The sequence below is a fragment of the Manduca sexta genome, chromosome 9 (genome assembly GCF_014839805.1).
Source record: "Manduca sexta isolate Smith_Timp_Sample1 chromosome 9, JHU_Msex_v1.0, whole genome shotgun sequence".
Classification (NCBI taxonomy): Eukaryota; Metazoa; Arthropoda; class Insecta; order Lepidoptera; family Sphingidae; genus Manduca; species Manduca sexta.
In genome coordinates, this window is record NC_051123.1 from 11,353,541 (window position 1) to 11,497,719 (window position 144,179).

Genomic DNA, 144,179 nt, shown 5'->3' on the forward strand with positions numbered 1-144,179 from the left:
GGTATGCTGTTTGTAGAACGAATGATGCAAGTAATAACTATACACATATCTAACTATATACATACATCAAGCCTTTTTCCATTTCAGGGGTAGGCAGAGATGTAACACAACCCACAGTGCGCTATACGGCGCGAGCGTATTACCATTTACTTGCCACAACTCCAGACTCCGGCTTTATATTGGGCAGAAAAGCTCTATATTAGTTTGTCTGACCTGTGATTTGATCCCGAGACCTCAGCGTAGTAGTACCGTACACGCAATATGGCTACAGCACTAAGGGCAGTCAATCTAACTATTCTTATTTATATACACTAGCTTTTGCTCGCGGCTTCGCCCGCGTGAAGGGGCTTTCCGGGATATATTTTTTTCCAACTTAATTGATGTTGATCGTTAAATTATGACCAAATTACACAAAATCATTATAGATTGTAGCCTATGTGTTATTCTGGTGTATAAACATTATTACTGTAAAGTTTTATCCAAATCCGTTCAGTAGTTTTTTCGTGAAAGAGGAACAAACATACATACATCCATACAAACTTTTGCATTTATAATATTTGAAGGATGTACCCAATGGCATCGAAAACGGGTTGAGTGATTTTAATGTAATTTTTATGTACTCTTAATTAGCCCAGCGGCTGATGCTTTAGATCATAAATAATTATTAATGTTACCCGTGCGAAGTCAGGGCGGATCGCTAGTTGGTTCATCCAAAAAGAATCGACCGTGAACCATCTTTTTGAAGTTGGTTTAATATGTTTGATGCGAACAATTATCGAGTAACGGATTTCTTAAACTACGTAATTGCGTATAACCTTGACACTTGTTTTGTCTGTATTTTTGGTCGAACTTAGTTCCCGAAACGAGAGAAGCGATTTGACTGCAATTCCATTTGCAAAACTACCACATGCCAGGGAATTTGGGTTGCATTTTATATCAAAGGACTTCCGCGGGCCGGGATGAAAGTATCTCAAAGGTAAATGCACTACCTGATTTTTATACGGTCGAGGTATTAGTACCCCACTGCACCTGATAATAAGTGGAGTGGAGAACAGATAGTGTCGATGGACGAAAGATAACAACCTCTTCGCCGGTCGTCACAATTATGCCGGCCTGATTGAATCTGTATATCGAAAGTATTTTGTAAATAAAAGAAGAGATGTGCTGGTCAAAAAGTAGTGGCAGTGCCATTCAGAATATTTCTGGGTGACAGTACAACTCACATGGGACCTATAGTATTGCGCCTGTCACCTCATCAATTAGCAATATCCTTTGACTCATAATATAATGTTGCTTAGCGATATTTAGCAACAAAACAGAGATTAATTCACGTACAAAATGCTAGGCATGTAATAATTATCACAATGTTGGGGTCAAATTATTAATAAGACAATATTAATTACAGTCTGCTTCAATTTAAAGGTCAATACAGTGTCATTGGAATTCATAAAGTTGTAGAGAAAATACCGGATTTGTTTTTTATTCTATCGAATATTGTCGAATACCGAGGAAGATTTGGAATTACCGAAAGCGATTTTTCTCTCAGGTCAGTCGGTATTCATAAAGTATTGAGGCCGGCATAATTCTAGCGATTATTGAAGGACCATAATTACCCGACATTATTTTTCGACTACTCTGTAAATTTAGTGCAATAAACTTTGTGTAAAAGGCCGGGTTAACGGCAGCAAGAAAGTCAATTACGAACATTACAGTTTCTAAATACTTCATATTTGTTAATATTTTAATTCCGCGAACACAAACATTCTAATAGACTGTATACCAGGAAGTTAAATACGAGTCATTATAGAATACACTTTCCAAATATAAATTTGAATCATAAAAACATAATAAAGTAGAAATAAACTATTGTAATAAGTTTAAAATAGTATTAAATTGAAATACACTCACTTTTGTATGTGCGTATAACACCACACTCGAAGCGCGCGAGCGATTGCGAAGTACTGTTTGCTGGCGCGAAGGTAAGCGGGAGATAGTGAGGTGGTTAATCGATTACGAGAATCGATTGCGATAATCGATAAAAAACGTTTTTTTGTTTTTTGACAATTAATTTGTCTTTAAGGTTTTGTTGCTTATAATTCGACCTACTGTATATGGAAGTATTATATCCGAAGAAAAATATTGATGCGGGTTTTTCTTTTTGTCAAGTAGGTACAGTTTAATAAAATAGTATATTTGTTGTATTTGCGAAACCTTAAAAAAGCTTGCATACAAAAGATGCCTAAGAAACATAAAAATATTTCATTTTATAATTCAAGCAACAAATGATATAAACGTCCATTTTACAATGTACATACAGATAATGTAGGTAAATACATTTTATATATTAATTATGTTATTCTGAACTTTACGTTTGCTCATTATATTTTTTATTTACCCGTTTTAATAATATTCTGCTAAAGTCATGTTATTGCTTTAAGCGGTCCCAGAATATTTCAATTAAAATTAGAAATTTTAGTATTATTATATTTTACATTCTCTGATAGAATAACATTTTTATGTAAAATCTTGTATTTATGACCGATATTTTTACGAAAATAAGAAAGAAAACTCATATCTTTTTTATTGTGGTCTTTCATTTATCACACAGCCTCTTTGAAAATAGCAACAATATAGTGGTTTTCGTCAGTTTATATCCAGTGGAAATGGCTTCCAAACATAATAATAACATTATATGGGTTCAAATCAAAGTTAAAATTAATTATTTAATTTCATTTCGCGTTACGCATAATATTTGTAGATTTTAAAATTTTTCAATCGTAACTTATTTTTAAATCTGTCACATCTCTAGAATGCTTGAACAAACATTTGTACAATAATGCCATGTACCAGTCACTGATATTGCTAACATAATAGCCTTTACACACGATCTGTATCCGATTGTGTCGTCCGACAAAATAGTCGTGTCTCTACGTTTATCGCCTTATTAATAAAAGTTAGTCTGTAATAGTTATTCAATGTTTTGTCTTGGCATGTTTAATGGCATTTACCGTAAGAGGAAGCGAGATAGAACGCTGTATAACTAAATCAGAAGTAGACGAGTACAGCTTTCTTTTGATTAAAAGTACTTAATAGGTCTTTACGCCAGCTTTGTATTTTTTTATTTGTCTATCATAATAATTATATATATTTCTCTATAAAGGGGTACGCAGAGATGTATCACAGCAAAAATTATCCAGTTTGATATTGAAGATGTATCTTTTAACACGTTTACACTTATTGTTAGTGTTGCGTTTCATTTTTAATGAATTTAATGTAGTTTACATTGAAACAAAAATAAAAACAATAAAAAAATATAACTTGTACTATCATGTCTACACAAAACAAGTTCAATTATAATTTGCATAATAAAAAAATCAAGGTATTGTGGACCAGATATTGTAACACTAACTTTTCGAACGATTAACAACTCAGTCCGCCCTGTAACCATGACAACTGCAGTCTTAGAAATATTGGGAGTAAAAATTAATTAATTTGATGGCAATTAAAACCGTAAAGTAATTTTATTTCAAGCCCACAGACGTTCAACAGTCCGCCAGACGGTCGGACATCTAGTAGCAAATATGTGAAGGCTTTGTACAATGTACTACGTGGCGCCACAACACGAATAATTACACGTGAGTTTTACTATTGGTGTGAAAGTCACTTTGTTAACGAATCTCGAATTGGACGGCGTAAGGTCGAGATTTAAAATTACTGTAGATTCATTTTAGCTTTGTTTTTATTTTTTTTTATTTACATTTCTATTACATACATCATACAGGATATCGTATAATTTGATGTAAATAATAATCAAAGCATAAAAAAAGCGACTGAGCAATATATATCTGTGGGATCACGGGAAGTGCAAACACCAAAAATACCGTAAACTTACTTTACTTTTTAAAAAAAAATCACAATGACCGTCTTATAATAAAAATACGACTTAATCCTACTCCCTTTTTCTACATACGTCGTCGTCTAACATTACTTTCATTCTATCTCTTTTACTCACCTTCTTAACACTATCTGTCCCTTTCACACACTTATTTTACATTCCGTTTCACTCAACACCTTTCTTACACTCCTACACTCGGTCATCCTGCATTCTGTCTGCCCTCAGACACACTTAACAAACACACACAGCAATTACACACATAGTAAATTCACACACACAGCAATTACACACATAGTAAATTCACACACAAAATACACATTTTCTTTTTTGTAGCAAACTTACAACTAACACTTCACATAACAAAATTAACATACATTTTTTTTTATTATATTGTGCTCCAATAATGTAAACAATTCTGTAACCTGTAATATGGCAATAAAAGATTACTCTATCATTACTAGCTTTTAATTCTTTCCCTTTTACTATTTCCATTCCTTACCATTCCTCTCCATTTATCAACTTCTACCAATTACAATTACCTTACAAAGAGAACTCTACTTTTGATTAATATTATCTGGCCATTGTTTCATAAGATCTGCCGCTGTAGATGTCTTATTTGGGCCTTCAGTGGATTGGTCCACTTTCTCTACATCATACCTATCAAATCTTTTGACTTTGGTGATCCGGTACGGTCCCAAGTATTTAGGTTTTATCTTCATTCCAGGACCAAACTGGGTTCGCTTTATTGCTACAATGTCTCCCTCCTTATATTTTCTACAATTTTTATTGTTCTTATCATAGCCCTTCTTATTTTCTTGTTGAACTTCCAATATTTGTTGTTTAGCTCTTTTCCTAAGTTCATCCCTATTTTGCATATAGGCATCCCGCTCTTCTTGTTGTAACAATTCATATATTTCTAAGTCTGGAATACCTTGTAGTATATATTTGATGGCCACATAATCCGGCATTTTCCCTCGCTTTCCCAATTCCTTCATAATAAGCATATAATCAAAACATGATTCATCTTTCTTTTTACGTCTTGAGCTCATTATTTCATGTATCTTCTTGATATCTAATGTGTCGGTAAACTCTTTACTTATAGCACCTTTTAATTCGTCCCATGTCTTATAGGTTTTTTCAGCGCGAAGCCATAGTGCCGCTGTGCCGGTTAGTGAGCGACGTGCCACCAAGAGTGTTTGTGTAGGATTCCAATCAAATATTTCCCTATGGTCTTCAATATCCCGTATCCACATTGACACCGGGTGCGCGTCATCTTGCCCGCTAAACTTTGTTATAAGTTTTTCCGTGAGATGTAGTGTGTCGGCTTGGTACGGCGTTTCTTCCGAACTGCCTTCGCTGCCCTTCCGGCTTCTGGTATTCATAATTTCTCGTTCGTCTTCTAATTTCCAAATGCAAACTCAAGTAGCAACAAATGGCCGAACCACGTTCTTTTTGTACGCGCACTTTGATGGCACTTTATTTCCCCGATCCCGGCCGAGCCCCCAATTTTGTGGGATCACGGGAAGTGCAAACACCAAAAATACCGTAAACTTACTTTTACTTTTTAAAAAAAAAATCACAATGACCGTCTTATAATAAAAATACGACTTAATCCTACTCCCTTTTTCTACATACGTCGTCGTCTAACATTACTTTCATTCTATCTCTTTTACTCACCTTCTTAACACTATCTGTCCCTTTCACACACTTATTTTACATTCCGTTTCACTCAACACCTTTCTTACACTCCTACATATCGTAATTTAGGTTATGTTTTAAAATGAGTAAACCTAAGTAACTCCACAAATAAATGTTTTTTATTGAGAAATATTTTTTGTTAAGATTTTCTAATATTGACGGTGAAAGAGTACGAGGGTCATCAATGATGAAATTGTCATTGCAGTCATTGCAGCCTCATGATTCATTCAGATTCATCGATGTTAACCTTTTAGCACGTTTATACTTATTGTTAGTTTCGCGTTGAACCCATTAGTATAATGTTAACTGTCTCAAGAAACTACCATTGTCTTAAACCCATTAACTAATACCTACACACGGTATTTTCATGATTTTTAAAATATAAACCTTTATATTTTCAAAAAAAAAAATACCGGCCATTTTATTTTTAAATTTTATTTTGTAGCTATTTCAATTTTCACAATAACAGCGGCCATTTATTGTTATAAAAATAGATAAATAAAATTTAAAATATCAAATAAAAGGTAACATAAAATGGTTTCTGGATTATAAAGATAATTTCTGTCTATTTGCGAAGATTTATTCCAGACTCCGGGCTAATACTGAGCAGAAAAACTCAACATCACTCTGCCCAACCTAGGATTCGATCTCAGGACCTCGTACGGCTCTCGTAATACACCTACACCATGGAGTCAGTCCCAGATAATATTTGATAATGTGTGAAATGTGGTGACTTAAAAGTGACTCATGCTCCAGTAGTAGCGGTTACTAGTGACGTATCTTACTTCTCTAGTCGACCTTGTGAGGACGGCTTTGTGCCATCGGATCGACTGAGACTAATATTAGCACATTATCAAATAGTTAATGTTTCGCTTTTTTATTAGTAGTAGTAAGTACAAGTTATGTTAAATCGTGTTAATCTAATAACCGGATATGGACATCTTTTTCGTCATAAAACAGCGTTAATTGAGCAGGAAACCTTGGGTTCGAAACCCAGGTGAGGTAGCTTGAAAAAATATTTTAGAACATTGATTAAATACATTATTAATTTTAAAGAATCATAAATCTATCAATCTATGTAAAAAAGCGGCGATAGCTTAGTTGGGTGTGGAACGGACTGCCGAGAGAATGTCCGCAGGTTCAAGTCCCAAGAGCACACACTTCTGATTTTTTCTAAAAATAATTATGTGTGTATTCTTTAATTGACCATTGTGAATTTTCGAGGGTGTGTGAAGTCTACCAACCCGCACTAGGCCAGCGTGGTGGCCTAAGGCCTATTCCCTCTCAGTAGTAGACGAGACCCGTACCCAACAGTGGGACATTATATAATACAGGGCTGATATTATTATTACTAACAGAAACTCCTGAAATTAGTACACAAGTTCCTTAATTTTTTTTGCTGGTAGGTCGCAGCCTCGTAGGCTACGATTCGTCTAGGTACCACTGTAATGTGTATTCTGCCACCAAGCAGCAGTGTATATGCATTGTAGTCTCTGTTTGAAGAATAGTCAATATAATTATTGAGCATTTTGAGACCAGTGTCTCCCGGTGACGAATTTCCGAATCAAAAAACTTGTAAAATTAGTGACATCCTGTGAATCGAACCCTGAATACACGGTTCGTAGTCCAACCGTTAGACTAATGAGGCGACAGGATCTACACCAATGAACAATTAAACTTATATGAATTAGCGAAAAAAATATAATTAGTCGATTATTCCTATTATAGAAAATGTGTAACAATGCCATCTTTTATTTAACGATGTAAACAATGAAACAGGAAGCTGTGAACTTGAAATTACTATTGTGTCCATGACTGGCGTTATTAGTTCATAATAAGGGCAATTTGAAATAATTCCCCTATTATTGTAAGTTGTAGCGTTTGCAAATTATATGAACAATTAGCAAACGTTTCAATACTTTATGTTAATGGTGACGATGATTAACACTTATTTACTAATAAAAATGTAAAAATAGTAAGGCGTCATCTTTAACACTCGTATATTAAATTAATTATGTATAGTCACCCACATTCGTCGCCAATAATATATCTTTAGTACATGAATCTCATATTAGTTTATTAATTTAGTGACAAATAAAAACATGAAAACTCATTATAAAAAAGAATATTAAAAAGAAAACTATCGATACCAATAAAACTACTTGCTAAAACTAATAAAACATTACACACCTCCACACTAAATTAACAACAAGCATTATTTCAGCGGAAATAATAAATCTTTTTAAATCTGGCAATAATTGTCAATGCCAAGCCTTTTAATGGGCTCACGCTCACGTTTGGGCCTGGGTTCACGGGGGCGTCTACTGACTCAGTGTCAGTTGTAGCAATGTCCGCTGCTCCTGTCGACGTTCCCACTGCAGGCATTGCCATTTTGATAACTCCTTTAACTATTTTAACTGCACTCTTTGCGGCCCCATTGGAGGCTGGATAAGTAGCCGTAAAAATTTGTTCAATACCATTATTAGAGAGGAAACTTCTAAAATCATTACTAGAAAAAAGGGAACCGTTATGGCATCGTGTTAAACATTCGTATATTAAATTAATTATGTATAGTCACCCACATAGGTACTTACACACTACACTTGTATGCTTACCAAAGTTTGTTTTTCCTTACATAAATAATACTAAAATAAGCTAAATTGATTCTACAACGTGCTTGAACAAGTATGTTGAGTTCTCCCAGAGTCGACTGGAATAAGGGTAAATATTATCTATTAAAATATACGTTTTCTGCGTGTAGTAAATTTTATTCTCTAGGATTTTAGCAGGCTTTCATCAGCACAAAGATAAATTGTGTTTAGGAAATTATTATATCCATATAAAGATCACAAAAAAGCAGCAATAGCCTAGATGGGAGAAGAACGAACTGCCGGGACGACCGTCTGCAGGTTCAAAACCCAAAGGCACGCACTTTCGACATTTCTAAAAAGTGATGTGTGTATTCTTTGTGAATTATCGCCTGCTTTAACGGTGAAGGAAAACATCGTGAGAAAACATGCACACCTGAGAAGTTCTCTACAAAAAATTCGAGGGTATGTGAAGTCTGACAATCCGCACTAAGTAAACTTGGTGGACTCGGGCCTAATCCCTTTCAGTAATAGAGGAGGCTCGTGACCAGCAGTGGGACAGTATATAATACAGGGTTGATATCATTACCGATATTTTAGCTACTCTGAGAAACACTATTACCTCTTCACTTTATCAAACAATGTTGACGTCACACGGCGGCAACACATGCTTCATAATAAAATTGGATACGGTACCGAAATTTCCAATAAACAAAAAAAAGCAAATTTACGATACAAATTTATTAAATTAGGACATAGATGATAAAAAACAAACGAAACTCGATAATTAAAGTCATAATCCTTACTTTTTCTACTTCCACTGAGATTATTTTACTCAACAAACAACCTCACAAACTTTTCCTCTTTACAATATAAGAATATATTATTCAGCATTTTTATTTTTATTCAGTTCGTCTTTGATCATGATTGTGTAGATTTCGCGCGGATGTTTTGTACTTCGCAAAGGTCAGTGCATGTGATTAATTATCAGTTAGTAATTAAGATATCTCCGTGTTCATTGAGTTAGGACCCTGTAATCTAATATAACATTGTTTACCGTTAGAAAGGTGCCAAATAGGATACATTCCTTCACGGGTTTCCAAAAAAGACTTGTTAGTATGTACTTTATATATGAAAGTGTGCTTCTCAAATCTAGTTACTTGAGTTAAGTTTTACGTTGCCTGTCTGGCATTGTTAATGTGGGCTGCAGATCAAAAACTAAACTAAGTACTGTTAAGCTTATCTCTTAGCTATCGCACAGCTTTATTTGTTTTTACTTATGTGGATCGTAAGCTATGTGGACTATGCTTTACAATGATCCAATGTTTGTCTCACTTTCTTCGACGATAACGCGCTGGTTTACTACTGCAAAGTTTTATGTTATATTGTTTGCACAAATTTAATTATATATTGCATGATGCTATGTCATCATCAGCAAAAAATCAATTAACTCGAAATATAAATAAAGGGGAAACCATGAATGATTGTCTTTTTAAATTTTTACCAATATATAATTTTAAATCAAATTTTTCCAACATAAATTAAAATTAACATAGGACCTTGTAATTGTGAACCAGCGAAATGTCATTCGTCCACGCAAGACAATAAGCTGCTAGTCTAAAACGGTTTACAGCGGTTATAAAAAAACAGTATGTGTAATCAGCTCATCTCGCGAGCTAAGTAAACTAACTAATTTTGATTTTTGGTCTGCAACTCGCATTAGATTGTAATAAGTTGAAGTTTCATTAGTCCGCAGCCTCGATAATACATCGTTTGTTGGCAGTATAATTGAAATAAGCGATTTTTTATTCGAAAAAATTAAATTATGTTCAAAAAACGGAGAAAAATATGTTGATTCCAAATATATGTAAAATCCAATGTCACAAATGAATATCGCTCAAGGTAATTAACGTACGAACCGTCTATATGATGATAACAATTAATGCAGTGCATTTTAATTCTAAGTGCACTTTGCCATTGTTTATGGATGCTCGAGACGCTTGCTGTCAAACAAGGATTCGATGCCTTATTCGATTGCGGAACCTAGTACTAAACCAGTGGCAGTTATACTTACTTGTTTTTTTTTAAATTCATAGAAAAAGTAGACAAGGATGTATTTTAGTATAGGTTAACTTTTTGTTAATACTAAAATATCTTACTGCAAAGGTATCATGGCACGATGATATTAATAAAATAAAAATATGTATTATATAAAAATAAGTTGTGCCCGTATGAGGCAGGTACGATTTGCACCTTGTTTCATTGCACCGTGCAAGTTTGATTCCCGCGTTGAGATTTGAGACTTATAATTAAGATACATAAAGGCGTTATTTTGACGACAGATCTTGTACAGATACGAATTATAATTCACAGAATTAAAACGGTGTATATTTGTTCCTTAATATGTCAATAAAAAGTGTAGATGTGAATTTTAATCATAGCTATGCAAATCTTGGTATAGTCTCTGTCAACTTAATTTGTGACCTTAGCGAAGTCCCGGATTTAATTTTCATGTCTGACATCAACATACTGTGCGCATTGTCGAAATAAAATAAATAAATTGTGATGGGTTAGAATAATTTCCTCAGGACATCATAATATTATTAACTGAGCAAATAATGAGACTAGTAACGTCTCTAACTATTCCATTCGGAATAAACGCGTGAGCTTGATTTATTGATTCGTTGTTAACTGAAATTCGGCAAATCTCAACGGAGATCAGCCAGGTACGCAGGAGATATTATAGTGCACAAGTGTGGGCGCAATACACAAGCACTCTCTGTTCTTTCACTCTCATAATTCGGTGAGACGGTAATCAGACATGACCGTTGAGAATTCAGGCGCAGGATCAACGGCTTTACGTGCTTTCAGAAGTACTGTGGTATCACACCGCTAATTTTTTGACTCTGAGCTGCGACTGAGTAATTTTTTAAGATGGAAAAACCCACTCAAAATTATTTTGTTCCGACCCGGGATTCGAACCCAGGAGCTCAGCGCAATAGTCATACTCACACCGTGTACAACTACACCACCGAGGCTGTCAACTTATGTAAGTAGGGGCGGAAATTATTACGATTTTAAGAAAAAAACCTGTTTACGTTGATTGTTTGGAGGTCAAATCAAAATTGGGCGAGTTAAATGTTATGTCAATTAATAATACTTTTGCTTTTACAAAAACAAGTCACATTATTATAATAATATGTTTGCATTTAAGACAAATTTTAACAAAAATTACAAACCAACCAGTTATATTAGTAATTCGGCCCAATAAAATTGAAAATTAAAAACCATTGCTATTGTTGCTACATAATCAACGTTTAGGCAAAAGTAGCAGTGAGGATGACTGTTATCAAATTCTCAGTAAGATAGTGACTTTGCATGTGAAACGATACATTTATTTTAATAAATAGGTGTCGCTTTGTTTATTATTGGAGTAGAGGTCAAAGAATTTCTTGTTTGAGGAACATTAAAGCATCTATATATAGACACTATAATATTTTCTGACTTCATCACTCGTGTAACATGTTCTAGATTTTAAGTTATTATTCTGTGGTTTTATAGATTATTTATATGCAGGATGTCCTGGAAAATAGTGTCAAGCGGAGGTCCAAAGACAGAGGCAATAATTGATATAATTTTCATTAAAGTTACGAAGCTGATTATTTTTAGGAAAAAAGTGCCACCAATGAAAATTTTGTTTGCAATAAAAAAAACTTGAATAACTTCAACTCGAAAATTCTCAAAAATTCAGAATAATGTTCATCACTCGAAAACTATGAGAAAATCACAGAACATACATGGGGATGATTCGTGGGGAATACCCTAAGGGGTGTTCTATCTCTGGACCTCCGCTTAATATTATTTTCTAGGACTCCCTGAATATTATGTACTAGCTTTTGCCTGCCGCTCCGCCCGCGTTATAAAGTTTTTCAGGCTAAAGTTTTCCGTTATAAAAGGAGTAGTTTCCCGGGAGCCTATGTTTTTCCCAGGGTCTCAAACTGTCTCCATACCAAACTTCATCTTAATACGTTGGGTAGTTTTTGAGTTTAACACGTTCAGGCAGACAGATGCAGTGGGGGACTTTGTTTTACAATATATTTTTTAGAACTTTTTAAGAGGAACAATCCCGTCATACATCATTGTTGCAAAACTTTAACCGTTTACGCAGCGCACGCAACGGAAGCTCTCAAAACTAATATTTATTTTCAATTTTGTCCCCGTTTTTGCAACATGTTTCATTACTGGTCCGCGCCTATTGGTCATAGCGTGATGATTTATAGCCTATAGCACTCCACAAATAAAGGGCTATCCAACACAAAACGAATTTTTGAGTTCAAACTGGTAGTTCCTGAGATTAGCCATTACTGCTCCGCTCCTATTGGTCATAGCGTGATGAAATATATAACTTAGAGCACTCCACGAACAAAGGGCTATCCAACGCAAAAAGAATTTTTCAGTTTGGACTAGTAGTTCCTGAGATTAGCGCGTTCAAACAAACAAACAAACTCCTCAGCTTTATATAATAGTATAGATAGATAGATACGGATGGAATATAGCAGAGGAATCACTTTTATTTTCTAATTATTAATTATTTGAGGAGACGTAGAGTCCCATTTTATTATATTTATTTACAGCATAAATTCGTTAGAGCGAGGGTAGTTGATAGCACCATCATCATTTTTAATCAACAGTCATTGATGAACATAGGCCTCGCCCAAAGATTTTCACACCGACCTGTTTGGACGTAGGCCTAACCCCAGCCAAACGGCACACTGTCCGCATTTTTAGAGGCTATTTTTACAATACATATAAAAAAAATAACTTCATATTACTACAATATGTTATTTTTACGTTTATAATGTGGAAATTGTTTTGTAAATATCATAATGAAAATTCCATAATTTTTTTTTATTTCGTACATATTTTCTATAGTGTTAATGTGTTCACCATTAAATGAAATAATTTAATAGGGAATGTTTTCGTAGTTTACAATTTTTAAAACTACCTACCTAAAAATACACTCTGAAGGAGGCTCCAATCATTATCTGCGACTAGACAGAACTACAAATCCTTGCCAAAGAACACCGATTTCTTCCTAGAGTGATATGCGAGGCTATTGAAATTAAAAACATCCTAATTTCAATAGGGAAGATGGTTGGAAGCTTGCACAAGCCTGGGATCCAGTTCTACATTTAATTAAATCAAAACCCAAAAGACCGGCCGCCAGACTTCAAGACACTGTGAGCTCATTATGTGTAGATTGGACCACCAACAGTTAAAATTTAAAAAGTTGAATAATTGTAAAATGTGGGTAGATATTGTAACTTTGACTTTGCGGATGAACAACACTTCAGTCCTCCCCGTGACCATGAAGGCTGAAAGTCATCAAAACGTCGGGTAAAAATGAAAACATTAAAACCGCGATAAAATCCGAAAAAAAGTTTAATTTTAATGTCTAACATTCGCGTAAACATACATAATCATTACCTAAAATTGTGTTATTGAGGATATTATTCGTAAATATTTGCAAATTCTTGCACGGAACTCGCGCGCTCTCATATAGGGACCCAATTGCTCAAGGCTGTTTACTTGTCCGGCAACTCATTCAATTCGCCGGTAGTAAGATATTTGTATTCGCAGGATGGTGACCACCGCATAAGGTGTAAAACCTGTCATAGTGTTCTATATAAACGTATCGAGTATCGGGATCATTCTGTGTATATCCTTTTTAAAAAATGGCCGCCATTACTCTATCGACTAGCGTGGGTTAATCTCTCGCCAGTCGAAACTATCTATCCACTCCGCTAACCATCAGCAGGGGTTTCATTTGCAGTACCTGTGTGAATCGAACAATATTAATCGACCTGCAAATCGAACCTATAACAGCGCAAGTACTCTACCACTAAACCATATTAATGATCCGATTAATGACTGGTAGTTTCGTACGTTCAGATATAAGTTGTATGACGGGACACTACGCCGACTGTTCATTAGTATCTGACGAGTCGTGGTGTGTGCACGTGGGTGATACTATTGGAAACTATACTATATCGAGTGAAAAACGTGAGTTAGCTATTATGACTATATGAGGAATGTATAATTTAGGGCTGATTTTTCAACGAACAGATAAAATTTAAATTAATATGAGAGTACAACACGAATAAATTAAAAAATTACAGTTGTATGTATAAAATTGATAAGTTGGGTCACTTTTATATTTAGTTTGGTTATAATTTATTCGTTGGAAAAATTTGCCCTCATTAGTAATGCAATATTTGATAATTTTAGTTTTAAATGCAAACGTTTGTGGCAATGTTTAAAGTAAACTCAAAAATTGTTAAATGTATTTGAATATTTGGGATAAAGATCATATATTTTAACTAGGGGACTTTTATTCCAAAAATGGATGGAATGGGTGACAAGGTGTCTTTTATTTCGGCCTGTCTCGCGAGTGGAGCCGCGAGCATTACGTAGTAATTTTTAACGACTTCCAGAAATGCAGGAAGTTCTTAATTTAAGTTTGTGTTTTTTTTTTTTATAATATCCTCGTTATTTATATATGTATTTTAATTTTTATAATGCGTTTTCGATGTCAAATTTCAATTTATCAGTTTTTCTACTATACTAAACAGTAACAAATTGAGAAAGTGAAGAATAAAATTACATAGGTACAAACACTTAACCAATACCACTCTTCACAATTTAACAGAATATGGTCACAAGCAATACCATACGTCTTTTACTTGCTACGAGTATGAGAAATAGTCAAACGCAAAAAAAAACCAACACGCATTTCCTTTTTCCCCAAAGGGGAAGGAAGACATGCAACTAGGGCACCCGCTGTTTCCGCCATGTGTATTCCGACCCATGATGTGATAGTGCTCGAGTAACGATCTCGGGACCTCAGAGCGGTGGCCGAATAGGTACAACTACGCCACCGAGACAATCACAATAAATTCGAGGATAGTACTAGAATTTTTGAATAGTAAATAGAGTTTTTGATTTTTTCTTTGAAAGAGAGAAAATATTAACACGATGGAATTATTGTAAGTTACGACAATGTGAGCAATAGACGATGGTTAATTTCCTTCACTTGAATTACATCCCATTGTAACGGTGATGTGCGTGCTTGTGACTTTTTAAACGAAAAACTTGTAAAAATATAAAGGATGTAATGGCTAAAACTAAACCCAGAGTTGCATTTTTTTCGGGTAGTCATAATTTTGATGGTTAGTGAAAGGCTGGTAGGTTAGCTAGGCAGGGCCTACATCGTCCTCACCGACGAGGATGACAATTGACAATGTGTCTTTAACCTTATATTATTAAAATATAGGTAGGTATGTATTTTCTCCTTGTAATTCCCAGCCCGAGTCGGTTTTTTAATTATATTGTCCGTTCCTTTTTTTTATTTACTTCCAGCACTGAATTTTCGTAGTTTAATTAACATATAATTGTAATAATTATATTATTATTATCACGTACATATGTCAATCTGTTATAAGTGCAACTGTGTTCGCGCACGTAAATTATTTTATTTTATTTTATATGCTACTAGTGTGCTATCTTAAATAAATAAAAATAAATGTCGATTGCATTGATATTATTTCTCAGCCTCATATAGTTGTATGCTGGAAAATTAAGTATAAAAATACGAAAAATTCCTTAGCTCTTGCGAATATTTGTATAAGTGGTCTTAGTCTTGGATAGGTTCAACTTCTAACATATCATGGGACGCGACACTCAAGGTGGAAAGTGGGTGCCATAAGGGCGGTATTAATAAACTAAACTCACCTTTTGAGTAGGATCCACTGCCGAATCTATATTTTTTATGAGTGTAAGCCACTTTATTTCCGCCGCCCCATGTAGGTAAGTTGATGTATGTAGGTTTCCAAAATAATTAATAATTTTCCTTTTGTTTGGTATTACGGAAAACACTAAAGTTAAATATACGAATGATAAATTAAATCGCGTAAGTGTCCTCTGAATTTTGCCGCTCCTAAGAGGCTACCGCCCATAAGCCGCGGCCTATACGGCCTATTTACAAATCCAGGACTGATAGGATCTTGTAGACATTCAATGTATTGAACTACCTACTAAACCAGGATTGAGCTGACACTTAAGAGCCTATGCTCAGTTACATAAATAAAACTCAGCTGTCAAATTCCGTCACATATAATGAGAAGATAGATTAAGATATCGCTGAGCTGATGTTAATATAGGTTTATTAAAGCGATTATTTCAAGATGCTGTTTTAAATTTGAGTGTCGCAGCTTATCGCACTTCAAAGCGCAAATGAATTGTATCTATTAATACGCCATTAGAGTAACTTGGATATAGGGTAGTGGGTGTTTTGATTGCGTCTATATCTACCCTTTGGGGATACGGCGCAATTTGTGTTTTTTTTAAATCCCACTAACAGTCAATAAGGGACCCCGGAGCTATCTCAGTTCAACAAGATACCCCGGAGCCCTCCCGTATACGCCGAAGAAGGCCACCGCGGGTTTTGGTTTGGTATGCCGGTATAGGGCACATATAGAGGTACGGACTCGGCCCAATGCTCGTTAGGATGATGCTATTCTCCCAAGTGTAGACATTGGGCCCTAAGATTGGTAAAACCAACATAACCGTTCAACACACCCCTCACATGGTGGTAGTGAGAAAGCGTGTCTATCCGCACGAAAAAAAACACGAGTCAATAAGGGAACTACATTTAAGTGTTTAATATACTACCTACATTTATGTATCTGTGTTATTTTAGTTGGAGGTTGAACACGCAGTTTTTGTTAACAATGGGTTTATAGCTAGTCGTATAATTATATTGTAGTTTATTTTAAGGTTTATGTTTTAACATGGTAATGATTACTATATACTTAATAATATCACGAACAAGTCTTAAGCTACTGGGTGAGAACCGTGGCTTGTACGTTACCGCGATTGTGTTTTTTCCGGTTAGCATATAAGTTATGTAAGGATATTGTTTATTCGTTGGCTAAATTTCACCCAAATCTGTTCACTTTGAGACTTTCCCGCCCTCACACCCACCACTACAACTCCTGTAAGCCAGGATCAGCAGTGGCACGCATTTTATGACACCGAGCAGTGGAGCTCGGCGAGTCTCAGGGAAAACTAATATGTCATTATCCCGCAACGAAATTAATCAAATAGAAAGATAGGGAGGAGTTGGAAATATTAATTGTCCACTTCCCTCCAGAGCAATGCGGGTGACAAAATCATGATGTAAGGAGGCGATTTAACCTCAAGGATAGGGACGTTTACAACTAGATAAGCTAGTTATAAAGCACCACGGATAAAATTAAATGAAAGGGTCCTATCACATGAGCTGTTAGATTTGATTACAATAGGCATGGCAAAAACGCTGGAAAGCACGGAAATTCCGTCTAGTCTCAACAAGGTCCATGTAGTATACAACCTCAGATGTTATTTGCATACTGTTTAACATGATGTTGCGCTCTTCATGCCAGAGACCACACTCCCAAAGTACGTGATGAGCAGATTGTTCAACCTCGTAACCAGGTGTAGAGCATGGGCACGCAGGAGATCAAATCTGTTCAGCGGTTTTTGCGTTTTTTCTAACAAACATCCCATATTTATGAGTATTCATATTTGTAATAATACTAGGTGTCGCTCGCGGTTTCGCCCGCGTGAAAGCGTTCTCTCGCTACAAGTCCTTAATACACTATACAGCGCTAGCCCCATCTATTTAATTATTTTTTTTGTGAGCAAATTACCGACAAGTAAAGTAGCTTATGTGTTGATCCAGGATATGGTTTACCCGTGTGTCAAAATTCATCCAAATCCGTTTAGTTGTCGAACTACGTTTACTTTTAATTAAGACACAAAAATACAAACATGTACATAAATGTTCGCGTTAACAATATTAAGTAAGATAGTAAAATTAATATGTAACAAATTATATAACATGGTAGTAATCTATGTTATTATTTCATGGTAATAAATAACTTATGCATCTACTAACTGCCGTGTGAATATTATGCGCGTGCAGTTTTATTTAAGGTGACTAAGACCTTAGCAATACTTATACGAATGATTGACATATTCTGTATAATTATTCGTAAATGTACCTGATTGACGTCATTTGTGCGCTAGGAGCAAGTATCATATAGTATGGAAGGACTTGGATGCAGTAGTATAAAGTATGTATACATAGATAGACCACGACAGCTTAGTTTTGCTGGTAGGATATATTTTATATCCTCTCAGATAATGATTACCGTAAATGAGGTGTTAAAACCCGCCATAATGGCGGAGGTATGAGCAAAACCTAGTATCTTATACTTGTATTAGGTACACATCACAGTCCGTACTCTATTATCACGTAAATGCTAAAGGCATTTGATTTTTACGCGTTGTGGGTCTTATTCCTTGACCCGGAACCAATTACTGTCCACACATGTATAAAAAACGTATATATTTTATGTTTTTATACATGACCCTGCTGTGATACGACTTTGATTATAAATATATTAAAAGTCGAGTTTTTGTACAACTGAATGATACTAGCAAATAGCTCGGCTGTAAGTAAACGTTACGACTTAGTACTAACCATATGAGTATTCCGTAACTTTGAATTATATGCTTTGACAAGGCAGTTATGTTTTTTGTATCGGAACCCGCAATCATCATTGCATTAGCGACTGTAGGGCCCTGGAAAGTTGGCAGGGTATATGTGAGGAAGGAAGTGTGGGGAAGGAGAAGGAACCCTTTTAGGATATGATGAGGGAAGAAGGTCAGGAAATGTTCGCGAGTCCTCGTAATCCTCGATGTAAATTGGCAACCATGAGGTACACACAACTGTGTGCCTAGTGCCACGACAAATGTCCCCCCGTACATGGGCGTGTAATCGGTGTGGAGACCGAACGCACAAGAATTGTCTCGGGGGCTTGACACGTGCATTTGACACCATGAGACACAATATAATTGAAGTTCACATAATACTCAGTAATTTATTATTAAACAAAAAGAATTATTTACATAGCGGCAGATTACAATTATTTTTCCAATTATGGACGTATTTATTAACACTGACAAAGTTGTACCACTGTGTTACAGTTAATCAAAATGAAACGACGGTTACATACGTATTGTATGTAGAATGAGATAATCGGTAAATAAAGCCCATCTCTTTCTAAGATACTAGTGACTTCGTTAAAGTCCTCCCTTCTTTACAAGTAACATTGTACTATAACTACTTGGACGGAGACTTCCTACGAGTGGCGTTTTGGTTGGTGTTGCTGCTGCTTAGATAATCATAATGGTGTTTACTGTTAGTGAGCTACTTGTTTATATTGTCATTCAGCCACAAAAGCAGCACTCTCGCACAGCCATCTTAGATCAACAGGATACCCCGAGGCCGTCTCGTGTGTGTCGAAGAAGTCCACTGCAGGTTTTATTTGTAGTACATAGTCGTATAGCCGTTGGTCCTTATCTCTCTCCAATCATGTCGGATTGCCGTCTCGCAAGACTATGAGAGTGAAGGAATAGAGAGTGCACCTGTGTATTGTGTATATATCCTGCGTACTTGGCTGATCTCCGTAGAGATTGTCTGCCATGTTCAAAATTCCATTAGACAGGAATCAATCAATTACATAATATTAGGAACACAGTCCAATTCTCGATCGGATGACGCTATACTCCCAAGCGTTGTTAGGTCGTACGGTCGATGAGGCCAACTTAACCGTCCCATTCACCCCCAGTGACGGTAGCGATAATGCGATTTTTTTCAATGATTAAAAGTTATAATAACAATACAAAAAGGTTTCAAGTAGCGCGTGAGGATAAAAGGTTATCTCAATCACATCGACTTCGATATTAAAAATAACGAAGGTTGGCGTATTTTATTTAAATATATAATACGTTTTTTGTTGATATAAAAATTGAACTGACAATTCGATTAAGTGTAGGAAGATAATTGACAAAAATGAACAGAATGTCTGTATGTTTAATGTGAGTATGCAAACATAATAATATTTTAATTTTAAATATTATCTAAAATAGACAGAGCTCAGCATAAACCGCTGGCTTTAAAGACACGGAATTTTACACACCATTACACACACGTAGGCAGTCGTGCTAAGTAAATAAAATCAAAGAAAATGACATTAGACAGTCGTAGCGTAACAGTTATAACATAATATAATACAATATTATTTGTGAAATTTACCATCTTATGCCTCATTGTGACTATCGGCAAATGGCATGACGAATAAATGAGACTATAAATAATAAATAACGAATACATCCGAATACAAAGTATATAAAGTATGAATTTTACAGTTATGTACGAAATTAATCATACATTGGTTAATTGACAACGGTCCACACACACATGATGAGAATTAGCTTTGCACTCGTGTTTGTGTGTACTCGCCTATATTAGGCAAATATATAAATTCGGTATTATATGTCAAGGGCAGATTCGTGTTAAAAAGATTACATAATAATGCAGTTTTATAAATAGTCAAGGCCGAAATTATCTTGAAACTCATTACATGTTTTTTTATTTATAAATTGCAGTCACTACTATAAGTATGTAGTTATTTTTGCAACAAAAATCGGTGAGGGGATAAAAAAATCACAAAAAGAAATAGTAAACTTCAATATGCATAAAAACGAATAATAGAAATAAAAAATGGGCTAGCAAATAGTTAATGAAAACAAAAACAACACGATAATTCTAACCCGCTTTACTATATAAGCATTGCATTTGTCTACTTAACTTCTAGCTATTGCTTCCGGCTTCGCTCGCGTCAATGTCCATTTCCCGGATAAAAGTGTAGTGTATGCAAACTATGCGGAATATTATGGCAACTATGGGCAGAGATTATAAGAATGACATTGGATACGTCAGTGGGAAATAAACCATGCTATCAACTATTAGCTGTGTTTCTTTACGCTCCAAAGGACATTACAAAAAGTATTTTTTTTTATTGGGAAATCCTCTTGGATCCCCGTCGTGCATATGCAATGTAGCCGTGGTATGTCGGATTTTTACCGACTAAAAACCCCATGGTGGTCTCCATAAGCACTTGAGAATGACTGTGGGACCTCGAACCGAATACGCTGAAGTCATTCCAGTGCTAGTATTTTAATCACGACTCGGGGGCACATCACCGGTCCACCGACAAAACTCTTTGGATGTCCAAACCAAGAAGAATTATCCTCTCAGCGTCTTCGTCTCCGAGTGGAATCAGCTTTTTCGCGTTCCCGCTACATCACTTAGGGGTAATTTAGTTTCCTATTAGTAGAATTTTTTTAAGTATTCTTGAGTTAATTTAATCCTAAATACAAAAATCTAATTGGCCTATTATATTTTTTTTTCGATTATGCAAAATATATTCCACATAGACAGTCGTTGAAAATCCATTAGAAGTAATATATGTAAAATTATTATAATGTAATTACTATTATTGTGAATCATACACCGAAAATTATTTGGACAATATGAGGTGAAGGACATTTTTTTACAGAAATTATTTGGGTTTTTATTTAAACACGTGAGTTGCTAACATCAGATTTTTGTCCGATAATGACTCGTGTATTATAGCAACATTAACACATAGGATGTTATCTGACAAAACATCACTTAATTGTCGTACTCGATCATACGGTTTTAGTTGTGATAGGATTGTCATATGCGAAAAGTCGGCTTGGTGCTGCCTTGATGTATATTACCTGAGAAGAATGTCTACTGAAAAATAAAACTAAACCTTTACTTTTTACACAGAGCGTATATTTGTCACTCCCAACATCAGCTTATAATATAGTTTTTTTCTAGCAGAATGACAGCCGATGTGGTGCAGCCGTTGCCTCTAGAAGAAGAATATAAGAAGAAGACCCGCATCACGCCCGAGGACATTAAGAAGTTTCGCCAATGGCTCGAGACGCAGCCTCATCTGCCGAGCGATTACATCACGGGTAAGTTTATTTGTACCTTACCGGCGTTTGCTGGTTCGATCTTTCGCGATAAAAATCCTTCTATATATAATTCTATTCCCGACTAAGTTATCGTCGCTTGCTATCGCTGCCGAGACGAATGTCCGCTGGTTCAATACGTGAGGGCATTTAGTTGTGTCTTTTCTAAGTTATGTATGCACTTTTGTAAATTATTGCTTGCTTATACTGTGTAGGAAGACATCGTGATGCCCGACAGGGTAGCCAGAAGTACAACGGGACTACTTACTTTTCGTCATATGGGTTCCGACCCACGATAATATGAAAGTATGTAATGGTAGGATGGATATATGTTGAGACGTGTTGATGGTTGTAGACTCTTTATTAGACTGCCTTCCTAATACTATACATTACATGACTTATATACTAAGTACACACTACAGTGGAATGGGCGCGTTTATGGTCACTTCAAGCACCAATTCCAGACTTCTGGATGATAATAACCAAAAAATCCTATAACATTCTGTCTGATTTGGGGTTCGAACCTGGGGCTCAAAGCCACCAAGTCAGTCCAGGCAGTCTATATACTTTTCCGAGATAAAAAGTCTTTGTCCTTTTTATGGTTCGAAGTTGGTCAGTGTCGAATTGCATCAAAATCGATTCAGTGGTTCAACCGGAGTATAACAGATAGGTAGAGCTACTTTCGCAATTATAAAGACATATGTACCCACATGTTATTATTTATAATCTGTGTAATTGACAATTGTCAAGGAAATATTTATTAAATAGAAGGCCAACGTATAAGGGAGATGATAGAGTTGGTTGCTAGTATTATATCAAAATTTGAATTTGAAAATGCAATACCAAGTCCTTTAATAGTTGCTATGAATATTAAAGAGGTATTGACAAAAAATCTGCAGCTATCGTAGTTACAAACCAAATAAATATCTAGGAAAACTCCATGTGCAAGACTCAACAGTAAGCAACAATACATATTACCTATACAATAGAATTAACACTCGACGGTGAATATCTCACATTTACATTAGAATGATACAATAGGTTAGCTTTGGTTGTGTAGAGCGTCGGCTGTCAAACATATGTGATTACGCTGACTTGTTATTTTTTTACGTTTTAAGGATACCTCAAGGTCCATTTTCATACATTTTGTTTCACCTTTAATCTGGGTAACTAAACAAGTATTGGCAAGTAAAGAATTTAAATTCACGTCTAGTTAGTAATTAGTTTTCGCAGTTGAAAGAAAAACGTAAAAATAATTAATAATCATGGATATTTCGGCCTTTAAAATTTAATATGACGAAATTTTAGACGTGAATTTAAATTCTTTACTTGTCAATACTTGTTTAGTTACCCAGATTAAAGGTGAAACAAAATGTATGAAAATGGACCTTAAGGTATCGCCTTAATGTGTTTTCTTTACTGGCACGGCAAAGCGACATCACTACACTTGATAGTAAACAAAGATATCTGCAAATTGATTGAGACGGTTACCACTCGCCAGTCGACACAATCATGCCTGCTTGTAACCGCATGTATTTAGGCTGATCCCGGAATGAGACACGCTTACGTGGGCTACTGTGGAGTTGTGTATGGCGGTCGCTATTCGGACGGATATGAATCTCCTACTGCCTGCAAATTCCCCCGTGCAAAGCCTTTCCTGATATAAGTCTCTAGAACTAAAAATAGATGAAAATCTTCCATCATTTCCCATGGGAGAAAATTTACAGAATAATAAATCTAAGCGCTATCAGGATAAGGTCTATCCGTGTGCCAAATTTTATCCGGTTCCAATCGGCTGTTTCGACATTCACTTATATCCTTAAGAACATTTTCACAACCTTTGCATCTATATTAGTAAGAGTAAGATTAGTTAGATAAATCAATAATAATAATATTGTTACATACTGTCCCACTGTTGAACACGGACCTTCTCTACTACTGAGATGGATTAGGCTTTAGTCCAACATGCTGGCCTAATGCGGATTGGTAGATTACTATAGAGAACTTCTCAGGTATGAAAGATTCTCAGTTAGATAAGAAACCGTCGATAATTGTTAAATATTTATATTCAAAGGTGAGCTACTTGTCTGTGCTGCGGTCCGTAGCTAATTATATAAACGGTTGTGATCAGCAGTCGACTTGTCATGGAACGACAATTAAAATAATAGAAGGATATTACATCGCTAATCGGCATGAATTGATAATTAAATTATAGTTAGATGAATAGGAATATCAGTTAATGATATGATGTTTTGATTGATCCACAATTCGTAACGTTAATGTGAATGCATCTTTCGTAATTTGTTTATTCTTAGACATTTTATTTTGAGACGTGATAAAGGTTAGAGAAATAAAAGGAATTGTAAAATTGTTGTACGAACAACACAGACAGACACTAGACAGTTATAAATAACTTGGTCCGGTTGAATCAATATAATGTTTACATATGACATTAGAAGCTAAGTTTGTGTTAAATATTTATGCAATGACTTGTACTCAATTATATTCTGTATTACCTACGGCTCCGCCCGTGTGGATTATTTTCCTAGGGTAAATGTTTTCACGGGATAAAAATAACCTATAGCACTCAGGATTAATGTAACTTCCTAGAAATGAAATAAAGAAAATTAATCTGCTTAGTACCTAGTTCTTGTAATTAGCGCGGTCGAACAAACAAACTCTTCAGCTTTGTATATTTGTGTAAATATTAAACATGTAGTTGCAATACAAATTTAAGCCAGTTGAGGTCTAAGGCACAAAAAATAATTTAACGTCAGCGAATAAGATGTTTTACTGCCGAATTTATAACAAAAAATATATAATTATATAAACACATGAGCTTAAAATAAATTGTTACGTCAATGGACTATTTTTTTAATTTTGTTATATTTTTTTTGCGTGTAAATGCTAGGCCATTATTGTAGGCAGCTCAAGGCTTTTAGACAGGTTGGAATTTACATATATTCCCCCTGTTATTTTCAACGGTTCCGTCATTCCATGGTGCTTGAGTGTTAAGGATCTCGGATTACACATCAACTCCACCCTCAGCTGGGGGCCCCAAGTGTCCTCTGTCTGTCGGAAGGTCACCGATACTCTTCGCGCTCTTTTCCGCCTAAAGAACTTCCTACGGCCCAATACCAAAACTATGCTGGTGCATGCTTTAATCCTTCCTGTAATTGACTATGGTGATGCTATTTTGATCTGAATGCAGATCAACTTAATAAACTGGACCGTCTACTTAATAACTGTATTCGATTCGTATAAAATTCGTAAATATGACCACATCTCCACCTATCGTCTGCAACTGAACAGGCTACCTATGCGCCTGCGCCCTTCATTGCGTACACTTACCACTCTGTTGTCTCTACTTACATCACCAACCCTTCCTACTTATTTATCTTCTAAATGTGAATATCTGTGTGATAGTTATGATAGGAACCTTCGCTCCTCTAACAATCTTCTTCTCAAGTGTCCCCCTCATAGGTGTGACTTCACCCATTCTTCTTTCGCCATTCATTCATTCAATATATACTTCTGTGGAATTCATTCTCTATCGAAATCAGAAGGTCCACCATGCGGTTTAGAGCTCAGGATCACATGTCCACAGGCCGTAATGTAAAGTTGCCTCTAGAGGCTCCATTAAGGGCCTAACTACGATAATATCTCTCTTGTTGTAGACGTTTACGCGGCGGCGTTTACTTAGACGACGTATAAACTTGTTAAAGGTTTGTTACCTCTACTAAAAAAATGAAAACGTTGCGGTACTAATTTAACATAGATTAAACGTAAGATAAAAGTATCTCAGGGAAAACCAGTTATGCGAGTTACAAGGGCCATATGTGATGTGATGCTCGGCGCACATCAAATGAGTTATATCGCAGTGATACGAAACTAAAATATTTTCGTAAATTTATAAATCCTATATGTAGTAGTATGTGTATACTGGCTCAAGTAAGTGTGTCGCTTTTCGGGATCCCTCTATGGATATTAGGTTAAAACAGGCCTACATAATTGAGTCCACTGGCGAGGGGTACTCATCAGTCGACATTCAATCTGCAGCCCTATCGGCTTCCCATTAGGTGCTGTGAGGTCACTATGCCGTGCCCTTATTTTACAACAAGAATAATATGAGAGTTTCCTATACTGTTGCAACTTGAGTAATCTTTTTCTTTGAAGTCGTTTAAAAAGAGTTTAAACTTTATAAAAGCTGCGTAAACTAAAACACCTACGTTTTATTTTAAATTCCTAAAATACTTGTTAACTTCGCTTTTGTGATAAAAATAAACTTATTACTTATGGCATATTGTACTATAGTTTTGTAACTTCTTTAGTACAGATAAATCCATCGCTATATATAACTTGATACTTGTGCTAAAACATTTAATTCAAGAGCTGTAATGCGATACGCTGCGGTGTGGTTTGTGCTAATGTGCGCTGACCTGTAAGATATTTATAGGCACAAGGTACCATAACCACAGAGTCGTATACGTGACCACTAAGACTTGTTTTAAAAGAACTTAATGATGTTAGATTCAAATATACTTGAAACTTGGTAATTCAAGACATTTTTGATGGTAGAGCCTGTCTGGAGCTAAACTGTGTCTTATTAACTGAATAGTATTACTGTCGTATAAGAAACTAACGTTGAGTCGCAATTCCGTGATTATTCTGGTATTGTACGGACGGCAATGATCACTCCACATTAGGTGAACTATATATACAATACCTCAAAAGTAGCTCAAATAAAAGAAATTAAGGACTTTTTTTTAACATTTAATGAAAAAGAAATACTGAAGTTATGCAGTTATGTGAACGAAAATAAAATATTGCGATTTGGTTATATGAAAGCAATTACTTTAAAATTAAACTATTTTTGATAAAATAACATACAGCCGAGGCAAAACACCTACGATCTACGAAATCTGCAGTTGCTGAACATTCTTAAGATAACTCCAACCATTATCTGCGACTAGACAAGCCAAAAATCCTTGCCAAAGAACACCGATTCCTGCCTAGGATGATTCGCGAGGCTATTGAAATTATATAAATACATCCAAATTTCAGTAGAGAAGATAGTTGGAAGCTTGCACAAGCCTGGGATCCAGTTCTACATTTAATCCAATCATAACCCAAAAGTCCGACTGCCAGACTGCAAGACACTGTGAGCTCATTCTGCGTAGATCGGACCGTCAAAAGTAAAATAAAGAAAAACAAAATTGTATAATTGTAGAATATAGGTAGATTAACTTTGACTTTTCGGATGCCCAACACCCTAGTCCGTCCCGTGACCACGAAGGCCGCAAAGTCTTCGAAACGTCGGGTGAAAATTAAAATATAGAAACCGCGATAAAATCAGAAAAATCGTTTAATTTTAATGTCTAGCATTTACGTAAACATAAGTAATAAATATGTAAACATTACTGTTACGTGGAATTAACGACACGATGGGCTTGCTTCCTGTCAAAACTGAATCAATTTGATATTTTTTCCTTATTTCAGACATGGACCTGATCCTGACGTACCACTGCTGCAATAGGAGCTCGGAGGTGTCCAAGCAAGTTTTAGACCTGAACTTCACGCTGCGCACTCTCTTCACTAATCTATTCAAAGACCGTCATCCTGATGATAAGATGATGAAGGCCTTCAGTTATTAGTGAGTAACAATAATTGTATTTTTTTGCCTTGGTAGCGTACTTGTATTCCGTGGGTGGACTTCCGCTTCCAGGTCTTGGGTTCTGATCCGTGGGTCGGGTAGCGAGACTGAGTTTTTTGCTCAGAGTTAGACCTGATTTAGGAACTTGTGCCTGATAGAGTCAGCCCCCTATCACATCATGGGACGGAATATACACGAAACGTGCTTTATTTGCGCATCTGCCTATGCCTTCGGAGATAAAAATGTGTATCGTGAGTATAGCTTACTAGCCAATGATGCTGACATGAAAAATATAGCAAGTCAGTCAGAAGTTAGATCCAGCATGTTAATTTACCATAGTTATGTTCACGTGACGTCACCTCTGTCGCTGATGGTTGTAAAACATAAAAGAGAGATATGATTAAATATGACCATATCGTTTCCAGCCTCTTGCTGCCACTCGAAACGCGAGCTTATGACGAATCCAGTGTCATCTACTGCCGACTCCTCGACTACGACGCGAAGAACTTCGTTTTCCACGAGGCTATCAGGTATGTCCTTGCACCTTGTTCCGTGTTTTACTTCAAAGTTTACAATGGCAAGTTGTGGTTGGGTGTGTTTTTATTTGTGCGGGGACGGTAGGGACTGCACTGCACTGGAGTGCGCCAGATGAGTATCGAGTTACAACAGATTATCCGACGCTAGTCGACACAATATGCAGTCAAACAATTGCTTTGAGGGTGTGAACTATAGAAACTATACTAAAATAATATAAAAAAAAAATGTTGTTGTTATTTATAGTATAACAGATTCACAAGGCTTATAATAAACATAAATCTTGTCGGAGCACGCTACTGAATGATCATTGTTACAACTATTAAATAGAAAACATAATTCTATAAAAAATAGGCGACAAAAAAACATGTAACTCATATTGTTAAAATTTTATATGATTTATTGGCCTAAAGAAAATTGTTTAAAATAAAAGCGTAGTTTTATCTGACCGATCATATTATATGAAATAGTATTTATTACAACAAACGGTATAACTAAGTTATAATGCTTGTTCTTCTTGATCATTTTTATTAAACTGGGTCATTTTAACATTGTGTTACTAAATGAGACCACTTGTGTTTCCTTTTCACTTAATGTTTTTTATAGACTATTATATAAATCAGACGTCTTAAATATTAAATGAAATTTATCACTTAAAATAAACACTCTTAAAACCATTGCGTGCTAAACGAAATGCCACTATTGATTAAATGATGAATAATTGTCCGATTATTGCCATCTGTTATAAATTGATGGTACTATGTCAAAAGTTTAAAAACGCATTCGAATTAAATGCGAACGATGAAGAAGTATTTTTGGTCACGTATTGTGAAAGATAGATGGCGTTGGTTGCTCTATTTATTACAACTTTTAATTGCTATCAAACGTTTTTTATCTATTTGGGTGGAAACGCGAACGCCGAAAACGATTTAAATGCACTCGATTACTGGCGTGCAACTTATACGTATTGTGAAGGTTTAATGTCGTCGCTGTTATGTCTAGGTTACTAAGTTTGTTTAGATAAGTAAACGAATTATTTAATACTTTACTATTGGTCATAAATATCAAATGATTTTTCATACTCAGTGACAAGTCGCTTGGTAAGTCCAGATTAACAATAGTAATGCAAAGTAAATGTTTTGTAAATGGTTTATAAAGAGTATAAACCAAATAAGAACAACCAATGTTAGCTATATTAGTAATGGCAGTATGCCGCTTATAAATTAAGAAATTGTATACTTCTTTACAAAAAAAATTAAATTGTTTGGACAATTGTGACCTGGCGCCAATATATTTACTGACTTGTACAGCTTTATTGTTTATTGGTTACAGTAGATCAGACAGACTGATGACGCGTTATATCAAACATTGCATTGATATTTAATGTGTGCTGACTCCTTTGTTTTTATGCTCTCCTGGTATATTGTTTTGGTTAACAACGTGACCTTTCATCGCTGTTATTTACTGTGGACATATTTGATGCTATTAATTGGTTTACACGTATAATAATAATAGTATAGAAGTAATTCCTGTATACCGAACAATGGAAGAAGAATAATAATTATGGCCTAAATATCCAATTTATGATTTTTTGCATCTTTATAAAATCTGGTCTGAATTTTACTTATTTTGGAAAGAGAGTGAGAGTAATATGTATGTTGTTGTTGTGTAATTAATTTGTAAAATTTAAAAAAAAAAGAAAAAAAAAAACTTATTTTGGCCTTACTTATTTCTGCATTGACTTCACACAGGGAGGCAAAAATAAATCAGATTTAAATTAGTTATCTGTATTTTTACAAAGAAGGTTACCTATTTTCAGAAGTCTATAAACATTATTACAAACTAACATTATTACCATATTAATTGACTCGCACTAATAAACTTTTGAACTTGATTATTTGATCACTTTTTTCTACACAATAATCACGCATTCCTAGAAGCGAGTGAAATTAATTAGATAGATAATTATAAGCAAAATCTAACTTTAGTCAAGAGTTAATTTTGAAATAGCGTAAATTTTGGCGTGGCTATTAGTGTGAATGATGGCGATGTAAGGATCAAATTTATATTTGATTTCTGTTGTGCAGTTTATTCTATTGGTGTAGTTGACAGTCAGGGTACTGGTAACCGTTTATAGAAGGCATCGTTTTATTATTTAATCTGTGGATCTGTTACTCCTATATCTTTATGCTGTCCTGGTATATTGTTTTGGTTAACAATGTGACCGGTAACGTCTTTGGTACTTTTGTTTATTTATAAGAGAGTTGGACTTCGGTGGTTAGGATTGTTTTTAGAAAAAAGGTTAAAATAAATCTTAAGATAAAATAAAATTCATAATTTTAAGATTTTTTTTGATCACAAGCAATGCACATTCACATGCCATTACACGAACTCTCACTTTTTACTGCGCGAACTTTCTAATCTTTTATTGCGCGAAATCTCTCACCTTTTATTGCGCGAACCCTCTCACCTTTTATTACGCGAACTCTCTTATCTATTATTGCGCGAACTCTCTTGCCTATTATTACGCGAACTCTCTCACCTTTTATTGCGCGAACTCTCTTATCTATTATTACGCGAACTCTCTCAACTATTATATTACGCGAAATCTCTCAACTATTATATTACGCGAACTATTTTACCTATTTAAGGCGTGTACACCTCTTAGCCCTTCGCGGATGAAAGATGTGTATTTATGGATATCTGTGGCAAAATGAATTATGTCAGTTAATTGCTTGGCTTTCACGTATGCGTGCTCACTCTTACCACAGTTTTATTTGTCCCGAGAAGATTAGTTGACGTAATGAATGTAATGTTAACATTTATTATAAGTTGCCAATAAAATCTATATTGTGACCGTGCATACCGCAGCTAGTTCATGTATACCTGGTAAATAAAGGCAGTTTTCACGTTCCATTCCTTGGTTTAAAAAAAAAACAATATTTATGGTGGCAGAGCTAGCTACTTTGAAGAAACATAAAACATATACACATCTCGACTTTATTCCCGAAGGGATATGCAGTAGTGCAACTAGGGGCCCTACTTTTTTGTCTGTTTGTTGCATCCTATGATATGAAAGGGGCCGAGACTATCGCCATATCGGGCAAAAATTCAGACGCAGGGGTGATATTGAATAGAAAAACCCAATATTACTGACCGAACCAGGATTCATACCCAGGACCTCAGAGCGCTGTCATACCGCACACTTAATACAACTATGCCGAGAAAGTCGCCACCATGTTACCGAGAAGCAGTTTAAATATATTCTGAGTTCTGTTAATTCTGCATATGTATAATATAACCTGCATTTATTAGTACTCCTTCATTATTTTGTTCTCCTGGTATTTTGAGCGAGCTGACAACGTGACTCCCGCGGCATATTGGTGACGAAACGAATGTTGTCAAAGAGGACTTTTACAAAATGAGCAGGTTCCCAATTAGTTACATTTTTTTTGAGTTTGGACGAGAATGATGCTAAAGGAAGTCATTAAACAGAATGTCTACCCAATTTGTTTGTTTTTTATTTGCTAATATTATGTGTAATTTCTAGATTGATGAAAAATAAATATATTATTATATATTCTATAGCGACTTTTAAGAGCGTTTACGTGCCGCGCGTGAAGTCAACTATAGGTAATTCTTCGCAAAATTCACTCACACAGAGCCGTTGTGTAGCTGTGTGCGTAGAGTTAGCGCGTCGGCTATCTTTATAGTCAGACCAACCAATTTCGATCTTTTCGCTTTAATTATCTAATTGGAATGTAACTTATGATTTATGAATTTATGATAAATGAAGAATTCTATTATTAAATATATAAGAATTCATCATGAAATAGTTTATATGTATCATTTTGTAAATATAAAAAAAAATAAACATTTTTAACAAATTTTAACGGCCATTTTACAAATTGTTATTTTTCACTTTTAAATGCAAATGCTTAAAAAATTTAAGCATTTGCATTTAGAAAAAGTACCCCTTAGTAAAGTGGAGCTCATCATGAAGCCGAAAGATAGGCACCAGAACTCCGTAAACAGACAATAAATCAGGAAAATTACTGTGCTACGATGTTTATAATGGACCACATAATTACTCCATAGATCTGCAGTTTTTAATATTTAGCGTATTGAAAGTTTAAATTAAGTCATTAGAAATTACATATTGGAATTTATATTTTGAGTCAGAAGGTGTGTGTAATGAGATGTCATTTTTAGATGTATAACTAAAAAGTGAGAAATAAAAGACTTCTTTTTTCGGAAGTTGGTTATATTTTTTTGGATAGTTTTTTTTTCAGTGACATCGATCATCAATCGATCGATTGTACATCCATGTATAACAATTTACCAGTTTTGTATCCATAGTTTTGCATAATATTTGCGACACACGACGAAGCAAAATAGTTGGTTCTGTACTTTTTTTGACCAACAGCAGTCAGCTTTGACTGTAAGTATGGGAATACCGTCTTTACATCGCTACAGGCAACATCTTTATCAGTTTCTTCTCTAGCGGCCTCTTGCATCCTGTCCTCTGCAGCTAATTTCAATCATTTAGCTAACTCGTCGTAACATTTAACGTCTTACAAAAATTTTGTAAAGCCATAATTTGTAGCAAATTGTTTTGCCTGCAAATATGTTTTTTTCTCCTTTATCCCCAAATGGTAACTCATACCTTTTCTACCTGCATAACATTCGATAAGTTAAATTTGGTAAGTTCTATGGCAAAGAAAAGAGTTAGGATTAATAAGTAAAGTTGTACGAATTTAACAAAAAAATTGTAATAATATATTTACAATAAAAAAAAATCAAAAAATAAGTTAAACATTTTGTTTCGACCGGATTCTCATGAGCATTGACGAACCCGGTAAACTTTGGAGCGCTGTAACAGCGTTTTAAATGAATGAAATAAAAAAAAATTATAGGGAACAATTTTCCTCAAAAGATCATTTACAAGTTACTTTGAGGTAATTTTTTTGTAAAATGTAAAAAAAAAAAGTTATAGAGCAAAAAATAAAACTTTTATAAACATTTTCTCACATTTTTGCTTATAACTTCTTTAATTTTTAATTTAGGGCAAAAAGTTATATAAACATATTTGTAGGCAAAACAATTTGCTACAAATTATAATTTTACAAAATTTATGTAAGACGCATATTTTCCGAGATATCGCGAAAAAAGTGTTTTCACCCCTTTTTCCATGATGGCGGCCAGGGGACAAGGGGGGCGACCTCACAAACTTGAGATTAAGCTTCTATTGACCCCCCACACATGTTCTAAAAATAAAATTGGGTCCTCTAAAAATACAAAGCTCATGTAACATTTCAATGGGCTAATTGTTTTTAGCTTAAGGTTCCATTTTTTCCTTCGAGTAACTATGCTCAAGTGTTTAATGAGTAAAAAAAGCAACAACCATAACTACAGACGCATGTTATAACATTAGTACATCAATCTTTTAGTTTTTGCTTTAGCCGAAGTTTCAGCGTTGTTACGTTTCCTTTTCTTGCCTAGAAATAGCTTTACTTCCCATTGTATCTGAAACATAATAATATAATAATAATTTATAGTAACTACTAAAATTATTGTCAATCATTAAAGAAAAAAATATTTTACTTACTAAAGTATTAAGATGTGGCAATCACTGTATACACGTGACTATTTTTTCTACGCACAGCAAAGTCCAACTGGAGTCTCGCCGGAGCGACGAGCGATACGTCCTCTCTCTAGAAAGCCTCAAGGCGGACTAATTTGAAACGATTTGCGCGTTGCGTTTTATAGTGGTATTTAAAATATTTATAGAAAAATAACAGAACTAATTTTGTAGAATTTTTTAATTGTATGTTTTTAAGGAGATGTTCTTCTATTATAGTAATCCAATATTATATTCAATTAAGTAAGATATAGTGATAAAAAAAAATCATTTAAATGACCAACATTTCTGAAATTTTCGAATTCTTTGAATTTTTATTTGTCATGAATTAAACATAAAAACATATTTTTTCTCTACTAACTTTTTTCTTCAGGATCTTTTTAGTTAGATAAAAATAACATATTGTTATGTTCCTTAGTGGTTTAAGATATTTTGAGCTTCGAAATAGACGTTCGAAGCGCAAATTTGAAAACCTCTGTTCAGTAATCATTAAACAATTTACAAATACTCAATAAATCTAAAAATTTTCTCTACTAACTTTTTAGACAACAAAATTTTCTATAATAATTACTAATTCATATGTTTTTAACATAATGTTTTGATGGATATTATCTCCTTCGAAAAGTGCTGTTTTTGAGACATACGGCGCGCGGATGCGTAAACGCTCTTAAAGAGATAGACTACATTTGTGTGAGAAGGTCGACGAAATATCGAGTCATGTTTATAATTTCATGTTAAACACCAGGATATCATAAACGTTCAGTGGTACAAAATATCCCAGGATAATATAAGAGAGTGAGACTATCCAGCAATGCCTTCAGTACCTTAAACTAACAATATGCAGTTAGTTAAACTACACGGTCTAGATACTGTAAACGTCTAGTACGCATGCGCATTACAAAGACACGCCCACAATTATCCAGTTTAAATACAACGTGTTTATACTTAAAATAATTTTTAAAGTATATATTTTAACGTCACGTTAACTACAATTCGATGGGGCCCGTCCTGCCTTCGCACCCAACCTCAATTTAATGGCACTGTATACTGAAGCTCAGGGAATTACTGGGAAAGTTAAAGAAATCTTTTTATCTCGCAACGAAATCAAAATTTCAATGTGAATAGAAGTTGCAAATAATCGAACAGGTGACAAAATATGAATTAGATATGTAAATAATGTAAGATGTAAAAATAATTGCAACTACAGCGACAGAGTCCCGGTAAATTAGGATCATCGTGTAAAGAAGTTTATTATCATAATATTCTATTAGTTCAGTTAAGAGGGCCGTAGTAAAATTGTTGAGAATATAATTAGCATTATTCTATTCCTAATCGTGAGTGTTGTTGTCTTCATTAGTCCCCGCTATTCTCCAATCGATGTCGCTGCGAGCGGTCCTACGGTGCTATCGATTTGGGGAGTCACAGATTAAATGTACTAGACAGCTGTTGTTTATTACTGCAGGTCTTAGTGCCTAAATAAATCACTCTGTGGCCACTACCCCAACAATGGGAAGACATACTTATACTCTCACGTTTATGGTATCCTGGTATTTCCTGTAGATTCCCAACGTGACGTGAGCTTTCCGGTTAGTCGCCTCAGTGAATGAAACCAATGAATTATAATTAACTCTGTACCCATATTTCTATAACTTGTTACTTTTGTTTATATGGCATATCATGATTGAACAATATTATCTTTTTAAATATTGACAATGAAAGACCATATTATATTTGTTATTAAAATCAGGCATCGGTAATAATTGTTGAGTAAATTGAAAAAAAAATATAATCTGTCAGCGGTTTTTCGTATTTACTCACTTTAACAAAAAATAAAATAAGCCACGTAAACAGGTAGTAAACCTTTTATTTTATTTATGGCAGTTGGCATTCCTGCTTGTACAATGTACATGTTCTCCTGGTACTTTGTGCAGGTTGACAACGGGACATGGGTTTTCCGCATCACTTCAGTGACGTTTAAGCGATTTGCACAAAACAATGTTCCACTTCTCTCTGAAAATATTTTGTTGTCTCTCGTTTTATTATCTGCTAAATGCTTCTACGCTGCGGGCCTTTAAAAAGATTTTAGATACAACTATGAAATGTTATACAATAGGTAAGTAAATTGCTTCAAACCTTAAAACAGTTTAACAATTCTAATAGCAGCATCTATCGATCTTCTGCAATAGTAGAGACTTTCCTGCCCTCACACCCACCACTACAACTCCTGTAAGCCAGGATCAGCAGTGGCACGCATTTTATGACACCGAGCAGTGAAGCTCGGCGAGTCTCAGGGAAAACTAATATGTCATTATCCCGCAACGAAATTAATCAAATAGAAAGATAGGGAGGAGTTGGAAATATTAATTGTCCACTTCCCTCCAGAGCAATGCGGGTGACAAAATCATGATGTAAGGAGGCGATTTAACCTCAAGGATAGGGACGTTTACAACTAGATAAGCTAGTTATAAAGCACCACGGATAAAATTAAATGAAAGGGGTCCTATCACATGAGCTGTTAGATTTGATTACAATAGGCATGGCAAAAACGCCGGAAAGCACGGAAATTCCGTCTACTCTCAACAAGGTCCATGTAGTATACAACCCCAGATGTTATTTGCATACTGTTTAACATGATGTTGCGCTCTTCATGCCAGAGACCACACTCCCAAAGTACGTGATGAGCAGATTGTAGTAATCTACAGTAGTAGAGACAACATAATATAAAATTATTGCAATTACTTTATGTGAACTAGTGTTCCACTGTTGGTACTTTGCAACATAGACTGTGACAATCTGTATTACAAATCTTTATGCAAATTTGATGTTTTTTATTTTAAGTTTGAGTTTCTTTATTACAATATTTGTTGGCTATCTATACATTATAATTATGGCTATAAATTACAAAAAGCTAACACTTTTGAAAAGTTTTTTAATACATTGGATTATATTGCAAACTAGCTTTTGCTCGTGGCTTCGCCCGCGTGAAGATGTATTCTGGGATAAAAGAGCCACTATATATTGTCTCGGAATGAAAAATAGGTAATACCTTCCCAGCGTCTTAAAATATTTCCATACCAAATTCCATAAAAATCCGTTCAGTACATTTTGAGAAAATTGATATCATATAGACAGACAGAAAAGGGGAGTTTGTTTATAATATGTATAGATAGGATAAGCAAATTATTATAATAATAGGACAATTTTTTTCAATCATACTTCCGTTTCTCACTTCACAAAGCTAGTAAGAAAACGAATGATGCTTGTTTACTTCGTGCGAAATTGCTTTTACACAATCGGCCATAATCTATGACAACTTACAAATGTTGTAAAGAATATTTGGCGTACTTTAATGCCTATTGACTTCATTACTCTAATAGCATCTAACCTGTAACAATGCATACCGCTATATACTTATGCATCCCTGGTGCTCAACGTAGGGTAAGCAACGTGACGTTTCCCGCCACCAATCTACAACGTGAGGGCGGGGCGGACAGGCACGTTCATAATATTTATTTATTTATAATAATATTTATTTATTTATATTATATATGGTAAGGTATCCAGTGGGTATACTGAATGAAAGCTGGCGCTACAGTTGCGCTAAAATGTTATCTCCAACATTAGACGCCGCTGCAAGCTTATGTACCCCTGGTACTCAATGCAAGTTTTCACTTGTTGTCTCAATGCCGTTCGTGGATTGTTGTTAATTTTTACTACCACACCCGATTCTGCCCTTTTCTTAATTGATTTTCTTAATATCATTAGTACGAAATTCATTTTGACTGAAAAATTGTATATTTCTAGAAACTGTTTATATTATTAATTTGTTGAACACTATCGGAATATTTATAGTATTCTAATATTCTATTATTATGTGGCGCCGTATTTGTTTTAGATGTTCTGTTGCATAGCGCCATCTTTGGTAGAGCTATCGAGATTACAGGTCAAATGTATTGAATGAATTTATTGTCTGCTGGTAATTCGTAGGATGATTAAAATAAAAATTTAATTTTATATGTAATTACGATTCGCTCCTGATACGTTAAATAAGTTTTCATGTTCTCTGCTTCGTCCCTGACCTTGCGAAGCAGGGTTGGTTTACCTTCGCTCTTTCTTAAATTATAAATTAATTTAAAAATAGTTAAAAAAATATTTATCTCCTTGAATTTATTATAACAAGACGTGTAGACATATTTCCTTTATTTACAATATTTTATAATGGGACCCAAGTAGTCAGTCGCACTGAGTGCCCAAAATGCGATTGAATGTTATAAAATTTAAGTAGTGTAATTTGTAGTATATTGGAATATATACTACAAATAACTGCATTCGATTCGTTTTTAATCTCCGCAAGTACGATCACATTTCTTCTTTCCGTTCGCAGTTAAATTGGCTCCCCATCCGCCAGCGCCGCTCGTTACGCGCGCTTACTACTCTCTATTCTCTCCTTAGGTCTCCTATACCTCCTACTTATCTATCTTCCAATTTTAGTTACCTTTGCGATGGGCATGATAGGAATTTGCGTTCGTCTACCAATCTTCTCCTGAAGTGTCCTTCGCACAGTTCTGATTTTGTTCACTCTTCCTTCGCTATCCAATCTATCCTTCTTTGGAACGCACTCCCGCTCGAAATCAGGTCGTCCTCAACACGGCTGGCTTTTAAAATGAGAGTTCGTCGATTGTTGCTGGCAGAAGTAGCAGATTCCTCTAATTGACTTATTAGTGTATTTATATATTTATTTATTTTTATATATGTATATATATGTATTTTTTTATATATATATCTATATATTTATATATGCGAGTATGTTTTAATTACATTTGTTTACTATTTCTCTTCTTATTTGTTTTTCACTTCTTTTATTATACACCTACCTCCGTCCTCTCTACACCACCCCAAGGTTGACTGGGAGAGAATGCCCATGGCATTAAGTCCGCCTGTATACCATGTGTACAAAGTGTTAATAAATAAATAAATAAATATAATATAAATAAATAAATATTTATGAACGTGCCTGTCCGCCCCGCCCTCACGTTGTAGATTGGTGGCGGGAAACGTCACGTTGCTTACCCTACGTTGAGCACCAGGGGTGCATAAGTATATAGCGGTATGCATTGTTACAGGTTAGATGCTATTAGAGTAATAAAGTCAATAGGCATTAAAGTACGCGAAATATTCTTTACATTTGTAAGTTGTCATAGATTATGGCCGATTGCGTAAAAGCAATTTCGCACGAAGTAAACAAGCATCATTCGCTTTCTTACTAGCTTTGTGAAGTGAAAAACGGAAGTATGATTGAAAAAAATTGTCCTATTATTGTAATAATTTGCTTATCCTATCTATACATATTATAAACAAACACCCCTTTTCTGTGTGTCTATATGATATCAATTTTCTCAAAATGTACTGAACGGATTTTTATGAAATTTGGTATGGAAATATTTTAAGACGCTGGGAAGATATTACCTATTTTTCATTCCGAGACAATATATAGTGGCTCTTTTATCCCAGAATACATCTTCACGCGGGCGAAGCCACGAGCAAAAGCTAGTTTGCAATATAATCCAATGTATTAAAAAACTTTTCAAAAGTGTTAGCTTTTTGTAATTTATAGCCATAATTATAATGTATAGATATCTAGCCAACAAATATTTTAATAAAGAAACTCAAACTTAAAATAAAAAACATCAAATTTGCATAAAGATTTGTAATACAGGTTGTCACAGTCTATGTTGCAAAGTACCAACAGTGGAACACTAGTTCACATAAAGTAATTGCAATAATTTTATATTGTGTTGTCTCTACTACTGCAGATTACTACAATCTGCTCATCACGTACTTTGGGAGTGTGGTCTCTGGCATGAAGAGCGCAATATCATGTTAAACAGTATGCAAATAACATCTGGGGTTGTATACTACATGGACCTTGTTGAGACTAGACGGAATTTCCGTGCTTTCCGGCGTTTTGCCATGCCTATTGTAATCAAATCTAACAGCTCATGTGATAGGACCCCTTTCATTTAATTTTATCCGTGGTGCTTTATAACTAGCTTATCTAGTTGTAAACGTCCCTATCCTTGAGGTTAAATCGCCTCCTTACATCATGATTTTGTCACCCGCATTGCTCTGGAGGGAAGTGGACAATTAATATTTCCAACTCCTCCCTATCTTTCTATTTGATTAATTTCGTTGCGGGATAATGACATATTAGTTTTCCCTGAGACTCGCCGAGCTTCACTGCTCGGTGTCATAAAATGCGTGCCACTGCTGATCCTGGCTTACAGGAGTTGTAGTGGTGGGTGTGAGGGCGGGAAAGTCTCTACTATTGCAGAAGATCGATAGACGCTGCTATTAGAATTGTTAAACTGTTTTAAGGTTTGAAGCAATTTACTTACCTATTGTATAACATTTCGTAGTTGTATCTAAAATATTTTTAAAGGCCCGCAGCGTAGAAGCATTTAGCAGATAATAAAACGAGAGACAACAAAATATTTTCAGAGAGAAGTGGAACATTGTTTTGTGCAAATCGCTTAAACGTCACTGAAGTGATGCGGAAAACCCATGTCCCGTTGTCAACCTGCACAAAGTACCAGGAGAACATGTACATTGTACAAGCAGGAATGCCAACTGCCATAAATAAAATAAAAGGTTTACTTACTAATAGAATATTATGATAATAAACTTCTTTACACGATGATCCTAATTTACCGGGACTCTGTCGCTGTAGTTGCAATTATTTTTACATCTTACATTATTTACATATCTAATTCATATTTTGTCACCTGTTCGATTATTTGCAACTTCTATTCACATTGAAATTTTGATTTCGTTGCGAGATAAAAAGATTTCTTTAACTTTCCCAGTAATTCCCTGAGCTTCAGTATACAGTGCCATTAAATTGAGGTTGGGTGCGAAGGCAGGACGGGCCCCAACGAATTGTAGTTAACGTGACGGTAAAATATATACTTTAAAAATTATTTTAAGTATAAACACGTTGTATTTAAACTGGATAATTGTGGGCGTGTCTTTGTAATGCGCATGCGTATTAGACTTTTACAGTACCTAGAACGTGTAGTTTAACTAACTGCATATTGTTAGTTTAAGCTACTGAAGGCATTGCTGGATAGTCTCACTCTCTTATATTATCCTGGGATATTTTGTACCACTGAACGTTTATGATATCCTGGTGTTTAACATGAAATTATAAACATGACTCGATATTTCGTCGACCTTCTCACACAAATGTAGTCTATCTCTTACTTCGCAGATATTTTTTCTACCTGACCTTAGTGGCCGCCTAAAATCTATAGGTTATACCAACCAATATAGTATTTAAAATAAATAAATAAATATTTATAACTTTTGTTCGCCATTAGGTCCCCGTAAATGTTTTTATCGATTAATATAACTTTCTAATATTTAATAATATCAACCATTGTGTATTATATATTATTCCACTGCTGGGCGCGCGCCTTCTCTACTGCTGAGAGGGATTAGGCCTCAGTCCACCACGCTGGACTCGTGTGGATTGGTAGAGTTCTCACATCCTCAAAGTGCCTTTAGACAATTTCTCAGGTATGTAGGTTTCCTTAGCATGTTTTCCTTCACTGTTAAAGCATGCGTTAATTCACAAAGAATACACACATAACTTTAGAAAAGAAATATGTGCCCTTGGAATTTGACCTGCGGAAATTAGTTTCGGCAGTCCGTTCTACACCCAACTAGGTTATCGCCGCTTACTGTTATGTACCTATTTGTACAATATTTTTATGATTATTGAGCTGAGCTGAGCTTATTCTCTACAGCTTTTAACATAATATTCTTATGAGTATTATGTTAAAAGCTGTAGAGCATAAGCATTTATGCCCCGCAGCGAGGTAAACTATGCACAAACTTAAAAATAGTGGAAGATCGCAAATACAGGCGTGATTAAACTTATGAAAATTGCAGGCTTGATGGGGCGTATCTTGTATATGACGCATGCGCTGAAAACTTAACATAAACTCAAATTTTATCTTATAGTTTGTGTTTTTTTCCTACTTTTCTAACAAAATATTATGATGATACTACGTGTTTCCCGTTCCTGTTATTAAAAGTCTCTAGAACACTGTAGCGCCTTAAATAGCCATGTTCAAGGAGCCATCTGTACGTCATCTGTTGAAAAAATCGAATTAAACTTATATTATTTCCCACGGGAGCAAATTACCGGAATAAAAGTAGCCCATGCGTTAAACCAAGACATGATCTATTTGTGTACTAAATTTAATGCAAATTCAATCAACTGCTTCTGCGTTTATATTTAACAAACATCCAAACATTTCTACAAACCTTCACATTTATAATATTATAGAATATTAGAATTATTTTTTTATTAGAATTACGAGTCCAGTTCATCTTTTGGGTTAAAATTTGATCTTAATTTATTTGTTTACATCTACACATGTTTACATACCAATCACTTTGAAGGGAGTGGCCTATGTCCCACGCATGCGCTCTTCATAAGTATCGCCCACCGGTCATATAGTCTAACCATACAATGTTACGAATTTACGGAGTACTGAAAACAATGTTGGATATTGATCAAATATTTTACCCTGTGGCAGTTTCTACCACTGCAGAAACATGCATCCCTGGTACTAAATGTCGAGTTTAGAACGTGACTCATTCCCACCCTGGGAGCAACATTATTTGAATCCCTCTCTCTCCCTGCCTAGGAGAATCTAGTGAATCTCTAGTGTTTCTTGTTTTATGTCAGTTGTAGTTATAACCTGTCACCTTTACCTCTATTCCATTAGTAATAAATAGACTGGAAGGCAAATAAATAAATAAAGGCAATAGAGACACGAAATTTCGAACGTGCCGGCAAACTAGTAGTAATTTATACATATGTTTATTTTTTTACACAGCACCCTTTTTTAGTAGAGTTATATTACCAGTATTATTATTAGTAATCTCGATAACTAATAAATTATTTCCGGTAATATTTCTCACGGAATAATTTAATAAAAAACGTTATTTTATATTTTATTACAATTCTGAATTAGTTTTTTTTAAATGTTGTGTCTAATTTGCAAGCCGAGGCTCCATGTGAAGCTTATTAAAGCAAGTTATACTTAATGTTAAGAGTTGTTAACATACCAGTAGTGGCACTATCCATTGAAAACAGGACAAAATTTTGTCTGTGAGATTCATAGCACTGCATGCTCATGCTCTCCTGATACGTAAAATAAGTTTTCACGTTTCATCCCTGGCACAGAGAGCAGGGTTGTATTTACTTTCCTCTGCTCTCAAAAACGGATTTATGTCAAAAATTTAATTAAAGTGTGTAAAATTTAACTCATTAGACAATAATAGTCTTATCAATCGGTTGACTTTAAAATTCAAAATATTACGCATTGCATTTAATTATAATTTACGCAATACAAGTCGGACATACATTTTTTGGTTTCACATATTTTACAATGCTATGGGTGGTCCTAAGTGATCTTCATTTTAATTAATAATTATAGTTTTAAAACAGCTTGTTTGATGATTTCGTTATTAGATTGTATTTAAATCTTGCTGTCCCTATACTCACCCACCCTATCCGTGGACTGTCAACTGCTAAGCGGCTGCCGGCAACCCTTTGACAGCGACTTTCATGAAAATGAAATAAAGTTTTATTTTATTGAGCATAATTGACAACACACGACAATCTATGAGATACAACTTGGAGGATACAATTTATTTTCTGATTCTGAATTTGAAGAAATTCGTTACGTCAAAAATTTATTGGTGGCGGGAGACGTCACGTTGCTTACTCTACGTTGAGTACCAGGGGAGCACAGGCATGAAGTGGTGCGTATTGTTACAGGTTGGATACCACCATAGTCAAATTAATAGGCATCGAAAGTACGCTAAATATCCTTTACAATATATTTGAGCTATCGCATTGGTAAATCGCATTCGTAATATTCGTCACGGCCCACGTACCTCAGATTTGGTCCATACTAGCTTTAAAGTCTGAAGAGACAAACGGAGGCGTGATTTTATTATAGCGTAGCGAAGAAGTTCCGAATATTCTTCAATATATTAAAAAACTTCATTAAAAAAAGCAGATTATAATTTTATAAAATACACGTAAAGAAACGAGCTTTTATTTACAAAATTCCGATTTGAATAGATAAGAGCGAAAAAAAAATTATGTGTTGGAACTGTGGTTAAGCTGATAACAACAAACACGTTAATAATTGTAATAGTTTTTGCTGCGTTGTCATTAAATCTGCTACAGGTCGATAGATGTCGCTGTTAAAGGATTTCCAAACCGTTTTCATGCAGGTTCGTTTTGACGGGGTTAATATAATATTATGTATATATACATAGATTTTATGCCATTCTAAGGAAAGGAGCTGTCCCGATGCTACTCTGTGTCCATGGCGGTCGCAGTTGTTCCTCGATAATTGGGCTATCCAACAAACACTAAAACAATTTTACAATTTGTACCAGTAAGTAGTTCCTGAGATTAGCGCGTTCGATCAAATTCTTTTTACAAAATGGTAATTAGCTTAATATAATAAGTATAGAGAGATTCGCTTGCCGGTTGCAGACCGAAAACAATGAGTAAATTAGTTAGCTCGCGCATAGCTGAGATATTTTTTCATACTTGCGTGCAGACAAGTTAAGCTATGTTTCGTTAGCGAGCGAATCTAGCTTAACTTAACTCGTGACCGGCGGCATAAACGTCACTGAAGTGACACGGACAACTTGTCACGTCGTCAACCGGCACAAAATACCAGGAGAACATGCACAAGCAGGAGTACTAACTGCCACAGGTTAAATAACTTTATAATAATCGGTGGCCTAGAGCAACAGAAGACAGATAACTATCATCTGTTTCAATTATGCTGTGTATTTTAACAAAGAAGGTCGATGAATTATTTGGGTGAAGGTGAATATGTATGTGGAAGGGACAAAAACAGAGGGTTTTTACAAGGTCAAAGAAGCAGCTGGCGCGAATAAAATGAGAAGTTTAAAACAGACAGTAATCAATGTGTGTTATAAAATGCGTTTGATGTCCATTTTTAAAAAGATCTATATTTTAGACAATTATATGACTAGCATAATTTATAAATACTGAAATAAAAGACACAAGATAAATAAATATACATACCATAGGTACACAGAGTTTATTAATTTCTTCGCTGAGTGGAACCGAAAAGCTTATGTCACGTTGTCAAGCTACAGAAAATACCAGGAAAGCATAAAAATATTGGAGGACAAGTGTGTATTCCCATTGAGGGGGCAGTGGCCACAGAATGATTTATTTAGGCACTAAGATCTGCAGTAATAAACAAAAGCTGGCTTAGAATATTTAATCTGTGACTCCCCAAATCGATAGCACCGTTGGAGCGCTCGCAGTGACATCGATCGGAGAGTAGCAGGAACTTATGAAGACAACAAACCGATGGCTCCTACGAATATAATCGTATCCCACAATTTTGAGGTTTTTACTTTTTTGTGTTTTCTAAATGATCTAGATGAGTTCCATGAACTGTGTAAATTTGAAAGTCAAATATTGAAAATTAATTATTTTAGATTTCCGTTTTCTATCGTATGTTGTTTTTGCATGCGACGTAACTGATCGTATTTACTTTGGCCACATTTTACGGGGGAGAAAGGTCAAGCGTCGCGCGTCGTATGTATCACTTACCGGTCGATACGTTGAGCATACGCATGTTCTAACCTAAAATATTAGTTTAACTTGATGTGAGCATTATAGATTGGTTCTACAAGAAATACGTAATGACATATTTCTACCTATCAAGAAATATTTACGAACACAAAAACTCTGTGTAATTTGCTTGTGGATTGGTTTAAAATGACGACAATATTTGTAACGCTGTAAATAAAATGTAGAGGATCATTGCATTTCAAACAATTACACTGAAAACAGGCTATTGGGTAAGTCTTTTGAATTATATTTGTAATATTTACGCAGTTTATTATAAAATACAATTTTTAGTAATGCCTATTAATCAAATCAAGTAAGAATATTGTTAGTAGCACATACGATTATGTACGTTGTTTTTGTTTTTAAAATTATATCGCATGTAACACATACATTTTTTTACATCGATCATTATCGAAAGTTATTTATCGTATCTAATACATGCAATATTTTACTTAGTTCGCACTTAATATAATTTACGTCGCTCTATCTCTTATCGTAACTATCAATACAATAGTATACATGGAACTCTACAAAAATAATGCTGTCTTATGTCAGTTTTTTAATGTTTCAGTCTCTCCGTTACCAGCCAGGGCCGACCTTATTGAAATTTCAGCCCTTTCTGAACTCTCGGGCGAAGATTTTGAAAGTATATCACCAACATTAACGACTTTAACTACTTGTGATATTATCTATGAGGTTATTTAAAAATTCGGTATTATTATTATTATTTTATTATTGATGGATTTTGTATGGTGATTGTTTTTCTCCATACAAAGTAAATGAGATGAATCATGTAAATTTTCTTGATTTTAAGTTGACGCTACAAGATAAAAATTGGTGAAAAATTTTGCAGGGTAATACTGTTCTGTGGTCTAAGATTAAAGAATTAAAACTACTAGCCTTAATATCATTCTACATAAATATGACTGATGAACAGAAGTATATGACAATTGTTCATACCATAATTCTACTCATAGGGGTAGAGAGAGACTACGGATTGCCATTTTGAAAGATGCTGATATACTTCTCTCGCATTCTCCACCTTCATCAATCTTTTCATGCATTCCCACCGGTTCCGGGTACTTTTGACCTGACCTATACTAAGAATGTCAGATATCTGACATTCAAAGGTACGATGCAGTCGACCCCTATCAGCTCTTCCATCCACATTCGCCTTATAGACAGTCTTTGTCAGTCTCTTATCATCCATCCTCTTCAAATGCCCAAACCACCTTAGACCGTATGTAAATTGTGACGAAAATGAATACCCGACGTCGACAACAAAACAACGTTTCTGTAAATCCAATTTACTACAATACATTGGCCATACATTAAGCGAAAAAAATGATTTGATTAGTCTTTGTACTAGTGGTGTCATTTCAAAAATTCACCACAGTTTTTGCAAAAGCCTTTCCTTAGAACCTTCATCCTCTCGATATCGAGAGAGAGACTTATAAGAAGGATTCAGAATAAGACATCATTATCTTCTCAAACCGTTATAGAAGATACCAATTGTTCCTTATAACGGTTACGAGATCTCTTTTATTCTTGATTTTAAGATTATCTTAAGTACAGTAAATCATGTGATACTAATCCTTGACACTTAAAATGATATGTAATTATTATTTAATTTTTATTTTACACTTTCTATACGTAAAATGTGTAAAAGGCATTCTCTACCAGCTAACATCTGTGTGATGGAGTCGTGAAGGCAATAAAGATAAGTGTAAAAAAAATATAATATGGGATGAATAAAACTATAACTACACGGACATACATATGTTAAGCAACAGCAGTAGAACCTTAGCTTTGGATGCAAAACGATTCGTGGTCGTCATAATATGGAGTGAGAGTGCATTCCGGAGAAGAATGGATTGATTTGCAAAGGAAGAGGTGAGTAAAGTCGAAATTGTGAGAGGGACACTTAACTAGAAGATTGTTTGAGGAGCGAAGATTTTTATTATGAGTACTACTTAGGTACTGGAATTGAGAAGGTAATTAGGAAGGAGACTTGGGATGTGAAAGTATAGAGAAAGTGTAGTGAGTGCCCGCAAAGAACGGCGTTGACGTATGGGCAGCCATTTCAACTGTGAGCGGTAGAGGGACACATGGTCATATTTACGGAGATTCAAAATTAATCGAATGCAGTTATTCAGGAAAATGAAAATGAAAATGAAATGAGGAGGCAGTCAAGTTCATTGAATTGGTCTGCATTCAGATCAAAATAGCACGCATCACCGTAGTCTATTATAGAAAAGATAAGGGATTGTACAGGCATTGCCTTAGTTTTGATAGGGAGAAAGTTTTTCAAACGATAAAGACCACGCAAAGTACTCATAACGTACTGGCAAACAGAGTTTATTATGTTATGTTTTGTATAATATTAAATAAGCTTTTAAATGATTTTAGATAGCCATTATTACTACTTTTACGGGTTAATGTTCCTCATGAAAGTTACCTACTAAATTTTTCTTATAATGACTGTTAAAACCTAATTTATAAAAAGATTATTACGTAAATTGTCATGCTCAATTATAATACTACCCATCTATACATAATAAATATCTAGTATATAAATTAAACTTTTATACCTAGATGTCATTGTGTGATTCTAGAAAATTAAGGGTAATGAAAGGGTCACTTTGTTTATTTAAGATAACATTAAGTTCCTTGTTTCATGTACGTAAGTAAAAAAAATTACCTATACATTTGTTACATACATTTCAACTTGTATACCCAGAAAAAAACGAGAAATTGTGTGTTTATTTCATAATTATCTTTGGCTATTTATTACTGTGTAAGAATAGTACCCACCTAAATACTTTATAATAAATATAACTTTTAATTTACTGTTTTGATTTAAACCTATTTTAACTATTAAAAATCCGGCTTATGCAATATAATATTACAATATAAATACATTTTTGATCACCTAATCATCACATACACTAATCAAGTAAGTTTACAATGTACGCAGTTAATTATGGCATGTATGTGTTACGTCTCAATTTTACTTTAATAAGATCACTGTATACTACCGTAACTTTTATATACGATATTTCTATAAAAATATAAGTAGGCGTAAAAAATCGTAAGTAGCACTTACTATTTTTTTACCATATGCATATCCAACAGAAATAATCGTAACTGCAATATTTAAAAAACTACAAATAATTAATACTTTATTCCTACTCTATATTGGGCCTCCCTAGATCATCTATGCATAGATTAAATTTCAAAACAAAAGGGTTAAAATTAACGATACGGTGCAAGAAAACACCTTTAAAGCTTTGTCCTGAAAAAAGTGCAAAACAAACATACGATTATATACGTAGGAGCCATCGAAACCTCCTATTAGAAAGAATAGACACATTATATTTTCGACAATTTTACTACTCCCCTATTGACTGAAATATTCGAACTTTATTTATACTGAAATAAAACTACCTTTTGAATTTTATCACGGGTTTTTTGAATTATAATTTTTCCCGACGTTTCGAAGGCTTTGCAACCTTCATGATCACGGGTGAGGAGGGGGACTGACCAAAATTGTTTTATATCGATGTCTAACATTCGTGTAAACATAAGAAATTATTATTATGACTTTTCTTTAGTCGACCCTAATCATTTTCGCCATTTACACCGCTTAACATAAAGCAGGGGATTTCATTAAGCTTCTGATAACAATTCTGCATAGCTCACGTATTATTCTCGGACAGTGTGCACCGGTACAAGCTTATGCAGTCCTGGTATTCCACATTGAATTAAAAACGTGACTCGATGTCCACCACCGAGTGTCACATTCAATCCTTTTTTTTGCAGCTGTAAATTGCAATAGTTAGTAATAATATCTATATAATGTAAATTGATGTAGACGAACTGAGAATTTCCAAAACACAAGAAGAAGAAGAAGATACATGTAATAAAGTTCCAATGGTTTCAATTTTATTTTGGTTTTGTGCAGTAAATTATACATAGAGACGAAATCCGTCTGTCATGAAATCTGTACGTTCGAAAAATCATTTACGCAAGCTTAAATAAATACATTTTATGTCCTGTAACTCGGTGGCTGAGCTACACAAAATCGAATTCTGAAGTGTAGATTGTCATATATTATATACATCACTATATACTACTTTAAAATATATTTTAGGTTATAATGAATTGTGTTTATTTAAACTGTGGGCAACTTGTTGGCCTGCTTTTGTACTACGCATGCGTACTAGACTTTCAGTACCAAGCCCGTATAGTTTAACTAACCGCATATTGTTTGTTTAAACTACTGAGAGCATTGCTGGATAGCGTCGCTCTATTATATTATCCTGGGATATTTTATACCTCTGTACATCTATGCATGCCTGGTACTAAAGATCGGGTACCAAACGTGATTCGAAATTTCCATCTCCCTCAAATCCCAATTTTCCCACTCATCAATCACTAAAGTTTGGGAATGTTGGACATATATATATATATATATATATATATATATATATATATATATGGAAAAATATTTTCAAGAAAAATTAAAAAAAAAATCATAATATTACGACGTATCTAGTCCGGTCGGGTTACTTGAATTAAAATTTTAAGATAAATTTCATTTCTTTGTATTTATTTCCCTTTTTACTTGGCAAACTTTGGGTGTAATTTGCCCACTACGCATACGAACGTTGCCATATGCGTCGACAGCTTTAGCATTAATATGCCCGGTATTCATGAAGTAAATAATACATACAAAGTTTCTCTCAAACAATTTGTTTCCTGTGGTAGTTTCTACCACTGCAGATATATGCATCCCTGGTACTAAATGTCGAGGCCGAAACGTGACTCATTCATATTCTGCAGACTATTTGTCCCCTTCCCCTCCTCCTCTGCCTAGCAGACGCCGCCCCAGATAAGAGAATCACTGTAACTCTAGTTATAGTTAAAATCATGTCAGGTTAACGTATTCTATTAGAATGGACTATAAAATAAAGGCACACCATGAAATTCCGAACAGGCTGGCATAATTGTGTCGACATACGAGGGATAATCATCACCTATAGTCGCCGCTATCTGAGTGCCGCTCTACTTACCAACATTTCCAGATGAGTGAGTCACTTTGTAATAATCTCCTTAAATATATAGCAAAAGAAAAGAGAATTCATAAAAAAAAATCTAGGGTGGACTTCTTAAAATTTATCTTTAATTTTATTTTATCCCTAAACTAGAATTACGCAGCACTGAATAACGAAGCTTAGAGGTAAGAATGACATTCTTAAAAAAATACACGAATCTAAAGAACTTTTAAACTGCGCAATTTCGTATTATTTTGTCTTATAAGTATTTTAATTTAAACACTCTCTTCAGTTGGACTCTATCGTGTTATAAATCTGTATATACACGCCAAGACAAAAGTTTAGACATCTTGTTAAGAATTAAACGGAATAATTAAACGGAAGGAGGGTTTTAAATTTAAGAATAGTTACAAGTTTATATGGAGAAGAAAAGCAGAAAGCTTATATTTTTATAAAGTATGTATTAGAATTATAACAAAATTGATTGGCAGTGTGAACGGGCGCGTGGTATTTATTACTTACGCAGGCGCAATACAAATTTTCAACACCATCAATATAGTTCAAAGAAATTGCAAAGAGTTTATTCGCATTCGGGAACGAACTTCACATTTATGTTGTTCTAATATTTACCCTGTGACAATGTATACCATCAAATATGAATACTCTCCTGGTAGTAAGATTCAACTTGCACGTGATCTCTGCCTCCATCCAATAAATCCCAAAGGCCACGGTGGTTGGACCACGAAAGTGAAAGGACAGGAGGCGGGAAATCGTGGAATTATTTCTGCAATAATCATCCCAGAAGAAGTGAAATCTCCCGAATGCGGAGGGAGAGGTCCTCTAATCTGAGGTCTGAACCAAGAATAAGTAACACGTGCAAAGTGACTGTAAGCACTAGGAGTGCATAAACACACGTAAGTTTGATAGGTCACAGATTAAGTTGTGAGCATCAAATAGATGCACAGATAAGCTAGTACGTAAAACGTACGTAAACGTAAGTAGACAAAAATTTATTTAGTTTTTATGTACATTTATGTAGTTTTTTTTTACTTAGGTTACAAAGTATTGTACAGAAAAAGAGTTTTTAATTCGACGAAGTAATTTGTCAGTTTAAGTGTTGCCAGAGCTACAGGAATTTTCTAGTTATGAGGCAAGTATCAATATCTCTATAAAGACATTTACAAGTTTATTTGTAAATTAATAAGTATTCAATAGAGATTGATTTGTGTAATATAACCACCGTTGTTTCGCGCAAAATTATCGCTCATTTATATTCGTGAAAGAGAACTGATGCTACAGAATGAAATAATAGTATTTATAGGTTTGAACTTAATATTGAATAGACAAAAATAAGAGTTTTGGAGGTAACCTAAGCTCATATATCAATTAAATAGTATAAAGAATTCAAACAATATATCATAAAACTGACCCGTTTAATAGGCAACATTTATGCGTTTACGCGTTTATGCGTTTGAATTGAAAATCCTAGTATGGTAGTATTAAAAAATGGTGTGTTTATTATTTACTATTACTACTTAGCTTCTGAAAAGATAAAATTGTCAAAGTTTAATTTTACTAGAGATTAAGAGATGAACTATTCAGACATTTGCACTATTTGACTATGCAGCGTGTTAGTGAATTCAAACTTTTTAGGGAGAACAATAATAATGCTTATAATAATTGTGAGGAGATTCCTCGTTTTGAATCCCTAACCGCCGGTGGCCTGGGTCTTGAGCTTCGTCATTGGAGGGTCATTATTTTTTTTATATATTTTTATATGCATGTTTTTTTTTTAAATGTATATGTAAAAATGTAAAAAAAAAATACCTTTAAAATAAAGAGAATTGACCATGCTTATAATAATATAATATCAGCACTGTATTATAATTATATACTGTCCCAATGTTGGGCACGGGCTTTCTCTACTATTAATAATGCTTGGTTTCTACAAATGCAACTCTTCATTATATATCACAGCATAGGATAGTTCAGTGGATATAATTTGCTGATGTGCCGAAAGATCTAACGCAGCATCGTTGGAGTATTTGATCTGTGACAATAGACATTACTATTTGTCTATGGGATCCTGGTGTTTAAAACTAATCTTCACCTGTCTGGGTCCGTCCCAGGGGGATTGGGAAAACAAAAGAACCCTGATTGATATATATAATTCCTATTATTATTATCTTTTAACACGCTTTTATTAGCTTGGGTTGTATCTATGTATGTATGTATGTAACGGAATCTTTGAGCTCAATTTTCACCAATTTCCAGAAATCTGATTAATTTGAAACTTTACACACGTATCAAGGACCGATGACAATGCAATAATTTGATAAGAGTTTCCCATTATCCTTATTATAGTTATTCTGTGTACCTGCATTTTAACAAACTTAATATATTTTTAAGGAAACTTTTACAGCAAAACATCGTTTTTATTACATATTCAGTGGATTTTTTATGTATTATACGTGTATGGCGTCTTCTTTATCTTAATATGACGGCAAGCGGTATGTATATAGGAACATAAAAAACGTAATTATTTTTGCGTAGAATAAATGGAAAATCAATTAACGTTTATTGCAATAAAGAGTTCTTAATTATAATGATACTTTGCAAAGCATTAACATTACATTACAGAAATTCAATCTGTATATTTCTTTATATTTATGCACTCCTGATCACGTTTGGGGTTCGATCTCTAGTACCAGGAATGCATAGGTATGCAAAGTTGTGCACTGCCATAGGTGTAGTAAATATTAGTTTAGTAAAACGGGAATCAACGATTTTCAGTAGTAAAATAAAGCTCTTGCGACATTTTACTTACTAGCAATATAATTTCATAGCCAAGAAAAGCGACAATGCAACATTAATTATACATGTATAAAAAATATTATTAACGTAAAATGTAATTTTTAAAGGATTTCAGCTTTATGAGATAAGGCTACGTAATTGACAAAAACAATAGTTTTGCTTGTATTACAGTTTAAACCGTACAATCGGATATATTTTTATATTCGATCCAGCCATTGGATGGTACGATATTGTTGTCATTGGTTAACTATCTAAATTCAAATCCTTAGTTAGTTTCTACTTATTTGGATTAATATTTTCATATTCTCTTGTGGTTTATACATATAAACTCTTTTAATACGTAAGGCTAATTATAGTCTACATAGCTGGAAGGCTCTATAGGTCTATTTTAAATGTAGTGATTGCTCTACCGCAAATCTTTTACGTAGCTCGCAGTCCTGCCAGCCACGTTGCAAATTTTCTCACTCTCTCAAAGATTGTTTGTATGGAAAGGTGGCGTAACACGTGTACCAAAACAATTGGTACAAGGGTTACATAAGTGTACATGACTTTGTGTTACCATAGGTTAGGAGGTTTCATACTGGCTAGAATACATGAACGAACTAAAATTGAATGTCATGTTCCTAAGCTGTGGTACCAAGTTATTAAACTGATAGTTTGGAATGGGCGTGTCTTATTTAGGTAACACGCAGGCGCTCTACTACTGTTCGAAATAGACAACACAGAGTGAAAAAATTGAATACGTTTCGTCGATATCCTGGAAGTGACGCTACATTATTGCCAATCTGATATTTATTCTGTGACCGTGCATGCCATCTCATAATATGATCTCCTGGTATTAGTATTCAGTTTGCACGTGTTCAGCTGCGTTGTTGTTTGTTACTCTTGCTTGACACTCAATTTCAATTTTAGAAATCCCAAAACTTGAATGTACGCTACACTAGCGTATGATTTTACTCGATCGAAGTAGAATTTAAGGGAACTAAATGAAATCGACAATCTCGAATAAATTTTGGTACTTTTGACGGGATTTTTTTTCACATTACCGAGTCGTGTTGAAATAGTGTTTGAAATGTGATTTAGAAAGTTGACTTTTGGTGTTCGATACGTTATTATAACTTTGTAAACTAAAAAATATGACGCGATTGGTACTAGTTTATAATATATTGGAAAAATCATATTAATATAGATACAATTCAGAAGTCGCATTTAAGAAATTCGCTATAAGATAATACTTATTCTCAATACCCATCGAAACTGTTTCTCCGTGAAATAAATGTAACACACGCGACGTATCAACCCCATTTCAGATTTATAATAGTAGTAAACAAAAACAGTTCACACTTGTCACCTACTGTTTTATCCAAAAAGGTATAAAGCTTCTTGGTTTTATCCAACAGCTGGCGTTGCTAGAGCTTCATTCAACATCATTGATTTTTCGAAGAGTAAGCTATATTACATCTCTCTCATTACTTATTTACGCAGGCGCCCTGGGATCACGTTGAGATTACACAGTTTGGAAATATTACGTTTAGCTACCTCATGCTACTTGAAGAAGTGCCACGTGTCGTTGCAATAGTGTTTAATCTGTGACACTGTACACCGCTGCAGACTTATGGACTCCTAGTGTTTGACACGAAGTTATAAACGTGACGTCGTTTCCCGCGCTTAATTAATCTTAGTTAACTAAAGTGAAGAAATTATTTTTTCGGCGACAAGAACACATGGCCACGTTGGATTCTAAAAAATCCACTATTCAAATAAAAAATGACACGTGTAAAAAATGGCACGGTCAGTACGTTACAACTGTTGCAATACATTTAGACTTAAATTATGGTTTAACGACTTTAGTAATTAATGTATGTTAAAACCAAAATATTTAGAAATAGCAGTGCTCCAATTATATGATATAACTAATGATAATTTTCATTAATAATAAAAAACAATGTTGTGTGCTCCAATTGTATGAAAATTATATTCGTAATGATATTTTTTATTAATAATAAAACAATGTTGTTCATTAATTTCCCATGGAACACTAATTGTATATATCTTGTATTTAAAAGTCTCATACTATTTACTTAAAAGGTTTATTATTTGTTTTCGCTTCTCCTGAAAAATAGTCATCTATATTCTACATTTATAAGTGCTGCGATAATCCGCAAACAATATTAAAACGGCGTACGTAGCGCCCCCGCACCATCTGGATCCGTTGTAGCTGCGTAGCGGCTAGCGGAGCAGCTGTAGCCGTTATAACACTGCCATCTAGTAGCGAAAGATCCATATAATTCGATTCATATCAGTAATTTCGTAATTCATGTCAAATCTAATTATCATTAGAACGATTTGTAAATTGCATTTATGCATATAAATAGGTCTACATATATGTTACGTGGGGTTTTCCTTTCGGGATACTTCACCTTTGGCCACTGCTGCCGCCAATTGTTCATAGAGGTTCTATTGAAATTCATAGTATAAATGTGAATAAATGTAATAAACGACAGGTTATGCTTATGATATAATCATTATTCTACTATACTTTTTACACTGATAATTATTCTCAATTCTGTACCATTAGGAAATAATTTATTCTGTGGTAGTGTATTTTTCTGCATCCACATGAGTTTCTGGTGTTTCGCGTAGATTGATAACGACATGACTGAACCAATATGCAGGCAACGCGATGTAAGTTTGTTGCCTGCACTGCACAATGATATGCCTTTATTACGTCATTATTTTTTCATGTATTTAAAAAATGCCCTGGGCGGGGTTCATCTCGAAGTACAATACTAATAATAATAATTTAAGAAATTGCTGAGAAAACCCTACTTTTTGATTTTTATCGATCTCTAACTTGTAGTGTGTTTTCCTGTAGACAATTTCCTTTTGGGTTGATATGGGCTGTAGCCATATTTAACATGAAAGCCAACAAATAAAATATTAGTAAAAGAAATGGTTTAGATAATAACTTGTACTTGGACATATTCATTTTACACGGAATAGTCCATAAAATAAATTTCAGGACATTTTGGTGCATATTTTGCGTAAACAAGTCTCTGAAAGCTGAACACGTGCAAACTGATTTTCAATACCAGGAAACCATAACGTAGCGATGGCATACGCTGTTACAGTTTAAATATCGGAACAGCATAAATGTAGCGTCACATTCAGATTGTGAACGAAAAGTATACAGTTTCTTTACTCTGTGTTGTTGGTTTCAGGAAACTGTAGTGCGCCTGCGTCATACATACACGCCCCTTCCCACACCTTCGATTTCAGTAAAAACTTGATACCACAGTTTAGGAACATAACTATCCAAAATTGGCCAAATTAGTCATAGGGGTTTTTTATTTATTATGTACGGAAACAGTCTGAATACGGGAAGGCGGCGTAACACGTGCAACATAACAATCGATACCAGGGGAGCATGAAGAAGTACATGAGTTTGTAGTGTCACAGATTGGGCGGTTTCATACTGACTAGCCAGTACACAAGAACAGACTCAAATGGAATGTTATGTTCCTAACCTGTGGTATCAAGCTATTTACTGAAAAGCGAAGGTGTGAGAAGGGGCGTATATTTATGACGCAGGCGCACTACAGTTTCCTGAAACCAACAACACAGAGTAAAGAAACTGTATACGTTTCGTTCACAATCTGAATGTGGCGCTACATTTATGCTGTTCCGATATTTAAACTGTAACAGCGTATGCCATTGCTACGTTATGGTCACCTGGTATTAAAATTCAGTTTGCACGTGTTCAGCTGTCAGAACTGTTTTTTTCATTGCATCCGTAATTTTCTTTATTCATAATTGTTGCCATCAAAGATTCTAAATTTTATTTTTTATTTACTCTGTGTGATAAGTGAAAATGTCCACCATGTATATGAAAATATCTTTCTAAATTATTTTATTAGGTGTTTTTATTCTTAAAATTTTGGTTAATTCATGTTAATTTTATTTAGAACTGAGGTCGACGTAGAAAACGTCAAGCTGAAAACCCACTACAAGTTGAGATCGATAAAGAGTCAAAGATAAAGTCTAATCCTCTGGTCTTTTCTCTATAATTTATAGACGAAGATTACCTACTACATAATGAATGTGGCCACTCTATCCTCTGATAACTGGGACCATGTCTAGCAAGTAACAAGTAATCTGGAGACACATACCGTCGTAAGTCACTGTGCTAGTCAGACACAATGAAAAATTTTCCATTGTTGCAATTTCTTTTTCACGGCTTTGTACTATCTCTTGCCTGATACTAAACGGAATTTCCGTGCTCTCCGGCCTTTTGGCATGCCTATTGTAATCAAATCTAACAGCTCATGTGATAGGACCTTTTCTTTTAATTTTATCCGTGGTGCTTTATAACTAGCTTATCTAGTTGTAAACGTCCCTATCCTTGAGGTTAAATCGCCTCCTTAGTTCATTATTTTGTTTCTCGCTTTATTATGGAGGGAAGTGGACAATTAATATTTCCAATTTTACTTCAAACTCCTTCATATCTTACTTTGATCAAAATCATTTCAGGTTACACACAGCGCTAGTGTTTTCAAAAATTCACGGAGCGTTACTGCCTCAGTTTACTTGTTAATGAGCATACGCAGAGCATACTTAGATACCTACGCTCCCAGAGGAAATTCTGACTTGGATCCAGATGTCTTAATCACTCAACCACGACTGCTATAGATTACAATTTTTTTTTAACAATATGCAGCGTCAGAGACTCCTGGGACTTGTTTTTTTATAATAGTATGGATTTATAAGCTACTAGCGACCCGCCCCGGCTTCGCACGGGTGCATTGCTGATACTAATTACACTACATAAAAACTGTGAACATTGTATATAAAAACATAGTGGCCCGCTCTGGCTTCGCACGGGTATAACATAACAAAATAACAGTATTTCTCCACTATTTAATGGATGTTATTATACATATAAACCTTCCTCTTGAATCACTCTATCTATTAAAACCGCATCAAAATCCGTTGCGTAGTTTAAAGATTTAAGCAAACAAAGGGACATAGGGACAGAGAAAGTGACTTTGTTTTATACTATGTAGTGAAGAAAAACATTAAAACATACATGTTACTGGCATTCATGTCAACTTCTAACTAGACGATAAAAATTCCCTTGCTAGCGCTCTATTGTTAAAAAAAAATATAAATATGATTTCAAAGCCATATTAAGGGTCTTTCTTTTTTTTCAATCAGGCGGCAGGCACCCTGGGGTAACATTCAAATCACACAGCTTAAAAGTATTACAAGTAACTCCCCGTGCTACTGAAATTAGTGCAACATGTCCTTTCCTTGCACTAATGTTCAATCTGTGACAATGCACAACGCTGCAGACTTATGGACTCCTAGTGTTTGGCACGAAGTTCAAACGTGACGTCGCGTCGTTTCTCACGTTATTTTCTTTTCTTTATTCCATTTTCCCTGAAGTTTATTTTTTTAAAAATAAATTAATTCATCCATTTTTTTGTATGGCAAAATATTACTGTGACTGACTGACTGTTTTACTGTAACTATGAAAGTTAAATACGAAGGTAGGAATGGACCAGCGCTCGGCCTCGCTCATCTCAATCGAGATGAAGTTATCAATCAGTCAACCCGAACTTCTGGAAAGCGTAAGGATGAAAGAGTATTCACAGTACAAATTGTCACAGACTAAGAATTGAAAGCATATTCCAGTATAGAAAACAGTTTTAAAAACCGCTACAGCGACAGTCGGCACCAAAATGAGAGGAATCTTCCTGGCAAAGAATTATATTTTTTTTAATTGACATTTATATACACCAAAATGTCCATAAAATAAATTTCAGGACATTTTGGTGCATATTTTGCGTAAACAAGTCTCTGAAAGCTGAACACGTGCAAACTGATTTTCAATACCAGGAAACCATAACGTAGCGATGGCATACGCTGTTACAGTTTAAATATCGGAACAGCATAAATGTAGCGTCACATTCAGATTGTGAACGAAACGTATACAGTTTCTTTACTCTGTGTTGTTGGTTTCAGGAAACTGTAGTGCGCCTGCGTCATACATACACGCCCCTTCCCACACCTTCGATTTCAGTAAAAACTTGATACCACAGTTTAGGAACATAACTATCAATTTGATTTCGTCGTTGTGTACTTGCTGGCAAGTCAGTATGAAACTTCCCAATCTGTGACACTACAAGCTCATGTACACTTGTGTTCCCCTGGTAACCACTATTATGTTGCACGTGTTACGCCGCTTTCCCGTTTATTGTGAAAACTTTCTTCGACACACACGTAACTCATGAAATTCATAGAAGTTTTATTATAATTAATTTATGTAATATTTATTCAGCGTCTTTTTACGTAATACGTATAGTTCATTGATGAAATTTTAATTGTCTCACACGACGACATCTGGCGAGCTTAGAATTATTGGCCACTCGTTAAAAATCATTTTAAGGCCCTATATAAAATGTTAAAATATAATTAGTGTATTTAGCGTTTTTACTTATACGTATATTTCATTGGTGAAATTTTAATTATCCCACACGACTAAAACGTAGTGATTATATTCCTCTTTGCACACGACGGATTCCCACGCGACATCTGGCGAGATTCAGAATTCAAAGGCCCTTCGTTTTAAATTATGTCACGGCCCTATATAAATGTCAATTAAAAAAAATATAATTCTTTGCCAGGAAGAGCCCTCTCATTTTGGTGCCGACTGTCGCTGTAGCGGTTTTTAAAACTGTTTTCTATACTGGAATATGCTTTCAATTCTTAGTCTGTGACAATTTGTACTGTGAATACTCTTTCATCCTTACGCTTTCCAGAAGTTCGGGTTGACTGATTGATAACTTCATCTCGATTGAGATGAGCGAGGCCGAGCGCTGGTCCATTCCTACCTTCGTATTTAACTTTCATAGTTACAGTAAAACAGTCAGTCAGTCACAGTAATATTTTGCCATACAAAAAAATGGATGAATTAATTTATTTTTAAAAAAATAAACTTCAGGGAAAATGGAATAAAGAAAAGAAAATAACGTGAGAAACGACGCGACGTCACGTTTGAACTTCGTGCCAAACACTAGGAGTCCATAAGTCTGCAGCGTTGTGCATTGTCACAGATTGAACATTAGTGCAAGGAAAGGACATGTTGCACTAATTTCAGTAGCACGGGGAGTTACTTGTAATACTTTTAAGCTGTGTGATTTGAATGTTACCCCAGGGTGCCTGCCGCCTGATTGAAAAAAAAGAAAGACCCTTAATATGGCTTTGAAATCATATTTATATTTTTTTTTAACAATAGAGCGCTAGCAAGGGAATTTTTTTCGTCTAGTTAGAAGTTGACATGAATGCCAGTAACATGTATGTTTTAATGTTTTTCTTCACTACATAGTATAAAACAAAGTCACTTTCTCTGTCCCTATGTCCCTTTGTTTGCTTAAATCTTTAAACTACGCAACGGATTTTGATGCGGTTTTAATAGATAGAGTGATTCAAGAGGAAGGTTTATATGTATAATAACATCCATTAAATAGTGGAGAAATACTGTTATTTTGTTATGTTATACCCGTGCGAAGCCAGAGCGGGCCACTATGTTTTTATATACAATGTTCACAGTTTTTATGTAGTGTAATTAGTATCAGCAATGCACCCGTGCGAAGCCGGGGCGGGTCGCTAGTAGCTTATAAATCCATACTATTATAAAAACAAGTCCCAGGAGTCTCTGACGCTGCATATTGTTAAAAAATTGTAATCTATAGCAGTCGTGGTTGAGTGATTAAGACATCTGGATCCAAGTCAGAATTTCCTCTGGGAGCGTAGGTATCTAAGTATGCTCTGCGTATGCTCATTAACAAGTAAACTGAGGCAGTAACGCTCCGTGAATTTTTGAAAACACTAGCGCTGTGTGTAACCTGAAATGATTTTGATCAAAGTAAGATATGAAGGAGTTTGAAGTAAAATTGGAAATATTAATTGTCCACTTCCCTCCATAATAAAGCGAGAAACAAAATAATGAACTAAGGAGGCGATTTAACCTCAAGGATAGGGACGTTTACAACTAGATAAGCTAGTTATAAAGCACCACGGATAAAATTAAAAGAAAAGGTCCTATCACATGAGCTGTTAGATTTGATTACAATAGGCATGCCAAAAGGCCGGAGAGCACGGAAATTCCGTTTAGTATCAGGCAAGAGATAGTACAAAGCCGTGAAAAAGAAATTGCAACAATGGAAAATTTTTCATTGTGTCTGACTAGCACAGTGACTTACGACGGTATGTGTCTCCAGATTACTTGTTACTTGCTAGACATGGTCCCAGTTATCAGAGGATAGAGTGGCCACATTCATTATGTAGTAGGTAATCTTCGTCTATAAATTATAGAGAAAAGACCAGAGGATTAGACTTTATCTTTGACTCTTTATCGATCTCAACTTGTAGTGGGTTTTCAGCTTGACGTTTTCTACGTCGACCTCAGTTCTAAATAAAATTAACATGAATTAACCAAAATTTTAAGAATAAAAACACCTAATAAAATAATTTAGAAAGATATTTTCATATACATGGTGGACATTTTCACTTATCACACAGAGTAAATAAAAAATAAAATTTAGAATCTTTGATGGCAACAATTATGAATAAAGAAAATTACGGATGCAATGAAAAAAACAGTTCTGACAGCTGAACACGTGCAAACTGAATTTTAATACCAGGTGACCATAACGTAGCAATGGCATACGCTGTTACAGTTTAAATATCGGAACAGCATAAATGTAGCGCCACATTCAGATTGTGAACGAAACGTATACAGTTTCTTTACTCTGTGTTGTTGGTTTCAGGAAACTGTAGTGCGCCTGCGTCATAAATATACGCCCCTTCTCACACCTTCGCTTTTCAGTAAATAGCTTGATACCACAGGTTAGGAACATAACATTCCATTTGAGTCTGTTCTTGTGTACTGGCTAGTCAGTATGAAACCGCCCAATCTGTGACACTACAAACTCATGTACTTCTTCATGCTCCCCTGGTATCGATTGTTATGTTGCACGTGTTACGCCGCCTTCCCGTATTCAGACTGTTTCCGTACATAATAAATAAAAAACCCCTATGACTAATTTGGCCACCTTTCCCACGCGACATCGTAAGACTTTTTATATTAGCCCTCACCTCAGAACAATGACAAGCATAGAAGTAACACTATGACATTTGAGCGTACTCTGTCTTAGACAGCAAGAAATTTAATTGTGTTGCGATCCCTTCTGACATCTTATCGATATCGATAAATGCTTTGTCTATCGGCTATGGTAAATTCACAGACCTGCTAAAATAAACACTTTTCGGTCAGTCAACTACAAGCCGTTGCAAATTGCTATTTTAGATAGAGGCTAAAAAAGATATCAAAACCCTGATTTGGTATTCAAGTACCAAAACATCACTACAACATACCAATATCATTCACACAAAAATGGTCTAGCATTTAGATTATTAAATTAAGAAAATGTTAGAAATTTCGGAAGGAATGGAAACCGCTGTAACAAACAAGAAATCGGCCGGAATTTCGTCTAGGAGAAAGCCAGTACGCAGTAAGGGATTAAAAGATACCCAAGAGGTGTGATTTGACAAAAGCTACTAAAATGGGACAGTAAAATTAAAACACACCGGTATCATTCATGTCACATATGTTTGATAACTTATTTCAATGTTAATAAAACTTTGTCGAAATGCTAAGAGCAAACACGGTGCTGTTTTTTCAATGCCAATTGGGACGAGCTATGGAAACGATCCATTTTTGCCTCATAGCATCATCTGTAGGGAATCTGCAATGAAACACATTGTATGAAACACACTATGAAAATCAGATAGTTTCCTCGATCCCAGCCTTCGCGCACGGTTTCCAAGTGGCTTTTACCACTACACCACCATACATTGAAAGTAAAAGGCAATTTATTCAAAATAGTAAACTACAATATACTAACATCTATGTTATCGACAGAATATGCAGCACAACACTATTGACCACGACTACGTAAATTGGTAAAAATGAAAAATACTTAATAATGACTGGATCGAATGGCCAACAGCAGATTATAATATGACTACAGCATAATAAAGTATAATTAATAACACTTTTTGCACTTATATACAGGGTTTAAGCAAATATATTCGATTTTTTGTTTACTCACCGATGGAAGCTGATGATTTCAGTTTCATTTTCTTTACGAGAAGAATGAGATTTACACCCCACAATAACGCAGGCCATTGCTTGTTCCTAGGGCTATATTTTACCGCTTTATCACTGTGTATTTATTAAAATTAACAACAAAAATATTACAAAACATGTAGCCACTTTTGAAAAGCACGCACTGAAGTATAACATAACTAAATTGTGTGGGCGCGTTTGTGACATTGTTTGGGATTGGCAAGTTGGAACATTTGACATTTTATTTGCTTTTTAATTTGGCATCATAAAGAGGACCAAAGGTAACCATTTGGTTATTTTAAAGTGTACGCAAGCCGACCTTAGCAACATAATATTTGTCTCGTTCTTTTCAACGGTTTTGGCCTATTTGAAAAAATAGGATAAGTATATGAGGGTAATTTAGATTCCTTCTATGCTTGTTCTTATTCTGAGGCCCTCACATTATGTCCTCATTCACTCTGTGTCAATGAAATAATTTGACACGGGCCAATGATACTACGTCTTGAAAACAATTGCCGCGTATCTTATTTATTTTAAGGATAAATATCAATGGAAAAATATTGTATTTTATATTTTTTTCTTTTCAATCTTAACGTCGCCATCTGTAGGTGTTTGCACTTAGGTGCGGCATTACATTTTCTATATTGTCGTTTGAACGCATTGGAATGGTTAGGACTTCCCACTGAAATGATAAAGCATCTCTGCGTACGGTTAATTTTTTTTAGTCTGTAAAGAATGTGAACTCCTATATCCTCATGCATTCCTGGTCCTACGCGTTGACTGACAACGTGACTTTATGCTAAGTGAGTCTGAAGGAGCGTTCGCAATCAATCTGTCTCATTTAAAAAGTGTAAGAGCGAAAAATGAATAAATATTTGCCACTTTTTGTAGTAGGCAGGACATTTAGAAGACTGAGATTGGAGGAAACCTGTTATTTGTTAAGGGAAGCAGCTTAATGATAATTTATTTGTGAAGGGGAAATTTCAATAAACAACAAATAATAATATTATGATAGGTTTTGATCAAAAAATTACCCTTGTAGATCTTGACTCAAAATGGCGCGGTGAGCGACGTCACCTTTGTAACCCCGAGCCGAACACTAGGAGTCCATAAGCTTAAAGTAGTGTGCATTATCACAGATTAAACACTGGTGCAACGTCACATGGCACTACTCTCAGTACCATAATCCCGCTAATTGTAATATTTCTAAGCTGTGTGATCTGAAGGAGATCCCAGGGCGCCTGCGTAAGTAATGAGAGAGATGTAATATGGCTTACCCTTCAAAAAATCAATGAGGTTGTTGAATAGCCACTTCCTCTAAGTGTTGAATGAAGCGCTAGCAACGCCAACTGTTGCTGAAACTGCCGGTGCCATGTATGAGTATGGGCTGTACATCACGTCAGTAACATTTACTTCACGGAAAAACGTTTTTAACCGGTTTTGGACAAAATAACTAATTATATTGTGTACTCCTTGGCTTGTATTACATAATAATACACATAGGTTAATGTATTGATTTGAAATTTCTCAGATAGATGGCGCTGGTATGGTATAGATGGCGCAATAGGCAAGCTAAAGTGGTTTAGGGACTTTGGTAACGAGAAAGGCTTTTCACGTGGGCCAAACCGGCGATTTGATAGCGTAGCACGTATTCTCTTCTTTTACCAGCCGGCAATCCCGTTTGGAGTTTCAATGGTGTCAATGGTATAAGAACAATATACATAAAGAACTTATATGTGGTCGTCGGGTAAACACCTATCTATCTCCAATTAATGTAAAAATCCCGCCAAGAGAACAATAATCTACGAATTAATTTAGTTCCTTTAAATTCCATTGTGATCGAATAAAATCTGGCGCTAGTGTTGTAGTGTTCAGGATTATGGAATCAAGTTTTCTAAATTTGAAATCGAGTGAAACCCAGCTGAACACGTGCAAACTGAATTCTAGTACCAGGAGAGCATGTTGTGAGATGGTATGCACTGCTAAAGAGTGAAGATTAGAGCGGAATTACTCTTGGATCGCTTCCAGAATGTGAACGAAACCCATGAAATTTGTCTAATTTGTCTTATGTATTTCAAATGGTGGTAGTGTGCCTGCGTGTTACCTAAATAAGACACGCCCCTTCCTAACTTGGAAATTTCAAAAGCATTTAATTAATTGTTAAATGTAAAAAGATATCATGAAGAGCTAGAGTTGCTGGCTCTCTCTGTAGAAAACATTTCTAACTCGTACAAGTCAGGTAAGTTTTTGAAATCTAAAAACTCAAACAAATTTTGTATCTCCACCAAAGTAGTCGAAGTTCACAAAACAACTTTTGACTAAGTAGGTAATATTTAATATGTTCTGCCAAAAATATAACGACTGGCTCAACGAATTCGATGATTCATTAAATTATATTTCAAAGTCAACATTCCTACAGATCTTTTAGCTCATTAACTAATTAAAAAAACCGGAAAAAAATATATAAAATTATTAATATATTCATAGTTTTTATCACTATGATACGGTAGTGAAAGCAAAACATTTGCTAATTGTAAGTACTCGCACTCGTGATCAAACTTTAAGTAAGTTGTGCATCTATCTAATTGCTCACAACTTAATCTGTGGCATGTCAAAACTCATGTGTACTCATGCACCCCTAGTGTTTGTAGCCACTTTACACGTGTCATTCCTTGGTTTAAATCGTTCAGACAGATTTTTCCTGAATTCAGGAGGAGCATGTTCTAGAGACATAATTTCTGCCGGGATTATATTATTCTTGCAACCAAAGATGTAATAATAAAAAAGAATTATAATTTTACGGTGAGATTGTGATAAAAAAAATACTAGATAAGACAATAGAAAATAGCACTGCCAACAACGAATAAATCTCAGATAACCTTAAAAACCGAGGAAAAAAACACACAAAACATTATTAGAATAAGAAAAAAAACAATTTAAAACCCTTATATATCCGATTTGCGTGGCCCCTTTCACTTTGATTACAGCATTTGAGTAAATTGTACCATTATAGTACCAGGAGAACATTACTGTAAGATCACTGGGACAGGGTATAATATATTAGAGCAACATAAATGTAGAGTCGGTTGCAGAATGCAAATTAACTTTTGCTATTTCTTTAGGTTGTGTTGATGGCGCCCTATTGTTGTGCGTTTGGGTACTACTTTGAGCTATAACTAACTAACTTAACTTAACTTAGTACTATAGTTTACGCATACTATATTTATTTAGTGAGTTGAATTGGACCTTCGTTTTGTGGAGGCTTCTTTAAAAGGGTGATTGCGACAGCGAATTCTCGTCGTAATGCCTTAGTTTTAAGTCTTAGAAGCACAGCACGAATTAATTAAAACCTCTCGTTTTGGAGGTCAAGGGCCACTTTGGTTCGCTGAGCCAACAGAGTAAGTAGTAACCTCTGGACAAGCCAGATTCGAGAAAATCGTTTTACAAAAAAAAAAACAACACTATTTAAGTATTGCCCGACCTGGGACTCGAACATAACACTGTAACCACAGATCATATGCGCTGCCGCTATTCCAAGGAGCAAATAGGATTGAACACTGGTTATTAACTTTGCTGCAATACCGATAGCAGTCGTGGCCGATTCAAATCAAAGTTCTCTCTGGGAGCGTAGGTTCGAATCCTACCGACTGTACCAAACAAGATAATAACCAACCTTTTTGGATTTTCTACCCTTCAAATATTCAAAGTTTATCCTATAAGTCACTAATGCAGCTCTTTTAATGCAGGAGGGCAAACACGTTTTTATAATTTCGAGCGGTATAAAATGGCGATTCTTAGGAAATACTAATGTATTTAACCCGTGACGAATTTCATCAAGTAGAAAGTGCCGGACGACTTTATTTTTAAACATATTATGTTTGCGTTTTACGAATTATGAATGAAATTAAATAAAAAAATATCTAAACATATCGACACAAGTTAAGACGATAGGGTCCTGTGCGATATTTTGGAATAGTGCCATCTCGTGTGCGTACCCATGAGCGGGATATGACCGGGAAGCTACGGTAGACGCTGTTCTTCGGTGCGCGGGGTGACATCACTAGCGTAAACTGGATAAAAGCAGAGTCCCGCTTTGTTTACCCCATACAAGATAAGTTCTAAATAATTTATGTTAGGCCGCACAAACGAACAAGCATGTCACTTGTGATAAATGTTGATGTCTCGAGTACGGAGATCATCAGTGTATCGACCGCGTCTGAATGTTAACTAATAATTAACGTTCTAGTGGGTTTTCCGTAAGATAAATATTTTGAACACACATATAACGTAGGGTAGATACAAGATTTTGACAAAATTAACGTAATAAGAGGCATTTTACGAGTATCAAACAAAAAAGTTAAGTTAAAAGTAAAAGTGCAATATTTTAATAATTCATAAAATATTTTACTTTTCATTCATCCGTTTACGTTTATTTTATAAAAAACGCGCGGTATTGCGAAGTTGAAGTGCAGAACACAATTACTATGACGTTAAATAAATAATACAGTTTTTGAAATTGAACACGTGTAAACTGATATTTAATACCAGGAAAGCATACTAGTACTTTGGTTTGCGCTGTCACAGATTGAATATCAGACGAGCATAAGTGTTGCGTCGCTCCAAGAATGTGAACATAACGCATGCAATTTCTTTAATCTGTTTTGTCACCTCAGGGTTTTGTGGTGCGCCTGCGTGATAAATAACACACGGCCCGCCTCTTCCTGTCTTCGCTTTTCAGGATGTACCTTATATTACAGTCTTAAGCTTACAGTGTAGAAAGATCACATCCAACTCTAGTTTGTTTTGTAATAATGCTTTTACTGAAGCCGTGATATCTATTATGAGTAGGTTTATTTCTATTTTGACAAGCTCATCACACACCCAATATCTCTAAAGTGGATTCTGCTAAAATTATGTCATGGTTTTATATATCATGCTTTTGTCCTAGAGCGGTGCTCATGACCGTCGACTTATGGCAGTACGAAGAAGGCACGTGGCCAGGGTTCGTGATCATCATTGACTTGGATAAAGTCACGCTGTCGCATATCACCAGGCTTGACGTACAGACGGTGCAGCAGTTCCTTTATTACCTGCAGGTAATTCAGAAATTGAGTAATTGAGAAATCTTCTAGAAATTTATGACTTTTCTTTGTATTTATTTAATTAGTAGACCTAATATAATATTAAGGAACAAATCACCGAATTTACAGATTTACTGCCTAAATTGGGCCACCATTTCAGCAGGAATACTGAATTGTACTTTGTATTTTTTTTTATTTCATATGCACTTATCATTTGCAGGAAGCCATGCTGGTGAAGCTTAAAGGTCTGCACTTCCTCAACGCACCTTCATTTATGGATCGTCTGATGATGATCCTGCGGCCGTTCATGAAGAAAGAGCTCCTAGATATGCTGTCCATCCACCAGGTCGGCTCCAAAACCCTGGACAAATTCGTGCCAATGGAAGCTTTGCCTAAAGAGGCTGGGGGGCAGTACAAGGATTTCCATACAGCCCAAGGTAATATTATTAAAAGGTATAGACTATTCTTATTTTGAAAATGGTTATCATCCTGCACGAATAAAAATTATATATTAAGAATGAATTCAACATAATTAATTGTCTATAATTAGGTGTATACTTAAATGATGCTAGAATAAAAGTTAAATGTTTTCTTTTAAGTACAAAAGCAACTGAGGAGTATATTTATGTTAATTGTATTGAAAATCCAACTTAATACGACCAATTTCAAAGTGTTTTTTTTATAATGAAAACTCTTCACTCTTTTCAGCTGACATACTAGCGAAAATAAAAGGCAGTCCCTCATTCTTCGCGGAAGAAAACAAGAAGAGAGTAAAAGAAACAGTTCGTCCGGGCAAACCGAAGACCATCACCGACATCTTCGGAGGTGTCGAAGGATCCTTTAAGAAATTGGAAATTGATTAATTGACTGTTACATTTGGGTATTTGTAAAATATAAATGTATCCGCCATATTTCGGCTGTGTCTTCTTTTATACAGAAACTAAAAAATTTGTTTTATCAAATTACACAGCCTGTATAATTGTTTGGGTTAGTTGAAAATTTCCTTCAAAGCTTTCCTATATTTTACTGCTTGTCTATAATGTGAAATTTTAAGGGGTATGATAATATTATTCATACTTATCTACTGCACTTATTTTATGTGTAATATTTAGATGATTTTTATAATTATAATAATAAAAAAATTAAGAAATTTCGTAAGTGAGATTAATTTGAAATAATTTTGATAACGACAGTATGCAATTTTTGACATTTGAATTTTTTTTGTAAAATCTGTATTAAAATATATTTTTATTTAAGTTAAATTTGAAAAATACGCAAATGAAGAAGGTATTTTTTTTTGTATTGTTTTAGTTGTTAATTGCTTATTGTTATGTGTAATAAAAAGTGTTACAGTTTTCACGTGTTTGCTTTAAAACTACGGATTAATTTGGTTGATCATGGGACTCTACACAAGCGACTCCGACTACCTGCTTAGAATCGAGGAAACAAGTATTCAACTATGTATTTAATAACCAGCGAATGGCAATATTGACTCAAAAAGAGATCACCTAATGGCTAAACCCCTTTCAAATTTCACATACAAGTATTCCTCACATGTAGCGTCTGTTCAAGAAAATTCACACAGGTTACATTCTAATTTATAATCTAATAGTGGATTACATAAACTCAAGTATACTGGACTTATGGAAACGTCCGTTCAACACGTTCAAATTTGATTAATTCTCGAAAATTGAATGAAAAAATGTAATTTATTTAAAATTGAATTTGATTTAATATTGTAAAATTGTTTTCAAATAACTCCCACACTCGACGTAGTTTGTCATGTGGGGGTAATAAGTAAAGATGGAACAGTTTTATCTATATAACGAGAACTATAACAGGACTTGTCTGAGCAGTACTCCATTACAAATTTGTGTCTTGCGTTCCTCTTTGTCTTTATGTACTCCTGGTGATTATCGGGAATTGACAACGTGGAGCTCTCCCACCGCATCAGTGACAACCATCCTTGTACTACGTATTGTATGTACATAGATAAGATTTCCGTGAGCTGGCAATGTAACAGGGGATGATTTCCCAATTCAGCGCGCTAATTTTATAGCATAAAAATAATATTTCCTTTAGTAGTGTTGTAAACAATAATTTAATGTTGCAACATGGCGTTGTTGCATTATTGTTTTGCGAAAATAGACAGCATAAAGACATAAATTGTTACAAATTGATTTACCGATAATTATCCTTGACAATCAATAACATCAATGGAACGCCTGCAGTTTCATCAGTAGGCGGACTAAGTAGTAGGAACTTATTAAGATGATGAAAATGTGGTGTAGAATGCATAAGGCAAGCGTCCTGTGTCAAGCTAACATATATATTTCATATTAAGAAAATGCTAATTGGATTTTTATTAATAAAATATTTTTTTGTAGTAAGTAATTGGTTTCATCTGCGGGGACACTGGTTACAACAACAGCAGCTATTATATTATTTATACAATTGTCAATGCCTTCATATATTTTGTGTTCATCAGTCAGGTTGTCTCCTAGTATTATGTAAATAATATTTTATTTTATTGGCCTGAAATAAACGTTTTCAGTACCGTTTAAATTTATTTATTTGCAAAATTACACACGCAACCGAACGAGCGTTCAGTCTCACTCGCTCAAGTCACGTTGTCAATCGACGAAAAACACCGGGAGTGCATGAGGATGTAAGAGGACAAATTGCCACAGATTAAATATTTTAGTTATATGCAGGTCATTGAATAGCCAGTGGCCCCGTAAATTGTTCAATCAATTCATTTAACCTGCATGCATAGTAGTAGAAAACTCTACGATAAATCGATGGTGTAACTGATGGTGCGGCTACAGCTACAGAGAATTGGAATACTGCCACGTATTGATGCTACGGCGCTACGAACATATAAAAATAAAAACTTTTTTGAGCGTTCCTTCAGTTTTAGATAATGAAATCCTTGAATTAAATTAATATGGAAATATTTCATGGAAATTAAATGTTTGTTACTTGCATTCCATGGGTTTTACGAAATTTTTTAAGATTAAATAAGTTTGTAAAACTGTGAGCAGACACTAGCAGTCACGGTAGGTATTTATGAGGAAAATATGAATGATCTAGCCAAGTTCCAGTATAATGTAGTTCACACAAAGATTTAGCTCGCGAATTATCCTTCGTATTTTTTTTTCCTCAACAAAAGTCAAACTGTCATTGTCCAAAATAAAGTTGTAAGAATTTTATTATACTAGTGCAGGATTTGACGTGTCTATGTGCCAAAAATATTACGTTATATATGGCGTTACGAACGTTTTCGTAGCATCGTTACAGATTGTATGCGTTGGTGCAGCTGTTAGTTGTCTACTGATTTGTGCAGCGTCATAAAACTGCAATCTGTGGCATTCTGTTATCCTACACCCTCATGCACTCCTGGTATTGCAGGCCCATTAACAATGTGATCGGCGATGGCCAGCCCCCTATAAACAACAAAAAAAGCATTCTTCATTTAAAATTTTTCCAAGGATTGCCCTCAATAGTTTTCGCACGTTGTCAATTGACGCTAAACAACCAGGGATGCATGAGTATGTAGATGTACAGAATGCAACAGACTAAATAATTATGAGAGCGTTTTTCACAAGAGTTATCAGCAGATAGCTATCAACTGCTTCAATAAATACAAACTATGGTCCTATTAAAGCTATCATGTTACCGGCTAGCAGCCCCATCGGTCATAAAAGTTAGTAGCGTGTGTTTTTCATGGAATTCGTAATACCAGTAGTATCAATTAACAACGGTTACGTAGAAAAATGAATTAGGAGGTCCTAAAGTTGAAATAAAATGTTTAATTTTAGGCTGGAAATCATTAGTGACCATAATAACAACGAAATCAAAGAATAATTTGTACCAAAATATAGACAGTGGTGTTCAGAACAGTTCGAAACGCTATAACGCCATCGACTCGCGAAACACCCATGAAAATAAATTAAATCACAGTTGAATATATTTTAAAAATATAGTGACCGTGTATAATAATGATGAAATATATTCATCTGTTGCCTTTTGTACTCCTACAGGGTTATGCGCTTCTGGTAATTCACGTCGATTGTAAACGTGACCGTAGCTTTCCGAGGTCGGAGCGCTGTTTGGAGCCAGCCTTTCCGGAGGAGTGATAAAACGAACGCTCAAGCTCGAATATCTAAAAAAGTGGCGCCAAAATAGAGCCAGCGCAGCTGCAAGCGTGTACCACAGCGTTATCGCAACTCGAAAATTTATTGATAGAAACACAGAACTACAAAATAAAAAAAAAATCTATTATTCCATTAATTTTAAATTCTTACGTTACGTATCCTAAGCCCTTATATACTTCTGGCGGTTCATGTTGGTGGAAAATGTGAAGGGCGAAGTTTTCTTTCGAGCCAGCTTGAATAACCGCGAAGCTTTCTTTCACTGATCGATCGATCTTACAACACCGCCACGCCGTCGGTGGTGGCTCATGTCATGTTACCAGTTAAAGCAAAATACTAAGAGTATATGGAGGGGTAAGAGTAGTTTATATCACAGAGTAAATAAATTATGGAGTTTAAAAACAGGCATTGAATGAAAATATACCGTAGTAACCATAATATTATAATTCAGTGATTATAGGATATAGAAAAAAGTGTCAGTTACTTAAATCATTTTTTGTGCGTACAAATTTAAGTAAGCTGTATTTTTTATTCGGAGTTTACCACCGGTGAAGGTCTTAAAGAAAACGCTTGCACTGATACTAGTAATAATAATGGCGGCGCAGATCCATTGCGATAATTTTTTTCAACGGCGTCATCGATTATCTAATGTGATAGAAATAGCTTAAAATTATTGCAATAGTTCCTAGCTTTCTTCTGCATGCTAATTCCACAACATATTCCAGAATTATTATTATATGTCTTGTGACATTGTAGACTCCTACCCCCTCATGCTCTCCTGTTATTTCGCCTCGTTTGACAACGTGACTCGAGCCTTCCGAGTGTCTGGCGCGAATGCTCATTGAAGCCGTTATGGATTGATACTACCACCACCTAGGAATTGCTTACTTAGAATATTCTAAATAACGCGACTGGTGGTAAGTCGATATCGTTTAATTTTGAAAACATCAAATTTAATCCAAAAACCAACGCATCAGTGACGTGTATTTTGTGCGACATACTTAGCACACTGATTCTCGTATCCATAGTGAAATTGTTACTCGTTTTTATTTGTATATTGTTTTCTACTAGAAAAGGTACAGACTTACAGGTACGCTGTTACGGACCCTGGCACTAATACTGTTTTTTGTAGTTACTGTTACCGAAATCGGCGCGGTTACTGTTATTGTGTAAGGTACTTGAAGAACAGCGGCCTTATTCTCTATCCCGCACGTTATTTTGACAGTGTATAATAGTGTAAACGTATTACACTATTATACGCGTTTACATATTATTATCATACACTTATTCTGTATGATAGTGTAAACGCGTTCGGGCCCTGCTTATCCAAATAGGAAGTTAGTTTAGCCAGTTTCAAGTCACGTTGTAAGTCGACGCAGTATACTAAGAGTACATGAACATATAGGGGTAGGGACAGTTGGCATAGAATAAATTGTAATGATGTTCTGCTCTACAAAATTTGTCAGTATAGAAGAAACCACTGCTGTGATAAATTAAACTATCTTATTTATATCTGTGAATCGACGGAGCTGCAAGGCTTGCAATGGTAATGAAAATGGTAGCGATGCGGCCTTCGCTAGTTCAATGAATAGCGACTGCAGTGTATATATGATACTTTTCAAATGGATAGACAACATTATGAGTATTTTGTTTTATTGTAGCCATATTAAGGCCCCAAGATAAATATTATCTTCACTGATTTATGGTGTTGATGTTCACTAAATATTAAATTAGATCTTGATTCATAGTTTTTGTTCTCAGTATTATTCTTACATAGATAATCGAAACAAGTAGTTGTTAGTGTGCATTTTTAAAACATTTGTTGCTATCATTTGAAGTTCTAGTAGTGCTATAAGCTGTTCTGTTTAATAATAATCGAACACACAGCTTAAATTATTTGATATAGTTTTGAATTGTCTACTGAAGACCCGGATAGGAAAGTGTATCATAAATTCGTTTATTGCATTCAGTACTCCATAATCACCATGCTCTCTTGGTATATGACGTCGGTTGAAAACGTGACCAGAGTCTTTCAAGAGTTTCGATGCTTCTTCATTAATTCACATACGCACACACACACACACACACACACACACACACACACACACACACACACACACACACACACATTTCTTTGTCATTTTCCTATTTACTTCTGAGAATTTTAGACTAGCAATTACTAACTAATTATTTTTAATTGAATTTCGGGGCTTATTAGTGTTTGAGTTATTTGTTAATTTATAAATAACTAGCTTTTCAGCCTAAAGTTTTCCGTTATAAAAGTAGTAGTTTCCCGGGAGCCTATGTTCTTCCCAGGTTCTCAAACTGTCTCCATACAAAATTTCATCTTAATACGTTGGGTAGTTTTTGAGTTTAACACGTTCAGGCAGACAGATGCAGCGGGGGACTTTGTTTTATAATATATTTTTTGGACCTTTTTAAGAAGAACAATCCCGTCACACATTATTGTTGCATAACTTTAACCGTTTACGCAGCGCACGCAACGGAAGCTCTCAAAACTAATAATTTTTCCCCGTTTTTGCAACATGTTTCATTACTGCTCCGCTCCTATTGGTCATAGCGTGATGATATATAGCCTATAGCGCTCCACAAATAAAGGGCTATCCAACGCAAAAAAAATTTTTCAGTTTGGACCGGTAGTTCCTGAGATTAGCCATTACTGCTCCGCTCCTATTGGGTATAGCGTGATGATATATAGCCTACAGCACTTCAGGAACAAAGGGCTATCCAACGCAAAAATAATTTTTCAGTTTGGACCGGTAGTTCCTGAGATTAGCCATTACTGCTCCGCTCCTATTGGGTATAGCGTGATGATATATAGCCTATAGCACTCCACGAACAAAGGGCTATCCAACGAAAAAATAATTTTTCAGTTTGGACCGGTAGTTCCTGAGATTAGCGCGTTCAAACAAACAAACAAACTCTTCAGCTTTATATAATAGTATATATAGATAATAGTCTGATTATTTTTATATGAGTAGTTTCGATGCTCTATTTTCTTATTACATGAAATGAACGTATAGAGGCAATGTTATTTAGGCAACCATGTACTATTTAAAATACTTGTTTATTTTTTTTTTGATATATTATATAGCGTTATACCAATAGCTTATAATTAATGCTATGAATTTGTAAATAATTTTAATAGTGTTTTATCAACAAGTCTCTTCTTGCAATGGAGCTTGAATGTAGATAAAGTTAATCAAATTCACTGGCGGAATCGTACAGCATTATTTATTACAACTAAGAATATTTAAAGTGAGAATGTTGTCTACTTATTCCTCCAAATCCATGCCCGATCCCAGTGTTTTGAGCTGGATTCTCAAAGTGATAGGATATTTTTACTACTGGGCGGCGTTTTCGCGATTTGAAATCTTGGTGACTTGGGACATACATATTATGGACTTTGCGATCTTTGTTTTGCGGACGCGCGTCTAACGCTACTCTGAACAGAGGGTGGTCTTTAGGCTCCTCGATAGCTTCGCTTTCAGTCACGTTTTCAATCTACGCGAATCATTAGGAGTGCATCAGAACGAGGAGTTCGAAATATCACAGATTAAACTATGATCTTGCTATCTATGAGGGTTCATGAGTATACAATTGAAAATGCACCCTATAAATTTATGCTAGGGCAATACAGCTTAAACGTGTTGGAATAGTTTGCACTCTACACTGTTCATCCTTATAGCACAATATTTATAAATATTACCGTCTGTATTAGTTACTTCTGCGACCTTCTGTATTCCTATTATAGTATTTATACCGATTGGAAACGACTGGAGCTGTGCGCTTTGATGTTGTCCAACGATGGCAGATTGTTCTCAAATGAATGATGACTGTAATGAAATGTTTGTTGTCCGTGACAAATTCAAAATGTTTAGGAATAAGTTTAATAATAACGTTTGTATTGTTCGTACGATGTTCCTAGCACTGTGAGGGGGTCGACACATCACATACGCGCACTTGTTAGTTAGTCACTTTGCAGCATCTAAGGGGTCGGCACGCAGCTGACGAGGTCGGCGCGTCGTCAACACACAGATACCTGATCTACAAAGTTTATACGGACCACTTCGTGCGCGACTCCAACTCGCACATCTCTGGTTTTTTCATTTAATCAGTTCACTGAATGCATAATGAATAGTTTGTAAAACTATTGTTCTAAAATAAAGGAGATTCCCACGTTGAGGGTCCATCATCATCGTGTACGTTAATGATTAGAAAAACAAAAATTCTTATTTGTTCACTGTATCTGCCACAATGTATCTTGCACGTACAGTCGGTCAATGCATATCACTCAGAATAATGCTAGTCATTGTTCTGAGTGATATCAATAACCAAATTTTTTTAACCCATCGGCGACGGTTCTTGCTAATTGCTAAATACAACTTTATTTCTGTATGGCCTCTGCCGTTAGATAGAATAAGAAAGAGGAAATATTTTATGGTTAAGAAGTTATTAATGCAGAATACCAGGAATTCACGAAGATGCAGGAGTACCATGTAGCCACAGATTAAGTATAATTGTTATGGAACCCAATGCTCAAAATCTATCAGTAGTAGGTATTATCTATCAGTAGAAATAGTATTTGTTTGGACTCTAATATAATCAATTTCAAATATTTATAGCGGCATTGGTAAAGTATGTTTTCATGTATTGTCCAAAATAATACCTATATATTAGTGACGACGAAGAATAGCACCTCCATAACACAGGTAATTTTGCTTACTTCGATTATAAAATAATTTTCTTCTGTTTCATAATTTCATTTCTTAATTGTGTTCGCACTGCCAGAAAAACGCTCGTCCAAACACTCAGAAATATAAGTTCTGGATTAGGTCTAACATTTTTTTAATATTAAAGATACCTCATTTTTTCTTTAGTTTGGACCTCAGTTGGACAAACATATACCATTTTTTTAAGCGACACCTGTAGTTTGCTCTTTGAATTTCTATATTTATATCAAAATAATTATGACATTCTGTATATAGGTATAATCGATTTCAATAGGGATTAGATGTTGCAGTGTTCAGTCTAAAAAGGTCACTTATACAAAACATTTAAATGCATTTTAGTAAACTAATTCATAAATTATTATCAGTATACGAAAATCAATTAATAAAAAAAATCTTAAGGTGAAGTAGTATTCAAATATTTTATAATGCCAACTCATTATTGATTTTGAAATCTGAATAAAAAACAGGTAAAATAACCATACCGGAGCGGTCTGTGGAATACTGGCAACTATTCTGCTGTTGATTCAAATATAATGTAATCTATAGCACGCTGAACTCCTATATTCTTATGCACTTCTGGTATTTTGGTTCGTTTTACAACGTGACGTGGCCGCCAGGGGGCTGGTCAATTCGCGAATCTAGCTCGTTAATTAAATACGAAAATTCAGTTTTGAGCTCATGACGTCAATGGTTTTTGGATAGAAAAGATAAAAAAAAACAGCGGTCACGTTACCAATTGGTGAGAAATTCCAGGATTGCATGAGAGGATTTAGGAGCACAGATTGCAACAGATTAAATTATATTGATAGGTTGTATTGTATAAATTATCAGTGTAACCAAATTTGTTCTATAAAATTCGATCTGCTGCATTTTGTACTTCCAAGTCTTATGTAATCCTGGTCATTTACATATAATGACAACGTGACTCCATATTGGGGATTCACTTGCATTCAATGTTTATTATTATGGCTACAATTAGTAGCCCCGTCTGTGCCATGTATGCGCCCCATGTCTTTTCTGTGTGGCCCGCGCGTAACATTCGCGTAAACATAAGAAATCATTAAATAAACCGATCACTTAGGATTACAGGCGACGGTGGCCACTCACAAACGGTTATGCGTTCTACACAATCGTGCATGCCCGTACTCACTTATCATGTTTCTTCGTGTGATTTTGATTACGACGACGGGGGCCGAATAGGTACCTTATAAATAAATTAATATTAACTGGTCTCCTATCAGGGGACCAATGGGCACTTGAATAGGTGATGAATCTACAACTTTTATTCTAGGGTACGAGTTTTAGGGGACGAGTGGGTCCGAGACCGATAATAATGAACAAGGGCAGTACAGCTATGACGGAATGCTTTGAATACTGGGCTAAGCCTCTTGGAAAATAATTAAATAGTAACACAGAATGACAATCACTATGCTCAAATTGTTACAGGAGTTGCGTAGCAGTCGTGCCTGTGAGAAATATCTAAAATGTCTGAGACACTGTTTAATTGGTAGAACACAAGCATGCAAGTATTACACTTGCAACGCAACTAATAATTACGAGAAAAGTGGTAATCTGTTGGAGCAAGGTCCGAGGAGTTCGGTGGATGTCGCAGGCATTCCAATTGCAGATCCTTTAGTTTAGCGACTGTCTGCTGTACAATGTGGATTCAGCTATTGCAACGTCCTCCTTTGATTATTGTACAGGAACCATTTTTCATCACAGGTAATGATTCGATTTAAAATCCCTTTATTATCATGTCAGTTGAGCAATGTAACGCAGCATGCAACGCGTGTTTGCTGGCTTAATTTACTCAATTCATGAGAAAACCACCTTTCAAGTTTTTTGACTTTCCCGATTGGCTTGAAGTGGATAAAAACACCTCATCACTCACATCCAAGCCTGTAGCCAACTCTGAAGTAGTTTGGGATTGATCCGCTTCCACAATAACCTTTAATTCCTCATTATCTACCTTGGTCTCTGGCCGTTCACTGGGCTTGTTCCGAAGGTCGAAATTTCTAGAACGAAAACATTGGAACAAAAAAAGTACCGTGTTTTTTTGGACCACCAGCGCCATGCATATCGTTAATTTTTAGAGCTGTTTCTGCAGCACTGGTGCCGGGATGGAACTCACACTCGTAATTATAGCGATATTTCATGTTTTCCATTCCAAAGAAAAACTGATCAGGAAAAATAAAAGACTGTTTTCGATACTCAAACGTATCAGTTAAATGCATTTATGAATTTGATTTTGGAAATCATACCCAAAGAGGAGATATTTCAGATCAAAGTGGCCAATACGACAAAACGCCAATTTCATTAATATAAAGGACATAACTAATATAATATTTTTCGTATCAAGCAAAAAACAAAAAATATTTATAACATTAGCGCTCGATATCACTTAGCAAGCAAAGCAGCATGGAAAATGGAAAATCTGATCTATTTCTTTAGTGACTTTTTATTTCTTAAATTTTTGTTAGAGATTCTGTAATTTCGTCCGATAATTTGATAGCAGCAAGTAACAAACACGCCCCTCTGTTTCTCTCTGGTCACGTGTTGAATCGACATGGAATATCGGGAGTACATGGGGATGTAGGAGTATATTTGTAAAATAGTTTTATTTCAAAGCATTGCAATTGGGAATACAGTGTAAATTTATTGAAGCCATAGTTAGCTGTATATCGACAGTATATCCGAAAAACATTAGAGAGTTATTTAATCTGTGATGGCGTGAGCTCCTACAGTCTCATATGTTCCTGGTGATTCATGTTTATGAAAAACGTGACCAGAGCTTTCTGAATGAGAGAGCACTTCAATTAATACGCATGTATATGTGTATACTCGTGGTGTGTGCCGATCAGCTGATTTGCTGATATTAATTATAGATAAAAAATAATCATAATATTTTAAACTCAAGATCCACACATAAGGATAAAAAATATTTATGGATGCACTGTCAAAGTTCTTTAAAAGAAAAAGATATGAGGGATTCCATAAGGCTGTGTTTAGCCTTCCGGAAACTTCACTCATCAAACGAAATAGTAAGTTGTCATGTAATTTTGTTTTTTCGAAAATATTAAATGTTTTTCAAAAGGTGTTACCAGTTAGACTGATTACTTTTGTGCAGCACCGTACCGTAACAATTTTTAGTAAGTTTGGTACTTCCACTTCCTTATGTGTTCCTAGTATTTTATGTTCACTGACAACGTGACCTGTGTTTTCAGATGGCGGATGCCGGATGAGCCAGATTTATATGGAAGAAAATTGACAATATCTTAGAAATTAAGATTTGACCTTAATTTGCTTTTTTAATATTCTTTATATCTCTTTATTTTGATACCGACGCAACCAACTTTTTTTATCATGGTACTTTAGCGGCGTAAAGGTAGACACCACTGTAAAGGAACAGATGGTTATGTTCCTCCAGTTGTGTCACTGCATCGATCCTCTTGCAGTTCCGGCGATGTTGACAAGATGGCGGTATATGCACTAACTGTACCGCCACATCATAACCTTGTCGATGAGGCAGCGACCACCTATATCAAAATAAAATAAAGGCAACTAGGAGTAAACTGAACTGTTTTATTAATTGCTCAACCGTAGAGATATACAAATTTTCGTTCGACACTCAATGCTGTATAGCATTAGCATATACTTAGCAAGTATACGCTCCGGCTGTGCATTCACAGCCGGAGCGTATACTTGCTAAGGCAGCCAATAGGAGCAAAGCTAGCGGGCTTGCATGGGCACGATGATATGCGGCGTCACTGTCGCAGTTGTCGGAAGATCGCAGGCCGCATGCGCGCAGCTGTTATACAAATACCGAGGCGACGCACGTGGACCAATACTTAATAGTGGAGCGTCTGCGCTCGATGCGCGATGATGTTAGTATGCTGCTACAGTACCATAGTGCATACTTTCTGTATCTTTTTATGCAATTGACAAATGACATTAGAAAACCGCTCACCTTGAGGTAGTCGCTCGCCTGGTAGGCGATACCACTGCCCATAAGGAGTATCAGGACCAACTAAAACTTTGGATTACTAAGTATTACATGGCACTCTACTGTCCTCACCCTAAGACATAAAGCGTTAAGTTATGCCCAATAAAACTGGCTATAATGTCCATAAAACATAATTGCGCTACCATTATACTGTTAAACTAATCCAAGCAGACTATAGTATACTAAAACCTAACTTTCTTAAAAATTTACCTGAGAAAAGGATTGGTATTCGAAACCTGCCTATGATAGGGCAGACAATGTCAACTTTGTTAGAATCATCGAACATCTAAAAATCGTTTCGATCTTTGGCGATACCATCTCGCTGTGTCTCGTGTATATCATTAATGTACACGTGATATCCAGATTAATATTCTAAGCCAAGATTATCTGCACGGAAGCTAGAAAAAACTGTTTTACGATTCTAAACTACGAACACATTGCAAATTGTTTGAAGTACATTGTTTTATTTTTAAGTACTTTATGCTAATAACACTCATAGTTGATTGTTCGTTTGTGTACAATTGTGTGTCGTGTGTGTAAAATTATATATAAATATGAATCTTTTGGACTACAGAGACTCCTAATAATAAAGTCATATACGTACGCGCGGGAAGCCTTACTCGTACATTCAGTTAAAACTTAAAGTCGTAATTTCCATTTGAATAACATTAGTCAAAGTCATAGAAGAAAAAAACAAATTTCCCATCATGTGCGCACAATTTGCAGAGTTGAGTGCACAATCAGTTTCGAAGATAATTCTGTTGGAGTAACACATGTAATACTTTTTTCTGAATCCGAAGATCAATGTAAGTAAATTTGAGCCATTTTATTGTGTTTTTCATCATACTTATCTATTTGAAAAGATATAACACTGGCTTATCACTATATATAATAAAAATATTAGTGATACAACAAATCGGATATACTTGGTGGGTATTTCTAAAGAAAGTGGTGGCTGAAAATGTATCCAGAAAATTAACAATGACTTGAGCGATTATTGACTTTACCATATAGTGGTACCTATAAGTAAACGATAGGGTATTTGATTATTTTTAGAACTTTTATAAAATATACGTCATATAGATTTTAAAACAGAAGAAATTATTGAAATCTGGTAAAAAATCCACAATTTATAAACCATTGAAATTTAGTAGGAAGCGTGAGTGGCGAAAAACAGAAAAGGGACGAAATACTTGCATGTGACGTTAGCGGGCATTACGATGCGTGTGAAAGAAGGAGATGGGGCGATATCCTCGACCCACACCCACTCCTGCACGTAACAATATTTGAAATTTGAATTATTAACTCATTTCTAATCAAATTTTAATGTTGTCTTCACAGAAGGATTTTTCTTTTGTACTAATTGCTGTTACATATTATACAATGCACAAAATCAAACATAGTCAAATACCCTATTGGACTTGATTTACTTTTATAAAAGAGAAGTGCAACCGGTCCTAAAAATACAATTGAATGACTTTATGAATTTGTTTGACTTTCGTATTATCTTGAAATTAAATGGATAAGCCGCTAATGAATTTGCCAAAGACATAGATAGTGACCTTTGGTCTTTTCAACCCCACCTTGAACCAAATGGTTCAGAAACTCATAATTTTGTCGTACAATTAACCTGTAATAGTTTTGACCATACGTGTGCCCTTCTAATATTAATATTACAAGGTTAATAGTCTGGCCGGCATAAATGTGTCAACCATCCGTGGATATATTTATTTCTTGTTGGTTGATATGTTTTTTGCCTTCACTTAATATCAGGTGCAGTGAAGCCATTTTGCCGTTCCATCAATAAAAAAAGACTAAGCCCTACTTTTACCATTTTCCTGGATTCGTTCAGAATGGCTGTTTATTCCGGGAAAGAACTTTCACAGAAACTATGAAAAAGCTATCCAGCCAATTAAATATTATGGCATTGTTACTATCTAAGCCTAAGCACACGTGGTGTCTCGTAATGCGAGAAATTAATCACCTCTTATCATCTTTAAAAACTAGTTAATAATAATAATAATTATATCAGCCCTATATTATACACTGTCCCACTACTGCGCTCGAGTCTCCTCTACTACTGGGAGGGATAAGACCTTAGTCCACCACGCTGTCTTACTGCGAATTGCCAGGATTCACACACCTTTAATATACCTATAGAGAACTTCTCAGGTATGCCGGTTTCCTTACGATGTTTTCCGTCACCGTTAAAGGAAGCGATTATTAAGAGCGATCATTCACAAAGAATACACACATAATTATGGAAACGTCAGAAGTGTGTGCCCTTGGAATTTGAACTTGCGGGCATTCATATCAGCATTTCGTTTCACACCCAACTAGGTTGTCGCCGCTTAAAGACTAGTTATAAACATAGAAATCATTGAAGCTAATGTTAATTGGTTTTCCCACAGAATCAAGACAAACCATTTTAAACTTGATACATTTTTCTCCGATTTTAGTATACCGTGATTGCGTTTCATATTCATCAGAAGCATGGAGAAGTACGTCGTGAACAGATTTCCTTTACAAGACGAGTACAAGAAGCAGACAGGGATCAGTCCGCAGGACATCGCCAGGCTGCGACAGTGGCTCGCCACGCAGCCGCATCTGCCACAAGACGTCACAGGTAAATTCCGATCTTGAGCATCATCGGTAAACGCCTCAAAGTAACATTTTTTGCATATTGTTACCGAGTGTGTTACGTAAAGTTAATACATGTAAAACGCTACGCATTTTTTTATTTCTTTGTATGACGAGACGAGCTTGCCGTTCGCCTGAAGGTAAGCGATACGACTAACGACAAACCGTAGAAACACCATCCAACACCTTGAATTACAAAGTATTGTTTGGTATTCTACTGCGCTCGCAATCCTGAGACATGATAAGTTAAGTCTTATTATATCCAGTAGGTACACTGGCTACAATGTTCTTCAAACCGGAACACAACAGTGAATACACGCTGCTGCTTGGCGGCAGTAAGAGACATTGCGGTGGTACCTACCCAGGCGGACTTTCACAAAGAGAGACTTAACATTACGCATGCATTGCCCCATTAACTCAAGTAGCTACACGTGTTGCACCGTCAGCAGGAAGTGACCACCAGTGACGACAATTGGAGCACATACCACCTCATCAACCACGCCGCATTCGTGGTCTAGCATCGAACGATTATCGACATAGTTTAATTAGTTGTAATTGATAATATTATAATTTTGTATTTTAAATTATATTTCGTATTTAATATTTTTTTTGCGATCAACGGCTGTGAACTCATGTAGTAATTTGTGACTGTTGATTGCACAATACAAATAAAAATAATTATGTGTCACCGTGTATTATCACACGTAGTTTTTCTTTCTAAGAGGATCCACGTATATCTTTGTATCGATGGCTCCAGACATTATATTGATGATATATTTGCAGATCTGGATCTAATCCTCGTATACCACTGCTGCAACCGCAGCACGGAGATGTCCAAGCAGGTCGTCGACCTGCACTTCACGCTGCGGTCGTTATTCACCAAGCTTTTCAAAGACCGCTTCTATGACGATCGGATAGAAAATATACTCAACTTAATGTAAGTTACCCGCTCACTGAAGCTAAAGCTTTTGTTTCATTATTTATGACTCTATTACCATTTACTGGCCGTAATTCCAGAGTCAGAGTTGTGGGACTACTTTGACCTAATCTTTAGCCATCGCGAATTTGAACTGGTTTTAATTCTAATATTAAATATCAGTTGTCTTGACCAAATCGAGTTCATTATTGGATCGAAATTAGAATTACGTATACGATCGAGTATTTGTGTGGCCTGTGATACACCAAAAGTACCTACGGTAAATTAACATGTGCAATTTTAATATCTGAGTCGAAAACATTTCATATATCTTAAATTGTTAATATTGAGGGGAGCTCATATAATTAAATAACGATTGTATTTTTCAAGATATTTAAATAGTATAACACTACGGCAGAATAAGTACATTGTCTTTGTTTCGGGTATTTATTACCAACGAAAAAAGAAATGCCGTAAAACTTCAAAGTTCCAATCGGGCAGAGATTGACAAAATGTAATGCTATCGAGCAATAAAATGCAGTAAGTATATTAATGCTATCGTTTACGTATAATTTAATATCTCGATGCCAACCCTAAATTTCAAACAGAAACGAATGTTTAGGTATAGATGAGATAAACGCAATATCAGTTTGCTCGATATCGGAGTAGACTCGAGAACTCAGCAAGGTAGTCGTGAATATTATTACTTAGTTAATATATCCATTGCAGATTAATCAAGCCTCTTCAATTGCGAACGAAGGAGGGATACACCGTTTTGTACACATGCTTCCTTGATACGGACCCCAAGAAATTTGTCTTCGCTGAAACTATCAAGTAAGTCGTATTTTCGATAATATTCCAATAAAATAAGCGGAATAACTCGATGCACTTTGTATTAAACTGCAAACCGACCGAACAAATAAAAAACCTGACATAGTAGCATGTCGTGTCGTGCGTACATGTCTTTGTATTAAGTTAGACAGGCCGGTATAATTTTAACGACTATGTACAGATCGTCTCTTGTTTTTTTATACTATCAGCTCCAAAAGTAATGTGATTTATTACAAATATGCAGTAACGGATGCTTTATAGAAAGGAAGGACCAACTTCTGGTTACAAGAAAGACTAGCAAAAGAAAGACGACCAGGAGAGACCTGATGATAAAAAATTAGTAGCGTTAATGGGCACCTAAATCAACCTTTAGCTAGGAAGAATAGGAAAGAGGAAAGAAATAAGTCTTGGACATTTCTTTCTATTGATAATACTAGGGAGGATAAACTTTCTCGAACCTGGTAACAGGGTACCGGACTCATTTTTGTTCTTAACTATTACCAAATATTTACATAACATTACACAGAAGGAATTATTAAAATCCCGTAAAAAATCAACAAGTTATAAGTCTTTGAAGTTCGGTGGAAGGGGTAATTAACAAGAAATATAAAAGAGACGAAATACCCACATGTGACGTCATCGGGAATTAAAGAAAGAGATGAAGCGATATCCCCACATCGCGCCCATTTCTGCACATTACAATATTTTAAATATGAATTACTCGCTCATTTTTTAACCAATTTTTATGCAGGTTTTGCAGGAGTTTTTGTTTTTCTTATTATTAACATATAGAATAATGTACAAAATCAAGCATAGGCCGGCCCCCTATTCTTTCCAGGTCAGTCCTTATGCTAATCGATCTGTGGCAGTTTGAAGAAGGCACATGGCCTGGCTTTATAATCATCTTTGATCTGGCGGGCATGAAACTTGGACATCTCTCCAAAATAGATTTGCACGTCATGCAGCAGTTTTTGTTTTACTTGCAGGTAAGGTTTATAGAAACTCATTGAGATTTATTCATGGACTTACACGATGATTATTTCATTTAAAGCGTGTTAGCACCTCAGTGAACTTGTGAAACAATAAATGTCCTAAATCAATAAAAATTAATATCATGACCAATAAAATAAAATAAAAAATTGAATTAGTTTAAACGGTATTTAAAGATGAGAATTATAAAACTTTTTATAACGGGTACATCTCCGAAGAAAGGGTGCAGATATTGCACTCACATTTAAACAAAAAAAACACACACATCACGCATTTATCCCCGTAAGGGCATGCAGAGGCGCAATTAGGGCACCCACTTTTCACCAAGTTTATGCCGTCCCATGATGTGATAGGGGCGAGCCTATCGCCATATTGGGCACAAATTCCAGACTCCGGGCTGATACTGAGCATATTCAAACAACTTAACTTTAGTGATAGAGGCCAAGCTTAACGCTTTATTGTCTTCTACTAAATAAATTCTTAATAAACAGATACCGGTCAGTTTAGCAAAATAAAAATGCGTCGAGGTCTGTATGGCGTAGATGAGAACTGAGAACATATTTTTTTATTCATTCCCATAGAGTGTTAAATCTCATTTATTACACGTATGTGTCCTGCTGTTTGCAAAACTAGGATATATGCTTTGAATGTCGAGACGAGCTTGCCGTTCGCTTGATGGTAAGCGATACGACCGACCTTTAACAGCAGAAAACCATCCCACACCTTCAATTACAAAGTATTATTTGGTATTCCACTGCGCTCGCCATACTAAGACATGAGATAAGTCTTATTATGTCCAGTAGTGACACAGGCAACAATGTCCTTCAAACCAGAACACAACAGTGTTTATTGTATGAAATAAAACCACACCGGATAATCTGATCGGTTTCTCAGTCCATATAAAAGACTAGATAGTAAATTTAATGAATATCTTTACAATATCTCTATTGTAGACAGCATTTTTCTTATTAAAAATAATAGTATGAACTTAAATAAAACATCATAAGTGCTGGGGTATAAAATTACAACAAATATTAATAAAATAATGAGTAAATTTGGAAACGAACTCATGATTTGAAGCACATACATTGTCGAACGAATCGTCGAGTTTTATAAAATTGTCGATAGCTTTGCACGAGGCTGTTCCACATTAATGAAATAAATCTGATGAATATAATAATAATAATAAAATTGTTTATATTATTTAAATATAGTAAAATGTCTATTGGTAAATGCTTTTTTAATCCGTTAAGTATTTACAATGATCTAGTGATTAAGAAATCTCGAAATTGTATATTGGTAATATAGATTGAATCACAATTCTTGAAGCACACTGAAGTTTCCAAGGAAGGTACTCTGGTTCGAATAATATTATAAATTATTAAAATCGTTCCCAATAATACAAGAGAAGATCAAAAACATAGCAAGTAAGCGAAACGATTTCATCAGTGCAGTTTCAATTGTAATAACTAGCACTTTATAAACTTTTATGAAGAATGCTTCTCTTTCCCATGTTGATTTTACATTAAATATAATATGTATTATATTAAAAGTTCTTCGACAGGCTTCACTGCATCTTTATATGGATAATATTTTGTCGTTTCAAAATCTTCAGAACTTAAATCATTGCCTCTATATTCGAAGTCATGCCGGTTTTTTGGTAATTTTCTTAACGTTTAATCATTTGTAGCTCTGTCTTCGTTTGTAGCAAAATCACTCCAGGCTAAAACTATGTTAGATTCAACATAACCGTTAATTGTAACGTTGTCTATATGCGTTAAAACTTTAGTTATTATAACGAGTTTGTTTTAGTTTGTTATAAAATCACTGTGGCCTCTTCTAGTTGCTATACTTTGTCGAGTATAATATATGCCAACAACTACAATTTATTCACAGCCATCTTATACAATGTTAAACCGGTTACTAAAAACCTCAAAGGAAATATATTTTACAAAGATAATGTGGTTCAGTAATGGTTTATACAATGACTTAGGTATAGTGTTACTTCCCACGATTTATTTTGTTAAGACAGACACTTAATTTAACCCACTGCGCCTGTTGGTAAGCAGAAAAGTCCACATAAAGTGTGTCGACACCCACTACAACATGTCCCCTGCCTTTCGTAAACAATTACGTTATAATTCTGCATTGATAACCTTTCGGAATAAGACGTGAGCTTATGTACAGTCAGCCGGAAAAGTAACTGAACAAATAAAATTTTTCATATCGCCTATATATGTTCATTACAATTTAAAAATTTTATGAAGTAAAGTGAATTCCTTTTATTTATTTTAGTGAAGATAAAAAATGGTTTGAACACAAAATGTAAATGCGATTTGAAGTTTGGTGACTGTAGATTGAATTACTTACGGTTCGCTGGTATCCTGAAATGGGTGGGTAGAGATGCTTCTGAAGCTACTACGTTTTGATGAGCTTATTTATACGTCATTGTGTAATGTAATAGCAAGCCCATTACGTAGAAATGTCAATTAGGGTAAAATAAAGAGTTTATAGAAACGAAAAAAAAAAATATTTTTGAGAATTTCAGGATGTAGATGATACGGGATATAATAACATCAAAATTTGAATGACGCTGTATTAATAATTTCATAGATGTCCCTCGTACAATAAGTCGAGCTAACTAGTTTAATCATTTAATTTTATAAAAATCTATAATAAATCTATACTAATATTTTAAAGCTGAAAAGTTATTTGTTTATTTGAACGCGCTAATCTCAGGAACTATTAAACTTTGATTTTCATTAATAGGAAGCAACATTACTCCCGAGTCCTATAAGCTAGTTTTTATTCCGGAAAATCTTTTTCACGCGGGCAGAGCTGTAGGAAAAAACTAATATGTAATCAAAATGGAAACGAAATATATATAAATTATAATTACCATATTTTTTTTTATTACAATACGTATTAATTGCGTAAATTTTTGGAGGTAGACGTCAAGGTTACGTTATTTTTGTCCAAGTTGTCATTTAGGGTTCAACGCCACAACCCATATAATGCTAGTTAGTTTAATTCAAAGACGATCCTGACAACTGCCGATCAACTATGAAGTTCAGATATACATAGTTATATCTTGACAAACTACATATAATGTAAAATGTAAATGCCAAGCATTTTTTATTTTATTTGGTGAAATTATTAAGTGCACTATAGCCTAAAAGTCTGGGAATGTAATCGCCTGCCGATAAGAATGTCCGCATTGGTAAGGTATATGAAAAACGCACAACGCCAGCGTGGTGGACTAAGGCTCCTTAAATCCTCTCAGTAATAGCGGAAACTCGTTCCCCCTCCCGGCCTTCGTCGCTGACGTGAAACCTTTTAAAAAAACAATCCACTCAGTAGTAGAGGAGATCTGTGCCCGGCAGTAGGCAGTATGGAAGACAAGGCTTACAATAGAGAACCTATTGGACTTTGTACCTAGAATAATCGATGTGTTTACAAACCCTCACGTTATAAAATAATCTTTTATAAGGCATTCAAAACGTATGTTGTTAAGTTCAACCTATAAGCAGTTTTGCTGGTGGTAGAATATATTTTATATCCGCTCGGATAGCGAGTACCGTACACCAGGTTTTAAAACTCGCCATAGTGGCCCACGTAAGTGTGTCGCGTTCCGGGATCAGCCTGTGTATGTCTGCGTCCGACAGGGCTGCATAATTATGTCGATGGGTAATCATTTCTCGTCAGTCGACATTCTATAGGACCCCACTACACTTACCATCAGGTGTAGTGGAGTCACTTTGTCGTGCACTAACTAAGTGCACCAATTGCGCCTCTGCCCGCCCCTTCGGAATAAAAGATGTGGGTGTGCGTATTTTACATATCCTTGCCTTGTTATCCGGGGTACAACTGTTGCGGTTCAATGTACATTAGATCTTTTGTACCTACTTTGGACAATTTCATTTTTTTGTAACAATTACTATTGACAACCATTTTGACTATTAATACAATGTATTTTCGTTAAGGCTTGCAGATTCGGTCAAAAACAATAGATTTTGAGCCATTAAGCCCTATCCGGGACTCAATAGGTTTCAAGAAATTTAACATTTATTGAATTTAAGGATAAAACTCTTACCTGACCAAATAAATTCCAAAAATGAAATAAAAAACTGCTTGCTTTATGGTGATTAGGATTTTTTGTTGTTTTCGAGTATTTAACATTTTAAAAATCAGAAATAAAGTCCTCGAATTTGAATTTGAATCTATACAAATATCATAAAGCTGAAGAGTTTGTTTGTTTGATAAACACGCCAATCTCAGGAAATATCAAACTGATTTTGTATTTTTTCGACTATGCGGAAGCAAAATTACTCCTGTGTTGTGGCTATTGTTTATCCCAACTTTTTATGATTTTTTTCCACGCGGGCTTGGTCGCAAGCGGAAACAAGTAAACAATAAAATGTAAAATGAATACGGTACGTATGAAATTATAGCCCTAAATCTATCAAATTCCTATATTGAGTATATGTAGGAAAATACTGTCATAGGTATAATATCCCAATGCAACTCTCATCACCTATTTTTTAACGGTCATAGTCTCAAAAACTCTCCGAAGTACAACAGGTTTATATATGATTATTATCACACATGTGCCGGCTATTCTTTAACAGCGTGTGCGACGACCATTTATAGCATTCACAAAAAACCATTATTCTAATTTATTCAATAAATGTCGAAGTACATTAGGACCTGTTTCATAACTTCTGAGTAAATACTACTCGTCACATAAATGTATAAGCCGACCAAATACAAAAGTCACACTCTAATCGAAGCTCCCAAATAAAGGGTGATAAAATTATTCCTATCAATATTACCTGTATAATACGACAACTGTTAAGTTAATTCTCATCATGTTTTACATGATAAATCTGCATAAATTTATATTCTATTCGTACTCAATGAAATTGCCACACATCCTAAAATCGTGACGTTAATTCATATTATCATAAGGATATTTATATCAACGGGCGGTGTCAAACGATTTAGTTTCAATTTGTGTCTTGTGTGTTACGTTTGAGCGATGAGCTTCTCTGGGAAAGTGGTGATGATGACCGGAGGTAGCTCTGGTATTGGTGCGGCTACGGCTCTAGCCTTTGGTAGAGAAGGAGCCCGCGTCGCCATCGTTGGCAGAAACCAAGCAAAACTGGCTAGCGTCGCTGCCACCTTCACTGGCCTGCCACAACCGCTAATAATAGCTGCTGACATTGCTGACAACAACCAAGCTTCAACTATAATACAAAGAACTATCAAAGAGTTCGGAAAACTTGACGTTCTCGTCAACAACGCAGGGATGTCTCATAACGGAAGCATTCTTGAAGGAAACCTCATGGCAGCTTACGATAACGTAATGGCAACGAATCTACGAGCGCCGATCCACCTGACAACCCTTGCAGCACCACATTTAATCAAAGCGAAAGGGAATATCATTAACGTATCGAGCATATTAGGGTTGACAACTACTCCGATGCACGTTTTGATGGCATATTCTATTTCGAAGGCCGCGTTAAATCAATTCTCAAAAGCCGCAGCCCTAGAGTTAGCCCCCCATGGTGTTAGGGTGAACATCATCTCTCCAGGACCGGTGAAGACTGAGATTCTAGAGACCAACAACTTTCCAGGAACATGGGACGATTTCCAGAAGTTGACAGCTTTGAACAGGGTCGCAAAAGTTGAAGAGATAGCTGACCTGATGTTGTTCCTGGCGAGTGATAAAGCTAAAAGTGTTACCGGAGCCAATTATGTATCGGATAATGGAATGCTTTTGAGAGTATAATTATGTTAGTGTATTTAGATAATTTAAAACTTGTATGGGTTACTGAAATTTCTTGAATGAGACAAATAGAAATTATATAATAATTATAATTAAAGGGATGTTTATTGATAGTTTCTCAGCCGCCACCAAACCTATACCGGCTCGGATGTGGTATAAAATTATAGTAGGTACCAACAATAATAGTTAATACCCGTCTGAGATTATCAAGTTATATTGTTTATAATCTTGAGACTGTGTGACTGAGCGTTATTTCATAACGCCTGAGTGAATACTACCCGCCAAATTAAATATAACATGAACAAATACAGGAGTAATTAATATATACAGTCCTAAATGTTCCAATGGGTACTTTTATCATTAGCTGTGTAATATAATAATTTTTGTTGATGACATATTCGGAAGTATGTTCCTCACGCACAGCGATCACAACGCCATGTAATGCTTATTAATCCAAATCGAAAGTTGTAGCTAATAATCTTGCGCAGGCGCATAAGAGTTAGTGACCTTGATGTATTGCTGTTTATTTGTATAAAAACTTAGCGTAAGCGTGTATCCTCACCGTAGATATCAAGTTACATAGTATAATAACATGAGATTTATTTGTTTTTGGTAAATGTTTTAAATGCTAAGAGGGAGGCTCACAAAGAGCTTCTATGCAATATGTAGCATATTGTCCTAATGTTAATATGCGTTTATCTTCGATTTGTATATATATCAATGTCAAAAAAACTTACGTAACTTTTACTATGCTTCGAAATAATATGTTAATTAACTAATGTTCTACTTTCTGACTTCCTCGGTTGTAATACTTTTTATCATTGCTTGTTGCTGAGATCTCGGGTTAGATCCCCTTGTTGGGTAAAGTGCTATTGGGTTTTTATGTATCAGCCCAGAGTCTGGAATTTTCGGCCGGATATGGCGATAGGTTCGCCCCCTAACACATAATGGGACGGAATACACATGGCGGAAAGTGGGTGTACAAGTTGCGCCTCCGCTTACCCCTTCGGGGATAAAAGGTGTGAGTATCTGTGTCCGTGTTTTACTTACATTATCGAACTGTTGTGTAACAACAACATTACCAACTTCCTTCATATGACATAATTATTTAGCTCCGTTTATATCAACTAGTGGACGATAACCTAGTTGGGTATGGAACGGACTGCCGAAATGAATCTCTTCAAGTTCAATACCCAACGCACACACCTCTGACTTTTCGAAGTTATGTGTATTTTTTAAGATAAGGCTGAAGATAAAGGTTGATATACAAATCAGACAATTGTAGGCTTTTTCATTCAAAAGTCCTACCAAGTTACTTGGAATAAGAATTGGTACTCAATATAACGATAGTCACATGATAAATGCGGCTTTATATATTTTTTCATATTAAATCCATTACCAATAAAAAAAGCTTTATTAAAAACATTACATACTATCAGTTTTTATTTAGATCGTATGATATTTTTCGTTTTGTTCGCGCCGAGACTTCAAGGTTACATCACACGCGTAATTGTAGTACAAATATAGCTTATCTCGTGACATCAATAAATGTTGGTTCATAATGTACATCAAATGCTCTATTAGTATTCATTCGGAGTTGGAACTCGACGGCCGAGTTATGAGTTTTTCTGATAAAGTTGTTTTAGTGACGGGCGGGAGTTCGGGTATAGGAGCGGCGACAGCGATCGCATTCGCAAAAGAAGGTGCCAAAGTAGCCATTGTTGGTAGAAACGAAGAAAAACTAGCAGCCACAGCGGCTGCTTGCGGTGACAACGCACTTGTACTCCGCGCTGACATATCCGATGAAAAGCAAGCTGTCGATTTAGTGAAGCGTACTATTGACACGTTCGGCAAACTCGATATCCTCGTCAACAATGCTGGGATATCTCGACAAGCCTGTCTTCTTCAAGGTAATATCTTGCAAGTCTACGATGAGGTGATGAATACCAATCTTAGAGCAGTGTTCCATCTTACGAGCCTCGCAGCACCACACCTAATTAAGACCAAAGGGAGTGTGGTGAATATTTCTAGTGTTGGAGGAACGGCTGCACCAACAGTACCCATGTTCATGACTTACAGTGTGTCCAAAGCTGGTCTAAACCATTTTACAAAGGCCGCTGCTGCAGAACTGGCGCCTCACGGAGTAAGGGTCAACGCAATAAGCCCTGGACCTGTCAAAACTGATATTATAGAAAACTCAGGCTTCCCCGTAACCTGGGACAGGTTTAGAGAGATGACAGCATTGAACAGGGTGGCTGAACCTGAGGAGATAGCGGATTTGGTGATGTTCTTGGCGAGTGACAAAGCTAGAAGCATTACTGGGTCCAACTATTTTTCGGACAATGGAATACTTATAAAGAAATAAATAAAGATAATATAATCTATATTTTATTGTTCGTGTGCTGTGAAGTCAATAAATGATTAGGCTATGTTTGTTCAACCGATAAGGGTGTTCACAACGTAGACCGTTATAGTTTAAAGTGCACACAACATCGATATCAATAAAGATTAAATCAGTTTGCCAGAATTCAACAATTATTATTGAGTAATTCGGCGTTAATTTTCCATCGCGACATTACGACTTTGCGTTACACTTAGTATTTCTTATCATTTATCATTATTTATGATTAGCTATAATAAACAGTCCTATAAAATGAATTATTAGTTTTTTTTATTATAGTCTTACAAGATGGTAATATAATGTTTTTGGAATCTACAGATAATATTTGTATTATATTGTGGGGTTAAGAGCCTTTCGGAGTTGATACGTACCGCTACTAATTGTGTTGTGAATATCAAGGTCACTGTCCTGTTTGGTTGTTGTTCAGCAGTGATAATTAAATCTCAGTATTATAATTTTTTAACTGGTTTGGTTGGTTATTAATTCTCGTTTTTCATACTTGTTATTGTGTTTGCAAAAAATATTGTATATAATTTGGTAAAAAAAAGACAATAGCTATATTTTAAAGTGTCTATGATGTATTTTATTTTACGAATAGCATTGAAATTGATCAGCCATGCGAAAGTAAATTAATACTCGCAGTAGAGATACCCACAATCAGCTAAATTACTTCGTCGCATTCGGTTTAATAAAAATTTTGGCCGTGATCATCAATAAACGTACGATCTACTAATTAAAGGAACAGCATAATTGGATTAGTTGAAAATTGAATTAGTTTAAAAATAATTACTCTAGGAACGGTTTTGTCTAGAGCAGCGGTCGTCAACACATGGCCCGCGAACGTTCTGTTTGTGGCCCGTGATTGTTTTGTAATAAGGCTTAAACATCAAAATAAATGCATTAAATTAAGAGTAAGCGCATCTAAAGCAGGGTTTCGAGGTTTAATGTTATACGTATGGCCCGCCTTTAGTTAATTTTGCCCCCTTATGGCCCTTTCTCACCAAAATATTGCCGACCGCTGGTCTAGAGCATTCACCTGCCTTTTTGCTTTCGCGAAGAAAATGTGTTTTTTTTTATAATTATTGTCCATCCTAAGGGAATGACTGGACGGATATGTTAGTCACTAGCCTTATTGCTCGGTGTTGGGCCGCCCTGAAAGATGGATAGCGTCTAGCGACCGCTGAAAAGTCTCTGGCATTATGTACAGCCGTATGTATGGAAATACTAGCTAAAACTCCGCGGTGACCATCTTCAGGGCATTTGAAACGGCTGTGGGTTTTACTAGCCGAAGGTGAGGTATCCTTGCCTCGTGGATGTGTAAGTTTGGGTATAAATATACAAGCAGTATAGAAATGGGTACCGTCTCAACCTTTATTTAACAGTTACTAAGCTTTTATACGCTAACGTACATTTGGTACACGGAAAACTTATGTAGTAGATGCTATTGCTTTTGGTATGATGTTATTGTCAGAAAGTCATTGTCAAATGTCGTTTCGTTTGTCAATTCCCATTTCTTCCTTAAGAACTCAGACACAATACCTCTAAAATGTTAGATAAGCGAATTTTTATTTTCCAGCTGTTTATGGAGAATTAAAAAAATTCAGATTTTAATGGTCATTATAATAAAAAAAATTATTTAAATGACATTCCGTTATCGGTCACATAATTAGAACCAGTAACACTTTTAGCTTTATCACTCGCTACAAACATAATTAAATCAGCGATCTCTTCGGGCTCTACAATTCTCTTCAAAGCCGTCATCGCTTCTAACTTCGGTTTGGAGTATCCTCCAATGTCTAACATGTGAGTGTTGACGATCCCTGGGCTAATGGCATTGACCCTTACTCCATATGGCGCTAGTTCCAAAGCAGCGGCCTTCGTAAAATGGTTTAGACCAGCTTTAGAAATATAATAGGGTATGAAAGCCGGTTCTGACGGTATCATAATACCTCCAATGCTTGAAATATTGATGATGTTGCCTTTAGTTTTGATTAAATGAGGAGCTGCTAATCTGGTTAGGTGGACCGCTGCTCGAAGGTTTGTGGCCATTACTTCGTCGTACGCTTGGAGGAAGTTGTCTTGGAGTAACCTTGCTTGATTTAGCACCGCAGCATTATTTACGAGTATGTCGAGTTTACCAAACTTTTCCAGAGTGCGCTGCATTACTGTGACAGCTTGGTTTTCGTGTGATATGTCATTTCGTAGTTCTAGAACGTTCCCATTATGATCTACTTTGCTCTTGTTTCTATCAACGATGACTACCTTCGCACCTTCTTTAGCAAAGGCTAGGGCTGTTGCTGCCCCGATACCAGCTCCACCTCCTGTTATCAACACAACTTTGTGAGCAAAACTCATGGCTGTTCGAATACTAAATAAATACTAAGTTTTCGCGCGTCGGTCTTTTATTTAATATCAGCAGTTATTCATCGTAAAGTTAGCATTAGTGAAGGCCACACAGTTTTAATGCAATAGGGTTGCTACTTCCAATGTGTCGGATTCTGTATCCAAAATGCTAATAATGTAGTGAGCGTTAACTCGATGTTATGAGAAATGATATTTATTTCGTCGACGAATACACGGTCATGTCTTGTAGTGTTTTAGAAATAAATACTTATTTATCTTTGCTACTTACTGTTTATAGCTAATTGTTTCATTTACTGATATTTTGTATAAAAACTAAATATGGATAATTTATCAAACGTGTTTATGTCATAACACATAATGCAAATTTGTGTTAAAATGTATTATAGATCGCGTTTTATCATGGCAGGGGTACAAATATTGCAGTTAAACTTAAGGTATGAAGGGTAGAGGCAATAAAAACCATCTTATATGGTGATGTTATTGTCATCAAAATTTTAAATGTTAGTATGTCACATATAATTTATAATTATTATTTGAAATTGTACAGTCTTGAGCCATTGTGATCATTATAACAATTAATTAGTGATATGTTTGTAATAAATTATACTTAATTAACGTAATTGTCACAAATATTATTTATGGAAATTAATGTATATTGTTTATTGTGGATCGTCTAATTGACCTAATGGTAACGTAGAAAGCAACTGAAGAGAGCGGCTTGCGCGTCTCATTATATGAAAAAATATTTGCTTGTATCATTTAAACAGTAACGGTTTATTGACTGACTATTTTATTGAATATCTCGTGATTACTAACTCAGTAGGATATTGTACGATTCTTTAACAGAAAACCGAGGTGATCATCAGTCTTGTTTCAATTAATCTCTTCCCATCCCCAAATTGTTCATCATAATAATTAAAAGAAGAGTCAGAATAACATCAATAGAAATAAACAAAACAAAATTCCAAAACACTCCCAATAAATATAAAAAAAATAAACTGGTATGGACGAGACATATTTTATGGAAGGAGCAGGTAAAAAGGACTACTAAGATCACAGAGTGGTATCCAAGGATAGGAAGAGTTAAGGGCAAGCAATTTAGGCGTTGGGTGGATGGTATTAAAAAAGTAGCAGGCTATGTGGTCCCGCATAGCAATAGATGGAAAAGAGTATAAATCTTTAAAAGTGGCCTTCATTGAAAGACTGGCTGTATAACAATCAGACCCGCCGATTGGCGATATTGTAGTGATAATATTATAGATAACTAAATTTAAAGCTTAGTTAATAATTATATAGCTTCATTAGAATATAAAGTAATTTAATTTGTAAAGTTAATTAAGATAAAGGGAGGAGCAATAAAGGCTTATTTTATTTATTATTAATAATGCACCCATAAACGATACCTATGTGGATTACAGTGTGTGGATATTATCAAGATAGAACGTAGAGATCTTACTACTTATACCAACTATTACTATACCTGGAGATAAAAGGAATAAGTAAAGTAAATTGGACGTAATGTTATTGCTTTGAAAAACACTAATGGCGGAGAAGTGACATTTTTGCTTTCTATAAGACACACTTCCAATTTGCATGTTCATGTAAAGATTTTTAAATTAAAAAACAACAGATAATAGTTTATTTCAATAACATTCCATTGTCAATCACGTAGTTACAGCCAGTGATGCTCTTCGCCTTGTCACTGGCCAGGAACAGAATTAGATCTGCTAACTCATCTGGCTCCGACACTCTGTTCAAAGCGGTAAGCTTCTGGAAATCCTCCCAGGTCGCAGACGTGCCAATCGAATCCAGAATATCAGTCCTCACAGGCCCTGGGCTAATGACGTTGACCCTCACTCCATGAGGCGCTAGTTCAAGCGCAGCGCCTTTAGTAAAGTGGATTAGACCAGCCTTCGACACCGAACTTGCTAGGAAGCTCAGATCGGAAGGTGGTATGACACCAACTACGCTGGCCATGTTAATAATGTTCCCCTTAGTCTTAATAAGATGTGGTGTTGCGAGGGTTGTCAGATGGATAGCTGCACGAAGGTTCGTGGCTAGTACCTCATCGTATGCAGCGAGGAGGTTCCCTTGAAGAACAGTGGCAGGTCTGGATATTCCAGCATTATTGACTAAGACGTCCAGCTTGCCAAAGTGATCAATAGTCTTTTGTATTAAAGACGCCGCTTGGTGATCATCAGAGACGTCAGCGCTTATAGTAAGAGGAGTATGAAGACCAGCAAATTTTGCAGCGACCTTTTCTACCTTCTCATGGCTTCTGCCTACGATGACTACCTTAGCGCCCTCCCGAGCGAATGCCAAAGCTGTTGCCGCTCCTATGCCGGAGCTGCTGCCGGTCACCAACACAACTTTGTCACTAAAACTCATCGCTTAAGCGATCCGTGTGAACACTAAAGGAGTACTGCCGTATTTATGCAAGATAAAAATTATCTTGACAGGCGCGTGAAGACTAAACATTTTATGTGTAATATTTATCGTAGTGTTATTTGAACTTTTTATAGTAAGTTATAAAGTACCTATTCTATTGCTGATTGCTGGATACACATTCCATTAGTTTAGCAGTACAACTACTCAGCATTGGGGATATGGAACAATTGATTGTTTACAAATTACAATGGAGAATAAATAAGTATAATTAGTTGGAGGGGTAATCTGTTTATGAAAAGTTTTTAGGATTCCGTATCGATAGAAACGGAATTTGGATACGAAGTCGAATGGAACCCTATCAGTAATCGTAAACCAATTATTTGTATTTGACTGTCTAACCGACATTGAATGGGATCATATTTTGAATCGTACAACATAGCAGATTGTAATTTTCAAAAAGTATGTCTATACCATCTGGTAATTTTTATATCTATACTAAGAAACATTATAAAAAAAAGAGAACGCGCTAATAAAACATGTGATTATCGAAGGATATTTATAAAAACCCCTTAAATAAGTAAATAAAGTATTAACGACGTTCTAGGCATGTGTGCGAGTCGCACTCAGACAGATTTGTTTGGACCAGTGTAATTGTATGACAAGAAAAGATCCTTTTAACATCGCGTTTATTTCAGTTCTAATTTTTTTATTACTGTTAATGTGTCAAAAATATAACCGCGATTACGAACTTATCTTATATCGTTTGTGGAATGTAGTTAATACTTGATTTTACAAAATGATATTTTTTGCCCAGTGAGATATTGTAGTAGGAATTTTATTTCAAATATTCTTTTCACACTTCTTTTACCTAGAATTCGCAATGGTTTTGTGCGTAGGTATTACAATTCCTGTTACCTTTTGATTTACTTAAAACGCTAGTTTAATTTTAACGATTCTGTTTACACCATGCCTATTATAAAGGAAAATTGTCCAATCACATAAAAGTAAACCATAAAATAAATTGCAACCTGTCGAAATACACCTCACACACTTTTAACCTAATTTAAAAACAAATTTTATATTGTAATTTTTAATTTACCTATATTATAATTTATTCTCCAATTAAAATTACGATTTAAAATGAGCCTTTAAACGTCTTCACAATAACAGCATGCCGTTATCAATAACGTAGTTGGAGCCAGTGATACTCCTTCCCTTATCACTTGCTAGGAACAATATCAGATCTGCAATCTCATCTTTGCACGACAGTTTCTTCAATGCGGTCATAGCTTCAAAAAACTCCCAGGAGTACTCCGATCCCTCAATGATATCAGTCCTTACTGGCCCTGGACTTATAGCGTTGACCCTTACTCCATACGGAGCCAGTTCGAGCGCAGCGATCTTTGTAAAATGGTTCAAGCCGGCTTTGCTAATAGAAGCAGGGGCTGCACTTGAAATCTTCGGAGTTCCCATACCCCAAACCCCAGATATATTGACGATGCTGCCTTTAGTCTTGATCAGATGTGGAGCTGCTAGGGTGGTAAGATGAAGTACTGCTCGTAAGTTGATTGATATAGTCTGATCGAACATTTCAAGGAGATTTCCTTGGAGTATGCTGCCGAGGGGAGCAACTCCTGCGTTGTTCACAAGGACATCTAGTTTACCGAAGTGGTCGATGGTCTTCTGCACCAAATTAGCAACTTGCGCATCGTCGGTGAGATCCGCTTGTAAGACCAGGGGAGGATTATTATCAAACGAACCTGCAACTTTAGCAAGTTTGTCCGCGTTCCTTCCGACAATGGCAACCTTAGCACCTTCCTTTGCAAACGTTAAAGCGATAACTGCACCAATACCAGAGCTGCTGCCCGTAACTAAAACAACTTTGTTAGTAAAACTCATTTCTAAAGTCTATGTTGTCGATACTGAACTAAGTAACCGACTGTTGGAATGTCACGTTCAGTTGTTTTTATATACCAGGGGCCTTATTCTCTATCCCGCACGTTATTTTAACCGTATGTAACAAGCACATAACACAACGCATCATGTTTAGGACTATAGAAATTTGGCTTACAGAATACCATTCCACGCACATTTCTCGAAGATAACATGACACGGCCGCGTTACGCGTTTACACTATCATACAGAATAAGGGCCCTGCTCTATGTACTTAATTGATAAAAAGATATACCTAAACGTAATTATTTGTTGAAAACGAGATAAATTCAGTTTAAATCAGTAATTCGTTGCCGTGAGTCTATAAATAAAGGCATTCTATTGTTTAAGTATCAGAAGCAACTAAGGCTAATTGTTAGTTTTTTCGCTTCGAAAAATTATACATAAAATAAAGTATTTCATACTTATTGGATTAAAATATAGTGTTGACTGCACACACATATATAAAACTTTAATTTAATAGTATTCCGGGGGTTTTGAATGAGGTGGTGAAAAGAAACGCGGTAAAATTTTCTCGATAATTTTTTTATAACATACTTTATGCTGCTCGCAACTTCGCCTGCGTGAAAAACTTTTTCCGTTGTGGAAACATTAATAAATCCGTTCTTCTACGGAAGACCTTTAGTAACTTCACATAAAAAATCTGACAGATGTCTGATTGTTATGTTATTAAATAATTATAGGAAAAAATAATACAGTAAAAGAAAAAACTTGTTTTCCGACGATTCGACATAATCATCATTTGTATTAAAGACTTCCCGAGGTAAAAATCTTGTAGTAGCAGTAAATCATGCAAATACTATTATTTTTTGGGAACAACTGTAGTTCAAAATATTATCCAGTTCAAACATAATACAGAAAGCTGTACACTTTCTAAGTGTATACAAAATTTTATTTTAGCCTGTCATAAAAACTGTTTTGGAGCCGTTCTCAGAACAATAACAAGCAGCCACTTTTGCTATTTTGAAGTAAACGTTGCCAGTAAAATAAATAAGTTCTATTTTTCATCGCAACATGGCGGGGTTTTTATTTTCCTGTTAGAGTTATAATGTGACAGGTAATACTTATAAATTATAATTTATAGCATATCTATGTACTTGGTATACTTTTTCGAAATTCGTTATTTCATTTCTCTATCCCATATAACCTTCGCATGTAATTGCTACTGCTACTTCTATAAATCAGCTCAAACTCTTCCAGGAAGCCATGCTGGTAAAATTTAAGGGCATGCATTTCTTAAACGCACCGCCGTTCATGGACAAACTGATGATGTTGATCAGGCAATTCATGAAGAAGGAACTCCTTGACGTAGTGAGAATCCATCAGATCGGCTCCGACTCTCTGGACGCTTACTTCCCCATACAAGGCCTTCCCAAAGATGCTGGTGGGCAGTACAAAAGCTATGCGGAGTGCAAAGGTAATTCATTTATAGTAATTATTTTAGCCTGAAACTTTTACGGTTTTAGCGACATCTTTCGTTGTAAGGAGTAACAATTTTACATATTACATATGTTTTAATAAGAAGTTTGCTACAACATCATAGATGGCGCTATAATTAAATTTGCAATATGTGGCTGTTAAATTTATAATTGTATCGCACTTACCTATTAACTGTTGGAATGTAGATGAATAATCAACTAACGTTATATGTTTGGTGATGGAAAAATATTCGTGCGTTATTATTGTATGTACAAAATAAAGGGAAATAATTTAACAAATAATAAAACGGCTAATATCGTACTGTTATTAATCTATTCCAGGAATAAAGACGTGAGATTACAATATTTATAAATTATTTTATCCATTACAGAGGAAGTAATATTAAAGATGAGAGCAAACAAACATTACTTCGAAGAAGAAAACAAGAAGAGATTGACGGAATCTCTGCGTCCTGGCAATCCGAAGACCATCACAGACATCTTCGGAGGCGTCGAGGGGTCGTTCAAAAAGTTGGAAATAGATTAATATAATTTATAATACGTCTAAATTGTGTATATATAAAGTTTAATTTTGCTTACATCCAGTTCGGGAACATAAGCATTGCCGAAGGCTGAAAAAAGGGGGGAAGCTGACGCCTTTAAGGGTCTGTTAAACAAGTTTCAAGTAAATTCATTTGACAGTCATCGTATTAAATAGCTAATGTAAATAGTACTCATTTTATTACCGGGCATTGATTTGGACTGTGACTTTTGTATTTGATCGGCTTATACATTTATGTAGCCAGTATTATGTACTTAGTTGTGGAATAGGCCCTTAACAACTATACATAGTTTATTGGACATAATATGTGTTCGAGTGTATACAATGCATCATTAAAATTTGTGTTGAATAAATACAGCGCCATCTGTTCTCAATATATCGAAACAGTAGGTATCCCGTATAAAGTAGTAAATAATAGGACGAGCATAAATGTGACCTCCTACCATTTTTTTTACGGTGTAGGTACCTACAATTATTTTGTAAACAAGTTGATGACTGGAGCGGTAATGACACTTTGGTAATATTTTTATTATTATGAAGAGCTTATAGTTATTATGTTTATTTGAAATGTTAAGTACTTAAAATTATGGTACCTTTATAATTGTTATCAATAAATGAATAATATTAATTCGCTGATTATTTAAATACCCAATCCTATTTAATAAACATATATTTTGTATGTACAAACCAAAAATGGTATGAATAGAATATTGTCGAAAATTAGTGTTTCTCAAAATAAATGTAATCCATGTTAGATATAATTTAGTTGTAACGTAATATCATTGCGATTTTTTCTGTCTTATCTGTTAGTTTGTTGTCTTAATACATTTGTTCTATCATAGAATATAAGGAAAGATGAAACAGAATATTCGTAATGTAATTTCTTAAAAACTATTTCGTTAAGTAGATTTCGCTGGCTCACTATTACTAGGTTAATTCTTAATTACTTATGTTGCAGAAATGAGATTTAATAAATTCATTCATTCATTGGTAAATATTTGAAAAGAAAATAACTCACGGTTCCCCCTTTAATTATCTTTTGAGATAATTTTCACTGAAAACAAAATACTGAATAAACTAGTGTCTCTAACTCTGGAATAATATAAAAAATTAAACATTATAATGTCGAATAACCATAAAGAAATTGATAAAATATAATTATCGTAATTCAAACACAAAGCTACATTTTTCAATGCACCCTTAAAGTGCAGATGACAATTATTAACAGTTACCAGTAGGAGAGTACCTAATCAGATTTTCAGCCAATTTCTATAAGCAAAAACAATGTGCAGGTATTCAGACTTAAGCCACGGTACAAGAGGTAATATCGCGCGAAGGCGCAGTAACTTCGCATTTCTGAGGATTATATAGACATAGAGATCAAATTCGCTTGACCACACGTCGCGCAGATGTGCAGCGCGCAGTACCGTTTACTTATCGCCTTAAATATTTTGTAATACCTGATTATTACAATGTAGCTTAATACCTTATCGACAGATAAGATACTGGTTGCCATTGTCCTCGTGCTTTAATAATAATATGATAACAATTGCATCTGAACTCTACCGGACACTAGTATTTTGAATGTGAACAGTAAACATGAGTCGAGTGGAAAGTTTCCCGCTGGAAGAGGAGTACAAGAAGCCGACGGGCATCACTCCGCAGGACATTGCGAGGCTGCGACAGTGGCTCGCCACGCAGCCGCATCTGCCGCAAGAACATATCACAGGTAGGTAAAAGTCGAGTGCATAGTTTCCTACGAGTTGGATTCTGGATATTGTAGTAAAAGAAGCAGATGGACATGGTTCCGCAGTGGCTCGCCATGCAGTCAAAGTGCAATAACGGACTTAAGAGATTGAGAATATATAGTATGAGCATTGACATCTATAAACATCGAGTACACTGCAGGAGCACGAAGTGCACCAGTGATTAAAAAAGTAACTGAATCATGCGCATTATCTCAAACTTCATAAATTAGTGATTATTTTTAATGGACTATACATTCACCCCCATAAAAGAAGCTAAACACATTTGTGTTTTTATCACGGTTTTCTTCATCACAAAAATAAAATAGAGTTTCTTTTACTTACACAATAAATTAAACTCAATGTGTAGAAACGATTTGAAATTTTGAATATGTTTAGGTACTTTTGTGAGTAACTGTACATTGAGACCTCTTTCCAGATTTGGACCTAATCCTGCTATACCATAGATATGGGTGCAGTATCGAAGTCTCTAAGCAGGAGCTGGACAACCAGTACACTCTAAGAACACTTTTTGCGTCATTCTTTAAAGATAGAGTTCTTGACGAGAAAATAGAGACTGTATTAAATACTGTGTGAGTTTTCATGACCTTTTTATAGGCTTATTACATCTTTTTTTTCCTTTTGAACGTATAGTTTTACCAAATTATCTACCACGCAAGGCGTCTCAACTCAGCACCAAAAACCCTTTAGTTTTACCGATGATCAAGTCAAGAATAGCGAGGCAATAACGCGTCATATTTCATGAACCGGATATTATTATCTATATTTATTATTATACAATCTTAAACAAAAATAAAAGTCCGGGTCCAATAGGTTGATGAAGTTGCAGTTTCAAGAATCGCCATTATATTAAAACTCCAGTATTTGCTGTCAGGTCCTTAAGTGTGGTCAATTTGAGAGTTAATATATTACGGTTAAACTTGATAACATTTTTAGATACGTTAAGATGTTAAGATTGACAGTTAAAGCTATGGAATACATCATTTATTTAATGTTTCAGATTGATCACCATTCTCCCAGGTCGCTCTAAAGAAGGCCACACGATACTGTACGGTCGCATGATTGATACGGATGTCAGCAAATTCGACTTCCCATCATCGATCAGGTAAAGCTATTTGCACTGCTTTTCTAACTTTAGTAACCTCTAGAGCAGTTTGTAAAACCTTCGAAGTCCAAAGTGGATCTGAAGTTCAGGCATTTGCTTTTGCAAAGACTTAAAGATTGTGCGGTTGCTATGCTTATGATAGTCGTAGTAGTTACCGTTTAGCAAACGTCTTCTTGTCTCATTTAGTTACATAGATTAATTATAAAATCTTGTCTCTCATTTAACACTACAGTCTAAAATATAAACATGCATAGATAAACATCATCGTCGTCGTCGTTAAACTTTATGTCCTTGTCAATAATCATTTTTTATTGAAATAAAACTGTTGTTCGGAATTTATTGCGGTTTTCATACTAGTATTATCGCTCGACGTATCGCAGAATTTGCAGCCTTTATAGTCACAGGGGAGGCTGAAGTATTGGTCGTCCGAAAAGTCAAAGTTACTATATCTACCAACATTTTTCAACGATGGAATATTTTACAAATTTAATTTGCGATAAATTTCGAAAACTATAAGAAATCATTCATCGTTTTTATTCACTAAAATAAACTTCAAAGGATTTCCTTAATTTCGATAAAGAATAAAATTATATATCGATTAAAGTCAATGTACAAGCACTTTGAAGTAAATTTGTTCAGGTAGTTTTGTCGCTAACTGAACATAAATAAGAATTAAAACATAATTTTATTTCGCTCAATTTCAGGATAAAAGTTCACTTTTTAAATGAAATGAAATTAAAAATTTATTAAAGCTGGTTTTGATTTACCCAATATTGCACCTCTCTCTGGAATATTGATAACATACGTTTCATGCGTTGTATACATTAGATAAATGCTAAAGAAATGTATTTAATTTTCCAGAGCAATGCTCATGGTGCTGGATCTCTGGCAGTACGCTGAAGGCACCTGGCCCGGCTTCATGTTTCTGTTCGACCTACACGGGATTAAAGTAGGACTCCTGTCCAAACTAGACCTGGAGAACATAAGGCAGTTCGTTGTTTATTTCCCGGTAAAGCATCAATTTTTGAATCACTTTGTATATGTTGAAGTATACTTATCACAGTATTAGCTCCTTTAGGATTTGGACTGGGAGACGCTGGGTTCGTATCATAGTTTGCACATCATGTAGGTTTTTCCAACGCAATTAATTCAGCCGTAGATGCCACGGATTGGATAGATTGTAGAGAGGTGGCCAGTCGACAAAACTATGTAGAATCGTACCCAGCGAACCACGGATAGCGTTACAAACTAAATGTAGTTTGTAATAATATTGTAACACATTATATATAATAGTGATTAGTGACTATGATCATAATATAGACTTTGTTTTAAACAATAACCATAAAACAATTTTAAAGGTCAAACGTATCGACACGAGTAATTATATTGCGAGTACTTACTTCATTGGTTTAACTGTGCTGTAACAACTGGAGAAATACATGAGATCGTCAATTTGAACACCAGAGGCGGCAGTCTCGATAAAAGTTAACGATTGTAAAGTTGTTATGCATGTGACTGAATTCAATCTCAATTTTGAGAATTCAGTTTTGCTAAAAAGATATTAGTAGGAGTTAACATTCATTAACTTATGTTGATACTACTGCCTCAGGGACCAAATTTTGAAATTTAAACCATCATAAATCTGACAGCAAGATTAGTAATTTCAGTTTAAACTGTTAGTTTCATAGTAACGTAATGTTTTTCGCTAGAAAATTGACAGCTTCTGTGCTTAGCCTTATATATATAGATAGTGCTTTATCAACCATGGTGAGGTGCTCATCACGCTAGGACGAGTAAATGTGAATTTCGCCTGAACTCATATGTTATAAGATAACATCATGAAAAGAAATAACTGCTGGTAAACATAGGCCTACCCTACAGACTTAAAGACCGTCCTGTCACAAGCTCCTTTTTATACCTGAAGGATAATATAAGTGTATCCTTTAATCCATAAATTCCAGGGAGCACTGCTAGCGAAGCTCAAAGGCGTGCACTTTTTAAACGCACCAACATTTATGGACCGTCTCAATGCCATCATGAGAAACTTCATGACTAAAGAGTTTATTGACCTGGTGACGATCCACCAAGCTGGGGACCTCAGCGGAATTACTAAAGTCGTGGACCTTGAGGTACTACCGAAGGAACTTGGAGGAAATTATAAAACTCTTGAGGAACTTAGAGGTACGTATTAGCGACTTTTGATTAGGACCAATCAGTCCAATGTTTGTATTCCTACACAGAATTAGCACCGTAGACTCTTAATGAGAATTAATTTACTGGTACGCAAAAGTGTATTTTAAGAACACACACGTCACGCCTTTATTCAAGAAGCGGTAGGCAGAGGTGCAACCAGTACACGGCACAAATTCTAGACTCTAGGGTGAAACTTAATAATTTAAAAAATAATATTCTTAGAAATTTTAATTTGGTCTAGCAGCAATAGCTTAGTTGGGAGTAGAACGGAATTCCAAGACGTTCATTGCAGGTTCAAACTCCGTTTCCAAAACACACATCGTTAACTTTTCTAAGTTTTTTCATATTAACTGGCGGTTATCGTTCGTTTTAGTCCGAAATATGGAATATTGTTAGGAAAGAAGGTATCTGAGAATTCTCTATAAAAAAATCTAAATTAGATATTTTATAACTAAATTCTAAAATGGGCATAATTATATGGAAAAGCGGGTAAATAGTAAATATCCATAAATATTCTTTGCAGAAGAGACGCAAGCGATGATGAGGGCGAACAAAGACTTCTTCGTAGAAGAGAACAAGAAGCGAGTGAAGGAATCTTTGCGTCCTGGCAAACCGAAGACCATCACTGACATCTTCGGAAGCGTCGAGGGCACGTTCAAACAACTCGAGATCGACTGATTTTATAATAAATGCGATATTAATAAATTCCATTTGTTTTTTTAACTTGTAAACCTCATACCTGTATTCACAAACACTACTACAAAACAATAAAAAAATCTATGTTTCTTTGGATTTGTTTATCTGACAGCCAAATGAACGTCTCACGTCCCCTCAACGAGGGACCACGCATTGCAAAGGTTTTCATTGAAATTTTTAAGTGTTGCGAAACAAACTATTTATCATAGCATTTCTCTATATTTAACTTTTGTGAATGCGAGCGTTTGACGAAGCGAATGGAATGTAAGCTTCTATGAGTGTAGGTTATCCAGTGAGAAGCAAGAAAATAAAAGCATAGGTACGTGTAAAAAGTGTTAATCTTGTTCTAGAATTTTCTTGGTCCACGATATATTTTTGTGAGATTTTTTATTATATTACTGCGAAATTGGTTGCATCACTTTAGAGGGCGTTCAAGTGTTACGTTTCCACCAAAGGAGGCTGTGGAGTCTGTAGTTTGCTTATTCTCGAAGACATGGGGAACGGTTGGTCTGAACAGTGACTACGTCATCAATATTTCTACTCCAAGGCATTTACCGAGATCCTCAGTTTATAAATTATTTAAAGAAAAACCTTATCGAACTAATTTAGACCGTCTCTCACCCTTAAATAGGATGATAAGAGCTTATAATTATTTGCCGAAGTTCAGTGACGTGGACATCTTCTTTGATAAGTATTTTGCTTTTAAGAAACAAATTAAATCAGTAATTTATAAAAAGTACCATAAATACCATAATGTGCGTGTGCGTTCTGGACATAGATACATAAATGCTCAACTTGTAACTATTGTCTATAAAATATTAATAATACAACATCATATTACTTTTTAATGTAGATCTATGAAATTCTTATGTAAGCTGTAGATACCTTCAAAAGATAAGCATACGCCGTTATATATTTTATAATAGCTTTGTATAAAAATGTATTGTATGTGTTGTCTTTGATAAATAAATAAGATACATTTTTTTGTAAACTTTATATGTAGCTATCGTCATGTACGCATGGTAGAGTGGGATAACAGTTTTGCTTACTTTTGTTGACAATGGGACGAGACGGTTAGAAAATACTAAAATTCTGCTTACGTAATAATTGTACCGGACTTTACTGTGTAATATAAGTTATTATTTGCACTATCGTTGTACGACAAATATTTTGAGATGACAGTATAATATTATTGACAGCATTACGACCTCATTTTATGTTGTACGTCTAAGACCCTAGTCACTTGCATCAAGTTGATAACATCTACGCAGTGCCATAATAACTTTAATCATCGTTCAGTTGCATCTAAACACTCTTTGTATTTTGTCGTATTTGCATCAAATTCAACGTAGCTTTGCAATCTTAAAAAAAAAACCTATAACATGATTTTGATTTTCATCTAAAGGAAGATTTTTTTTAAATACTTCTTACCGATGTTTCATTAGCAAGTCGTACGAATTGGTTTTTTCATTTTTATTTTCAGTCAAGATTAAAATTTAACTTTAGTTCTTTGAAAGTAATATAATTTAGAATTTATTCAAAATACTAAGTAAATAACATTAAAAAATAAATGACGTATTTAACAATCTTGACCCGTGTGACAATTGACGATTATAGCTCCAACGACATATTATAATAATGGTTATATTTTGTGTGAACAGGCTAACCTTGCTTTAAAATATTTTAGTTTTATTTTGGCTGTTGGAAGTGGCAGGACTAATAAAGTAAGTTTTTATTTTATTCAACATATTATTTAGCAGGTTTGAAAGTTTAAGGGAAGCCTATGTTCAGCAATAGACATTCCGTTGCTAATGGTGAAGATTTAAAAGTGTAAATTTTGTTGCAAAGGATATATGTGATTAATTATATTGAATTCTTCGTTATTTCGTAATCATTATTTAAATTATTTATCAAAATTGCACCAAAATAGTATCTAAGACTGCCTGAGTGCTGTAGTTGTATAGCGCGCCCGGTACCTCTACAGTTCAGGTCTCAGGTTCGAAGCCCGGGACTCTAAGTGATATTGGGTTTTCCTGCTCAGCATCAGCGCAGTATAGAAATTTGTAGCCAAGATGGGGATAAGCTCGCCCCCCATAATATTGGTTGGATGTCACTTGGTGAAAAAGTGGGTATGCTAGTTGCGTCTTTGTCTACACATTAGGGGATACAAGTTGTAGGCGAGTATGCTATTAGCAAAGATACCAGACGCTTCCGTCCTTACACCCACCACTGTAACACTTGTAAGCCAGTTTCAGCTACAAGCATCATGACACTGAACGATGAACACCAAGGAGTCTCTGCGAGCACTGATCTGACTTTTGTTTTAAAGATAGGGAAACATACTTTTTTAATTATAGGTAGGAAGCTGTAGAGGAGTCCGTTTGGGTTGGTAGTAATTAGCGTAGCTTATATCTGATAGTATATAATACAGGGCTGATATTATTATATTATATTATAATATCTGATAGTGGTAAGCAAAAAAAAAATGTGATAACTATCCTGACTAACTGTCTTACAAGATCCTTACTCTGTTTAAAGCTTAGTAAATACAGTAGGTATAAATTAATAAATTACTGAGAATAAATCAAACTTCAGATTTCTCCCGACGTTTCGAAGACTACAGCCTTCGTGGTAGTATGTTAAGTGAAACCGCGATAAAATCCGAAAAAATGTTTAATATTATTGTCTAACATTCGCGTAAACATAAGAAATCATTAAATTACTGAGAACAGATATTATCCAAGATATTACAAACACGATCATTGATATGCAAAACTGTGTGAGAATTAAAATAAATTGTCAAATTTTGTTTAACAAGTGTCCATACATTACCTTCTGGCCTTGATGTTATCGTTTTCAGTATTAAATTAAAATTTAAAACATTGCGATATTCATAATATTATTATAATCGTTCTAATGTAAATATGGAAGGTTGTAAACATATCTGCCAATGTCTTTCATTACATTTGCATGATCTTTCAAGGTATGAACTCCTACGTAGCTCGCAGCTTTCCCCTAGAGGAGGAGTACAAGAAGCGGACTGGTATCACTCCGCAGGACATTGCGAGGTTGCGAAAGTGGCTCGCCACGCAGCCGCATCTGCCACAACACATCACAGGTAAAATTAAGTTGAAAGAAGTTTCCCGTTTCAGTTCCATTATTAGAATCTCGCGTTAGGTTAAATTCAGATAACTTTAACTGGTTCTCCCTTTCATTTGATTAACCCCTTGATGCATTAATTCTTATAGCAATGAGTGTTATTATTTAAATATTCAACTGATTCATCCGAATGAACCTTACGTGAGCATCCGATTGTAAATTGGTTAACACTTACTTATTAATTTGTAGATAGTTCGTATTCATTGTTCTTAAAATATCTCAAAGATAAGAGGCCATTTACATTGGAAGTTACCAATGAGTTCCCTACAACTTTATAGAAATCTATAGATATATTAAACCGCAGTTTTAGGCACTGCGTAGACGACAGCTTAATTTCTCGAACAAGTTGCAAAATACAAAAAGATTTCTTTGTCTTTTTTATTGTCACACGGTTCAACAATATTTTACAATGATCAAACACAAAAATTACAAAACTAGACGTAGCAATAATCTATAATCAAAACTTTTGTTACAAATATACCTAATGGGGTATGTATAGGTGACCTGCTTTCTGCACACACACGCATAAACCCTCGGATATTAACAAAATACGTAGGCATCATATAATTTGTGGTAGATGCCTATATTCATATATCACACCTGTATCATACAAGGGTAGGTAAAGACTATTGCCACTCTGTCACGCGTCTTTCCTTTTTTCCACTTTCATCAATATTCTCATGCATTTCCTCAGTACTACCAACGGTTGAAATTTCCAGATCTGGACCTGATCCTGTCGTTCCACAGCTGCAAGCGCTGCATGGAGAGCACCAAGAAACTGCTCGACACGCACTACACCATGAAGACCAACTTCACTGCTTTATTCAAAAACCGTGTCGTCGATGATAAAATAGAATTGATTTTAAAAAGGGTGTACGTATAATTTTTAGAAGGATTTAAGGTAATGTTTTACTTAATACCAAAGATTGGCAAACATTTATTTATTTATTTAAGGACCCCCAACGAAGGATACACGGCTTATAATAAAAACAATGTCGTAGCATTTTTACAATTAACAGCGTGATGTGCCTCTTCAATTATAGGAGACCACAGCATGCAAATTTATGTATTGGTATAGCGGCAAAAAAATAATATTTGTATATTAGCAGATCGCCTGATATTGTGTCATCCCCACCGTACATAGTCATTATTCTAATAGAATCATGGACGCGAATGCATAACTTCGATACACAGTACTCTATGTAGCTATGCCTATGTAGCTCTCACTTCACGATATTCTGTAAAGGGCTCATAGTTTCTAACTTTATGGAGCCTAAACATTCGCGTTGAGATGAAGTCTTCAGTAGTTTTTAATTAGATTCTTTATATCCTATAACATCTAGTGTCATTTACACTAACGTTTTGCTTCTAGATTGCTAAATCCGTTGCCAACGCGTACGAAAGATGGCGATGCAATTTTATACACACGACTCCTTGACACAGACCCCAAAAATTACTTATTCCAGGAATCCCTAAGGTAAGGTACCAATTTTATTATAAAAGACCTTGACTCCTTCTCAAGACTTGAAAACAAATATTTCAAAAACTGTCGTCAATAACAACTGATCATTGGAAACCTTATCTAATGTGCGATATCAGGATGAGAAGCATAATGCCAAGCAAAATTTTATAACTCAAGATTCTGGGTTACTACCTTTGAAAATTATATTTAAAAAAAAATGTCCTCAGGGCAGTATTAATGCTGTTAGAGCTGTGGCAATACGAAGAAGGTACATGGCCTGGTCTGATCATAGTATACGACTTAAGTGGATTAAAATTTGGACATATCGTTAAACTTGAAATGGAGACTGTACGGCAGTTCTTGACATTTTTGGATGTAAGTATGTTAGAACATTTAATAAAGCGCGGCTTTATAGTTAACGCTATAGGATCATGCAGGCTTATCATGTTTACCTTACTTGATTCAAGAATTACAAATGAACAGACATGTCCTAAGCAAAGAATTAATAAACCAGCTGGCGATGTTTTGTCAATTAATATTACTCTATTTTCAGGAAGCGATATTTATCAAAATAAAAAGCATACATATTCTCAACGCACCATTCTTCATTGACTACTTATTGACGTTGGTGAAAAAGTTTGTACGTAGCGACCTATTAGAGGTGTTCAACATACATCAGGATGGGCCCAAGAGCATTAAGAATGTCATAGACGTGGCAGCGCTCCCTAAGGAATCTGGGGGTAGTTACAAAACCTATGAAGAGTGTAAAGGTATGGTAGCGCCATTTGTTAACTGATGTAAAAATACATATCTATAACTTAAATTTCATTAGTTTCTGCTGCTTTAAAAACTGTAAGTGAAATATAACGACTTAATTGTCCGTTCAATGCATTTTTTTCAATAATTACAGTTGTTTATATTTTATTTGCAGAAGAAACATTCCTGAAAATGACAGCGAATAAAGAATTTTTCGTCATGGAGAATAAAAAACGTGTGAATGAATGTTTGAGGCCAGACACCAAAAGGCCCTTAGATGTACCAAAAAAGCACCCGAATAAATACGAAATTCAATAAGAAAGTAGAAAGTTTAAATTTTGTAATTACTGCTGTGAACAAAAGATAAATAACAAGGCTTTCCTGAGGTGATTCAGATACGATTAAAAATATAACTGCATTTGAGAGGTGGTAATGAGATATATTTAGAATAATTGTTCGCCCGTTGTCGAAACGCAGTAGGAAACAAGGTGTAAAACCTGCCATATCGGCTCACGTGAGTCGCGTTCCGGAATCAGCCTGTGTATATACGATTTCGAACAGGCCGATATAATTGTGTCGACTGGTGATAGGTAATCATCTCTCATGACTCGAAACTACTCTATTTACCATGAAGTGGGTCGTTTTGCCGTGCTAATATAAAAAAAATAAGATTCTGCGGCTAACATCACACATTATAATATATCTCATCATCAATCATAAGCCCCTCCCCTTTTTACCCTGTTTTATTCTTTCATTCATTTTACATGCTGTGACTCGTAATTGAAACAACATTTAGCTTTTTGTTTGAAAGCTTTTATCAATTTATTTATTTATTAGCACTGCCACATTATACATATAAAAGTCTATGACAGCTAAAAAATAATCAATCAGGCATTAATGTTGTGTGAGTTGTTCGTTTTAATAAATTAAATAAATTATTTCGTGTCTTTGGTGTACAAAGAAATATGACAGGGAGAGGTAAATAATGAAAATAAAATTTCGCACAGCGTCGCGGGTGTAGGTAATGATAAAGTTACTGTCAAGGTGAGGTTCTTATTAATAATCAAAAATAAACGAATTAAATATGTTTGGAGTTTCATTATTTTATAACATTTTTTATTTTATTTGGTGTACTCCTAATTTACTATAATGTACTCATTTGATATTGTATGAAACAAGTAACATCAGGTAACGCATGCAAGAGATTGGTTGCTTCAGATTAGGTTTCTACCTGAGCGTAACCTTTAGAACGTACCTGAACGTAACCCGTTCAAAACATTTACGGATGACGAGTTACGGGCAGTAAAATGTAAAGATTTTCTTAACAAATCAATTAAAGGTCTTTTTGAAATTTTTTATTACCATAATATTTATTTTCATTTTGTCTGTTTAAAAGTATTGGCTATAAATTTAAGTGATGTGTATTTATGAGAGAAATACACGGAATCAAAAAATTTTGTGACATTTTCAATATCAAATTTATGAAACAATATTATAAAAGCTATAAACAAACAACGTAAAATAAGGCTTGAATAGCTTCTAAAAATAATATTAGTATGACGTTTTACTGGGGGCACCTTAATGTAATTACATGAGAAATCCGGTTACGTCGACGCCAGATTAGAACAGAATAAAGGCAGATACAAAACATTTTGTCACACATATCTACATTGGATTGGAAAACTATGCAGATCTACGTACGATTACTAACTAGAGTAATTGGAGCTTCTCGTATCTCAAAACCAATGAGGAATCTAGGTGTGGAACCTGAGAACGGATGCACGATAGCCGTCGTATTGTGAGATAGATAATTATAAGATTGCGAACTGCGGGTAGCCTAACTAGGCTACCCGCAGTTCGCTTCTACAACTGTAGAAGACTGTAGGTATTGTCCACCATTTCGGGAATTATGTTTTTATCACAAACGAATGTCAACCAAAACCTAAGATTTTGAAAAAAAAAAGTTATAAGGTTTTGAAATTTTTAACGGATATTTGTCAAATAAGAGATATAGCAAATTGTGTTGTCATCGAATGTCACCAGCCATAACAGTGCGTGCGTGAGAAAGAGAGAAAGCGATAATCCCACCAAGCTTCCACTTTTGCTAAAAACATATTTAATACTAGCTTCCGCCCGCAGCTTCGCCCGCGTGGATTTCGGACTTCAAAAATGGAGCCGGTCGCGAACGTTCGAGAATGTTCGTTTTACGAAGCTACTCCCTACGTAATTCGCTAGCCTCTAGGTGCCAAGCAAGCCGCCTGCCTGTGCGTTCGCGACCTTATATATATACAAAAATAATCCTTATAACATGATTCAGTATTCACGCGTGATGGCTTATTATTAGCGTATTTCATGTATAACATTGGTGTTTCTATACCGATTTCTATGATTATTTTTATGGAATATTTAATAATGTTAACTTTTTTAATTAGGGATGACTGAGAGTATTATAAACGTAAGAGTAGACAAATATAATGAGAAAGCTTCGAACTGCTAAGCTATCGGGAGTTACACGTGTTATTGTGAGTCAACCATAAAAGATAGACATATGCTGTCGTGGGATATTTTTTACATAATTTTAAGGAGAACATTTCCGTCATACATGATTTCTGTGTAGCTTTAACCATTAAGGTTGCACACGCGACGGAAGCTTAAAAAATGGAGTAACTTCTCCCGTTTTCCCAACATTTCTCTTCACTGCTCTGCTCCTATTAATTGTAGCGTGATGAAAAGTATACTATAACCAGCACAGGAGTATGACAAATAATTGTACCAAGTTTCGTTAAAATCCGTCGAGTAGTTTTTGTTTCTATAACGGTTATACAGACAGACAGACAGACAGACAGACAAAAATTTTACTAATTGCATTTTTGGCATCAGTATCGATCCCTAATCACCCCCTGATAGTTATTTTGGAAATATATTTCATGTACAGAATTGACCTCTCTACAGATTTATTATAAGTATAGATAGATAAATAACTGCTTTATTTTCCTACAAAATTGGATGCTGATTTCACAAAGAAATTATGTTTTGTGTTATTTTTGGTACATGTAAAAGAACTTACTAAATCATACTTATTTATTTAATTAGCTTAAATATAATTTCCTAATAAAGTTGGGCAAGTGTCTAAGACTTGCAGGGATTCACTGCTACGTGGTAAAAACTTGTCTAGTTTACAGAAAATGCGTTGTTGGTTAGAATGGGATCATCCCATACCCTGGTATGCATTAATAAACATATGATTCTATGGTATTCTGAAGTATAATTACGTAAAATAACAAATTAACGGCTCTCAGTGCAACCGCACTAATTTAAAGCAACGATAACACACACTTGGATGCCAAAGAGGTAACGATAATAAAGTTACGTAGATAACCAATCAGCGAGTAAGTACCTAACATCGTGCAAATTAATATAATAAAAAATGTTACTGAATACAAACTATGTAAATGATAATATAATTCAGAAAGTTAAACATTTGTTGGAGATCCGTAGGCAACATGCATGCGAAAGTTACAGATGTTTGAATGTTAGTAAATGCAGATATACCAGATTACGGAACAGAACTAGGTTAAAATTGGAAGTTATTCGCAGTCCTATGTCGTTTATTAAATAATAATAATAATAATAATAATAATAATAAGCCCCCCGGAAACCTACCTTACGTCCGAGTCGAACACCAGACCACGTGGGGGGCGTCAACGTGTACTATTATAAAACTTACACGGCTAACAAGGTAAAGGTAACCCATTCAAAATGGAGACGCGATTAAAAAGTAAACTGAGAGGGCCGCTTCCCGGGGGCGATCGCCGGGGCACACTTGGAGCTGACGCTGGGTGTCACAGCATGCGATCCGTCAGCGGTGTGGAGTTGAGCAGGCGGACTCCCACCGAGTCCAATATTGGATTAGATGCTACAGCCGACCCAGATCGACAAATTGAAAGTCGAGCCAATAGAGTTCCGGCTGCGGATGTTTCGCAGGAGGCACAAGCCACTCAACCTGCGACCACCAAAGCTGGCAAGATTAGGGTGCGTATGCAATGGAATAACGAAATAAATAAATTCATAATGCGCACCTACTTATATATTACAAAACTAGAAACAGACAAAACTATGTATTGCAATAGATTATTCGAACAATTTAAAATTAAATACCCGCATATTAATGTAACATCCCAAAGAATTGCTGACCAAAGACGCGTAATATTAAGGAACAAACTTTTATCAGATGACGAAATAAATACAATAAGAGAAGAAGTAACCTTACAATTACAAAATGAAGAAGATTTAGGGTTTCAAATTAATAATATAAACTCAACACAAAATACACTACCTAACACACCCTTATTTGAAGAAGACAGTAGTGTAGTAACTTATTTGCTATCGCCGAATCGGGAAATACACTCACAAACATCACACGTTGCCACACAAACCTCAGACCCATCACTCATCTCACTAGCTCATCTAAATGAATACGATACACGAGACTCAGACATTAACTCCGAATTACGCTGTAAAGAAATTGAGGAACAACTGCAAACTTACTTAACACTGTATACCGGAACTGACCCTACGTCTAGACCAAAATTACCTCGATTAAAAGAAACTAAAAAATTATGCGTATTACTAGATATGTTTAACAACGATATCTTAAAGAAATTTTACAGTATTGATAGTGATTTAGTACATCTACATACATTAATATATTGCAGCTCGTTAGTAATATGTAAAACTCTAGGCTTTAAAATTCAAAATAATAATAGAAATATAGCTCATAAATCCAAATCAGAGAAACCAGCGTGGCAAATAAGAATAGAAAGAGACATAAACAAACTACGAGGGGATATAGGTGTTTTAACACAATACATAAATAATAACAGAAGTAAGAAAGTAATTAAGAAAGTAGAAGTAATATTTAATAAAACTAAAATACATTCAACGCATGAAAGAAATAATATTCGACCACAAGAGTTTTTAGATACATTAAAACAAAGACTAACAGTAAAATCACAAAAACTTTCAAGATATAAAAAATCCCTCCAGAGAAAATTAGATAATAAAATGTTTATTTCCAATGAAAAAACTTTCTATAGATCCCTGAGTGAAAAATGCACGACTGACCTTCCTAATAAAGAAATACCAACAGTAGACGAACTTAAAACTTACTGGGCCGACATATGGAAAAAGAAAACGGAACACAATCACGACGCCAGCTGGATTAAAAGCGAAGAGGAACATGTAAAAGATATTGAACAAATGGAATTTACATGTATTACACGAGGTGATATTGAGATAGTAACGAAAGGAATGAAGAATTGGAAGGCCACAGGAGTAGATGGAGTTTATAACTTTTGGATTAAAAAATTTTACACACTACACGAAATTCTAGCTAAAATTATAACAGACATTATTAAAGGCACAGCTGTACTACCAGAATTTATTACAAAAGGCATTACTTATATGCTTCCAAAATCTGATAAAACAAGTGACCCTTCACAATATCGCCCAATAACATGTTTACCAACGTTGTACAAGCTTATTACATCATGCATTACAAATAAAATAAATAGACACTTAGAAACAAACACAATAATAACCGAAGAACAAAAGGGCTGTAGGCGTAATCATATGGGATGTAAAGAACAATTAATAATAGACTCTACAATACTAAAACATGCAACTACCAACAATCGAAATTTAAATATCACTTATATAGACTATAAGAAAGCATTTGACAGCGTACCTCACTCATGGCTAATCTGCGTTCTACAAATATACAAAATTCACCCACAACTTATAGCTTTTCTGGAAAGAGCTATGATTAAATGGAGGACTACATTACACTTGACAAACGGAATAAATTCAATAACTACTTGTGAAATTCCAATAGAGAATGGCATTTTTCAGGGAGACTCTTTGAGTCCCATGTGGTTTTGCCTTGCCCTCAATCCCCTTTCTCACCAGCTTAATAAACATAATCATGGATACAAACTCACCCCTTCATGCACAATTAGTCATCTCATGTATATGGATGATATTAAATTATTTGCCAAGACAGAAAAAGGAATAAATAAACTTATAGAAATAACAGCACAATTTAGTAGAGACATTAATATGACTTTTGGACTTGATAAATGCAAAACTCTTAAACTACACAAAGGAAAAATATTAAATACTAGTATTACACATGATCATTGCTTTTCACTTATGGAAGAAAATGAAACATACAAATATTTAGGCATGCATGAAGGTAGGACAATAAATCATACACAAATAAAGGCAGCTCTAACTAAACAATATTTAAATAGACTAAATAAAATATGCAAAAGATCCCTAACATCTAAAAATCTAGTAAAAGCTATTAATACATTTGCCATACCAGTGTTAACATACTCTTTTGGGATAGTAAAGTGGTCACGTACGAACATTAATAATTTGGAAATTAAAACTAGAACAACTCTTACAAAACACAATTATTTGCACCCTAAATCCGCGATAGAAAGAATGACCATTAAAAGGACGCAAGGAGGAAGAGGGTTGATCGATCTTAAAATCCTTTGGGAAGAACAAGAGCGCAAATTAAGAAATTTCTTTTACAATAAAGCTTTATCCAGCAAAATTCATTTAGCCACAGTAGAATCAGACCAAAATTTTACACCTTTAAACTTGATTGACCGAAATAAGCAGTTTAAAACAGTAGCAGAAAAACTCCACACAAAATTAGATTCATGGCATAGAAAAGAATTACATGGTAGGCATAAACATGATTTAGAACAATCGCACGTAGATCCCACAGCATCTAACAGATGGCTTAAAGTAGGCACACTATTCCCAGAAACAGAAGGTTTTATGCTTGCAATTCAGGATCAAGTTATAAATACCAAGAATTATAAAAAATACATACTAAAAGACCCCAATGCCACTGATGATAAATGCAGGAAATGCCAACGACAACCCGAAACTATTCAACACATAACTAGCGCGTGCCCAACACTAACCCAAACCGACTATACACACCGACATAACCAAATAGCTCATTACATACACCAAAAATTAGCTTTAAAACATGGTCTGATATCCGGAAAACCAGAACCCTACTATCAATATAATCCGAAGCCAGTACTGGAGAGCAACAAATATAAAATGTATTTTGACAGAGCCATATTAACCGATAAAACCATACATAACAATAGACCAGATATAACATTAATGGACAAGAATAATAAAGTAGCATACATAATCGACGTAGCGGTACCCAACACTCATAATTTACAAAAAACAATAACCGAAAAGATTAACAGATATACAGAATTACGAGAAGAAATAACCCGGATATGGAAATTGAACAAAGTTCATATCGTACCCCTGGTTCTCTCCAGTACGGGTGTAATACCAACATTATTATTAAACTCTATTAAGGTACTAGATCTCCCAACAAATTCATATATTACTATGCAAAAGGCAGCAATTCTAAATACGTGTAGAATTGTTCGTAAGTTTCTCCAAGAAGAAACCCCCATTGCTCACTTACCGTAAAAATGATTCTGACTTGGTTTAGACCCGTGAGTCTCATTTAAAACCGAAGAATAAGTTCTTCGAGAAAACGTTAAATTACAAAAAAGATAATAATAATAATAATAATAAGCCCGCAGGGGCGGCTTTGTGGCGAGCCGACGGTGAGTGGCGACACCGCGTTCCCTGATTCCGTGGGGGCTAAATGAGACCCCCTGACCCTTGGCTTGCCTTAACTGGCCGGCTGGGGGTGGAAGTCGCAAGAGCTAAGAACCTCAGCTCCAGGGTGGAAGTGCTCAATCTGCGTAATAGCGAGGAAACCCGCTCCGGGACGCGATAGCGACCCGCGATGGTGAAAATCGGTGCACACCTCTCGACACCCTTAAGCCACCCACACCGGTGTTGCGTCCTTGGCTTACGCCACTTATGGGATGCCCATCTAGTGGGGGCAAGTCACCGTCTGCCTTGAATACATAAGATTGAGACATTTTACTTGGCAGGCGTCCCGTTGTCTCAATCAATAGCCCAGCAACCAGTCCAGCTAGATCCCATCCATAGACCCAATATAATTCCCATCTTTTCTGCAATAGTCCCTGCACCACGCAAGCGCTGTCTTTGGCTGTATTTCCTCCATAAGTACAGACAGAGAGAGTACTCGCAAGGTGTATAAACCCCAATTAGAGTAATGTATCTTAAAGGGGCCTCTACGTGTTGGATCCATGTCCCCACGCAAGCCTTCCAAAAGGACCGGCCTTTATGCCGTGATTTCCCGCAGGAAAGATACAACATAATAATAATAATAATAATATCAGCCCTGTATTATATACTTGCCCACTGCTGAGCACGGGCCTCCTCTACTACTGAGAGGGATTAGGCCTTAGTCCACCACGCTGGCCTAGTGCGGATTGGTAGACTTCACACACCTTCGAAATTCCTATAGAGAACTTCTCGGATGTGCAGATTTCCTCACGATGTTTTCCTTCACCGTTAAAGCGAACGATAAATTCACAAAGAATACACACATGATTTTTTTAGAAAAGTCAGAGGTGTGTGCCCTTGGGATTTGAACCTGCGGACATTCGTCTTGGCAGACCGTTCCACACCCAACTAGGCTATCGCCGTTTATTAAATAAAATAAAATAATTTATTAGTCACGTACGCGAACATAGTTGCACTTATGACAGTCAAGATACATAATAATGGAATTTATTATATAACTACGGACATTAATTGCCATTAAGTGGTTGCGGTAAGGTTCAACTAGTAACGCCAGCTCGGGCTGGGAGGTAAGAGGACAAAATACATACTTACCTTATTTTAATATAATAATGTAATAGACGTGTTGCTATCTTCACCGATGAGGTCGATATAGGTAGCCTACCAGTCTTTCACTAGGTAAGTAATGACTAATCAAAGAATAGTCAGAAATAAATTTTGGGCTTTCTTTTTTGCCATCAATTATCAATTAATTACTTACTTACATCTTTTTTTTCAGGTCTTTCTTTTATTATATCTCAATTAATATAATATATAGCCTATATCTACTAGGAAAATTAGCATCCTCTTAGCCAAATTTCATCGTAGCCGTCTAAAGTGAGCCAGAATTTATATCAGCGCTATGTTAACTATATTCCGTCTTACTTATAAACTTATTTTAGCATTTAGAGGTGATTAAGAATTGCTTAAATAGCTGTCAAAACCATCATTGTTTTCCTAGTTTATATCTTATTAAGAGGCAAGATGGCGGGTCTGGACTTACACCTGATCGAGTATATTTGGTTTTAACTAAGCATAGCTTTACGAAATGTTTATAAGTAAGACTGATTGTGTCTACCTAGGATGAGAATCAATCTTGCTGATACAACACTACTATACGGAACCCAAAGTATAAACGTGTACGGACACACACGGAAGGACACAGAGAAACAGTTAGATCTCTCCGATGTTCAGTTTCACGGCACTCAGTGTTCTGTCAACTACTTCCAATAAATAGTCATTTGTAATATTAATAAGTATTTCGACTGCAACCTTAAAAATAAGATTATCTAGATTAAAATAGTGTGTCATCAAATATAAGTGAGAAGATAGATCAAAACGAAATCAATAGGTATGTGAAAATAGTTTTTATGGACAAGAGTGTGAAGTGTCAGCAAATAATTAAGTATATTTATAATAAACGCTGTCAGTATACATCATAATAGAGTTATAGAAAATCTCAATAAATTATGAGTGTTCTTATGTGCTAATATTGTGATAAAGAATTTTAGCTCTTCATCTTTACCACAACCACTGTGCTTGAGCACACGACTACAAAGTTACATTATCTCTAATATTACTACTATTTTTTGTCTCTACAACGTCCCATTTTGATAGGACTTACTAGTAAATATTAATTTATAGCTGAATGGCTGAAACAACTTTTTATCCCGGATAAGCATCGGTTTTGTTGGACTCTTAGTCAAAAAAATGGCGAAATGGACGGAATCTCAAGTTAGTTTTATGCTTAGTTTATTTTAATTGGTCAATGCTGCGCCGTAGTGTTGTTTAAGGTACAAATAACAGGTACAGGGCATCGACCGACCCTTACTTACACAGTTTTTTTTTCTACGTGCACCGTAAATTGACCCCGCTGCCCCTGATGGTAAGTGGAGTGGGGTGCAAAAGACTGTCGACTGACGAGAGATGATTACTCCTCAACAGTTGATACAATTATGTTGGCCTGTTAGAACCGGATATACACAGGCTGGTTCCAGAACGCAACACTTACGTGGGCCACTATGGCGAGTTTTAACACCTTGTGTACGGTGCTTGCTGTCCGGGCGGATATAAAATATATCCTACCACCAGCAAACAATAAACAGCACAGAGAGCAAGTTCCCCAACAGGCGCGTAGATCTCCAGGATCAAGGATATCAGCGTGTCTATTGGCACACGATTGCATGGCGTAATGCAAAATTTTGTCTCACAAGTTCTTACAGGAATATATGGCACAAAAATTTCCAATTACGTTTAAATAGCGGCAATATTCCAATAGTTCTATATGTATACAACTTGCTGCAAGTATTGCAAGCTTAATTTGCCGACATTGTTTTTTAAACAGTAAAATTTGTTTCAGGAAGTCGGCTAGTGAAAGTATTCTAATTTAACGATGCAATACATATTTTAACCTAAAGTAAGTGATTTGCCTGCAGGCTGATGGAGGACTACGTGGCTCGCAGCTTCCCGCTGGAGGAGGAGTACAAGAAGCCGACGGGCATCACTCCACAGGACATCGCTCAACTGCGCCAGTGGCTCGTCACGCAGCCGCATCTACCACACGAACGCATCACAGGTAAATATGATATTGAATAAATAGTACACTGTTTATTGGTGACAGAAGATGAATCTTCACATACGAGAACTATCATTATATAAGTATAAAATTCATAGATTGAACAAACAGTGAAAGCACCTACACCGGACGGACGGACACAGTCCAAAATGAGTTCCTGCTTACCACGATTAACCTAGTCAGAGTAAGTTAGGGCTGTATATGTATAATAGAGCTTGGAAAAAAGTATAAGATGCCATGTAAACCTTACTTTTCACAATTCCTTCTAGATCTGGACCTGATCCTCTCGTTCCACAGCTGCAAGCGTTGCATGGAGAGCACCAAGAAGCTACTCGACACCCACTACACCATGAAGACCACCTTCCACGCCATCTTCAAGGACCGAGTCGTCGATGCCAAGATACAATTGGCTTTGGAGAGAGCGTACGTTTTTGAGAAGAAATGAAAAACTGTTTATTTGAGTATTCCTTTGTGACATGGCTCTGTACCCATAGCTCATTTATGCAATACACAAATTTGATAACAGATCTTCTGCCACTTCAAAAATTACTTATTTATTTATTATTTATTTATTTATTTATGTATTTCCTCTTACATCTACTTTTACAGGATAAGATAACCTAATACAGTAGTGTAACACAATAGTAATGAATACTTTATTTTCAGACTACTAAAACCGCTTCCAGCTCGCACGAAGGCTGGTGATGCCATATTTTATTCGCGTCTGTTGGACTTGGAACCCAGGAATTTTATGCTAAAAGAAACAATGAGGTGAGTTCGGTGTATCTTCTTTCTCTAAACTATATTACTCCATCATGTTCTACGCCATATATTATTTTATCCTCTGAAAGAATAGCAGCACAGACTAGAAATTAATATGGCCCTCGCTAACCAAAGTATAATTTACCCCGAAACAATAATTCTTGTGCGTTCGTCTCCACACCGAATGTACGCCCATGCACGGGGAGACATTTCTCGCGGCTCTAGGCACACAGTTTAAGTGTATATACCACTAGGTTGTAACTACACATTGAGGTCTATTGGCTCGCAAACATTTCCTGGCCTTCTTCCCTCTGCTCATCCTAAGAGGGTGCCTTTCCTTCCTCCAGCTATCTCCTCCCAACTTTCCTCCAGGCCCCTGCAGTCATTAAGGCGGGGGAATCCGGTATCCCATTTGCAGATTTCCCCCGGTGTAGACTGCGGGGTCCGATAAAAAAAAATACAAAGTTCACATGTTTCAACGTTTCATTACGATCAAAAGCTTTTGCAGTCAGGTATCTTTTATAATTTATTATATATTATTTTAATAAATAAAATGGTTTGTAGAGCAGTTCTAATGATTTTGGAACTGTGGCAGTACGAAGAAGGCACGTGGCCGGGCCTAGTCATTTTGTATGACCTGGAAGGACTCAGGTTAGGACATTTGCTAAGGTTAGAACGGGAAGTGCTGAAACAATTCCTCGCTTATTTGGAGGTAAGAAAATTTTGTTATTCAAAAGAAAATAATTAATATGAACATTAAACTATATTATTATAATTATATACAAATATAAAAAAAGTAAGGAAAATGTTTGTCCAAGATCGATTCTATCAATAATCTTATATACTTACATTCCGATAATATTAATCGTTTTCAAATGACAGCTCCAATAAAAAAATTGGAGCATCTATTATTTACCTTACTCATCACTAATGTTGTTACTTTGCCAAACCAGGAAAATCATGATTTCTATATTCATTAATTTGCTTCTTATTTCCAGCAATCAATTTTAGTAAAAATAAAAGAGATACATCTGCTGAACGCACCATATTTCGTGGATAAGTTGATAGCCCTCGTTCACAAATTTATCCGATGCGAGCTCTTCAGTGTTCTCAAAATCCATCAGACTGGCACGAAAACGCTCGGAAATTATATTGATGTCTCAATATTACCAAAAGAAGCTGGCGGTAATTACAAAACTTACGAAGAGTGTAAAGGTATCTAAGCTTTTATGGTTTAACGCCATCTATTATTTTACTAAAGTATTCAAGTTTCAATTAATGGAAAATGGAGGTCGGTATTTAATCATTTTTGTTTTCAGATGAAACAATGATGAAAATTATGGCGAACAGAGGATTTTTCGAAAATGAACTCAAAAAGCGAGCTAATCTGGCGCTACGACCAAAAACGATAAGATATATATGAAAATAAAGATTCTATACTACAATTTAAATTATTCTGTTATATTAATTAAGGTTTTATCTCGTTAAAGAGGCAAGTATATGGATGAGTAAATGCATCTACAATTAAAGTTTATTGTTACAGTATTTATTATATTGTTTTACTTAACATTTAATCTTTGAAAGACTTTATTGATTTTCAACTTCCAAGATCTTATTATGAAACATGAAGAAATGTTGAGACAATTGTGAATCTTCTCAGTTGTTACACAAACAGGAAACATTGCTTTATTACTAGTGGGCCCGGCAGACATTGTCTTGCTACAGACTAAAACTACATTTTATCCTTTAGGTTTCGACAACAGTGCTACCGATCATGTCCAAAATAATGGTGATTCAACATGAAACTAACTTTGCCTAAAATTGCATTAAAATTGGTTGTTTTCGGAGATTAGCGTTTACGTTAAAATATTTTCATACAAAAATATCATTGGCTATTCCTATTGATTTTTATAAATAATTCTTTGACACAAACCTTGTCAAGCCTTTCTCAAGTGCTGCTCTTTCATACATGTAGCAAATGTTTTTAATTTTTATAGATAGAAGATTTTATTTTTTACCTGGCAAGGGATGAATAAAACAAAGCGATAAAATTGGTTGCAAATATATTTCATAGAAACAATCTGCAGTTACTCTTACACCGTAATTGGAATAACGACCAGCGCCGCGTACTCTGCAACAAAAATAAAACCATAACATTCTGGAAAATGAAATAAGACTCAAAAAATTAGCTCCAAACAATATTCAAAGTTACTCAACATACCCATAAAAGACTCATGAAACAGTAAGAAATGGTAACTTTACTCTTCAATAATCCTTGTTCTGTATTGTATAGGCTACTTATCAACTCAGAAAGGTATAATACAATGGGCTTGTAATACTCGGGAAACAATTCAAGCAAGCAGTCACTGATAAAACCTCTTATAAATTTCAATTCAAACCCACCAGTTATCATGTGTATGTGTTTAATCAAAGAGACCGAAGCCCATGTCGTCATCAGACTCAGAGTCCTCCTTCTTCTCTTCTTTCTTCTCCTCTGCAAAAACAGAACACATTAGCAAAGAACTAAATAGATCATTCTGGTACAAGTGTGAATAAACTATCAGTTTATGTGAGTAACAGCACAGTGTGTCAGTCGAAAGATGGTGTTATTGTAAATCATCATTATGGTTAAAATACCTTGAGGCTTATTTATGGTTGTTTTCAATAAATAATCACAATTACAATTTTTATTCTTATCCCAAATAATTGGTTTGTCAATTTTTTTGATAATAAAAAGTGATTGAAATTATTTTTGAACTTAATTGTTTAGGAACAATATAATTATAAGATTCCATATTACTCAAAAAAAAATAACAAAAATAATTATCAGTAAAATAAAGTGTGTGCAAAAATATTTAAAATTTCAAAAGTAATAATTTGAGCTTGAATGAGATCTACACAAAATTTACTCCGCAATTATTATCAATGCTACAATTATCTCCGAGAAAGCATACCCTTCTTCTCCTCAGCGGCGGCGGCGGCCGGGGCGGCGCCTCCAGCAGCAGCGGGCGCAGCACCGCCACCCACCGGCATCGACGACAGCTTCTCGCGACCTGCATCACATGCGGAGTGTTAGTGGAATGCAGTTACATTAATACTGGTGTGGAGGTGGTTCAATAACTCAGATATAAAGTGAACAGCAATGATGTTCAGACGAAAGATGGTGTGTGTAATTAAATCATCATGATCAAGTTGATGGTTATACATACTCAACATTTTTAAATTGAAATATCTGAAACTCCTAAAAAAAATATATTTTTTATATTTAATACCATAACTGTATCTCAGAAAAAAAAAAAATTTAAGCGGTCCACGCAAACCACCACAGGGAATATTTTAAATAAATATACCAACAGACTACCGACCCCATGATAAAATTAATACAAGTTTTGTATTATTTGATATAAGCATTTACTGAAAACATTACAGTTTATACTAATTTCAATAATTATGTATTATGAAAGAATTTCTTTTTTATATTATCAAAATACAAATATTTGTTACAGTAGTAGTATTCCTTTAAAACTAAATAAAAGTCTATATAAATTACAATTCCTCTTCATCTTCTCACAGTTTACAAAGTAGTGCTTTCCAGGAAAAATAAATGATGCAGCAGTAATTATACATACTGCCTTCAATGTAAGAAACCTGTGGTATTAAACCACTGTTTTATATACAAACTTAGTTCCCCAACTCACCAGCCTCAACGAGCTCGTCTACATTCTTGCCGTTGAGCTCCGAGATGACCTTCTTCAGTTTCTCAGAGTCCGCCTCAATACCCACAGAGCTGAGGATCTTCTCGAGGTCGGCGGCCGCTGGGGACTCCTTACCGCCCAACACGGCTAACAGATACGCGGCCACGTAACGCATTCTGAAAGAATATACAACAATATAAACATTGGCAAGATATTGTATTAAAAAAGGCAAGGTTAACTCTAGCAGTGTTAAATTATCTTTATTGAGATATACAACTCTATAAAGATCATTATTTGTGAATAGGTTACTGAATATACAGAGGGAAATTATAACCTATAAATATCCACAAGCTGTACATTTGTTTTAGGACAAAATAGCGGCAAATTATTACAGATGTTAATGTGATGTTCAAGCATTTCAAAAATTACAACGAACACTAAAGTTACGTTGCAAAAAAAAAATTAAATATAGTTTTGGATGTAAACATGTTCTAAAATATTTTTTTGTCATCACTATTTATAACCTACAAATGTGGAAAACATTTCGAAAATGTGACAGTCGTGTTATTATTGCGGATTACACCATATATAGATTTTTACAATTATCAATTATTAATAAAACTATAATAAGTTAACATCAAAATGTGATAACAAAATGGACAATGTGTGTAAACATTTTAGGTTGTTTCAACATTTCACGACAAGTTACATAGACGTGTTTTGAAATAATCAGGTATCAGTTAATCTAAAGTGTAAAAATGGACGTTAACGAGTAAATAGTTCTAAAAATACGAGTTAATGACACTAATTTTGATCGCCGACTATGGCGCGTAGAATTTTCATCAAACTCAATCTTGCACAAAATACACCGAATCATTACATTAAATTGTTTTAACACATTGCACGTATTTGAAACTTTTAAATTATAGAAATATTTTAAATAAAACACTTACATTTAAGTCGCTAAGACACGAAACGTGTTATGCCAAAAACAAACGTTCGACTTGAACAAAATGTCAAGAAAAAGAGAACGCGGAAGCCGTTTGACACATTGACAGATGTTCTTCTCTATGGCATTAGGGATGCCTGATGACGTAGTTTATACCATAGATTCATCGACTAATGACTTGTCATTGTGTGAATCAAATCGAATGATGTAATGTAATAAATATTACAAAAGTATTTTAAACAATATATTTATAAATAATAATTCTTGGTAATAATTATGTATTATCATAGTGTGTCCTTTTGTTATTTTTTTATAATTGCAGTAAATTGCCAAACGAGATATCCAAAAACGTGTTTTTATTCGACAAAATTTTTATACAAGATAAGTTATACATATTTGCGTAGAACTCTATAAAACGTTCTCTTTTTTTTATAAATAAAATGTCTAAAATTATTATTTAATGATTTCAAGATCCACATAATTGCCATTTTACTATCCAATAAGTTTGGGGTTGATTAGAATTTGATCAAAATAAAAAAACAGTGGCCATTCAAAAACCTCTGAGCAAAAACCGGACATTTCCTTTGTCACTAATATAATAGAATCATGCACGCATCACGTGACGCGCTGGCTTTTTTAAAAGTGATAGATACTGTACATTTAAGAAAAGGGCAGTAAGAGGCTGGTAGAGATATTACGGACTTACGCATTTAGGTATTTTGTATTAAAATTTCGATATTCATCGTTATAATATAATGTAATAATATTGGCCCTGTATTATATACTTACTGTCCCATTGCTGAGCACGTGCATTCTCTACTACTGAGAAGGATTAGGCCTTAGGGGCCGTTCAAGTATTAAGGTCAGGTGGGGCAAGTGCGCCGACGGGGTAAGTGCACCTGCCCAAAAAAAATCGAAAACTATTGATGTTATACAATTATCGCAATCTTATATCTATGCTTCTAACTGAAAGGCAGTTCCACTAAAAACACAAATGGCTCTATTCATTTTAATACGATTTATTCGCCATTTTATTTTAAGTGTCATTTAGACCTGTAAACAGAGATGACCCCGTGAAAGATAACATCAAATATTTCAAGATATTTAACATATTTCTGTAAACCAGTAAGGTGAGTACATAGTTTAAACCTTTTATTTTAACTTCCTGTCCGAATTTTATCTGTATATACTAAAATAAAGGATTTTTTAGTAATGCGAAAAAATGCACCTCAAAATTGTCGAGTAGGGCAAGTGCGCCACAGTTAATAGTCGTATGGCGCACTTACCCCTAAACCATATATTACCAACCTTTTTTGAGAATAAGTTTTACTAATATGACTTATTATTATTAAAATGTAACAGCATTATTTTTTGTACTCAAGGTATTTTGTTTTGAGCCGACTTAAATAAAATGTTATATTAGTTAATTCGTCGGATATTTGTTTGTTTTAAATGGTTCGTTTTTCCAAAAGAAGAAATGAGAAATGTTATAAGGTCAAATTCTAAGTTTTTGAGTTATAATGCATTCAAAATGTTAATTCCTACATAATTGTATGTTTTTTTTAGTTTTTAGAAATAAAATGGATTTCGTATTAAAGCTACCATTTCTTTATAACAACAGATCCGCACATAAAACTCTAATATTAATACCTAAATATAGCAAAAAAAAGGGGTAAAATGTTTTGAAGCCCTGGTTTACAAATATATGGCGCACTTGACCCGAATTTGATTTGATAGCCATAGTTTGTTATAATATTGAGTTATAAAAAATTATCCAAGAGCAATGCGGGTAAAACTTATTTTTCTATGGACTACAATAAGTGTTTTCTTTATAATGTTTAATTTTGACGTTTTTTTTTACACAGGCGCACTTACCCCATTTCCGGAGGCAAGTGTACCATCTTTTTTTACTTTGAGCAAAATATTATTAAATTATTGTCTGATTTCCTTGAATGGCTATAGATCGTTATCACAAAATACCAAATATTCTTAAATTAATAAAATTACATTCTTAAGTCAGCTCAAAAAGAAATTATTTCGCATTGAATCCAGCTATGATAGTTTTATGGCGCACTTACCCCGACTGACCTTACGTAACGCAATTTGGAGAGGAGTGGGGGGGGGGGGGGCATGTAAAACGTTACGATTAGTTACAGGCGCGGGAGGGGAGGTCCGAACAATGCGTTACATTGGATTTCTTATTTTAAAACAATAACAAAGGTATTTTAGCGATTTTCCGGTACTTCTCCAAAAAAAATGTAATTTTAGAGCTACATAACTTTTTCAGGGGTACAGGAAAACGTTACAGTGCGTTACGTTGAGGGAGGGGGGTCAAAAATCTTCAAAAATTGCGTTACGTAATACTTGAACGGCTCATTAGTCCACCATGCTGGCCTAGTGCAGATTGATAGACCACACACCTTTAAAATTTCTGCAGAGAATTTCTCAGGAATGCAGGTTTCCACGCGATGTTTTCCTTCACCGTTAAAGCAAACGATAATTCACATAGAATACACACATAACTTTAGAAAAGTCAGAAGGATTTGAACCTGCAGACATTCCTCTCGGCAGACCGTTTCACACCCAACTAGGTTCTCGCCGCTAAGTTCATAGTAAATGTTACAAAACTGTTTAACGTATATTTTCCCCTAAATCAAGTCTTTTAAAGATCCTGTTGTATTCTTTGACGCGTAATTTTCATTAATTATAATATACATTAAACAGGGTAACAAAGTACGTATAAAAATTCTTGTTACACACCTACATACCATTTTTAAATAGTGTTTACGTACGTCCCTATTTTATAATTCTTTTTCATATATATTATAATTCTCTTGGGATTATTTGAGTCCAACAGCGAAATATACTTATATAATATATTTATAACTTGTGTATCTGTGTAAAAGGTATGTCTTTGTGTATAATAACATCTCAGAACGTTAAAATCTCAATTACCAAAAATAGCAATATTGCATTATATAAAAGTTCTTTGTGCTATAACAAATTGAGTAATGGCTGTAGGAAATTGCGGTCCGAGCTCGTAAAGAGGCGGAAGTCTATCAACTCTGATATATTGCGATTATCATGGTACTTATTTTAGTGAAATGCGATCAGCAGACATTTTCATTGAGAAGCGAAGTAACCTTTATATTATGTTATCGTTGATATTAATCAAATAATAGAGTAGATACCTATTTTCATAAGGTTTTTTTTTTAATTTGTGGGTTTTGGATATATTTATTTTTTATCGTTATATTATTAATCGTGTCTCGTAACAAGAAGGTAGTAGGTACCAATTTGATCTATACGTAAAATCGTAATAATTATTTTAAATGGTCATAGGTAGGTGATCTACCTACTTATTAAATTACTTATCCAGAATGTGAGAGAAAATGTTAATTCCTTAGCAGACGTTCATCAAAATTTTAGAAGTCAAAATAAAGTCTCTTTAATTGTTTTATGTTGAACTTTATGTCTTATGAAATGCACAAAAATAGCGATCTTTGAAAATACAGCTAGAAAATGGCAGACAAAATTTACATCAAAGACTTTTGCCATCACAAGAAAGGGTTAATGTAGCCTATGTTTACATGCTCGCTGCAACAGTTTCTTCTTTACAGAGTTTGTAAGCAAACGATGTTTTGAAAGAACTAATTGCTTATGGTTTTCCGACAGGCGTTTGGCATGCATCCAAATAAATTATATTTAACTTTAAACTTAGAACGTGTTTTTGTTATATATTATAATTATTATTACAATGTCAAGAGTCGAGCCGGTCCCTTGCCTGATGGTAGTCTCTACGTACGCCTGAAGCTTGATCTTATACATACAATAGCACGGCATTCCATCGCTCCACTCAACACTTTGAGTCATTAGATAATCTGTATCCTAATTGCCGTTAATCATCACATATTCTCCAAACGGAAATCGACAGACACTTACAGTAGGTACTTATATATATACGTATAGGTGTGTTCAATTGGGAGGCTACGCTGTAGAGTTTAGACCCATTGACGTATATTATATAGACACGAACGTTTATATAAACTATTTGTTCAAAATTTAAACTAAAATGGCAACCAAAATGTCACGGACATAATCTATTTATTCACTTAAATAACAAAAAAAATTAATTATTTCACTAATATTTTTTATTCACATCCAAGTTTGCATTTAGACTAGCGTTTTTATATTATGAGCGCACTCCGCACACAGCCAAAACCATCAATATTGACACCATACTAAAATCATTTTGAATGGATAACAGTTCCATTCAGTTGAACACAGTGAATGTTCGGAACGCCAAATCTAGTACGTAGTACATATTATATATCGATGTTTAGAAGTATTTATTTTTTATCTTAAGCATGAATGCGTTATTTCGAATCCCGCTCGGCCGTTGTTCTTAGTATCAGCTCCTGCTACTTGCTACATAACTACACTTGGGTTTAGCCGTATTTGAAACGCGTGAACAAATCGTGGCACAAATGATAATAGCGTTTTGTATATTATTTGACTGTTTATGGCGACATCTTGTTAAAAAAATCGGTCTGCGAGAGATTCTATGGCAATATGCCTGTTATATTACCTACCGTCGAATATTGCCGACACCTCAGTAGTAGAGTCGTACATGAAACGACTGTTGTGTAGTGGTCTCGGGTTCGTTTCCAGATTTGTTAAAGTAATATAGGTTTGCTCTACATCTGGTATTCTGATCGAAATATGGCAAAGTTTCGTCCGCTATTACCTCACATAGCTAGTGAAGTGTGGATAGGTGTCTACACACTACCTACACCTGATGATTGGAAAATGTGAAGTGCTGTATATATAATAATATAATATCAGCCCTGTATAAGATACTGTCCCACTGCTGGGCACGGGTTTCCACTACTATTGAGAGGGTTTAGGGGTCAGATATGCAGGTTTCTTCACGATGTTTTCCTTCACCGTTAAAGCAAGCGATAATTCACAAGGAATACACACGTAACTTTAGAAAAGTCAGAGGTGCTCGTGGGTTTTGAACCTGCAGATATTCGTCTCGGCAGTCTGTCCCAACTAGGCTATCGCCGATTCTTCTTTCTATTGCAGCATGGATACGTTATAATAATAACGTCGACGGACGCCAGAGTGCCCAACACAATTCATCCGCAGCATGGAGATTATAATTAACGCGTGAAATTAGTTTTTATATTGTCTACGTATTGAAAGTTGGCAGCGCTATTCATGACGACTGCTGGCATATACCGTCATTGTTTACGCGCGTGTGGCCGCCGTGCGGCAGTTTGGGATTTAATACATATTCCTAGGGGAATTTCTTATTAATTAATCAGAGTTGTAAAAAATAAGTATCTACTTTTTAAATAGTCTGTATTATTTTAGGGCCTGGGGATCATTTTCAAGCAGTAGACATTTGTTCAAAATTTCTCCATATTATGTGCTGGTCACCTGTAAATGAGTACTGCATAGAATTGAAAGTGTCCTTTGTCGTTCACTAGTTTGTCTTTCCCAACCTCGTGGTATGAATGTAACGCATTCCCGTAAGCCGTGTCATGGAATCAGATTTCTAGATGGCTATTTACTTGGCCGCATCTTAGCTTTATCTCCCTCACACAGGCACTGCTCACTTGTTAGCTTCATAACACACAGTTCATGTTGAGCTTAGCTTATTTCGGTCTTTCGGGCTCTGATTACTAGGGCCTTATCTTTTTAAAGTATATTTTATTCTATTTTATTAACCAGTTATTTTGTTTTAGCATATTGTCTACAAGTAGGTACTAGGGTATCAGAATGTTGGAGTTATTTAATTTGTCCTAAAAGCTACTACGTCGGTAACGGTGGACCCCCGGCGCTGGCGACCTCTCCCGAAATACACCGGGCGGCGGGGAATGGTGGGAGGAGAGGGACGGCGCGGAGTACAATAAAAACCAAACTGATACGCAACGTCCACGTCGCACGCGCAGCTAATATTAGAATGAACTCGCCAAAGATTATGATATGAGTTAGGCAAGAAATAAACGCAATTGTAGAATAGAAGATATTTGAAATTGGAAGCTGCACTCCAGCCAGTCCTTTTGTAGGTCTAATGAGTCCAGAGTGGGCTGCGGCGCAGAAGGTCCTAGTTTCGCTAAAAGTAGGTAGTAGTTTCGAGAAGTCCTGTATTTATACGACTTTTCTGTAATTGAATTTCTTAGAAGAACTAGACGTCAGACGTAGGGCTGGCCGGAAAATCTAAGCCTTAAACTAAAAAGTCCTGTCACAACGTAATATCGTGACGACAAAAATGGGAGACAGCTTTCTATGTTCAGGGAAAAGTCAAGATACAGCAAGAAGGGAGACCATAATACTATGTCTTATCGATATGTCTATGGGGCCACAAGGGAGTTTAGTCTACCGTCAATAGAATTTTGACGGGCTGTATGTGGGCTTACTGGGTAAATATTGAACAAGCTAATACGAAACTTGAAACAGGGTTGTTCACTATAATATATATGCGGTAGAATCTGATGTTATCTAGTCGATCTGTCTCTATAGTCTATGTCAGAATATAAACCAAAGCCGGTACATTAGGTTTACCGGTTAGTCGACGCGTGAGCATCAAATGTGGAACATTCCTTGCGCTTTTTAAAACGTTTTAGCGAGATCGCGAACATTAACGTATTATTCGACAATTGACACGTTGTGTGCCATAAACAAAAGATTTTTTTCTTTTTAATGAACGTTCCTTCGCGAATGTGTTTGTAATAGTGTTGTGTCTATTTGTAAAGTGACTGAATATTTGTGATGGAATCTTGATTTGTGGTTGTTTCGTAATAAATAATCTTGAAAGTGATTTAGGTAAGAGATAAGATTATTTATTTGTGTTGTAGAAAATAATAATGTCTTTTTTTACTACTAATGCTACTATTATATTAATTTAAAGTTTTGATGACAAATTGCATTGCCTCTTTTTTCATTATTAAAAATATTTTGAAGTGTTATTTAAATTTGAAATATATAGGAATATAATTAGGTACCTACTTAGTTTATATTATGTAATAAACTTTACATTAATTGCGAAAATGAAACGTTTTTATAATTTTACATATAAACAAAATGTTTTATTGCTCGTTAACATTTTATTTGGGCTTTACACAATGAAGGGATATTGTCTTGTATCAGTTGCAGTGAAGTCATTGTGTCGTGATATCGATAAATTAACAACATTATAATTCACAGCTACGTTTTAGCTAAAAGGTTTAAGTATGACTGCTAAGGTTTTTTGTTATTGTATCACTATGAAGTTGAAAATTTTAATGAAGAATATTATCTACCGTTTCTTTATTTAATTTTTATTACATGCCAACATAAAATATAACGTTTATAGTTTTTCCAAATAAATAAAGTTTTTTTTGCATAACATTATTTAGATATCTCGAGCTACATTAAATACTTTTACTTAGTTTTTACGTTTATATCTCTATTTTATTTAGGTCATTTTACATTTTAAATTTAAAATAAACATACATAAAACTTTTTTGCTAATCAAATGGATATATTTGACTGCCGCCGTTGAATCAAACATATCAAATGTTTTAAAAATATGAATGATAATTTTCATAAATTATGCGAAACGGAAACACAATCGGCGCCAAAACTTTCAAACTGGCATATTAATAATTTGATAAACTGGTCAAGAACGAACTGCATTATTCATAGGAACCCGATATAATATTTCGTATTCGACTAAATACAGATGAAAAGCAATTGTAACTCGTTCCAATAAGTCTTCTTTTGGAGTCAAGTAGTTTATGTATACACTAAATTCTCATTTCTTTTTCATTGCCTTAGAAATCACTTCGCCGAAACTTAAGAATTTAAATGACGTATAATATTATTCGGGGTTCAATATAAGTTAAATTAATTGTACTGCTTCAAAGATAACTTTGCCAAGAGGACAATAAAGCGATGTTACCACAACATTGACTAAGATTTCAACGTTTTGACTACCTTCATGGCTTAGTTACTATTTTGAGGTTTCGGGTTCGAATCCCAAATGGGACAAAGGAATATTAGGTTTTTCTGCTGAGGGTCAGCCTGGAGTTTGGAATATGTGCCAGACACGACGATGGTCTTGCCCTCCTATCACATCATGGGACGGAACACACAGGGCGAAAAGTGGGTGCCTTGGTTGCACCTTCGTCTACTAGTTCAGGGGTAATATGCTAGTTTTGTTATTGCTGTTAAGGAAACTCGATGACTCCGTATGAACCATAAGCTGGTCTGATGCCGGCATTTTGTTGTTTGGCCAATACAATATAGACTTTGTGCAGTTTATATACAAAGTTGATATAAAATAAGTGAAAATTCAGATTAGCGAATGTACGGAACTCCAAATACTAAGGAAGGTGACATTCAAGATATACACATACTTCCAATATCACAAATATATTAAAATTTAGTCGGTAATGAATCTATTTTAAATCGTGTTGACGTTTAATATTATTATAATGACACAATAAAGTGATCACACTGTACCTGATGGTAAGCAGAGAAGATTTCAGTTCGAGTATCAATTGACGAGAAATGGTTTAATCCCTTGTCAGTCGACACAGTTATACCGGCCTATTTGAAACCGATTGTAAGAATAAGCAGTTTTTTTGTGACAATTAAATCTATTAAAACAAACAAAACACCTTTAAATAAAAGTCCTCACAAAACGAAGAGTTAGTTTGTTTGTTTGTTTGTTTGAACGCGCTAATCTCAGGAACTACCAGTCCAAATTGAAAAATTCTTTTTGCGTTGGATAGCCCTTTGTTCGTGGAGTGCTATAGGCTATATATCATCACGCTATACCCAATAGGAGCGGAGCAGTAATGGCTAATCTCAGGAACTACCAGTTTGAACTGAAAAATTCGTTGTGTTGGATAGCCCTTTGTTCGTGGAGTGCTATAGGCTATATATCATCACGCTATGACCAATAGGAGTGGAGCAGTAATGGCTAATCTCAGGAACTACCGGTTCAAACTGAAAAAATATTTTTGTGTTGGATAGTTCTTTGTTCGTGGAGTACTATGGGCTATATATCATCACGCTATGACCAATAGAAGCGGAGCAGTAATGGCTAATCTCAGGAAATATCAGATCGAACTGAAAAAAATATTTTTGTGTTGGATAGCACTTTGTTCCTGGAGTGCTATAGGCTATATATCATCACGCTATGACTAATAGGAGCGGAGCAGTAATGGCTAATCTCAGGAACTACCGTGTTTGAACTGAAAAAATCTTTTTGTGTTGGATAGCCCTTTGTTCCTGGAGTGCTATAGGCTATATATCATCACGCTATGACCAATCGGAGCGGAGCAGTAATGAAACATGTTGCAAAAATGGGAATTTTTTTTTAGTTTTGAGAGCTTCCGTTGCGTGCGCTGCGTAAACGGTTAAAGCTATACAACAATGATGTGTGACGGGATTATTCCTCTTAAAAAGTTCTAAAAAATATATTATAAAACAAAGTCCCCCGCTGCATCTGTCTGCCTGAACGTGTTAAACTCAAAAACTACCCAACGTATTAAGATGAAATTTGGTATGGAGACAGTTTGAGACCCTGGGAAGAACATAGGCTCCCGGGAAACTACTACTTTTATAACGGAAAACTTTAGTCTGAAAAACTTTATAACGCGGGCGGAGCCGCGGGCAAAAGCTATATTTGATAATAGTAAAGAACAAAAATAAGTCCGGTACCCTATTGTGTCGACTGACGAAGAGTGATCATCTCTCGGCTCTCGACACTATTGGACCCCCTTCCACTTACCATCAGGGGCAGTGGAGTCGCTGTGCCGTGCTCGTAAAAAATAACAAGATATTTGTTGAACCCCGGTCTTGGTATCGAATCCTGTACCAACCAGACCTCAGCTTATACGAAGCCACTAAACCAGCACAGCGACCGAACATCGCAATTACAAAATAATTTTCCACCAATACATAACAATGTTGTCAGTGTAACCTCTGTTCGGCTGTTCTACTGCCCTACAGCCCATTTTATAGGTCATAAATCGGGAATAGAACTCCGGTATCGATGCAAATATACACCGATAGTTTAACTGTTGCTATGATGGGAAGAAACTAATATAACATTGGGGATATTTAAATTCCGTATAACTGCAGTGCCGACACGGAAGATGGGCGTTTGAACAACAATAGTGAGAGAAAACTCAATTCTTTATCAAAAAAACTATATGCGAATCGCATCTATAAGTTTTTAGCTTTATAACTAGTATTGTAAGGGGTAGGCGTATAAATTTGCTGGTGGTAGGATATATTTTATATCCGCTTGGATAGCGATCACCGTACACAAGGTGTAAAAACCCGGCATAGTGGCCCACGTAAGTATGTCGCGTTCCAAGATCAACCTGTGTATATCCGGTTCTAATAAGCCGGCATGATTGTGTCAACTGCCGAGGAGTAATCGTCTCTCGTCAGTAAATGTTCTATTAGACCGCGCTCCACTTACCATCGGGTGTAGTGGGGTCGTTTTGCTCTAAACGTATATTAATGGTAAAAATGATTTAAATAAAACGAAAATTGAAAATTACACTTAACAAATTTCAATGAATCGAATATTGCTTTGAAAATAAATATACTTTAATTTATTTGCACTGCAAACAAATTAATACAAGAAGGGGGCCACAGGCCATATTTAATCAGATTCATCCACACTATAGCTATTTGTAAAATTTTACTGCACGTTAGTTTTGACAATAATGTAAATAACGGTAATTAGCTCTTACAACGTAGTTATGAATACATACGAAACTTGATGTGCAGACAAACGTCAAAATGGCCATCATAGCGCTTCTGGTATGTTCGCTGAAGCTAGAGTGGACTGCTTCTTCGCAACGATGCGCAAGCGATGTGATTTTCTAATGCGCAGGATCAGGGCAAGCATCAACAGCATTCTGGCCATGATAGCGCGCAGATTTGACTGTATGTACATAAATCACTGTTGCGCTAACTCTTATGGATTGGTTTAAAGCTGTTATTATTACTAACATTAAGTCTTGAGTTACTCGCAAATAAATAAATAAAAAATAGGGCTTTATTAAAAGATGCAATTTAGTTTCGCTCTGAAATGCGATGTTAGCTGAGACGCTGTTAAATTAAAGTCAGGATCTTAAGGTCGTCGCCATTTAGTAAACGCATATCCGAAACATCTCTAATGATATCTTAAGTCGCCTGCTTGTCCATGATCACTTAATTACTGCAACTGCGAGTAATCAACGCATAACAACCTGAAGATCGGATAAAATTGCGCGTATTAGAGGAGGCCTATGTTCAGCAGCGGAATGCTAAAGGACGATGATGACTTGACTTTAACTATATATAAGGGATTCTACAAATCAATTAAATAAATCTATACAAAGTTTTTCCTGACCTCAGATTCGAACCAAACTCTTCCCGGGCCACAACCACATATCGCAGCAACTAGACGGCAGGTGTCAAACTCGTTCATTAGACAAAATTGCTCCTAAGGCCCCGCCACATCCAAATATAGCATCGCTCATTACATTATCTCAAAAATCTTATTAATACGTCGGCAGCGTAATGCCATCGTTAAAGCTATAAGCGTTGCTGACAGCTGTCACGGCGGCTAATTGCCCCGGTTCTGTTTGGGGTGGGCACACATTATACTACTCACTTAGCTTGGGATCTTCCCAAGCAATGAGTAATACAATGTGCGCTTTCCTATCAAATCCTGCTTCAATTACAAGTAAAAGGGGAGGATTAAGCCTATGATATCACATCTCTTAGTTATTTTTTTTTGTGACGAAATATTACCGATAATATTTGAAATACACACGCGCTATTCATGCTATACTATCATTCTGAATGTGTGCAAACCCGTAAGTATAATACTTATAATCGCAGGCGTAATTAAGAGGCAGACAGTTTCCTACCTTTAAGATATTGCATATAGATTAATACATTAAGTTATATTGTTAATATATTTAGGTGCCCTTAACCTCTAACTGGGGGCAAATCCATTGTACTCCCATGTACCAATACAATAAGGATTGTAAGTGTTAATACCAAGATAATTCGTTTCAATCTATCAAAAAATGGCACACGAAACATCGTGAGGAAATCTACATACCTGTGAATTCTCAATAAGAACTTTGAGAATGATTTCAGCCAAGTTGCACTAGGTCAGTATGGTGGACTAAGACCCAAACCCTCTTTGTAAAAGAGGAGGCCCACGCTTCACAGCAGGTAGTATATTTAATAAGATTTCGTCAATTTACATCAGTCTACTTAGCAGTTTTTATGAGAGAAGAACGGACAAGAAACTATGGTATTTCCCTGAGACCCGTATTCACAAACAATATTATGAGAACTCATAGTGCGCCTGAATGCATAGTGTTGGTAATTTAATAATTGTCTCTGGATTAGTTCAGCTTCGTTAGCTGACAACCGTCTGAGATAAAATTACTTAATATTAATAAATTACAGCGCCCCTTTCTAGCCTATGCCTATGCACTGAGAAACATTCTTATATTAAGCATTGTTCTGTCCTTAGGTAATTAAGGTTTGAGAATACGGCCGTAAATCTTCTCTGGGAGAGATAATCTGTAGGTAAGTTCGTCTAGGCCATGACAAGATCGACTTAGTTGGTGCCAAAAGATGTAAAAGACTTTTCCAAAACACTAGCAAGATGACCAAAAATATTGTTATTGATACACGTAGTTTATGCGACTTATTTCGTTTTAGATGTTGAACGTGGCTTTGTATACTTAAAACATTTTTATGAAATAGTCTACGATCTCTCTCTGTGCCAA

At 35.3% G+C, this 144,179-nt stretch overlaps 13 protein-coding genes across 19 annotated transcripts in view; 8 read left to right on the top strand and 5 right to left on the bottom strand.

Annotated features, from left to right (window-relative positions):
* LOC115442403 (cuticle protein 16.8) overlaps positions 1-2,005 on the bottom strand; it is a 23,970-nt gene extending 21,965 nt beyond the window's left edge. The window contains exon 1 of the mRNA XM_030167435.2: positions 1,909-2,005. The gene's annotated coding sequence lies outside the window, so the exon portion shown is untranslated. The remainder of the gene's footprint in view (positions 1-1,908) is intronic.
* Positions 2,006-13,833: 11,828 nt separating this feature from the next.
* LOC115442405 (clavesin-1) lies at positions 13,834-70,172 on the top strand. Of its 2 annotated transcripts, none has more exons than XM_030167437.2 (7): positions 13,834-14,244; positions 21,998-22,137; positions 27,634-27,787; positions 28,213-28,317; positions 68,684-68,831; positions 69,037-69,253; positions 69,525-70,172. In XM_030167437.2, exons 2-7 carry the CDS (start codon positions 22,002-22,004, stop codon positions 69,677-69,679), a joined length of 915 nt encoding a protein of 304 aa, XP_030023297.2. In that variant the 5' UTR covers positions 13,834-14,244; positions 21,998-22,001; the 3' UTR covers positions 69,680-70,172. The 2 variants fall into 2 exon arrangements, with proteins under 2 accessions (XP_030023297.2, XP_037292709.1); XM_037436812.1 differs by having other exon boundaries at positions 22,001-22,137.
* Positions 70,173-82,247: 12,075 nt separating this feature from the next.
* On the top strand, positions 82,248-104,606 carry LOC119188795 (clavesin-1-like). 2 transcript variants are annotated; one of them, XM_037436662.1, is made up of 7 exons: positions 82,248-82,533; positions 84,217-84,353; positions 85,151-85,304; positions 86,013-86,117; positions 86,953-87,100; positions 103,199-103,415; positions 103,809-104,148. In XM_037436662.1, the coding sequence occupies exons 2-7, from the start codon at positions 84,221-84,223 to the stop codon at positions 103,961-103,963; spliced, it is 912 nt and encodes a 303-aa protein (XP_037292559.1). In that variant the 5' UTR covers positions 82,248-82,533; positions 84,217-84,220; the 3' UTR covers positions 103,964-104,148. The 2 variants fall into 2 exon arrangements, with proteins under 2 accessions (XP_037292559.1, XP_037292560.1); XM_037436663.1 differs by having other exon boundaries at positions 82,249-82,533; positions 84,187-84,353; positions 103,809-104,606.
* Positions 92,094-92,989, top strand: LOC115442398 (3-oxoacyl-[acyl-carrier-protein] reductase FabG-like). The gene has a single exon (XM_030167428.2). It carries the CDS (start codon positions 92,143-92,145, stop codon positions 92,893-92,895), a length of 753 nt encoding a protein of 250 aa, XP_030023288.2. The 5' UTR covers positions 92,094-92,142; the 3' UTR covers positions 92,896-92,989.
* On the top strand, positions 93,923-95,550 carry LOC115442397 (3-oxoacyl-[acyl-carrier-protein] reductase FabG). The gene has a single exon (XM_030167427.2). The coding sequence runs from the start codon at positions 94,454-94,456 to the stop codon at positions 95,255-95,257; it is 804 nt and encodes a 267-aa protein (XP_030023287.2). The 5' UTR covers positions 93,923-94,453; the 3' UTR covers positions 95,258-95,550.
* Positions 96,641-98,645, bottom strand: LOC115442401 (3-oxoacyl-[acyl-carrier-protein] reductase FabG-like). Its single transcript, XM_030167432.2, has one exon. It carries the CDS (start codon positions 97,646-97,648, stop codon positions 96,926-96,928), a length of 723 nt encoding a protein of 240 aa, XP_030023292.2. The 5' UTR covers positions 97,649-98,645; the 3' UTR covers positions 96,641-96,925.
* On the bottom strand, positions 99,274-100,586 carry LOC115442399 (3-oxoacyl-[acyl-carrier-protein] reductase FabG-like). The gene has a single exon (XM_030167429.2). It carries the CDS (start codon positions 100,043-100,045, stop codon positions 99,296-99,298), a length of 750 nt encoding a protein of 249 aa, XP_030023289.2. The 5' UTR covers positions 100,046-100,586; the 3' UTR covers positions 99,274-99,295.
* Positions 101,105-101,959, bottom strand: LOC115442400 (3-oxoacyl-[acyl-carrier-protein] reductase FabG-like). Its single transcript, XM_030167430.2, has one exon. The coding sequence runs from the start codon at positions 101,942-101,944 to the stop codon at positions 101,204-101,206; it is 741 nt and encodes a 246-aa protein (XP_030023290.2). The 5' UTR covers positions 101,945-101,959; the 3' UTR covers positions 101,105-101,203.
* An 876-nt stretch (positions 104,607-105,482) lies between the features above and the next one.
* LOC115442411 (alpha-tocopherol transfer protein-like) lies at positions 105,483-109,748 on the top strand. Its single transcript, XM_037436956.1, has 6 exons — positions 105,483-105,707; positions 106,163-106,316; positions 106,745-106,849; positions 107,711-107,858; positions 108,811-109,030; positions 109,566-109,748. The coding sequence occupies exons 1-6, from the start codon at positions 105,578-105,580 to the stop codon at positions 109,718-109,720; spliced, it is 912 nt and encodes a 303-aa protein (XP_037292853.1). The 5' UTR covers positions 105,483-105,577; the 3' UTR covers positions 109,721-109,748.
* Positions 109,749-110,857: 1,109 nt separating this feature from the next.
* LOC115442416 (alpha-tocopherol transfer protein-like) lies at positions 110,858-116,202 on the top strand. The gene is made up of 7 exons (XM_037436610.1): positions 110,858-111,462; positions 112,722-112,856; positions 113,617-113,770; positions 114,270-114,374; positions 114,587-114,734; positions 114,913-115,129; positions 115,291-116,202. Exons 2-7 carry the CDS (start codon positions 112,724-112,726, stop codon positions 115,431-115,433), a joined length of 900 nt encoding a protein of 299 aa, XP_037292507.1. The 5' UTR covers positions 110,858-111,462; positions 112,722-112,723; the 3' UTR covers positions 115,434-116,202.
* A 7,639-nt stretch (positions 116,203-123,841) lies between these two features.
* Positions 123,842-128,272, top strand: LOC115442417 (alpha-tocopherol transfer protein). Of its 4 annotated transcripts, none has more exons than XM_037436871.1 (7): positions 123,842-123,916; positions 125,822-125,961; positions 126,231-126,384; positions 126,628-126,732; positions 127,288-127,435; positions 127,722-127,938; positions 128,043-128,272. In XM_037436871.1, the coding sequence occupies exons 2-7, from the start codon at positions 125,826-125,828 to the stop codon at positions 128,144-128,146; spliced, it is 864 nt and encodes a 287-aa protein (XP_037292768.1). In that variant the 5' UTR covers positions 123,842-123,916; positions 125,822-125,825; the 3' UTR covers positions 128,147-128,272. The 4 variants fall into 4 exon arrangements, with proteins under 4 accessions (XP_037292768.1, XP_037292770.1, XP_037292771.1 ...); XM_037436873.1 differs by having other exon boundaries at positions 123,880-123,916; positions 125,808-125,961; XM_037436874.1 differs by lacking the exon at positions 123,842-123,916 and adding an exon at positions 123,928-124,025.
* Positions 128,273-128,769: 497 nt separating this feature from the next.
* Positions 128,770-131,522, bottom strand: LOC115442407 (60S acidic ribosomal protein P2). Its single transcript, XM_030167440.2, has 5 exons — positions 131,372-131,522; positions 130,422-130,594; positions 129,678-129,776; positions 129,127-129,217; positions 128,770-128,854 (listed from the first exon to the last, which is right to left on the bottom strand). The coding sequence occupies exons 2-4, from the start codon at positions 130,591-130,593 to the stop codon at positions 129,147-129,149; spliced, it is 342 nt and encodes a 113-aa protein (XP_030023300.1). The 5' UTR covers position 130,594; positions 131,372-131,522; the 3' UTR covers positions 128,770-128,854; positions 129,127-129,146.
* A 6,418-nt stretch (positions 131,523-137,940) lies between these two features.
* The window catches only part of LOC115442415 (potassium channel subfamily K member 15), a 22,911-nt gene continuing 16,672 nt past the window's right edge, over positions 137,941-144,179 (top strand). For both annotated transcript variants that reach the window (XM_030167448.2, XM_037436989.1), the window contains exon 1: positions 137,941-138,201. The gene's annotated coding sequence lies outside the window, so the exon portion shown is untranslated. The remainder of the gene's footprint in view (positions 138,202-144,179) is intronic.

What these genes read in the sequence shown, in the direction of transcription:
- LOC115442405 (XM_030167437.2), top strand. Translation starts at nt 22,002, where the DNA reads ATGACAGCCGATGTGGTGCAGCCGTTGCCTCTAGAAGAAGAATATAAG. An exon ending in AGTTCCTTTATTACCTGCAG is followed by an intron (nt 68,832 to 69,036) that starts GTAATTCAGAAA and finishes TATCATTTGCAG; the next exon opens with GAAGCCATGCTGGTGAAGCT. An exon ending in GGATTTCCATACAGCCCAAG is followed by an intron (nt 69,254 to 69,524) that starts GTAATATTATTA and finishes CACTCTTTTCAG; the next exon opens with CTGACATACTAGCGAAAATA.
- LOC119188795 (XM_037436662.1), top strand. Translation starts at nt 84,221, where the DNA reads ATGGAGAAGTACGTCGTGAACAGATTTCCTTTACAAGACGAGTACAAG. An exon ending in TCTGCCACAAGACGTCACAG is followed by an intron (nt 84,354 to 85,150) that starts GTAAATTCCGAT and finishes ATATATTTGCAG; the next exon opens with ATCTGGATCTAATCCTCGTA. An exon ending in GTCTTCGCTGAAACTATCAA is followed by an intron (nt 86,118 to 86,952) that starts GTAAGTCGTATT and finishes TATTCTTTCCAG; the next exon opens with GTCAGTCCTTATGCTAATCG.
- LOC115442398 (XM_030167428.2), top strand. Translation starts at nt 92,143, where the DNA reads ATGAGCTTCTCTGGGAAAGTGGTGATGATGACCGGAGGTAGCTCTGGT.
- LOC115442397 (XM_030167427.2), top strand. Translation starts at nt 94,454, where the DNA reads ATGTACATCAAATGCTCTATTAGTATTCATTCGGAGTTGGAACTCGAC.
- LOC115442401 (XM_030167432.2), bottom strand. Translation starts at nt 97,648, where the DNA reads ATGAGTTTTGCTCACAAAGTTGTGTTGATAACAGGAGGTGGAGCTGGT.
- LOC115442399 (XM_030167429.2), bottom strand. Translation starts at nt 100,045, where the DNA reads ATGAGTTTTAGTGACAAAGTTGTGTTGGTGACCGGCAGCAGCTCCGGC.
- LOC115442400 (XM_030167430.2), bottom strand. Translation starts at nt 101,944, where the DNA reads ATGAGTTTTACTAACAAAGTTGTTTTAGTTACGGGCAGCAGCTCTGGT.
- LOC115442411 (XM_037436956.1), top strand. Translation starts at nt 105,578, where the DNA reads ATGAGTCGAGTGGAAAGTTTCCCGCTGGAAGAGGAGTACAAGAAGCCG. An exon ending in GACTTCCCATCATCGATCAG is followed by an intron (nt 106,850 to 107,710) that starts GTAAAGCTATTT and finishes TTAATTTTCCAG; the next exon opens with AGCAATGCTCATGGTGCTGG. An exon ending in AGTTCGTTGTTTATTTCCCG is followed by an intron (nt 107,859 to 108,810) that starts GTAAAGCATCAA and finishes CATAAATTCCAG; the next exon opens with GGAGCACTGCTAGCGAAGCT.
- LOC115442416 (XM_037436610.1), top strand. Translation starts at nt 112,724, where the DNA reads ATGAACTCCTACGTAGCTCGCAGCTTTCCCCTAGAGGAGGAGTACAAG. An exon ending in TCTGCCACAACACATCACAG is followed by an intron (nt 112,857 to 113,616) that starts GTAAAATTAAGT and finishes TGAAATTTCCAG; the next exon opens with ATCTGGACCTGATCCTGTCG. An exon ending in TTATTCCAGGAATCCCTAAG is followed by an intron (nt 114,375 to 114,586) that starts GTAAGGTACCAA and finishes AAATGTCCTCAG; the next exon opens with GGCAGTATTAATGCTGTTAG.
- LOC115442417 (XM_037436871.1), top strand. Translation starts at nt 125,826, where the DNA reads ATGGAGGACTACGTGGCTCGCAGCTTCCCGCTGGAGGAGGAGTACAAG. An exon ending in AATTCCTCGCTTATTTGGAG is followed by an intron (nt 127,436 to 127,721) that starts GTAAGAAAATTT and finishes TCTTATTTCCAG; the next exon opens with CAATCAATTTTAGTAAAAAT. An exon ending in AACTTACGAAGAGTGTAAAG is followed by an intron (nt 127,939 to 128,042) that starts GTATCTAAGCTT and finishes TTTTGTTTTCAG; the next exon opens with ATGAAACAATGATGAAAATT.
- LOC115442407 (XM_030167440.2), bottom strand. Translation starts at nt 130,593, where the DNA reads ATGCGTTACGTGGCCGCGTATCTGTTAGCCGTGTTGGGCGGTAAGGAG. An exon ending in AGACGAGCTCGTTGAGGCTG is followed by an intron (nt 129,777 to 130,421) that starts GTGAGTTGGGGA and finishes CATGTGATGCAG; the next exon opens with GTCGCGAGAAGCTGTCGTCG. An exon ending in CGCCGCTGAGGAGAAGAAGG is followed by an intron (nt 129,218 to 129,677) that starts GTATGCTTTCTC and finishes CTGTTTTTGCAG; the next exon opens with AGGAGAAGAAAGAAGAGAAG.